Below are 102069 nucleotides of genomic sequence, written 5' to 3' on the forward strand. Positions count from 1 at the left end.
AGAAAATCTTTTTTCTTAGTTCCTTGCTTTTTAAACCTTTTATTGGGGTTATTTGGGACGCTGATTCAGAAAATTGCTTTTGCTAGACTGCATCAGCTCTAGTTTCTTAGATATGGTCAAATTTATATAATTTTTTTGTCAGTTTTTGAAAAGATCTTGCTGATCAACTTGTTCTTCTGTTACCTAGTTTGTGTTTTTGCATACAAGTTAACAGATATATAGTGAGAGTATTTATGTACTTCCAACTGTAATTGTACATTGGAAACATTGGATTCTAAAGTATTAGTTATTAACTTATCCTATAGGAGAGGTGTGTGTAAATTGTGACTTGTACCCAGGAACAGGACTAACACTTGAGGCACCAAATTCTGTGTTGGCCTATGAATCACTTCTGTTGAGGTATAGATAAACTTCCTACAGCCCATACTGACCACAGAATTCACTCAATTTCAAAAACGTAATTTAGAAAAAATTATTACATCCCTACACAGAATTGTAATATGAAAAAATAGAAAAAATACATGCTATCACTGATCACAGACATCATACTAAAGTGTACGTGAACAGGCCAATCTCACTCTATTTTCTCTTGCTATTTAATTCTATCTTTATCAGTGAGTCTGGCACCAAAAATTCTAAGACAGATGTCCTCTTTCGGAGCTTTAAAAGAATCCATTTTCAAAATCTGACTAGAAAAACTGTCTCAGTTTGGGCACAGGAAAACCTGGGGGTGTAACAAAATGAACAAATATCATTTTAATATCCACTGTTTAAAAGAAACCTTTCCTGAGAGAAACATGGAAGCCGCAATGGATATATTCACATTCAACAATGCTCATTGCCTGGCTGTCATGCCAACTCTATTGTTTCAACATCTTGAGCTTCCATCCCACGTACAGTTAAAAACTTCTACCTTTCCTCTGACTTTACAGATGGCCTTGTTTATTTCAAGGCAGTGGATTGACTGTATTAAAATCAGAGGATCGGCTTATCAGCCAGGCAACTGACATGTTCAGAAGAGAGGTTTGCAATGACAGCCTTCATATGTTTCTTAGGCGTAACACACAATATTGTGTTGAGTGCATTACTGAATCATGCAACAACACTCATTATGTGTATTGGTCTGCTGTGGTGTCATTCCTCAATAATGCCCATGCATTGCACCTGCTTTGCGCTACTGTATCTTGCCGGTCACTGTGTTGCTAAAAATGATGTACACATTTTTTGTACACATGATGCACACATTATTTTGGAGTGTCCTTGTGTGTTTGTGTGTTTGGCAATCAAATGTGAAAGTCTGTGACACAACAACTCTGATCTTGAAAGACTCTGACCTTTGACCTGTTGACTTATTACCATACTCTGGTTCTATCCCTGCTCAGCTGCAACAGACACATTAGTGCCCGAGGGCCATGTAAGCAGGTGCAGTCTGATATCTCCCCTGGAGGTGGCACTCAAACTGCAGCGGCATTACAGAGGGAGAGGAAGTCAGGAGGAATTTCTCCTTTCTGGATTCCCGGGTCACTGGGAAGTGATCCGGTTGGATGCTTCCACCCCATGTGACTCTGGAGGCCATCTTGGATCTGACAGAGTCTATTTAAAAACCCTGGCTCCCAGGCTTGGCGTGCATTTTGTAAATGGACAGCATAGAGACAGGTCACCCATCTGTCAGGGAAAGTGAATGGTGGTAGAGAACAGTTCCAGATTAGTAGGGACAAGATAGGGGCATGCCCTCCTTCCTAGGAATCCCCCCTCCATTGCGCTGAAACTGGCCAGGTCACATTTCACCCTCTGAGACAGATGCTGTCGGTGTATCAGAACCTTCTCCACTCTACATCTTTGCATAGAACTGTAAGTGTTCCCAGCTGGGTGCCTTCCCGCTGGGCTGTTTGTGTTTTTGAGGCTTTGCTTCAAAACAAGTTTTGTTAACTGTAACATGGCTAAGTGTAACTACTGCCGCTGCACCATGCTGCGCCCACCCACAGCTGCAACCTAGTGCATTCTCCAGGAAAGTCCATCACTGGTTTCTTATACTTAGCCCTTTTCAGAGTTCACACCCTATGCAAACATGCAGATAGCACAGAGTCCACTATCCAGTCTGTCTATGGCCATGGACCCCTGCTGACATACCGCAAAAGAGACCAGACCCTTACACTACAATAGGGTCCCGCAAATACATCATCCACAATGTCTGTTTCCCATGTACTCTCAGTATATCAACATTGGTCATATCCTGTATACCAGCAGTAGTAAATCTCTGGCTGGTTCAGAAAGCTCTGTTCCCTGTTTAAACGGGCCAAAGTTATACATTTTTGTTCCTCTGCTAAAAATGAGCATTTAACTATTAAGGACTTGCATTTGTTCCTGAAAGTTATCATCAACCTGCTGTATGAACCTTTCATCCTGCAGTTACCCTTGGTAGCTTGGTCAGGTCAAATTGCTTATTACCTGCTTGAAGATATATTTGAGTAGACAATTAATATTTCAGGCTGCAACAGCTTAATTGCTAATTTCTCCTCATTTACTTTTGAGCATCTCTCCTGCTTTTCAAGCATTATGCTTCCCACTTTGAGTCTTCCACCTCTAGCTGTTAAGTCTATTGCCAAAGCTAATTCCAAAGTGAGTTTACAGTACCAGCCTCCTGTAACTACTGCCCATGTCAGTAATTCTGTTCCAATAATTTCTATGGTTGTTTAGCCAAGACTGTCTGTTTACTTTACCAAATATCAGGCAGAAGAATTAGACCCTGAAGTCTGGATTGATTCTTCTGAGGATAAGACAGATTTTGACATCCCAGTACCAGGTGCCCATGTCCTTGGAAACCTTGCTCACTTTTGGGTTCAAATGCTGAAATTGTGGTATTTGATTAGGTCTTCACTTCTATAGCCAAACATTGCTGAGAACACCAAAAGACCAATATCCATGCTACGTATCTCTATACTATGTACACAAATATTAGGCAAATTTTGACCAAATCATTATTTTTATGTACATTGTCCAACTCCAAGCTGTATAAACTTGAATACTTATTGGATTTGAGCATATCAGGTGATCTGTATTTGTGTATTGCAGGAGGGTTTGGCCTAAGGAGAGCAACACCCTATTTCAAAGTGTGCATAATTATTAGGCAGCTTCTTTTCCTGAAGCAAAATGGGACAAAAAAAAAATTTAACTGACACTGAAAAGTCAAAAATTGTAAAAAGACTTTCAGAAGGATGCAGCACTCTTGAAATTGCTAAGATAATGGGGTGTGATCACAGAACCATCATATGTTTTGTTGCAAATAGTCAACAGACACAGAGATATTCTCCTAAGAAAGCCAAAACCTCACTTTTACTTTCTTAAATATTCAGGTTTGAGGTTTATTAACATTTTGGACTGACAGAGAGCACTGTAGTTGTTCAATAATGAAATTAATCCTTGCCAAACAATGTACCTAATAATTGTGCACACAGTGTAGTGTAGATCTGCCCCTCAGCCCTTTTTAGAACATGCACCTTCTTCAAACATGCAGATAGCACAGATGGCCCAGTCGTGACAGCTCCAAGCTCCTCATCCTACATATACAAAGAGCTGTAAAAACTCCAGTCCCAGCTAAGCATTTCTGATGTGTGAGAAGCATACAGACACTAAACACTCCATCATATAAACCATCAAAAAACATTTATTTATTTATAGACAGAGTGAGGAAAATTTTGATTTTCCTAAACTTCATGTTCTGATGACTGGTTCTACCTAGGGTAGGGAATTAGTGGAAGTTAATATAGGCAGCAACAACACTTTTTTTCTTGAAGTATATGTTTTGAAGGATAATGTTTAGAATAAGGAAGGATTAAAACCGCTACAAGTTTATTTTTTTATGTCTCTGTCCCATGGGAAAGATTTCTCTTCATTTTCTGTCTCAGAGACGCAATAGGAAGTCAGAGGAAATCTCCCAAAGTGTGAGACATCCTTCTCTTTATGTCTAGTTCTTGGGACAACTCCAAAATTTTGAAGTTCTCCTCACTCTCATTCTCGGTGCCAATGAGCACTAGTACAATTGGAGGGGTACATCTTCCCAGTGGGGGCACAGACTGAAATTTAAGCTTGACAGAGGGTCTGACCCTTCCCCACTATCCAAAAAATAAAAAAAAAGCTTTGCATCGTGTAGAGTAGAGAAAGGTTAGAACTGCTAGTATTTTTTCTTCTATTGTTATCTGTGACCCATTTTTGCTAGACTGGAATTGCAAATAGTCTTTTCATTTTTTCCATTAATTTCCTCTTGTCCTACATAAGGAACTGGGCACACTTTTTACGACGGTCTGCGGGCCATGATCAGTACTAACGGCACTCATAACATTCAGTAGTTTTGCCATTGTCCACATCAATGGCCCTAACAGGCATAATTTTTTTTTAAAGGTATATTTTATTTCATTGGTAGGTGTCCCATTGGGCTATTGGCCAAAATGTATGGCGATGGCCCTATTTCACTCTTGAAAAATAGATTATAAAAAAAAAAAGGAAAGATGTATTTTACTTCATTGTCCAGTGTCCTGCTGTGACATTGTCATATGTACATAGTTGCTGTGCTTCATGCTTTGGTGCTACTGTTTCCCAGGAAATCTATATTTTAAAAAAAAAAATCTCTTTCTTAAACCATCAGATGATGATTGATGTTTCATAGGTTCTAAGAATTTAGAGACATCTTAAAAAAAGTATTCCTTTTAATGGTTGGCCTCCTTTTCTTGAATTTAGTCCATGATACTTTTGCTTAAGGACAAATATACAGTCATGGCCAAAAATATTGGCACCTCTGCATTTCTGTAAAAAAAATGCACCACTTCACCCAGAAAATTGTTGCAATTACAAATGTTTAGGCATTCTCTTGTTTATTTCTTTTGTTTGTATTGATATGACACAGAAAAGTGGAGAAACAAAAGGCCACATCTGACACATTCCACGCCAAACCCCAAAAATGGATGGGACAAAATTTTTAAAATTATTGGCACTCTCAATTTATTATATGGTAGCACACCCCTTACTTCCTGTAACCATCAATGAGTTTCTTACACCTCTCTACTGGAATTTTAGACTACTCTTCTTTTGCCAACTGCTCCAGGTCTCTCAAATTGGAAGGGTTCCTTTTCCCAACTGCTGTTTTGAGATCTCTCCACAGATGCTCTATGGGATTGAGATCTGGACTCATTGCTGGCCAGTTTAGTCCAGGATTCTTTGGTAGTCTTCAGATTTTGTAATGCCATACACACGGTCAAGACATCCAGTGCCTGAAGCAGCAAAGCAGCCCCAAAACATCAGTGAACCTCCACCATGTTTGACTGTAGGGACTGTATTCTTTTCTTTAAAGGCCTCATTGCTCTTTTTTTGAAAACAGTAGAATGATGGGCTTTACCAAAAACCTGTAATTTTGTTCCGTCTGTCCACAGTACATTCTCCCCAAAATATTTTGGCTTCTTCATGTAAGTTTTGGCAAACTCCAATCTGGCTTTTTATGTTTCTGTGTCAGCAGTGGGGTCCTCCTAGGTCTCCTACCATAGTGTCCCTTTCATTCAGATGGCGACGTATAGTGTGAGCTGACACAGTTGTACCCTGTGCCTGAAGGTCAGCTTGAATTTGTCTGGAAGTTGATCAAGGTTCTTTAGTCACCAAACAATCCTTTGTTGCAATCTTTGATCAATTTTTCTGTTTCGTCCACATCCAGGGAGATTAGCTACAGTGCCATGGGGTGTAAACTTCCTGATAATGTTCCGCACACAGTAACATTAAGACCTCTGGAGATGGACTTGTAACCTTGAGATTGTCCATGCTTTTCCACAATTTTTGTTCTCAAATCCTCAGACAATTCTTTGCTGCTCTTTCTTTTTTCCATGCTCCATCTGGAACACAGAAAGACACAGCAGAAAGGTCGAATCAGTTTTTCACCATTTTAACTGGTTGCTGGTGTGATTTCTATATTGTCAGCACCTGATAATTGATACAGATAAGTTTAATTACAAATTACAATAGCATCACAAACTTGGTATGCAATTATTTACAATTTTGAGAAGGTGCAAATAATTTTGTCCAGTCCATTTTTGGGGTTTTGGTTGGAATGTGTCAGATTTGGCTTTTTGTTTCTCCACTTTTTTGTGTGTCATACCAATACAAGCAAAAGAAATAAACATGAGAATGCCTAAACATTTGTAATTGCCACAATTTTCTGGGCAAAGTGGTGCATTATCTGACAGAAATGAAGGGGTGCCAATATTGTTGGCCATGTCTGTAGGTAAAAAATAAATTTTGCCTCTTTGAGTGCTTAAAAGACAATGACACAAATCATTTAGCAGTAAGAAACATATCACCCACTGAGGAACTATGCTGCATTCATTTTCATGCTTAGTTTTCCACTGGAGTCCATGTTGTTACCAACAAACTGTACCTGTCACTGTAATGTAAAGTCACAGGCTTTCAGTTTAAGCTAATTTAGGTTTTTGCCTTCCCACTTTTGCATAATAATTTGGTCATTCTCATCTGCGTTTGCCACCTTGTTAGAATGTCTCTAGCCAGGGATTTGTTTCCAATGGTATTAATAGGAAAAAGCTCAAACGGCCGGTATGTTTTCCAGAAAAGGTGGCATATTTAATTCTATCCTATTTCTTCACCATTCTCCTCTTGTTCAGTCAAATATGTGCATTTTCTGTGCCTCCATATGCTTAGTGCATGAGAATCTAATTACCTTCATGTTTCTTCTGATCCGTGTCCAGAAGGAAAATTTGTGCAAAGAAGAGTTGAAAAAATTGCTAGGCCTGTAAGGAGTAGGGTGCCCAAGCTATTGCTTCCTTGCTGCTAAAATTGCCAATCTTCTGCCACTACCTGAGCTCCATGCAGTAAACCAACAAGACAGCCACCCAGTTCTGCCACCAATGATCATCTTGCCTGAGATGGATTTCTCACCAAAAGCCAAACAATAGCTGTTACAGCCCACATGGCTAATGGCAGTTAGTCCCAGGTTGAAAAACCTTCCATCAAACCCTCCTAGGCTTTCCTGCCATGTTACTACCAATCATGAAGAAAGGCTTTATTAAATCTTTTCTGTTATCTTCCTGTCTTCTAGAGCAATAACTTGTACCTTTTGTCTAGTGCCAAGGCAACTGTATGGTTGAATTATGGTTGGCTGGTTTCACTGTCAGTTACAAATTGGAGTGATCAAAGTGCACAAGAGGAAAAAGATGAGGAGATGCTACTTATCTTTTCCCTATTTACTTAAAAAGAATTTCTCCTAAAGGTAGGGATAGTATTAACTGCCCCTTGAAGACGTCAAGTGACGAAACGCGTTGGGCCTGGCCTAGTGGACGTGACGTTGGAACGTTCCTCCCAGCTATCGGCTGTGTTGATCGCAGTGCAGGAGGTTCGTCCCTTGGTTTTTCCCTTGTGGATGTGGCATTTTAGAGGCTGTCACTGCTGGTGTCAGCTAGACACCTTCTTTGTGAGTGCATTACTTTATTAATAAAATTTTACTGGTTTTAAACATACTGCACCATCATATCTCTTCTTATTCCTCGAGCTTTGCCCATGTTATTGGAAGATCATTTGCTGCCTAGCTGTTCCATGTGTGCTGATTGGATCACTATTGGTTGCTGTTCCTCTACTGGGATATCCTGCAGATCATTGCTCCCAGAGCAAAATGCTATCATGCTGGTTTATAATATAATCAGCATATAGCTCTGGTGAGTGTATTCATTTCATCTGGTGTCGGATTTGCACATGGGTGTTTGTTTTCAAGATTGACATTAAGTTGATATTGGACTATCACTGTTATGGTGGCTGGATTCATTTATTTTTATTATTTATCCTTGCATGTTTTGTGAATAATTAGCGCACTTTTTATTTGTACATCATTTTACCTTTTTTGGTTAGAGGTGCTGCTTATTATTTGATTTATTTTGCATTTTCTGTGGCGCTTCTTATATCTGCTACATTAGTATTAACAAATGTTTGAGGCCTTCCACCCCATCGCTCTCTTTTTAAGATACGTGTAGAAGACAGCCAAAGTGTAAGCAAGCAATATCAAGGGTATTAGACAAGAATGTTGGAGTAGGATGACACAAAAAATGACACCCTGTTACTGTTTTGCTTTGAGGCCCCATAATTTGAAGTGATGCTTTTCACTCCCAAGCCCAAGTTTGGAACATCCTTACTGACAAATGAGCATAGTACTCAACTGTCATCATAACAGCATCAGCCATCTCATTTAGCTGCTGTAACCGAAAACGCTCTATAAACTAAATGCAGATAGATGTGGAAAAAATTGCTAAAGATAATGACAAGTGATAGGATGCCTTTTCTAGTAACAAAGATTTGCTATACATTAAAGAATTTAAAAGCTAATGTTTTACATGTCTTAGGCATGACCAGATAGAGAGATGCCCATATTGTCTTTAACATATGTAATATGCAACCATGTAACACTGGGCCTGACATGCAGTCTAAAAGAACGACTTGTTTCCGATTCTCTTTCATGCAGAAAACACAAGATCGGACACAAAGCTTTCCACCTCTCCGGCAGTCCACTTCCCCTCCCAGACTAATTTTCTGTATATAATAAGACCAGTTATTAAAGCACTTTTCCCCTCAACACCCCCAACTGCCTTTCCTAAAGCAGTGCTGACACATTGTGTGCCTGTGAGCGTCGTGATTTCCTGGATACTCTGTTACCATGACAACAGCTGGGAGCAGTGTAATGAATAGGAATTCGGCAACACATGCCAACACATATACATTGCACGTGTGCACACACAGAACAGCACAAGCAATCATTACACCCACACCGTCATACGACATAGGCACCTACTGTGTTCATTCTTGCCCATTCGTTTGTCTTACATTGAGAGTTAGATTAAATAGAAGATTTTAATGCAATCAATTAGGCAAGATGCTTTTGCTGTACTAATGGGAGGAGCGGAAAAAGGGAAATTATTGCTGGAGGAGGAGGTGGGTTAGGAGTGTGAAGGAAGGGAACCCAGGCACCAGGGACACAGACAGTTCATCCCTCAAGGATAAAGGAAAGCGTGTGTGGATGCGTGTAATCCTTAACACAGGGAGAGACAGAAAGGTAAAGAGACAGATAAAAATAGAGGATTTGCAAGAGTGGCAAACTGCAAAGCTGAAGGAGGGAAAGGAAGGAAGAGAAGAAAAAATAATCTAGACCGGAGTTATACGGGGAAAAAAGGAAATGGAAATTGCAAATAAGACCAGGAAATAGAAGACGCTGTAAAGCAAAAGGGAAATGATCTTGACTGGATCAATGAAACTCAATATTGAAACCATTGAGTGTAAAAATGAGAATAATGGTAAGAAATAGAGACTAAAGGAGAAAAGGAAGAAAAAAGGGAACAGAGTGATGTCTACAAGACAGACGTACAGAGGAAGCAAATAAGAACTGACATAAGGCACAGAGGAAAATGAGTGAAAATCATAAGGAGGGGGAGAGGAGGAATCACAGAAAGCAAGAGTGAGAGGAGACGTGGTGCTGGGAAACAGGGCTGATGATGATGATGATGATGATGACAACTAGGCAGGCACACAGAACAAGGGGCATTAAATCAGGTGAGGAAATGGAAGCAGAAGGGAATTCTCTCTTCGTCACTACTCAGGAGAGATAGGAACTCCCAACCGCCTGCTGCAACCCTTCACAATGCACTGGTTTAACTGGTGCCTGCTGATTCTACAGCCTGTGGGTGGACTTTAAACAAGGTTTCTGGTGCCTGAAAGATATTGCCAGCCTCCCCAGCTGCGGGCACTGAATAAGATGTTGCATGTCCCTTGGAGTGTGCCACCAACATCACACATCAGAGGAGCTGCAGTCGTTTACTGAGACAAGAACGCAGCCCAGGGAGGCTCAAATCTTCACAAGCCAAATCTGGGGGTGGGAGTTGTAGGAAGGAGGAAGACAGACTGTCAGCTCAGTGTACCAGGCAACAAAAGGCTGGCACCATTCTGTCTGCCTGTCTCCTGCAGAGCTTTGCTTCCAATCACAAGGCTACCCTACAACCTCAGGTACCAGGGAACCTCTGCAAAGGGAGGGGCAATAGGATAAGGGGTGATATATCATTGGGGACACAATAAGAGGTGAGTCTGATGTATAACAGGATGTGAAGGGGGGGATTATACCTATGTGTCATACATTGATGTACAGCATTGCAATGCATGCTGCATGGAGGGGTAGCTCACACGGTGTACAATGTATGCATGATTGCTTGAGATATATATATATATTATATGTGTAATTTTTTGATAGAATGAAAAAAGTGTACACAGTTTCAGCTACCACTATATAGAGGCAATATTAAATGTGTGTCTATTGGAAGCAGCAAAGTATGTATTGGAATAGTCTGATTATTATATTGGGTTGTCCATAATGTCTCTATTTGTTATTCAGTAGATTTGATGCATCTCCCTGTTGCTTGTACTCTGTTGCTAATGCATGTGCTATGGATGTGGATCCTAGGATAGGAGAAGCATACACCGTATGAATTAAACATGGATATTTACTGATATTTCAATAAACACTACATAACAACTCTTTTCTTCCAACTGCAATATTTATCTAAACAAACTTTCAATATGTACATTATACCTAAATCACATAGGCCTTTATATGGCATCCTGAATATCTTGGTTTTACTTCATTAGTGTAAGCCTAATTGTGCAATTGCTGTGGATGGTAACTCAGTCACGGTAGGCATTGCCCATACCATAGCACACTTAGCTGCACTGTAAAAAAAAAAATCACATATGGACATTTGACATTTTTGGTATACACCAGACACCTACATGCTTCTCTGCAGTCTTCCAGACACGACTCAAGTTAACTACTACAAAGCCATTTAATATGCACAATGAAGGCAATTGGAGTAGGAAACAGGAACTTAGCATTTTCTCTGGTATTGTGTGAAACTTTCCTGTATGGGTATAGGTTATATACATGTATATAATCATGCTGTCACGTGACATGGCATTCATATTGTTACTTTTATTTAGTATTTTCTAAAAAAAAAAAAAACATTTTCACAGTTAGAGAACATTCTATAAAAATTTTGATAAAAATAAGAGAAACAGAATAATTATTCTAAGTGTGGAAATTCATTCATATAAGTTGTCTTTTCAGATCTTTTGTTACCCAACAGTATTGTATGTAGATATTAGTAAAACATTCATGTCTAGAGATAAGCAAATTGATTTAGGAATCTGAAGAATTAAGCAAACCTCGTCTTGGACGAATGCAAATGTTCAATTCAATTGAGTATGCACATGCCACTATACAGAGAATCATGAATCTTGATTGCCTGATTTCCACTGACTGGACAAATGTGAATGCACATATTTAGGAGAACTAAAATGTTGCCTGTGATTCATCGAATTTGCTAGATTCACTCTATTGACAAACTTTGTTCATCTATTTATGTCTATTAAAGTTACTACTTTGAGTTGTGCCTGCTACTGCTGACCTTCTGTAAAGACATACACACACACATGGATGATAGGCTAGTTGGCCTTGGCAAGCTCTCAGCATCAATGTTCATCCATTCAGCTTCAGAGATTGCTATCTTCTCAATCCCATTTGCATTTTAAACATTTTAAAACCCAGACATATAAAGTTGAGGAACACTCATTTGTGGTCAGGCCATTTTGCCTCTAATTTTTTATACTCAGACTTTAAGCTAAACTCCAGGTTAGTAAATATTGTCTAAATACAAGAGGCATGCATAGTATTACTTTAATTTTGGTTTGCTTTGTGTATTTCTTCAAGATCTGTGGAAAGAGACAAATGTGACACAGGTTCTTCCTGTAATAAAGACCAGTCACTGCTGCTCTATCTACTTGTGCAGGGTGACTGGTCTTGTCTCCACCTCTCCTGTTGTTTTCTGTAGGCAGCCAGTAGTGGGTGGAGCTGTTGGGCCCCTCCCACAGCTCTGCTGTTTGCAACACAGTGATGATGCCACTGCCACATTTACAAGGTAAAATCTGGAGTTGTAAAGGCATTTGTGTGATGTGGATTTGTATTCTGTCTGACTATTAAGGAATATATACATCAATGAAAGGTTTTGTGCCTGGAGTTCAGCTTTAAGTGCCTACAAAATTAGATCAGAGGTAAGAATTCTTATTTATTGTCAACATTCATTAGGATTATCTACCATGAAGATAAACTGTTTCTATGGCTGGATTTGAGTGCATTTTAAAAGTAGGTAATTTTTAATGTTGCCCTGCAAAAATGAGTGATATCAGGCAAAGAGTTCTGGTACTCTGATTGTTAGATTTGTACCATGGATTGGGCCAACATTTTTGGCAATGTGTGAATAAAGAACAGCCATTTGAACAGAATATTGCACATAATCAGTGAATGGTTAATTATTGGCAAACTTTTTTCTTTTAGGTTTGGATTGGAGTGGTGCTGGATTTGTGTTCATGTTTGGGAAATGTTCTCTCTCTATGGGTTTGATTTACTAAAACTGGAGTGCAAAATCTGGTGCAGCTCTGCATAGAAACCAATCAGCTTCCAGGTTTCATTGGCATGCTTAATTGAACAGGCTGAAGTTAGAAGATGATTGGCTACAATGCACACCTGCACCAGATTTTGCACTCTCTAGCTTTAGTAATTCAACCCCTAACTGTCCTGATCACCAATGTCACGGAGAATGAAAGTGAGAGTAAATCCAAAATTTTGAGTTGCCACATGAATAAGAATAGAGGGGAATTTTTCCAATGGGGGCACTTGTTTTCTTGACAAATGAGAAGGATTTCCCTCACATTGAAAATGTATCCTATCACTTCCTGTTGGGTCTACAGGACAGAAAGTGAATGGACATCTCCATAATAAGACACAGATGACAAAGAACAACTTTAACCTGTCTCCATTCTATCCAAAATGAAAACAAAATTTGGGATATACTTTAACTATAATTTTATTGTGCAGGTTTGAAAATGAGATAGAACATCCAATGATGGGAACCACTGGCAATAATTATTTTAGACATTTTAATACAAAAAACAATATTGACCTCATATATATGGTATATATATATATATATATATATATATATATATAGGCATATGAGTAAATACTATGAACAGCACATTTAGTTATTTTTTAACACTACTCAATTGTACAGTCATTTAAAGAGGAGCTATCAAAAAATAGTACTTCATATAAATCAGTAAGGCACATGCAAGCATGGCAAAATCACCTTGTTATTTTAGCTCTGAGCCTAGGTCACAGTCAGTGGCTACCAATAATTACCACAGTTTGCTTTTAGTCCGCAGTAAAATAAGAGCATAAGAAAGTGGACCTTTACATGCATAACGCAGGCAAGCCCTTTCCAGCTGGTTGTGTAAGCAATGGGGGGCGGAGCATGCAACTGAAGGACTTCATTGCTTATGGAGGCCTGAATGATGTCTGAGCTGATATGTTAACTAAGTTAAAGTCTCATTATTTATTTTTTTATGTATGTATGTATGTATTTCAGGTACTTATATAGCGCCATCAATTTACGCAGCACTTTACATCCCAAGCAAGTTCAACCCCATTGGGTGAATGTTGCCAAATGGGCCTTATAAGCCATGCAAATTTTCATGCAAAAGGTCTGATCATTGTCAGAGGCATCCTTATATTTTAGTTTCATAGTATTTTTAGAGGTTTAATATATTCATCCAGAGATGGCATTATTGTGATTCTGAAATGTCTGAAACAATATGACACATAGCAATAATATTGTTCCTTTGGGGAGGTTTCTTAATTGGGTTCTAAAACTGGAGAGTGAAAAATCTGGTGCAGCTGTGCATTGTAGCCAATTAGCTCCTATCTTCAGCTTCTTCATTTAAGCTTTGACACAAAAAAAAAACATGGAAGCCGATTGGTTTCTATGCAGAGCTGCACCAGATTTTGCACTCACCATTTTTAATAAGTCAACCCCTGTATGTCCTGAAAGTATCAGTAAGAGCATTTATTTTGGGCAGTTAAATGCACTGTCCCTAAATAATGTGTTATATATGTGTATACGAATGTGTCACAGAGGGCTTTGACTTTATTGTAGATGTGGAGCATCATCAGCAGTAAGTGGGAATAATGTGATGGAGTTCTTGAAGACAGCAACACCATCTGAAAAACATTAAAGTGCTTGTAAACCCTTACATATACCCAGTGAAGTGACTGGCCTCCAGTGACACACAGAGATTATTATTATACAGGATTTATATAGCACCAACAGTTTACGCAGCACTTTACAATATAAGGGGGACCAATATAAGGGGGACAGTAGAATTACAATACAGTTCGAAACAGAAGGAATTGGAGGGCCCTGCTCATGCAGCTTACAATCTAAAGGGAGGGGGAGGTGGTACAAAAAGTCATAGCTGCAGGGGATGATCTGTTGGAGGTGACTCAAGTACAGTTCTTAGGTGGAGGTAGGGTAGGGTTCCCTAAGTAAATGAGTTTTCAAGGATCGTCTAAAGGTGGACAGGGTAGGAGCTAACTGGAAATGGATTGGAGAGGCTCTGGAGAAGTCCTGGAGGTGAGCATGGGAGCAGGTAACAAGAGAAATGGAGAGCAGGAGGTCTTGGGAGGAGCAGGAGAGGACGGTTTGGGCAATATCTGCAGATGAGGTTGGTGATGTAGTTGGGGGCAATGTTGTGAATGGCCTTGTATGTTGTGATTAGTATTGTGAATTTTATACGTTGGGCTAGTGGAAGCCAGTGAAAAGATTGGCAGAGAGGGGCAGCAGTCATGGATCAGTTCGTAAGGTTTATTAGTCTAGCAACAGCATTCTTAATAGACTGAAGGGGGTGTGGAAAGGTAGGCCAGTGAGGAGGAAGTTGCAGTAGTCAAGGTGGGAAATAACCAAGGAATGAATAAGTTGTTTTGTGGTGTTGTTAGTCAGGAAGGGGCAAATTCTGGAAATGTTGTGGAGCTTGAGGTAGCAAGATTTAGCCGGGGATTGAATTTGAGGGCTGAAGGAGAAATCAGAGTCTATTATTATTATTATTATACAGTATTTATATAGCTCCAAAAGGTTTGCTCAGCGCTGTACATTATAGTGAGGGACAGTACATGAGACAATACAGTAACAAAACAATACACGAGGGGTTCGAGGGCCCTGCTCTTTCGAGCTTACAATCTAGGAGCGAGGGGATAGTGGTACAGGAGCAAGTGGCTGTGGGGGATGGAGTGGTAGGAGGAGTGGAGGAGATCGGCTGTTAGGTGAGAGTGGGGTAGGCTTCTCTGAAGATATAGGTTTTCAGGGTGCTCCTAAAGGTAAGGAGGGTAGGTGACAGTCTGATGGATTGGGGTAGGGAGTTCCAGAGGATGGGGGAAGTCCTGGAGAAGTCCTGCAGTTCGGTGTGGGAGGAGGAGACCAGGGAGCTATAAAGTAGGAGGTCTTGTGAGGAGCAAAGAGTACGGGTTGGGTGGTATTTGGGTATCAGGTCAGTGAGGTAGTTTGGGGCAGCGTTATGAATGGCTTTGTATGTCAATGTTAGTAGTTTGAATTTAATGCGTTGGGCAATCGGAAGCCAGTGGAGAGAATGACAGAGGGGGGTGGCAGAAGCGGAGCGGTTGGTAAGGTGGATGAGTCTGGCCACTGAGTTCAGGATAGACTGAAGCGGGGATAGCCTGTGTTGGGGTAAGCCAGTGAGAAGGGAGTTGCAGTAGTCCAGACGTGAGATAAGGGAGTGAACGAGTTGTTTAGTAGTGTCTGGGGTTAGGAACGTACGTATTTTGGAGATGTTGCGGAGGTGGAGCCTGCATGAGTTTGCCAGCGATTGGACATGGGGTTGGAAGGACAGGTTTGAGTCTAGAGTGACACCTAGGACTTTGGCTTGTGGGGTGGGACTGATGGTGGCGTTGTTGGTCGTGATGGAGAGGATGGGGGGGGGAGGGCGCGGGCTCGGGGGAAAATTAGGAGCTCGGTTTTGGAAAGGTTCAGTTTGAGGAAATGGAGCGACATCTAGTCTGATATGTCGTTCAGTAGGTAAGTGATACGGGCGGAGACTGAAGTGGTAAGGTGAGGGGTGGAGACGTAAATTTGTGTGTCATCGGTGTAGAGGTGATAGTTGAAGCCGTGGGAGTGTATCAGTTTGCCAAGGGAGGAGGTGTAGATGGAGAAGAGGCCTGAGGAGAGAGCCTTGGGGGACCCCAACAGAGAGGGGGAGAGAGGGAGAGGTGGTAGCGCTGAAGGAGTGTTGGGAGAGATAGGAGGAGAACCAGGAGAGAGAGGAGTCTCTGATGCCAAGGGAGTGTAGTTTATTAAGGAGGAGGGGGTGGTCAGCTGTGTCGAAGGCCGCGGAGAGGTCAAGAAGTAGGAGGACTGAGTAGTGGCCATTAGCTTTGGCGGTTAGCAGGTCATTAGTGATTTTGAGTAGGGCAGTTTCAGTGGAGTGTAGGGGACGGAAGCCAGACTGTAGTGGATCGAGGAGGTTGTTGTCAGTGAGGTGGGAGCTTAGGCGATTGTAGACTAAGCGCTCAAGGAGCTTGGATGTAAATGGCAGCAGGGAGATGGGTCTAAGGTTGTTCAGGTCGGTGGGGTCCAGGGAGGGTTTTTTGAGTATGGGGGTGATGTGCGCATGCTTTAGGGGGGAGGGGAATGCGCCAGTAGAGAGGGAGAGATTGAAGATGTGGGCGAGGGAGCGTAGGATGGAGGAGGAGGGTGACTGGAGGAGTTGTGTAGAGACAGGGTAAAGGGGGCAAGTGGTGAGGCGGGCTTCTGAGAGGACCTTAGTGACCTCCTCAGTGGTAGAAAAGCTGAAGGAGCGGAGTGTTATAGTGTGCAGGCTGCTAGGTGTGGTGGGGGGCAGGGCGGGGAAGAGATTAGGGAGTTGAAAGTGGAGAAGAGCCAGCGAAGACAGGTGGAGAGGGTGTTGATGAGGATTATGAAGTAGGCTTGTTTGGCAGCGTGAAGGGAGGAGGTGTAGGTGAGGAAGGCAGATTTGTAGAGGGAGAACGCTCGAGCTTATCTGGTTTTACGCCATAATCGCTCCAGCAAGGCAGCTGACAGCGAGTCGTTATACACAGTAGTGGCCAAGTCAGGGCATGACAGTGGAAGGATACTGTCGTACAGACGGTCAGCTGCAGAGTGGAGAGGGGCCGGGTTCAGGTTGTGGAGGTTACGGCTGGTGATGGTTTGACGTTTGGGGGGAAGGTGTTAGAGGACGGGAAGACAGAGAACGTAATGAAGTTGTGGTCAGAGAGAGGGAAAGGGGTGTTTGTGAGGTTGTGGAGGGTGCAGAGGTAAGAGAAAGCGATGTCCAGGGTGTTCCCGTCGGTGTGGGTGGAGGACTGTGTGCACTGTGTGAGTGCAAAAGAAGAGGTTAAGTGGAGGAGTAGGGATGTAGCCGGGTTGTTGACGTTGATAGGGATATTGAAGTCACCAAGGATGATGGTGGGTAGCTCAGAGGAGAGGAAAAAGGGTAGCCAGGTGGAAAAGTCATCAAGGAAGCGGGATACGGGTCCAGAAGGCCGATAGATTACTGCAATCCTCAGAGGGGTGGGAGAGAAGAGCCGGATGCAGTGGGCCTCGAAGGAGGATAAGGATAGAGGGGGGGGGTTGGGAGGACCGGAAGGTGCTCAGCGGTGACAAGAGCATGCCGACCCCATCACCTCTACGACCGCTCGGTCTGGGTGAATGGGACCAGACGAGACCTCCATAGGAGAGTGCCGCAGGGGAGGTGGAGTCAGTGGCTTGGATCCAGGTTTTGATGACTGCTAGGAGGTTGAGGGAGTGGGAGATAAAGAGGTCATGGATGGCGGTGAGCTTGTTGCAAACCGATCGGGCGTTCAGGAGTGCAACCGAGAGTGGAGGGGTGGATACGGGGAGGAGGGGGACAGGTAAAAGGTTGAGGGGGTTGCAGCGGTTTGAGGGAGTAGGAGGGTGCCTAGTGGGTGAGTGAGGTAATGAGGGGCCAGGGTTCGGGGAGATGTCCCCAGCAGTTAGGAGAAGAAGGGAGCGGGATGTGCAAGAGCGGGATGTGCAAGAGCTTGTGGGTCTGTAAGTGGTGGCGTGTGGGTCAGTGGGAGAGTGGAGTATCAGGATGAGGTGGTGAGAGCTGTAGTGGGGAGATGGAAGTAGTGAGGGTGCGATGTATAGTTGTTTTGGGGGAGTAGGGGGGTAGAGGGAGGAGATTTTGGGAATGGAAGAGAGGAGTACGAGGAGGAGGAGTACAGGTGGCATATTAGGAGGGTGAGCGGAGTGCTGGTCAATTGAGGGAGGTGAAAGGTTTCACATAAGGGCATACTGATGCAGAGAGTCTGTCGCGCAGTGGCGGAGGCTGGGTCAGGTCTCGTAGGCCGGGTTCATCTGTGGGAGGAAAGGGAGAGTGGTGGGCAGCTGGGTCAACTGCTGGCTAGTCGCGGCGGTCTGTGGGTGCTGTAGGCCGGCGTCTGTAGGTGCTGTGGGAGTCTAGGATTACACCTAGCACCCTGCCTAGTGGGGAGGAACCAATGGTTGTGCTGTTGATCTCAATGGTAAAGTAATGGGGAGGGGATTGGGGAGGAGAAAATATTACAAGCTCAGTTTTAGAAAGTTTGAGTTTGAGGAAGTGGTATGACATCCATATGGATATGTCGCTCAGTAAATTTGTGATATGTGAAGGAGATTGAGGGGGTGAGTTGAGGAGTTGAGAGATAGATCTAGATGTTATCAGCATGGAGATGGTATTGGAGGCCATGGGAGGTTATCAACTGGCCTAGGGAACAGGTATAGAGAAAGAGAAGAGGAGAGGAGAGGCCCAAAGAGAGAACAGAGCCTTGGGGTACCCCAACAGAAAGAGGAAGAGGAGCAGAGCAGATGGTATTTTATGTGACACTAAAAGTGCGCTGAGATAGATAGGAGGAGAACCAGGAAAGAGCAGAGTCATGGAGGCCAAGGGAGTGGAGTTTATTGAGGGGAGCAGGTGGTTAACTGCATCAAAGGCAGCAGAAAGGTCTAAGAATATGAGTATGTAGTACTGGCCATTGGTTTTAGCAGTTAGTAGGTCATCTGTGAGTTTTAATAGGGCAGAGATGAAGCAAATCCTCCTACATAAGTTGTACTTGTTTATCTGTTGTCTTCTCTTCTCTACAGTCTTCTAAAACACATAGATCAAAGGCTATTTCTCACCTCCAGAAGGTAGGGGGCATGGATCTGATGTTACACCCTGTACAGCACAGAGAGGAGTGTAATCTGAGACCTGAGTGGAGGGAAAGGACACGCTAGTCCTCTACACTTTCCTATGTGCACAGCTGAGGCTGTCAATAACAGGCTGTGTGCTGGGAGAGATGGGGTGGGGGCAGGACTGTCTCCTGAGATTCTGTGATGTCAAGTAACCTCTCAGAAGTGACTAATGCAGATATTAAAGGGAAGAGAAAAGAAACAGAAATCATACTCGGTGGTTTGAATTGAGGCTAGTACATGTATAGGGGAATATGTTCTATTCCTTTTTCATTTCTGAGGTTTTCAACCACTTTAAAGTTGCTCTAATTGCCTTACAAGAAGGGTTTTTGTTTATGCTAAATCCCAGATGTTAGAAGGAAATAGGCATACCTATTTTTCTTTCTCATTGCAGAGTGTATGCTAAGTTGTCACCTGCAGGGACTAACTATAGACAGAGAGAATATTTTAAAGAAATAAAATGTCCAGCCTGTTGCATGCAAAGGGTCTCAAACATCAAGAGTGGTTCATTAAGGTCTTGATAGAAAATATATGTATCCCAGACTGCAGCAGTGATAGAGACATTTACACACACGGCTGCAGGAGAAGCTGCATTCACAGAACACAGATCAGCTAGTTTTAAGTCACCCTCTATCCACTAGGGGGAAAACTGAGGATATGAACTGCTGAAGAAGAGTGCAGGACTGTGGGAAATGTAGTGCAAGAAATTAGACTTAACCTGTATTATAGTTTGCTCTTGGAATGCAACTCTCTGATACACTGTGGTGTGGAGCAAAGGGAATGTTTTTTAACTATTTTCCTGGGCAAAAAAAATTAGGAAGGGGCATTCTCTATATAGAATGAAGCTGAGACAGACCTGCTGCACTTGGGGAGAGAAGAGAGGGGACTTTTTGCTGGGCAGCAGAGGCTGTGAGTGGACAGTGGCACGTGAGAGTAGTAGGGACAGAGCAGTAGCCAGCCCGATGTGCCTCTGCCCGGAGTCCAGCCCGATGTGCCTCTGCCTGGAGTTCAGCCGAATGTGCCTCTGCCCGGAGTCCAGCCCGATGTGCCTCTGCCCGGAGTCCTGCCCGATGTGCCTCTGCCCGGTGTGCCGCTGCCTGGAGTCCTGCCCGGTGTGCCAGTCTTTGATATCCCGCCAGTTACCAGACCGGGGCGGTGGAACATTTTGCCCAGCTAGGACTGTTTGGAGCGTCCTGAGGCCGCTCCTTGAGGGGGGGGGTACTGTCAGGAATGGACTGGCCAGCAATAGTGGGACTCACCTGCCTTGTGAGCTGCAGTACCAGGGCTGGCCAGCGGGTGCTCCCAGCAATCAGAGACTCAACCTTGCAGCCAGTCAAACACCTGGAACTAATTATACTGATGTATTTAAGGGACATTCAGACCTGCAGACTCTGCCTTGGTGTTGTGTTTCTCTTGGGCCCTGTATCCTGTTCCTGCTCTTTGTTCCTGTCTGATTCTCTGCTGACCCTGCTCTGATCCCTGGCTTGTCTGACCATTCTCCTCTGCCTGACCCTCTGTACCACGCTGCCCGCTACCTGCTGAACCTGGCCTGTGACCCCGACCATTCTCCGCTTGCTCCCCCTGTACCTACCTGCCCGACTGATATTGACCCGGCCTGCCTGACGACGCTTGCATTGTATATACTGTTATCTGTGGGTGGTTGGTTGGTTTGTTTGCACTGTGTTATGTTTTAGTATTGCACTGCGTTTATGTTTGTATTGTTAGTGTTAATAAATTACATTGTTTATAACATATCTGAAGTCTGCGTTTCCCTGCGTCAGTCACACACCTCTGGTCATACCCGGGAGCCCTGACAATATGAATAAACAGCAAATCCCTCTATAGTGTGTACTTGTCTCAATTAAGAGCTCTAAGTGTAATTTCTGTCTGCTGCCTCGTTCCTCTGCTATGAGCACAAGTCACTTCTGACAAGTTTTCTGCACACCAAAAGAAAAAAAGGTGATGGGGAGTAGGGAGCTCCAGCACACAGCCTGTGGTTGACGATTGTCAGCCTGATTTCTGTTCCTGTGAGCTGTGTGCAAGGGGATGTGTCCCTTCCCTTCAATCCGCTCTCAGAGCTCTCCTCGGTGTGTCATTTCATCTCCCCACCCCTGCTTTCAGAAAGCTTTGACAAGTTTTATAAATGCTGACGGACAAATATAAAGAAGAGAGATTAGAGATAAACAGGCACAACTTATGTAGGTTGCTTTGTTTTGTCTGTGTATCACCTGACGCCAGTCACTTCACTGTGTATACATAAGGGCTTACAACCACTTTAAGGCCAGAAAGAGCTTCTCTGTCAGAAACACTAGGTGCCTGATACTAAATGTGGATTTTTTTCTCGTATAGTAAATTGTGGACCTTGTTTGACTGATAACAAGAAAGAGTGACATCCAGTTTGTAAGTCCAGTGCTGAGCTAGTGCTGAAAGAAATGGTGGATATTATCCGGATTTAGAATGTATGAATGTTTACATTCAAAAGTTGTCTTAGGCTGTGTAGGTGACATGGTGGTCTCTAAAGGTTACCCACTGTTTTTTTGTACTTTGATGAAATCAATAAAGCACCCTGTCCAGTGTTGCTGCTGCATGATAAAACTCCAATCAGAGGTCCCTGCACTACTCTTTGACAAATGCGGTAGAATTAAGAACTCCTAACGCACAGAGCGCAAGAGTCAGGACTACAGAACCAGTAGAGATCTTCTCTCCACTAAAGCTCCCCTTAGTACAGTTCCTCCTAGTACAGTCCTCACCTCTTAGTACACCCCCCCCCAGTACAGATCCCACCTTCCCCCTAGTACAGCTCTCCCTGGTACGGATCTCCCTCCCCAGTACAGGGGGTAGATCGATGCTCAACCTTGCAATGAATGGTTGGATTTAGGTCCACTCTTTTCTACATCATGAAACTACCTGTTAATCCTGTAATGTGTGGGGCAGCTTTATTGATCAATAGGTAGGCCAAGCAGACATGAGGGTGCAAGATCAAGGCATATTTTCACAGATAAATATATACTTATAACTCCAGCTACACAGGACTATAGATATTTTTTGTTCAGCCCTGGGCAGAAAGATGAAAACATGTAGATTAACACACAGAGCACAGAGGGTCTGGAGTGTCTAACATACAGAGTGCAGGAGTCAGTAGTATTTAAAAATCTCCCCCTCCTTAGTACAGCTCCCCCAAGCACAGATCTCTCTTCCCCCTTAGTAGAGCTCCCCACCAGCATAGTCCCCCCCCCCAGTTTAGATCTATCCCCAGTACATATTATCTCTCCTAAATACAGATCTCCCCCTTCATGAAACACTCACTAGTCAAACAAGGCAGTTCAGAGTGAGGGGAAGTCCTCCCTCAGCTGTGTCATGTCACCAAAGCTGAGGACCAGGTAAGGAACTCTCCCCTCTCTCTGAACTGCAGCTGCCTGTGTCAGACCTGACAGGCAGCGGGAGTGTGACTTATGTAGCCTCTGCTTACGCAGTTCTTCATCATATGGTAAATTGCCAGGTTTGGATGATTCCATACTGAGTGCTTTCTCTTGCAGGTTACATTGCTACTTGCCATCTGCATTTAATAAAAATAAAGGTTTTATTCTTTTAACCAAAAAGGTAAAAACCTTTGACACCCCTAGTGAGTTTGGTTGACTAATATTTTACTACTTGGAACTTTCACCAATCAGCAGTGTATGGGAAGAAGTAAGTTATTCAGGCTATTTAGATGTAACAAAGCTTTTTTTTATTAACCCTAGATATAAAAAGTGCAGCGCTAAAATATGACATACATAAATCAATTAAATCTTGAACAATAAAATGTACATGGTGCTCATGTATTACACCAAATAGAACAGTCTTAATATTCGTGAACAAACGTGCAGGCTTGACTCAAGAAGGTCAGTAATATCAAGAGGTAACTTTCAATAGCGTAGATATTAAATAATTCTTGTGACGTGACTCCTTGCATCTAGTTATGAAATACGCACTCACCAGAAGCACTTAGAACATGTGCATTACACCATCAAATCTCCGTCAGGTCCCCTTTAAATGGATACAGACAGCTAACCAGGAACAAGGATCCCAGGTCCGGACACCAATCTCTCATGCAGCTCTCCCTCTTCTGGGGGTCTCCAAGAGTAATTGGCTCAAAGCCAAGTCATATATAAAAAAATTTGTATAGTGTAGTACTTTTCAAAAATTGAATTTATTAGCATTGAATGTTCTAAAAACAGTACCACCAAAATCGTAGAAGTGTAGACAATAAAATACTATAAAAAGCATGTGCAGCAGTAACAAAACAATGTGGCTGTGTCAGCCAATATCTAAGATGGCTGCCGGACCTCCGTTCAGCTCCGGCGGCATGACGTCACGACGTTTAGGGCTCCTGTCTAACGCGTTTCATGCAATGGCACATTATCAAAAGGGGTCAACGGAGCCAAATGCAGGTCCGGTGGCCATCTTGGATATTGGCTGACACAGCCACATTGTTTTGTTACTGCTGCACGTGCTTTTTATAGTATTTTATTGTGGGAGCCCTATCCCTACACTAGCCACTCACATAAATCGTGTCAAAACCCGGGAGCCTTAAAGGATAAATTCACCTTTGTGAACGTTACATATTTCACCCATTTTTAGGGTGGAACATGTAACATGTTTCCTTAGCCACAGCCCACCGCCTCCCCTCCCTCTGACAGATAGTACGGGGAGACTTCGGGGAGACGTCTCCCCGTACTATCTGTCAAATTTGAAAACAGCACGGCTGTGCGGTAGTTAATTGAAGCTTCCTGTCAGAATATCTTCTTGAGCTTACATCCTGTATGGCAAGCAGATATTCTGACAGGTCTGCAAGAGACCTGCATGGCATCAGCGATCTACTGATTTCTGATGCAATGCTTTCCAGGCTCCTGTAGACAAAAATAATAAATGCACATTTTTTTATCTGCAAAAAAAATGTGTATTTATTATTTTTGTCTAAAATGTAAACTTATTTAAATAGACTCTGGCTGAACCAAGATGGCCACCAGGGTCACATGGGGCCAGAGCGTCCAAGGAGATCACTTCCCTATGTGGGTGAGGAAGTTAATGAGAAACCCAGTTTCCCTCCACTTCCTCTCCCCACTACCATGCTGCTGTGGTCCAGTGCCACCTACAGTGGAGAAAACACATTGCACCTGCCTACAGGTGGGTCTGCTACTGAATCTATCTGAACTCTCGAGGCAGGTTAGAATATGCTAGGAAGCAGCAATGAAGCAGCTGCATTAAAGGTTGTAAACCTTTACATACCTAGTAAAGTGACTAGCCTCAGGTGATACACAGAGATGAAACAAATCCTCTAACATAAGTTGTACCCGTTTGTTTATATATAGCAATTTATTTTGTAGATATTTCTAAAAACACACAGATCAAGGGATTTCTTTCTCAGCTCTTGCAGAGGGGGGAGGTGATCTGTAGTCCCACAGTACAGATCTCAGTAAGGACAGTTCTGAGCCCTGATTGGAGGGAAGGGACACCTTCCCTCCTTCACACAGTACACAGAAAACATGCAGTGACTTAGGCTGATAACAGAAGAACATGGCAGCAGAGAGAAATCACACTCAGTGCTTTGGATACAGGAAAGGAAACAGCATAGAAGGATGTGCCATGTTCATAGTTCATGTTTGAACTTTAAAACCACTTTAAAGTACGAGGGGCATTCAAGTCAAACCGGGACTTTTGAGTTTATATAATAAAAAACAAAGGAGTGGAAACTGCATTTATTTTTAAACATATGCCCCTGCTACATTTATATACTTATCAGCTGATAAGCTTCAGGATAGAAATATTTGTCAGTACACCTGAACTATCCTAGATGAACCATCAACCATGAAGAACCATCCTAGTACACCTGAACCATGTCTCACTATTGTGAGACACCACTCTGGAGGAATGAGAACAGGACACAGCAGACAGCAGCATTGTCAGTCTGGGAAGGTGGGGTAGAGTATTAAATGTATAAGCAGATTTGAATACAATCTCAAATTGAAGGTAAACTCCAGCTAAAACTTTTAATCTGATACAGCAAACTTTTTTTTCTTTTTGGGATAAAGGTTTTACATGAATAAATAAAAGCTGATCATTTTAATCACCACTGTCAGTGGTAATTGGATTGTCTCATCCATGTAAACTGATACATTCTGCTGGAGAGCTTGAGCTTCTGAAAAACAGCCTACTTGCTGGCTGAATCACTAAATGAAAATTAAAATAAAAGAAAGAAAGAAAGCCTAAGAAAGGAAACTGATAAGAATTGGTAAGGTGCAATATAATTGTAGCACTACCCCCCTAGGAGTGGCTGAGTATTTGGGTCCCCCAATAGTCCTGCACAGTCAGGCAACATGCATTTCCACACCGGCTAGCATCCAGGAGTCAATAACCAGTCCTTGAGCTTGATTTTTTGGATTTTATTACGGGGAATTTCGACTTGGATTGGTTTAGGGGTGTATGGGATGCCCATTGGAACCTGAGAAACTGAGGATAACATCTGGAACTATTTACAAGTCTTCACAGCAAAACAGTCTCTTCTGAAGAGATAGCCAGCATCTCCTGTAGTATCACCCCAGACCCCAGATAAATCCTCTTCTTTACCCAGCTGTCTGGAGGAATCCATGAGCAGGGGGACAGGTGTCTCCCACAAATTTAGTAAAACAGTCCTGGGTGGCAGGCTAATTCAGCTCACCACTAGAATGCCTCCTTCCCCTTTCTGGCTCAGGGGGTGTAGGTCTACTCACTCAGTCCTTCTGTGCGGCCGAAGGCTGCTGCCAGACTTTCTAGCTTGGCCGCTCCTTCCCTGCTACAGGGAAGTGGTCCTCACTCTGCGGGCCGGTGAAAGTCTCAGCTTTCATCCTTCCAAGGTCCACTGCCTGTAGGTGAGTCCCTTTCCATCTGGTCTCCCCCCAGGCTCCTATTTCCAGCCTCACTTCATCTCCAACTTTCACCTGAACCCTCCAGCTGCTCTCACTTTTAAGGGTTTTAAGGCCAGGATCCCCCAAATGTGCAGATCAGCCACTCCTCAGATCCACCCACTGCTTCTAGACCTTTCTCCAAAGTTCTAGCGCGTGGGAAATTCCAGAGGGCTGGTCTGCAGAGCCTCTCAGCTCTGATCATAATTTGACCCCTGATAGCTATCAGACCCAGGCTGCTACTCAGCCCTCCTTACTAACAATTGAAGTCTAGCTCCGCCTAGCCTACTAGGAGGGTGCTACATAATAAATGTTTGCTTTTGGGTTTAATAATGCTTTAAACTTAGCACTGGAACTTTGACACATGAAGCTTTTGTATTTGAAAGACAGCAAGGTCTCTACAATCAGATCTGAATTGCATTGTTTCAGTTTTCTATTACACCTTTATCAAGACTGACATAACATTCAAAATACATAGTACATATTGCCTTGAACTGAAGGTTTGTGGAGAGGATTTCATCTCAAACTTACACAATAAATTTAAAGGCTAAGTTCACCTTTCAATTCAAAAATAATAAATGCACATATTTTTGTTGGGGAAAAAATGTGCATTTATTATTTTCCCTGCATTAGCCTGGAAAACACTGCACCTGTGATCAATGGATCAGGCGTGTAGTTATCAGGCTTCTGCAGACAAGCCCTGCAGCTTTCTGCCCGTACCTTCATACAGGCTGTCTGTTGAAAGCTGCAGGGCTTGTGAATGAACTATGAGAGTACTCATCAGTGCCAGAACTGCAAGCCATCAGCTGCTGTGACTGACGGTAGTTATAGTTCATTCATTCACAGGAAACTGTGAATGAATGTTGTGGCCATGTAGGTGGAGCCCTGCACAACGACGCTGCTTTTAAATTGTGCCAGCAAGTGTGGGGAGAAGAACCCTTGCCCGCTGTCACACTGACAGCAGGTGAGATGGAACTGGGGGCAGGAGCTGGAACGTGTTACATGCTCCACCCTAAATATGGGTGAAACATGTAACATGTTCCAAAAGGTGAACTTATCCTTTAACACGTGCATGAACAGGTATACAAAGTATTTTATATTTTTGTCTATACAGTCCTGAAAGTAAGAAAACCCTGCCAGACAGGATATTGTCTGACTCAGGGGCGGACTGACCATTCAAATACTCGGGCACTGCCCGAGGACCCGGGGTCAGTGGGGGGCCCCATGAAATGCCCCTGGTACCTTTTTATAGGCTTTTTTTTTGGGTGTGCTTTGAGTGTGGGCAAAGACACAGGGGTCCCATGATCCCCGATTGCCCCATGAGTTGTCAGTCCGCCCCTGGTCTGACTGGACAATAAAAAAACCCCAGAGGATTGATGTGCTCATACTTTTGCTTTCTCCTCTTGTCAGCATGTCCCCTGTCAGCACATGTGAAAGCAGCACACCTCATTGGCTCATAGTCCTGCCCCTCCGTCACCGAATGCTGCTGTGCATACAGTAGGATTTGAGCTCTTATCAAGTCAATTTCATGTACTCACACTAGCATTATTTAAAATACCTTTGCTTTTTAATGAACATATTACTGCATTCATTTGAATTTTAAAATCTGCCTGGAGTTAAGCTTTAGAAATTTAATTCCATGATAAAAAAAAATAAAATCCCAGCATATACCAAAGATTATTGAATAGATCAAAATGGTCATATATAATGTAATGCAATAACACTTTTTGAAAGAGAAAGGTACTGGGCCTGTAGCAAGAAACACATTCTATCTGCAAAATGATCCTGCTTCTGTGCGTTGTAGATACAAATCAGTACTCACATAAATGGGGCAGCTGCAGGATAGTCTTACAGCTCACAATTTCACTACAGAAGGCTCATTCCATCACAGAGACATGATTGAAGTTTATACACATCACTACCCTGCACTGCACCTATATGACAGCTAAAAAGAGGTTATTTTCACAAGATTTATTTAATGTCATCTTCTGCTTGAAATATTTTTCTTACATGTGGACTAGATGATATTTTATAAAAGAAACAATGCAATCCATATGGCTCTCACAGTCTAAGGGACGGTTCATACCAGGGGCGGACTGACCATTTGGAAACTTGGGCACTGCCCAAGGGCCCGGGGTCAGTAGGGGGCCCCATGAGATGCAGACAAAATAAAAATAAATGGCAAATGGATGGAAGCCATTTGTTGGGTGATACAGTATATATTTATATGAACCTCTAACCCAGCAATGGGCAAACTACGGCCCGCGGGCCGTATACGGCCCGGCGGACCTTTTAATCCGGCCCGCGGAGCTAGGCTCCTCTCACAGTCCGCCGTGTAGCATGAAAATCTGTCTGCTATGAGGATCTGTCCCCCTCGACGTATCTGCGCATGTGCCGGAGATCGCCGATCGGCTGCTAATGCCTGAAACTGGCACATGCGCAGATACGTCGAGGGGGACAGATCCTCATAGGAGATAGGAGACAGATTTTCATGCTACACCTGAACGACGTGGGAACACAGCTAGAGGAACGCGAGGAGCAAAGGTAAGTGAATTGACACAGGGGGGACTTGGGGACTTAATATGGGGAATGAATTACTATAGGGGGGATGAATTACTATGGGGGATGAATTACTATAGGGGGATGAATTACTATGGGGGATGAATTACTATAGGGGGGATGAATTACTATAGGGGGATGAATTACTATAAGGGGATGAATTACTATAGGGGATGAATTACTATATGGGGATGAATTACTATAGGGGGGATGAATTACTATAGGGGGGATGAATTACTATATGGGGGATGAATTACTATATGGGGGATTAATTACTATGGGGGATTAATTACTATATGGGGGATTAATTACTATGGGGGATGAATTACTATATGGGGGATGAATTACTATGGGGGATGAATTACTATATGGGGGATGAATTACTATATGGAGGATTAATTACTATGCTTACTATGGGGGAATATTACTATACTTACTATGGATGACACATACACATCATTCATCTACTCTTGGTCCGGCCCCCGGGTCCAATATATGAACCCATTGCGGCCCTCAAGTCAAAAAGTTTGCCCACCCCTGCTCTAACCCCTACTATTTATTATCTGGGCCCCATGAGATGCCCCTGGTACCTTTTTCATAGGCTTTTTTGAGTTTGGGCAAGGACACAGGGACCCCATGATCCTCTATTGCCCGGGGGCCCCATGAGTTGTCAATCCGCCCCTTGTTCACACCATGCCTGCACATGAATTTCACAGGAAAGTACTGTGTTTTCCTGTATGATTCCCACCACAAGCAAAACACACTCCATTCACGATATGCAGCGGGTGTCAACACAAAGTTAATGACGCCCCAAAAGCAGGTTGCAAACACAGTACTTTTGTACCATGTGATCCAGTTGCAGTACATTTTACAAAAGTAGTGCATGCACTATTTTTGCTGCAGTGCAATTTTAGCTCATTCAAAAGGAATAGGCTGAAATCACACTGCAAAGAACTGCATGTGAATCGCACAGGAAGAGCATGTCTGTCTGCTTCATGTGCAGGCATGGTGTGTACCAGCCCAATAGTAATTAACGTATTAAATACAAGTATTTAAAGTATAACTAAAGGCAAATTATTTTTTCTTTGTATATAGTGGAGAGGAATTAGAACACCTATCAGGTTTTTATTCCTGTTTGTGCCCTCTTTAGGAAGATTTACCCTCTCTATTTGATCTTGTTTACCATTATCATTGAAAGTAACAGAAAATCCTGAAATTTGGGTTATCCCCTGAACAGGAGTTGAGGGAACATGGGGACACTAGTTCTAGTGACCCTGGTGTTAACCAGGGATTCCCCGACTTTGGACGGATTTTCTCTCACTTGCTGTTTTGGCTATGGGACAGGATGTAAAGGGAAAATCTCCCCAGTGGGACACAGATGGCAAAATAAAACTGACAGGGGTTTTAACCTTTTAATCTATCTAAAATGGAAAAAATAGGTGCCTTTGCCTTTAATTCTACTTTAAGTGTAACCCTTAAAGTGGCTGTAAACCTCTGGAGTTGAAATATAAACAAAACATATCCTCATATAGCGTGTACTTGCCTCAGTCCATAGCACTAACACCCCAGTCAAGCTCGACTTTGAAATTGTGCGACTTCACTGATAGTCACACAATTTCAAAGTTGGGGGGAATGCCGATTTTAGATGCGATTTGCAAGACATCTGACGCAGATGTCTATGCAAATCGCACGAAAAGTAGTGCATGTACTACTTCAGAAATCGGTGCTGCTCTTACCAAGTAGGTACCGCACCGATTTGACAGCTGTAATTGCAGACAATAGGGTGCGACTTGGCATATGATTTGCAAGTCACATGGCATGCAAATTGCATGCCAAGTTGCACCCAGTGCTACCGGGGTGTTAGTGTGGATCCTGTCTGTTCTCTCCTTCCTCTTGCATGAGTCACTTCTGACTATTTCCAGACCATAGACAATCCTTGGAGCACAACAGGTGATTGACTGTCTCAAATGTGCATGTTTCCCATTGAGCCATTGTACGGGGGATGAAAGGGTGGGGGGGGGGTGTCCATTCCCTCCACTCAGGTCTCAGATTACACTCAGCTCTATGCTATGCATTGTGTGACATAAAATCCCTGCCCCTGCCTTCTGGAAAATCTGGAAGATAAGAAATACCATTTGGTCTGTGTACTTTGTAAGGCTTTAGAGGACACAGTTCTACAGATAAACAAGTAAAGCTTATGTATATTTTCATTGATTACTGTATATCAACTGAGGCTAGACACTTCAGTGAGCTTATGTAAGGGTTAATTATCACTTTAAGAATAAACTTCTCTTTAAAGCATTTTGTTTTATCTGATTATAAACAAAACAATTCCCCCCAACCTGTTTCATCCAAAAGACTTTGCCAAGGAAAGCTTTGGACAAAACATGTCAGAAAGATCTTGAGTACGCACTAGTAATTCACCTTGTCCATATTCCCCATATGGAGTATTGTTGGAACACACAGGGCCACACAGGAGCAAGCAGCAGCAGATGGATTTTTTTTAGTTGTAAAGTACTGTGCAAACATTTTGGGGCAGGTGTGAAGAAACGCTGTAAAGTAAAAATGCTTTAAAAAAAAAAAATGTATATATATGGGCAGTCCCAAGTTATGAACATTTGAGTTACAAACGACTCGTACTTACGAACGGATGGAGAGGAAATCTACCCTTAGGAAGGGATATTCACTCCTGTAAGAGTTATTATGGAAAAAAGGTGTCTCCACCGGAGGTTTATCACCAATCCACAACAAACCAAAATTTTCAAAATCCAATTGTCACAAGGGCAGAAAGTGAGGTGAATCTTCTAGACAGTGGCACAGACAGCAAAGCAAACATTACAGGGGTGCCAACCCTTCCCTATGCTATCCAAAAAACGTAAAAAGATTTTTTTTGGCTGGAACCAAACTTAAAAAATGTACCTGTTGCAACTTATAAATTCAACTTAAGAAAAATCCTACAGAGCCTATCATGTTTGTAACCCAGGGACTGCCTGTACATTAACTGTTAATTAATTTACGAAATGTAAAATGAGTGAACAGAAGAAAAATCTAAATCAAATCAGCATTTGGTGTGACAACCCTTTGGCTTCAAACCAGCATCAATTCTTACATTTGGACACTTTGTACAAAGTCGGGAATTTTGTAAGATTAGAAACAGGTATATGATTAATCAATTATACCAAGCAGGTGCTAATGATCATTAATTTCATATGCAGGTTGAAACATAGGCATTAACTGAAACAGAAACAGTTGTGTAGGAGGCTTAAACTGGGTAAGGAACAACCAAACTCTGCTACAATGGTGAATTTGTGGAAGACAGTTTCATGCCCCAGGTCATACAAGACTGAGCACAGCAACAAGACACAAGGTAATTATACTGCATCAGCAAGGTCTAGCTCAGGCAAAGCTTTAAAAGTTGACTGGTATTTCAAGATGTGCTGTTCAAGTTCTTTTAAAGAAGCACAAACAAATGTTGAGGATCACAGACGCAGTGGTCGGCCAAGGAAACCTAATGTAGAAGATGAAAGACACATCATGCTTACTTCCCTTCAACACTGAAAGATGTCAAGCAGTGCCATAAGCACAGAACTACCAGGAACAATGGAACCCAGGTACATTCATTTACTGTCAAGAGAAGTTTGGCCAGAAATGGTCTTCATGGAAGAATTGTCACCAAAAAGCCACACCTTTGATGTGGAAACCAGGCTAAGTGACTCAACTGTGAGCAAAAATATAAGAAATGAGGTGCAGAAAAATGGCAGCAGGTGCTCTGGATTGAGGAGTCAGAATTTAAAATACTTGGCAGTAGTAGGAGGCACTTAGTTCGCCAAAGGGCTGGAGAATGGTACAATTATGATTGCATGCAGGCAACAGTGAAGAATGGTGGAGGTTCCTTGCAAGTTTGGGGCTGCATTTCTGTAAATGGAGTTGGAGATTTGGACAGGATCAACAGTGCCCTCAATGTTGAGAAATACAAGCAGATTATCAGGCAATCTCATCAGTAAGGCATATGAATGGTTCCAAATTTATTCTGGACCAGGACAACAATCTCAAACATACAGCCAATGTCATTAAGAACTTTCTTCAGTTTAAAGAAGAACAAGGAGTTCTGGAAGTAATGGTTTGTTCCCCACAGAGCCCTAATCTGCCCATCATTATGTCTGCCTGGAATTACATGAAGATACAGGAGTTGAGGCAGCCTACTTCCACAGAAGATCTGTGGTTAGTTTTTCAAGACGTTTGGAACAACCTACCTGCCAAGTTCCTTCAAAAACCATGTGCAGATGATCACACCAAATATTGATTTAATTTGGATTTCTCTTGGTTTTTTACTTTTTATGTTGTTGATTTCTAAAAATGAACTATTAACACTTCTACTTCTGAAAGCATTCTTATTTACAGCATTTTTTCACACTTGCTTAAAATGTTTGCAAAGTAGTGTATATATTACATCAGCATCACCAATCCATTTGAGTGAGTTAATTTTTAATGGCTTGAAAGTAGTTTTAAATGGTTTCTACACTTTATGGGGCCTTTTGTCTTATTTTCTGCAATGTATTACACTGGTGAAATTAAGAAACGTTTGTGGAGATGGTGAATCTGAAGCATTCTCTAAAACTAAGGTCATTCACCTCTGGTGAGATATATGGAAACACTGGTCTAGGGCAGGGGTCTCCACACTTTCTAAACAAAGGGCCAATTTACTGTGCTTTTTTTTAGGGGGCCGGGCTGTAGCCAGTGGGAGTAGAAAATGTCCCATCGATGTTACAAGGGGAAATATTAGTGCCCCATTGGTGTCAGTGGGAGGAATAGTGCCCCATCATTGGTGACAGTGGGAGGAATAGTACCCCATCATTGGTATCATAGGGAAGAATAGTGCCCCATAATTGGTTTTAGTGGGAGGAATAGTGCCCCATCATTGGAATTAGTGGGAGGAATAGTGCCCCATCATTGGTATCAGTGGGAGGAATAGTGCCCCATCATTGGAATTAGTGGGAGGAATAGTGCCCCATCATTGGAATTAGTGGGAGGAATAGTGCCCCATCATTGCTGTCAGTGGAAGGAATAGTGCCCCAAAGGCCAGATAAAGGAATGCAAAGGGCCGCATTCGGCCCCAGGGCCACAGTTTGGAGACCGCTGGTCTAGGGGGGAACACTTCCAGGCTTTTGGAATGATCTTCGTATTGTGATGCTTTGAAATATAAAAAAGCAGAGCACTATCAATTTAAAAACTCTTTATTTGTATATTCTTGTCTCAAACAGCATCGTGTTTGTTTTATTTCTGCCAATATTTTTTGTGTTGTTTATTTAGTATAAGACATTAGATTTTGTTCCAACTTTGAAATATCTGTACAAAATATATGTGTTGATCCTGAAAAAAAATCCAGTAGCCTTGTGAATCCCTATACACTCTGCTTCTACTGCACTGAAATCCCAAATTAGCAGCCCTGTCCAATTCATCTCGGTGGATTACAGAACACCTTCTCTATATGTTATGGAGATGAGGAGAGACCGAGCTGTTCTGTAGTCATCAAGTAGGTACAAAGCAAAGAGTAAGGGAGGGGGACTTTATATTATAAACAAGCCAAAATGTCAGATCAACATTTCTTTATTATTACTAGATTAAAACATAAACTAAAAAGCCCATACACAGGGTGTAAATTGTTAAACATCATATATTTCTCACAATGACATTGTTGTGTATATACGTGGCAAAACATGTACTAACATATTCATCCCATGCATACTGCATATATTGCCCACATATCTGAAGCATTTCAAGACTTTCTCCTAGTCAGGGGCAATACGTAGGACCTTCATATTAAAAATTAAAAAATATAGTAAAGTATATGTACAGAAGGAAAGACTTTGTTTATGTTGGTGCCACACTACACTCAATATAGTTATGATTGCAAAACCACTTACACAGATGATGAAAAGGATGGTGAAATACAGCCTGCGAACATTTATTAAAAACACACCACTCTGTGTTCCTGTCATGGCCAAAGGGGAGTAGGGGACTGCCTGCACATGCAGAGATCCTCAAGGCACTGAAATAACATAAAAACAAAACAATAGAAGGAAAAAGAAGATGGAAATAGATGGAAAAAGAAACAAATCAACCTTAGGTAGCACCAAACAAAAATGTAAAATAATGTATGAAAAAAAAAACTAAACTAACCTTCACATTACAGCCAGGGGAACTATCAAGTGGCATGGCCACCAAACACATGGAAGAGGACAGCAGTGACAGCCATGCCCCAGGAGAGACTGTTATATATGTCTCAACAAGCAGAGGAGGTGCCGGCAGAAACCATAGAGTTGTAGACTGACCACAGTGAACACACACACCTGACCACATTGCACACTGAATTCAATCTTTAAAGAGAGAGTACTCTCCTACATGACCTATTCATGTCTGGCCTTTCCAATGGTTACCAGAGTACTCTAGTTCCAGTGTTTCCTTTGTTTTTAGGCCTTGGAGTCCTCCAGCTGTTTGTTTGGGTTACCAAAGCAATCCTGGACTTCCCTGTGTGAAATGATCTCTGTGACGAAAGGGCAAGTGCCTATTTCTGATTCTTACTGTTTTACTGAACTACTGGTTCTCATATTGATTCTCTGTTGCTATAGAGTGTTATAGAGACTATGCTAAGCAGCCACATGTTACCCTGATTGAGTTACAGAGACATTGCTGTGAAGAGTCTATGTTTATGCAGTTTTCATAATCTGTTTTGCATTATTCTTTTTGGCATTCTGAGCCTCTTTTGCATCATTGATTCTAATTTTGCACGTTTAGCAAACTGCAAGTTACAGTCACTTGGATGATGCATCTTGTTGCACTTACAGTCAGGGCCGTAAGTACAGATCATAGAACCCAAGAGCAAAATTTTGTTAGAGCTCCCCCCCAGCAACCTACCATCATTGATCTTTGGTCATTGATCTTTGGTTATTGAAAAATTATCTACAGAATATCAGGGACAGGTAGCAGGAGAGCTGTTAGTACCCTATTAGAGCCCAAATGTTATTAGTAATATGGGAGAATTATTGCAAGAAATTGGTGTTTAACAATATTCACCAGTGTATTGCTACCCCAGAGGAGCCACTTGGATACTCTGTTCTTTGTCTTGATCCTGTAAACAACCTTGACCCCTCTGACACACCAGCTTAAGAAAATAGAAATTGCAATAGTGTTGAAATTTGAACACTCTGCACACAACTATAATCCAGTATGGGGTAGTAGACACCAGACTCGTTAGTGGAAACAGAACTTAACCACTTCAAGTCCGGACACTTTTACCCCCTTCCTGTCCAGGCCAATTTTCAGCTTTCAGTGCTATCACACTTTGAATGACAATTGTGCGGTCATGCAACACTGTACCCATTTGAATTCTTTTGCATTTTTTTGAGACAGATAAAACTTTATATTGGTGGTCTTTATTCACCACTGGGATTTTAATTTTTTTTGCTATATAAATGAAAAAGTCCAAAAATGTAGAAAAAAGTGTTTTTCATATAACATTTTGCAAGTAAATAATCTTTCTTTATAAATCTTGGCCAAAATGTATTCGGTTATCTTTTTAGTAAAAAAAAAAATAACCTAAATTAGTTTATATCTAAAAATTATAATTTTTTAAAACATTTTGTACATTTTTTTTATATTATTATTTATGGGTTTTTTTTAACATACTGTCACCCTAGCAGTATAGTAGTACAGTAGCACCATAGTGACACTGTACTACTTGTGGGGGGTGATGAAGATTTTTTTTTATACTGCTTTTACACCCATAAAGGTTGTAAAAGCAATCATTTCTCCTTCTCTCTGGCTGTATTCTTGCAGCCATTGAGAAATACTGTGAGAGCTGTGATCTTTCACAGCTTGTCACATGGTACAAGGCTGTTGTGAATGGCCCTGTACCATGTGATCTGTGATCATTCACAGATTTCACAAGTAGTAAGCAATAATGTCAGGAAGTGACATATTGTTTACTGCTATTCATGTGATCACTGATTGGCCAATCAGTGATCACATGATCGGGACCTCACACAGAGGTCCCGTACAGCGATCGGTGTTCCGCTGTCAGGGCTCCCAGGTGTGACCAGAGGTGTGTGGCTGACGCAGGGAAACGCAGACCTCAGATATGTTATAAAGAATATAATTTATTAACACTAACAATACAAACATAAACGCAGTGCAATACTAAACATAATACAGTGCAACCAAACCAAACCAACCACCCACAGATAACAGTACATACAAGCAAGCGTCGTCAGGCAGGCCGGGTCAATATCAATAGGGCAGGTAGGTACAGGGGGAGCAAGCGGAGATTGGTCGGGGTCACAGGCCAGGTTCAGCAGGTAGCAAGCAGCATAGTACAGAGGGTCAGGCAGAGGGATGGTCAGGGTCACAAGCCAGGGATCAGAACAGGTAGCAAGCAGCGTGGTACAGAGGGTCAGGCAGAGGGATGGTCAGGAGCGAGCCGGGATCAGAGCAGGAGAAGTCAGCAGCGGTTCAGAAACAGGATGCAGGACAGAAACAGGATACAGGGCCCAGGACAAACACAACACCAAGGCAGAGTCTGTGGGTCTGGCCATCCCTTAAATACCCCAGCATAATCAGTTCCAGGTGTTAGCTGGCTGCAAAGTTGAGTCTCTGATTGCTGGGAGCACCCGCTGGCCAGCCCTGGTACTGCAGATCAAAAGGCAGGTGAGTCCCACCATTGCTGGCCAGTCCATTCCTGACAGTACCCCCCCCTCAAGGAGCGGCCTCAGGACGCTCCAAACAGTCCTAGCTGGGAAAAATGTTCCACCGCCCGGGTCTGGTAACTGGCGGGATATCAAAGACTGGCACACCGGGCAGGACTCCGGGCAGTGGTACACCGGGCAGAGGCACATCGGGCTGGACTCCGGGCAGAGGCACATCGGGCTGGACTCCGGGCAGAGGCACACCGGGCTGGACTCCGGGCAGAGGCACACCGGGCAGAGGCACATCGGGCTGGACTCCGGGCAGAGGCACATCGGGCTGGACTCCGGGCAGAGGCACATCGGGCTGGACTCTGGGCAGAGGCACATCGGGCTGGACTCCGGGCAGAGGCACATCGGGCAGAGGGACATCGGGCTGGACTCCGGGCAGAGGCACATCGGGCAGGACTCCGGGCAGAGGCACATCGGGCAGGACTCCGGGCAGAGGCACATCGGGCTACCAGGCGAAGCAGCAGGCACCAGGCCCCCGGGCCCCCGGGTGGGGCGGCAGGCACCGGGCCCCCGGGCGGGGCGGCAGGCACCGGGCCCCCGGGCGGAGCGGCGGGCGCCGGACCCCCAGGCGGAGCTACAGGTCTCGGGCCCTCAGGCGGAGCGGCGGGCGCCGGACCCCCAGGCGGAGCTACAGGTCTCGGGCCCTCAGGCGGAGTGGCGGGCGCCGGACCCCCAGATGGAGCAACAGGTCTCGGGCCCTCAGGCGGAGCGGCGGGCGCCGGACCCCCAGATGGAGCGACAGGTCTCGGGCCCTCAGGCGGAGCGGCGGGCGCCGGACCCCCAGGCGGGGCGACAGGCATCGAGCCCCCAGGCGGGGCGGCGGGCGCCGGACCCCCAGGCGGAGCTACAGGTCTCGGGCCCTCAGGCGGAGCGGCGGGCGCCGGACCCCCAGATGGAGCGACAGGTCTCGGGCCCTCAGGCGGAGCGGTGGGCGCCGGACCCCCAGATGGAGCGACAGGTCTCGGGCCCTCAGGCGGAGCGGCGGGCGCCGGACCCCCAGATGGAGCGACAGGTCTCGGGCCCTCAGGCGGAGCGGCGGGCGCCGGACCCCCAGGCGGGGCGACAGGCATCGGGCCCCCAGGCGGGACGACAGGCATCGGGCCCCCAGGCGGAGCGGCGGGCGCCGGACCCCCAGGCGGAGCTACAGGTCTCGGGCCCTCAGGCGGAGCGGCGGGCGCCGGACCCCAGATGGAGCGACAGGTCTCGGGCCCTCAGGCGGAGCGGCGGGCGCCGGACCCCCAGATGGAGCGACAAGTCTCGGGCCCTCAGGCGGAGCAACAGGTCTCAGGCCCCCAGACGAAGCGGCGGGCACCGAGTCACCAGGCACGACAGTGGGCACCGAGTCGTCTGGCAAGACTGCGGGCACCGAGTCAACTGGCGGAACAGCGGGCATCGAGTCAACTGGCGGAACTGCGGGCACCGAGTCGTCTGGCAAGACTGCGGGCACCGAGTCGTCTGGCAAGACTGCGGGCACCGAGTCGTCTGGCAAGACTGCGGGCACCGAGTCGTCTGGCAAGACTGCGGGCACCGAGCCAACTGGCGGAACAGCAGGCTTCGAGTCGTCTGGCAAGACTGCGGGCACCGAGTCGTCTGGCAAGACTGCGGGCACCGAGTCGTCTGGCAAGACTGCGGGCACCGAGTCGTCTGGCAAGACTGCGGGCACCGAGTCGTCTGGCGGAACAGCGGGCATCGAGTCAACTGGCAAGACTGCGGGCACCGAGTCGTCTGGCAAGACTGCGGGCACCGAGTCGACTGGCGGAACAGCGGGCACCGAGTCGTCTGGCAAGACAGTGGGCTCCGAGTCAACAGGCACGACAGTGGGCACCGGGTCATCAGGTATCGGATTGTCTGGCTCGACAGCGGGCATCGGGTCACCAGGTATGACAGCGGGCACTGGGTCACCAGGCATCAGGTCATTTGGCTTGCCAGCGGGCACCGCGTCATCTGGCAAGGCAGTGGGCACCGGGTCACCAGGTATGACAGCGGGCTCTGAGTCAATTGGCACGACAGTGGGCACTGGATCAGGTACCGGATCATCTGGATCAACAGTGGGCATCGAGTCAACTGGCCTAATAGGATCGTCGGGCTGGATCAGTTCATCATGCTGAGTAGCGGCATCAGGCTGAATGCAGGCATCAGGCTGAGTAGAGGCTTCAGGCTGAGTAGAGGCTTCAGGCTGAGTAGAGGCTTCAGGCTGAGTCACGGAAGGCAGGTTCACCGGTTTGGATACTGGCAGGATGGTATTGGTTGGAAAGAATTTTCGCTTTTTTCTGGTTTTAACTACTGGAGCACTGCAAGTAAACGCAGGTCTGCAAACGAATGGAGCAGCTGGAGACAGAGAAAAACTGGAGGATGGAACAGGAGAGGGAGCAGTTGCTACAGAGGGCTTTTTTACAGGGTTAAAGGCAGGATAGGTGCAGCGAGTGGGAACAGGGTACTGACATGCGGTAGATAGCCAAGTATACTGGGCTGTAACTGGAGGAGCTGTTGGGAATACAGGAGTAGAGTTAGAAGCAGGACTGGGTTTTTGTAAGCTGACTGAGGCTGGGTGCAACAAGTCTGTCCATGTCTGCAGTATGGGTTGAACAAAGCTGAGCTTACACAAAGCCTGTCTGGTCAATGACTGCACTACGTTTATACAATCTCTTAGTGTCTGTGGTGAACATGTGGAATAACGCTCCAGAAAGTAACCCACATCATCCTCTAATAACCACACCAGGGACTCTACCTGGTCTGCACTAAATGGTGGCACAGCTTGAAAATGCGGGTGCCATTTATGAACAGCAACCTGCTCCTGCACTGCTCCTGTCCAGACGTTTATGTACATGGGCAATATATTTGTTACAGGTTAAGGTAAATGGCAGTAGGTTCATAAATGGGCAATGGGCATAAATGGGCAAATAGAGAATTCAGTCTATCACAATTCACTAGATCACATGACCATTAGATTGTAGCAGTTTGATGAGGATTTCTATATAGCTAAATTGATCTATACCTGGTAACCTACAAATCAGCAGAGAACAATGGCATAGATAACATTAGCTGCAATGATAAATAGTGCTGTAATGACTATCCTGAAACAAGTGTATTATACTGCTAGAGTGCACTCTAGGGTTGACTATGTTAAACCTCAGGTCTGGCTGCAGAGGTACCCCCTTCTTTAGGCAGCAAATTAAGTCCTTGTGCAGCAACTATCTAGAGAGACATTCCTTTGCCTAATTTCTTTCCCATTTGTTTTTATTGAAAGAGAGCAAAAAGTATTACACATACAAAATATGGTGGATTGCTTACAAAAATGCCTATGCAAAGTCTCCACCCTCAACCGAATGGGGAATAGCATGTACATAAACATAATGGTTTATCTCCAAAATACAGTGCAAATGATACATTATTCAACAAGTGGTGGAGAGTAATCCCTGAGACAGTTAGAACTCAGTTTGTACTAACAAACTGGACCTTTGCCCTATTTCTTCCGGCGGTTAGCATTGGGGTCCAGTCTTTATGGTGGTGCACATAAGTACAGTCCTAGTAAAGTCTGTATGCAGTGGTAAAGGCTACTAGTCAAATGTCCAGTGCCTATATCCTCAGTCTATACTAGCAGCAACAGGTCTATGGCAGCAGTGCCCTCTCACCAATCACAAACAATACAACTGCAAAAATTCTGCTGATCATATGTCCCCTGGATCAGCCTGGAGTGGCCCCAGTTCTGACTGCATAGGCCAACACTAGTGTCACTGCAGCAAGACACTGTGTTCCAAGAGCAGCTTAGCCCTACCCTCTCCAATCCCTAGTACACAGGATTCCAATCTCTGGCTCAGACACTCCAGTCCCCATGCTGTAAGAGGAAGCTGCTCAGTCTGCAGCTCTGGAAGTACAAATCTTTTCCCCTCCTTACTACACTATCCTTCTGGGAACTGTAGTCCAAAGGTCTGTAGGCTTCCATCACATGGCTCCCCTGCTGGACTTCAATTCCCAAGTCCACTGTGGCCAGCATACAAGTCTCTGTCTTGTCAGATCAACCTTTTGGGTGGAGGTGATGTGATATTAATCTGTTCAGCATGACATTCTGTGAAGAGCACAAAAAGAGCAACTGTAGCACTAATGTACTGTTTCCTAATTTTGGTCGCACTTTTATAGCCAAGCACCTGGCTACACCAGTCTTTTTCAAAATCTCAGACCTCAGGTTTCAATGTAAATTCCAAAACCTTCCACTGCAACAGCAAGAAAGTGCTGAAAGCACCCCTGTCCCCTGGTTTGTCTCAATACTCTAAGGCCCCTTTCACACAGGCATTCCGTTTTTTTCATCAGTTCAGTCACGTTTTTTCCAAGAAAAAACGGATCAGTTTGCATCCGGGTTTCATCAGTTTGTATCCATTTTTTCATCAGTTTACATTAGTTTTTCATCTGTTTACATCAGTTTTTCATCCGTTCAAAAAAATGGATGTTAATAGATATGGACCAGGTGCGGACTGACCATTTGGAAAATCGGGCACTGGCCGAGGGCCCGGTGTCAGTAGGGGGCCCCATGAGATGCACTTGGTACCTTTTTCATAGGCTTTTTTGAGTTTGGGCAAGGACACAGAGGCCCCATGATCTCCTATTGCCTGGGGGCCCCATGAGTTGTCAGGTCACCCCTGATACGGACATTAACGGATGTAAACAGATGATCATTCGTTTACATCCGCTAGTCCATAGAAATAAATGGGTGTCCGTTTTTCATCTGTAAGCAGACAGATGAAAAACAGACATACGGAACACCCGTGTGAAAGGGGCCTAAGGCCCCTTTCAAACAGATGTTCCAATCAAGTCCACCTGTCCATGTTTCAGGCAGATCTGATTGGAAGGTCCATTGGAAAAGGAAAACTAATGCAGCCACCACAACTAAGAATTGGTAAGCTGCAATATAATAAATGTTTGCTTTTGGGTTTAATACCGCTTTAATTTCAGTGCTGGCCAGGATGACCAGATGGTCTAAGGCAGTGGTTCTCAACCTTCCTAATGCCGTGACCCTTTAATACAGTTCCTCATGTTGTGGTGACCCCAACCATAAAATTATTTACCCAGTAATTATAATTCATGAGTGTCGTTTTACCTCCAATACTGCTGCTTTCAACACAGTAGCTGCTTTTAACAGAGTAGCTGTTTTCAACACAGCAGCTGCTTTCTACACAGTAGCTGCTCTTTACACATCGGAAATATGTGTTTTCTGATGGTCTTAGGGGACCCCTGTGAAAGGGTCGTTCGACCCCCAAAGGGGTCGCGACCCACAGGTTGAGAACCACTGGTCTAAGGACAGTAAATACACTATATAAAAGACAGCTAATTCTGTGGCAAGCAACAATGATTTTAAAGTCTCCTCCTTTGCATCTAAAGTCACCTCTGCTTGATCACGACAGTCACAGGGGTACAGGGTCATTGTCAACAGTAACCTCTGCAGATTTTCTATGTTTAAATTGCCCTAGCAGCCCTCCTAATGGGGCCCTTTCCACCCCTAGGCTTCGTAGCAGGTGCATGGCCTACTATGGCTTTTGTTACACCACTGTGTACAGTCATTACACTAAAAAGGTTGAGGATCCTTACACCTTAACTGTACAAATCCATACTAGATGAAACAACTGCCTGCAAGATAAGCTTCATTTGCTAAAAATATACACCTTACCTCACCAATCCTAATGTGCTATCTTTTGTTCTACAAAACTGAATTTTTTACCATAATTAAATTAGCCTAAAAGCATCAACACTTCATATATGAAGAGCACATTCATAAAGAAAGATGAATGTCATTGCTCACAGAAGAGATGGATTTCTTTTCAGATATCTGCAGTGACGTAGACTGCAACCAAAGATCTAGTCTATTTGTGTCTATATATTCATTGCATGCATCCTGCTTCTATTTACACACTGCCTCAATCACGACCTTGTGTAAAATGGTAAGAAACATATCCCTGTGTGCTCGTACCACTGATTGCTGCCTAATCCCAGAATCTATAAAAGCACAGCATGACCTCACAGCTACCTACTCAGTAACCTCTGCCTGCTGGATCTGTGCACTAAGCATGTACATATAGTGCTTTGCTGCTTTTGCTTCACACCTTCAGATGAAAAGGAATAAAAATAGGAAGTGCAGGTCATAAGAAGGACCCCACTTGAACACAAGACATATCCTATTGTGGGAATTACGCAATATGAATGAATCATCTGTACAATATGTTATTAATGTTGAAGAATTTGAGGTGTAATTTTGTGTAACCTTAAGTGATAGAACTTGCTGGTGGAAAAAATATGAATGGATTGATTCAGAGATAGATAGATAGATAGATAGATAGATAGATAGATAGATAGATAGATAGATAGATAGTGTTGTGTTCAAAATAATAGCAGTCAGACATCACTAACCTGATCAATCACTGTTTTTGGTAGAAATGATATTTCTACATGGCAAATAATTTACTAGCAGGTGTAGTAGAGTAATAGAAATCTAACAGACCCAACAGTCATGACATGCATGTTGCTGATTCTGTGTAATTGAATCACTAATTGAAAGGGGCATGTTCAAAATAATAGCAGTGTGGAGTTCTATTAGTGAGGTCATTCATTCTTTGAAAAACAGGTGGCAATTATTGCCCTTATTTAAGGAAGGAAGGCAGCAAATGTTGTACATGCTGGTTACAGTGCATTTCTCTCTAAAATTCTGAGGAAAATGGGTCGTTCCAGACATTGTTCAGAAGAACAGCGTACCTTGATTAAAAAGTTGATTGGAGAGGGGAAAACATATAAAGAAGTGCAGAAAATGATAGGCTGCTCAGCTAAAATGATCGCAAATGCTTTAAAATGGCAACCAAAATCTGAAAGACGTGGAAGAAAGCGAAATGGATAGAATAATAGCCAAAATGGCAAGGACTCAGCCAACAATCAGCTCCAGGAAGATCAAAGAAGGTCTAAAGTTACCTGTGAGTACTGTTACAATTAGAAGACGCCCATGTGAAGCCAAGCTATCTGCAAGAAGCCCCCGCAAAGTCCTACTATTGAAAAAAAGACGTGCTGAAGAGGTTACAATTTGCCAAAGAGCACATTGACTGGCCTAAAGAGAAATGGCGCAACATTTTGTGGACTGATGAAAGTAAGATTGTTCTTTTTGGGTCTAGTGGCTGAAGACAGTTTGTCAGACGACCCCCAAACACTGAATTCAAGCCACAGTACACTGTGAAGATAGTGAAGCATGGTTGCGCAAGCATCATGATATGGGGATGTTTCTCATACTACGGTGTTGGGCCTATTTATCGCATACCAGGGATCATGGATCAGTTTGAATACATCAGAATACTTGAAGAGGTCATGCTGCCTTATGCTGAAGAGGAAATGCCCTTGAAATGGGTGTTCCAACAAGACAACGAGCCCAAACACACCAGTAAACATGCAACATCTTGGTTCCAGACCAACAAGATTGACGTTATGGAGTGGCCAGCCCAATCACCGGATCTTAATCCAATAGAAAACTTGTGTATTGACATCAAAAATGCAGTTTCTGAGGCAAAACCAAGAAATAGAGAAGAACTGTGGAATGAAGTCCAATCATCCTGGGCTGGAATACCTGATCACAGGTGCCAGCAGTTGGTTGACTCCATGCAACACAGATGTACAGCAGTTCTCAGAAACAGTGCTTATACAACCAAATATTCATTAAGTGATTCAAAGGAAAGCAAAATCTTCAAACATTTTTCAGTTTATATAGTGAATGTTTGAGTTTGTAAAGAAGAATACAAACACTGCTATTTTTTTGAACAGTCTAATATTCACTTTTCTTCAATTTTTTAGAGGAACAACACAAATTTATATATTTTTCTTCATGTTTTGATTTGGAATAGAATGTGTTGTGTTCCCAATGCATTTGTGCGTATGGAAATAAAAGCTATTAGAAGGAGTTTGAGCTTTATTAACTTTTTTCAACACACTGCTATTATTTTGAACACAACTGTAGATAGATAGATAGATAGATAGATAGATAGATAGATAGATAGATAGATAGATAGATAGATAAAATTACAGCTATAGAACCTCATCCAGCAATGGACTATACTTTGCCCGGTAGGCATGTGCAGGGTGTGGCACACACTAATCACTCCAGGTGGCACAGATTCCCCCTGCTAAAATATTAGGCTTGATTGTGTTAACCTGGGACTCTACACATTAAAGGTGCACTTCACTTTACTGCACAATTTTCACAGAATGGGTTTTGCTAGACAAAGCAGTGGCAATATGCTTCTACTTCAACTATAAAATAAATAAGTTTATAAGATTAAAGGAGAAGTACAGCCAAAGCTCTCTTGCTGTACTTCTCCAGTGCATCATAGGATTGCAGTTTGTTCTACAGTCTTGTGACCTGTTTTTCAGCTGACAGTAGGCTGAAGCCCATTGTCAGCTGACATCACTCAGCTGGTTCAGGCTGGGGAAAGATCCAAACTTTAAAGTCAGGGTCCACCCCAGAGTCTGGGGCTGCACCTGGCTCAGCCTCTCAGCCTCAGCGTTCTGCTGAGAGCCTGAGCCAGCAGCCCCCCTCAACAGCCTGGTGCTCCAGTGAGCATGGGGGTAGGGGCAGAGCAGATAGTGGTGACCTTATGAATAAGTCCGATGACGAAACGCGTCAAGGGAAGTGACGTCAGACGAACAGCGGAACCGGAAGTGACCGAGCTGCCATTTTGGATCCTGGCTATTCCTCTCCAAAATACATGAAAAGGATACCAGAGGATCTCCAGAGGTCTGGCTGTCAGTTATTTCATTCTATGACAATTTTAAAGATTAATTATAATGTAAGCATATGAATAAAGTATATTTTGATTGATAATATATGGATTTACACTATACTTCATTCTATATATGGTGGGCATCGTTTGGAGCATGGAGACTGGTGTTTGAAAGAGGAGTACATCTATGAGGCTGTGAGGATCTCTTTGGTGGAGCATATTGTATGGAATCATCCTGCCCAGATGATTATTAGCCATGTGGTTTATTTTATTTGGTAAGGGTATTCAATCTGTACACAATAGAAGTGGACACAGTTTTTCTCACAGTTTTTGCTGTTGAATTGGTTTTTCACGAGACTGCTTCACTGTCACATTTTACACAGTCATTCACTTTTGCACTATTAGTGATCACGTGTGTTTTTTTTGTGTGTGAATCACATTGGTTTATTTAGTGTTTAATATTTGAGTTGTTAAGGATAATGCACTATGTGAATTTCCTTTTTGTTTGAGGTTTTTATTGGTCTCGGGAGTCATTTTGGAAGTTTTTCTACATGAAGATTTTTACTTTGAATTATATTGAGTGCTTATAATTGTGAGTGACTATTATAAATTTTTTTGAGTATATAATTTTTGAAGGACATTATTTACTTATGTACATTGTATTTTGGATATTTTTTTCACTATTCTGATTTATTATTTGCACTATTTTGAATTTGATTTTCTTAGTCAGCATATCACTTTCCACAGTAGTGACTGACAGTCACTGCTCTCTGCTCACAGCGGCAGTAAGAACTCAGGGATCAGCGGTCATGTGATCACTGAGTTCTCACACATAGAGCCAGTGGGGAACAGATGCAGCATGGGACCAGTGCTGCATCCACCTAGGTAAGTGTGCTTTTAAAAAAAAAAGCCATCCCATACTTCTCTTTTAACAGGTATTTTTTTACATACATATTGTACAAATTGCTATAAGGCATGTTTGTCTGTAGTGCATGGATCAAAATGAATGTATGGGCTGCCTTAAATCTGGCAGAGCTGTGTCTTTTCTAACATTATCAGCTGTAGATAATTGTCGATAGGCAATACAACTACCAATAACATGTGAAGATAGAGTGAATATATAAAACGTTCATACATACAATTGTGCATGGTAGCTAACCAACTTCTAACCAGCTTGTATAATTACGTTTTGACAAATAAAAATTGAAGCTGATTGATTACTATGCAGAGCTACATCAGATTTTGTACCATGCAATTTTAGTAAATAACCCCCATTATTTCCACAGGGTGAGGAGCTAATTGAGTCAGCCATAAAAGTCAGCCATAACATCAAAAGTTGGTCATATGCAAATTTCATCATGTTCCTGATGAACTGCCCGAAATTTGCTACATGGGCAGCCCTGTCACCATCCTTCTGCCCAACATTCTCGATTGAAAAATAGAAGTCAGGCAGGAAAGTGCCAGGCGAGCAGTGGCTCCATCCAATCAGATGCAGCCACTGCTCATGTATTCTACAGTCACTGGAGTTGGCTGCCAGAATACAATGGCTGCAGTTGGAGATTCGTCCATCTGTGCTGTATTGCGTAAATAGAGGCATCAGTTAGGATTTTTTTAGTTCAGCTTGAGAGGTGAAAAGAACTAATAGAGTTTGGCTTAAGGCTGCCTTACTAAAGAAGTTAAGAACCTACTCTCAAAAATTGTGTAATATGAAAAGCAAATTGGATAATTGAAGTGGATACATTTTTTTCAGTGTAGATTTTTAATTCTTTTGGTCAATCAGCCTTAAAAAGCCTTTCACACCATTTTCTCCATCAAGGAGCTCACCCTGAACAATGATGTAGAAGCAGATAGCAGATGCATGTAGACAGGAAGTGGCTGAGAGACTGAAGGAGGTCAGCAGAGCTGAGATGAAAACAGAATGAAGCCGTATTTTCTACAATACCAATAACATGGCAGCCATTTCTGCTACTCAGTGCTTTAGCAAACTAAATGTCATCCAGCTAGGACTTGGATCTGCTTAAAGAAACTGTATATAAAATAGTAATGGTCAATACAGGAAACTCTGTTGAGAATATGTTTTTTTTTTTATTCTATACACAGTATAATAAAACGCAGATAAAAATCCTGGCAAGGGTTTGCGCAATGAATATCTCAATGGCACTGTGAGCGAGAAGAGCAGATGCTACATTTTGCCAGTTAACAAGACCATCATATCAGTCTGAATATTAACAACATGTAGAGGGAGGAAAGCTAATGCAAAAATACATATACTACATTAGTATATGTGCACCTGATAACTGTGCACAATGAATGTGGCCACCTTATAGACAGTTGATGACAATGAACCAGTTTAGGTAAAAATATTGGAAATGCCTCATTAATATTTCTTAAAAACTGCTTGTGAAATAATCAGCTGCAATGTCGCGAAACTGGCACATCCAGAACGGACAGAAGGGATATATATAAAGGCTCTCCAAAGAATGGGACCTTATTTCACAAATCTAGTATAAAAAAAAGTCACATTTACAATATATTCCATTTTGTTTAGAATATATAACATTAAAGTATTATATGTGAAAATTACTCTATTCACCCTGCTTATCATTTCAAGGTGTAATAGAAAAACTAGCTTTTCATCATAATGTCTTATACCTCCCATAAATAGAAGTATACTTTTTCACTTTTATTTGGCCCAAATTAATCTCATATTTATTGCAAATATTGTAATGTAATTATCATTCGATGGATCTGTTACCTACATACTGTAAAAATAGGGTTGGAGCAAAGTACTATACACTAGTGAAAATGACTGAATTTCCAACATGTTGTGTTGCCATGGTTATTTGTAGTGATTTTTATAGCACTAATATGGAGCAACATTTTAGTTATGTGTGTTTTTTGGAAGCCAGCTCTCCCCCATTGATATGCTAATGAACTTGACTGGTTTATGAGCTCAGCACAGGAAGCTCACTACAGGAAATGAGGTAGCAGGGAAAGGAGGACTTTGAACACGCCATGTGCTAAGGAACAAAGGACATAGTAGTTTTGAGACATTGGAGGAAACCAGGGGCGGACTGACAACTCATGGGGCCCCCGGGCAATAGGGGATCATGGGGCCCCTGTGTCCTCACCAACACCCAAAAAAGCTTATGAAAAAGCCAATGAATGGTACCAGGGGCATCTCATGGGGCCCCCTACTGACCCCGGACCCTCGGGCAGTGTCCGAGTGTTCGAATGGTCAGTCCGCCCATGGAGGAAACAGATGTTTTGTGCTGGACTCTAAAAAGCAAGAAGCCATGAAAAGATTACATCAACAGGAAACCCAAGTTAAGTAGCTGATTAGTATATTTATACCTATCACATACTGTACTTGGTCCATGCTTATTTGTTGGGAAGGATAGATACACTGAAGTTTGGGCATGTGTATATTGTATACATATTTTGTTATACTTTACATGCTATGAATTCTATGAAATCAATTCTGTTGCTTGTGCTGAGGAAAATGCTGCCTATGCTGTTTAGGAAAAGCAGAACTACAGAGGTTTCTGGTGTCCAGGAGGATGACACCCTGAATACCTGGACCAGATACAGTAAGTGGATGTCTGTTGTAAAGGAGCTTCCTAAGTATGCTTCTCCTTTGAACACAGATTGGGGTGATGGAGTCTATGATTTTTTCCTCAGATTTTAGTCTTAGAAGTTTTGGGTTCACTAAGGGAGAGATGCGGACTGAGGCTGTGTACGGTTTGCACTTCCTGCATGCGCTACATATTGAATCTGAAAAGAGGAAAAAGACAGAGTTAGAGACTTACTGAAAGATCAGCATGCAGTGCCAACCAAGTGTTTGGAAGACAATGCAAGCAAGGTAAGGAATTTAGAAAGTGGGACACTCAAAGTCAAACCTGCAGAGGCTTCGAAGTGTGTTCTGACCACTGTAGGCAAACCTACAGATTTGCATGAGCAATGTGCACATTTATTTTTTGATAGGGCATCATTAAACTTGATCATGAGGATTGCACACCACTCATTAAAATCTTCAGGTTTTTCTACAGTGGTCAGAACACACATCGAAGCCACTGCAAGTTTGACTTTGAGTTCCCTACTTTCTAAATCCCTTGTCTTTCTTGCAGTGTCTTCCAAATACTTGGTTACCACTGCAACCTGCTCTTTCAATGTCTGCATTTTTTTTCATTTCAGATTCAAGATGTAGAGTATGCAGGAAGTGTAAACCAGACATAGCCACTGCCCGCATCTCTCCCTTACTGAACGCAAAACTTTCAAGACTACAATGTGTGGAAAAGTCAGAGACTCCATCACCCCAAGCTCTGTTCAAAGGAAAATCATACCTAGGTAGCTCCTTTGCAACAGACATCCACTTACTGTCTCTGGCCCAGGTAGGCAGGGTGTAGTCCTCCTTCTGGACACCAGAAACCTCTGCAGCCTTAATGTTCTTAAACAACATAGGCAGCATTTTTCCCCAGGCACAAGCAACAGAACAGACCACAGAAAACAGCTCTGCTTCATTTGAACTTTAGCGCAAACCCAGCCACGAGCCCCCAGTTGTTTTGCTTGGTGTCTGTTGAGGTTACTTTGCAGTATAAACCAAGGAAGCAAATAAACTCTATAGAGTTAATATCTGCTTTACTAAACAATAAAGGCTGAATATACAACTGCAGGATAAACAATTCATAGCATACAAAGTATAACAATATATGCCTACAACATGCACAAGCTGACTATCTTCCTAGTAAATAAGCAGGTACAATGTATGTGATGAGCATAAACTAAACAATTACTTAACTTGGATTTTTCTTTATGATGGAGTCATCTTCTAGGATCCAGGATCTTTCAGGCTGCTTCCTGCTTCTCTGGAGTCCTCAGAAAAACTGTTTCCTTCTCTGTCTCCAGAACAATTGTGTCCTTTGTTCATTAGCACATAGTTTGTTCAAAAGTCCTCCTTCACTCCCCTTATCCCTGCTACCTCATTTCCTGTAGTGAGTTTCAGAAGCAGCCCAACAGGTTTGTTAGCATATCAACAGGGGAGGCCTAGCTTCAAAAACAGCATATGTGACAAAAATGTTACTCCATATTAGTGCTATAAATATCACTATAAATAGCCATAGCAATACACATTTCCGACTGCTTTCCTATCAGTTTACACCCCCCCCCCCCAAAAAAAAAAAACCCACAAAAAAAACCCTGAAATTATGACTGCAGCATTATTTTGCTTTGAGGCCATATTCCCACCTAAGCATGTTTTTGTGCAACGATGAATGTTAAGTTAAGGCAGCCTGTTTACTTTTATTGGGTCCTCAATACATGAAAAAGCACCTTAGTACCTTCAGGCAACATAGTGCATCACAGTGCACAGAGCATTTGCATTTTTTTGTTGAAGTGTGCTTGAACCATATGCATGATTGTATATACTGTTCATTTGCACAGAAGTTCCAATCAGAATGACTGCCAACACACATGTTGTGCATGTATACTGCATATAACTGTATGTTATTATGCAGTAGATTTTAACATATATTACTATGAACACATAACTATGCAACCGGCCTAAAGAATTAAGCCTTCCCCCGCAACCTGCCCCCCAAAGTATTTATATTAAAAGAAAAATACCCCAAGCTGCATTCTAGCTGGTCTGGTGACATCACTTCCTCTTCTTCCTCCAGCGGTGGTGGTAGGTGGCCATTCTTCCAGGTCTGAGTTCCTGTAAGTAACGCTTGGTCCTGGAGTACTGTGAGCCCAGCCTGCCCGATGGCATGTAAAGGACATCCTGGGCTCACAGGAATGAGCATAATGCCAGCACTGGACTGAGGAAGAAGTTGAGGAGAGCACAGGGGCGTGGAGAGGGTAAGCGGAGATTGGTACTATTTTTTTAAATGCGGAGGGGAACCAATAGAAATTGTTAGACCTGTGGATTTCAACCATAAGCAATATCAAGCCATCACTATTACCAAAACTTCAAAACCTAATTACAGGTCAGTCAATGTTTTTGTTTACTTCTTGACTATCAAATACTGTCAATTCGGCAGATAATGTTTCTCTAGAAATCTTCACAGGAATCTGCAATGTGTATAAAACTCATTGACGCGTACATGGAAACTGATGTAAACCAATTTCTCTGCAAGTGAATCTGCACATCAGTTTTCATCGGTTTTCATGCACGTATGGTAGGAACGAGCCCTAATAAACAAACTATGGTCAGTCTGTGTAATTTTTGAATTTTTGCTAATTCATAGATGGCTCTAGTTTTCTGCACAATAGATGGAAAGTGAAAGATTGCATTGTATGGTTCTTGGCATCCATGCATCTAACACATTGGTTTATATGTTGTTTAGATATACTTTTTAGGCCATCTCCAGCCAAAACTCATGATTTTAGTTTCAAACAGAATACAAGTGGCTTGTATCCTTCATTATTTTTTTATTGTTGTTGATGTCATCATTGGGGAGATTTCCTCTCACCTCCTGTCTCAGTGACTTCCTGTCACGCTTTGATGCTGAACTACAAACTGGTACTTGTATTAGTATTCATGTCTCTATTAGATACATTTTTCCCAACTTCCTGTTCCAGTGATAGGAAGTCAGAAAAAGGAAACAATTCATCCCGAGGGAGCTAGCAGCTTTACCGAGCAACTCATCTCTACCCTATTCAAAACTAAAATATGTTTGCCAGGAGTTCAGCTTTACATTCTAGGAGTGTACATCAATCCTGTTGTGTATCAGAATTTATCACGTTTTAATTACTTTAATGCACAATTTAGCATTTTATTGTTTATGTACTTGAATCTATAAATTTTCTTTTTGTTTGCAGATGATATTCTAACAATAAAGTCCCGGACAGAGGAGAACCAACTTCAAGAAAAATCTGAAATTTTATAAAAGAATGTTATATAGGGAAGATGTCTTTAGACTTTTCTAGAAGCCACATCTCTGGTTTCTACAAACATTTAGTAAGACCATCCAAAGATAATCTTCCAAAACCATGCACTTTGCTTCCTGACATAAATTGATTTCCACAATCTGCGCTCAATATAAAATATACTTCAGGTTATGCTTACCAAATGCTAACTGTTTGTAATCTATTGGACTTCAGAGAGCTCACCCCAAGCAGTCTCTATGTACAAAATGATTAAGGTAATCACCAGAACATCACACAAGATGAAGAGAACTGTGTAAATGAATAATAAGATTACGGAAATAAAGAGCTGGGAATGATATGCCATCTTTGCACAAAGAATACCTGACCCTGGTGCCCCCGTCTGTAAATCTGCAGTGCGTGTTTGGGGGTTCGTGCCCCTCTGTATGGCAGAATAAGATGGTTATGTCTCAGGGCACATACACTTTTCTCAGTTGTTTCGCTGGTTTCTGGCTTATCTGGGGACTCATAGTACTGCTGTGTTGCCTGTGCAGTTTTCTAAGACGCCGCATGAAGAGACGTAGAGAAGAAAGGCTGCGGGAGCAGAGTCTACGTTCTGTACACATTGAACCACTTCAGTATGAGGAGTATGTCAGCAGCCCTCGCATCCCTGTGGCACATCGGATTCGGGCACAGCAGGCAGCCCAACCACCACCACAACAACCAGCAGCAGCACAAGCTCGACCATGGTCTGCAACACGCAGGAATGGTAAGTGGGAGCAACCCACTCATAGCTATTGCCATCACTACTATAATTGGCCAAATGCCAAACTTTTATTTTTACATAAAATGGGGAAGATTACAACTACTGTCAGGTTTTTATTACTGTCTGTAAGTTTTTTTTTTTATAACTTTCTGTCTTCTTGTTGATTGGACAGGAAGTGGATAGAAATCTCACCATCAGAGACACACAATTCAATAAAATGGAAAAGTGTATCAAATACTTACCATAATTTTGTTTTCCAGGAACCAATCAATGGCAGCATACTACCACATGTATACTGCCATATTGGTGCCAGGTAAAAATCTTTTTTGAAAAATGGAGAGCTCTGCCTTCTTCAGTGGTATGTGTGTCAACCAGGGGCGGACTGACCATTCGAGCTCTCAGGCACTGCCCGAGGGCCCAGGGTCAGTAGGGGGCCCAATGAAATGCCCCTGGTACTTTTTATAGGCTTTTTTGGGTGTGCTTTGAGTGTGGGCAAGGACATAGGGGCCCCATGATCCTCTATTGCCCGGGGGCCCCATGATTTGTCAGTCCACCCCTGGTGTCAACATTAGTGAGATTTTCCATGATAGGGTGTCATTGGGACGGGAAGGTAACAAAGAGGGTTTAACTCTTCCCACTCTATGCAAAACTGAAAAAGAAAACAGTTTGGGCTGATACACCTACCAGCCTTTAACACAAAAATAAAACATTAGTCCTTCTCCATTCAACCAAACTCTGCCCTTAGGCTAGATAGCAACAAGTTACACCAAGGATGAACTGAGAAACGTTTGTTCTTGCAGGTTGATGCAGCCAATTAGCCCTTTTATGGTACAGACAGAGTAATAAAGGGAAAAAAGCTTAAACAGAGCTATGTGTTGCCAATATCCCTCCATAGCTACAATACACATTAATAATTAAAACTCATGGAGCTTTATGTAAAAATCTTTATGTAAAATTAACAATTTCTTTATTTCTGCATCATAAAACATATGTCTTTAAAAACACTTTATTACTGATATACTGTATAGTAGATCATAAACAACAAAATACTTCTACATGACAGCAACGCTCAACTGCTACACAGTTGAGGATCTTGCATATTTGCAGGTACGGTATTATTATTTTGATATTTTCCTCACAGCTGGCCAAACCCAGTGCATTTTAGATTAAAAAAGAAACTATCAACATACCGAGACAATACCTGCATCTTATAGTCACAAAGGAAGGTGGCGCAGTACGCAAATAGCTATATAATGCCCAGCATGTGACAACAGCAAAATATACTTTATTAGTACTGGCCGAGGGGACAGTTGACTCCAAGTCCAGGTCTTCACTGGGGCATGCCTACTTTGACAAGAACCAAAAAAATGGGAATCTTGGGGGAAGAAGGCTGATCTGAGGTCAAATTCAAATGCTCGACACTGTCACTAGCAGGGGCAGACTGACTGTTCGAGGACTTGGGCACTGCCTGAGGGTCCGGGGTGAGTAGGGGGCCCCATGAGATGCCCCTGGTACCTTTCATTGGCTTTTTCATAGGCTTTTTTGGGTGTGGGCGAGGACACAGGGGCCCCATGATCCCCTATTGCCCGGGGGCCCCATGAATTGTCAGTCCGCCCCTGGTCACTAGTGATCTTGCTGCTTACAATTTGTATACAGTATGTAGCACGTTCAGGTCTTATTTCCCCAGCTAGTGACAGGACTGTGAAGGGTGAAGCAGATGAGCTCATCTGTCTGTCACTGTTCTCTCCTCTTACTAGCATGCTCTTTGAAATACAGCATAAGGGATTGTCTCCTTGTGCCCTTCCCCACCCTCCCATACCCAATCTACACTCTATCAAAAATTCAGTGGAAGAAGTTAATACCAAGATAAATTCGGGTACTTACTCTGTTTGAAATAAAGATGCATTAAAGCGGAGTTCCAGTCACACTGTGAAAAAGCTACACTTGGGCTTACCATGCGGCGTTGCTCAGGGATTCCCTGCAGCGCTTACCTTGTCCTTCGCTCCCGTGATGCGTCCCCTGCCGCGTCCCCGGCCATCTCCTCCGGCCGATGCTGGCATCCGGCTTCTGTGTTCCGGTCCCTGTGAGTGTCGGGATGTACGGTGGCCGGAACGGCGGCAAATTTAAAAATTTTTAGAAACTGTCATTTTCTTAGAAATGAATTTGACATAGTAAAACATTACTTTATCAAACCATTTCACATACCGTATACGTATGCTTTATCGAGACATCATGGGACTATTTAGACCCTTAGGGGTTTATTTACTAAAGCTGGAGAGTCCAAAATCAGACTCCCTTCTGCATAGAAACCAATCAGCTTCTAACCTCAGCTTGTTCAATGAAGCTTTGGCAATGAAACCTGGAAGCTGATTGGTTTCTATGCAGAAGGGAGTCTGATTTTGGACTCTCCAGCTTTAGTAAATAAACCCCTTAATGTCACTTCTTCCCTACATTGCAGGTAATCAACGCAGATCATACTTGATTAGCTGCTTCCCTGACTTCAAGAGCCAGGGTGGGGATGTGAAGAAAATGTGTAGGTAAAACTGAAACTGAACCAGAGAAAGATCAGTCCCCACCTAGCAGGACTGTGCTGTGTGAGGTTTTGTTCACATATTGTGTATCGGGGACAAATGTCCCCACTCCTGATTTTTGTTGCACAATTTTCACACGATTCCACATGCCACGCATAGGGTAGCTCATTCACTTTAATGGGCTTTCCTGTGAGTGCTTATAAACCAAAAGAAGCTCCTTTTGTGGGTGATGACAAGGTAAGCATGATTTGCAAACGCTCATTTTGCTATGATTGCCAGCAGAATTTCACATCATTTTGTCATTAAGAATAATGGCACCCAATAGCATGCTGCGTGTTTTGTGAGGATTTGGAATTGTGGGCAGAATTTTAGTTATTCTGCCCACGATTCCAAATTGCCAATTGTGCACTGACAGAGTTGTGTAAAACTCTGTCCTCTACAGAGAGAAATACAAATTCTTTGGCAGGTAACACAGCTCTTGTATATGTATTTTGTCTATGTATGTATTGTTTTCATTATAAAGCTGAAGTCAAGAACATGAGGGCATTACCTCAAACTAGGGTTAGAACAAAATATCCTTTGATCTTGCCATTAATGCAGTTTCCTTATCACTTCCTGTGAGCTCAACTGCAAGCAAAACAATGTTATCTTTCTTCTGCAAATTAATAATCTTCTCATTTCCCATGTAATGAAGATAAACAAAGGCAGACATATTTGTCCATGGACCTCTTGATCTTTTTCTGCCATCAAGCTTATATGCTTCTAAGAAAATGTGGTTAATAGAGAGAGACCTTTACAATGGATTTGTGTATGCATGTCTAGCAGATCTGTCAAGCTTCCCTTAAAACAACATTGTTAGATGCAAATCTTACCATATTTTGACACCATACACCTGCATCCAACAATCCAGTTCAAAGAAGGGATTTTTGAGTGAGTACAGAGAATAAACGTAATTCTTGTTTTCAAATGCTCACCCTTTCCCAGATAAATTAGACCACTATCTCTGTTCACTTCTTGACAAGCACAGTTCTCAGCCTTATCAAATTTTTATCAAACTGGAAATTGTTACATGAAATATCTTCGAGTCTTTCAAAATGGACACAATTCTGCTAGTAATACAAAGACCCAGGCTGCACTCTATGCTTATCAACCACGTCTCAAATTGAAAGTATAAGCTCCAACTACATTCCCCGTTCATTGACTATGCTGTGCTGATGTGATTCATGCTGACTGGGCTTAATCATAAAGCCCAATTTAGGTGAAACAGAATTAAGGGCATGTCCAATGGGCAGGGAGGGACTTTAGCTGAAGCTTGTACTTTCACTTTGAGATGTGATTGATACACGCAGAGTACAGCCTGGGCTTTGTATTGCTGTGAATGGATGGAGTAAGTTGTGTTTCTTGAGATACTAGCACTTGGAGCAGAGAAAGCCAGTGGGCTGATATGTAGGATGCTTTGAGCTGTGCCATATCTATCAAACATTGTAGCAGTATTACTAGTAGTTAGTCACATTCAACTGGACTTTTTATCTACTTTTGAAGATGTTGTGTAGCACCAACACATCTTCAGTTCCAGTGCATGTCAGGAAGATACTCCAACATTTATATTGAAAATTTAGGACACCTTGAAGCAATGGATGTGAAGATGTTGATTGTCCAAGTACAAGATGGGATATCCTGCACGATCAACATCTACATATCCCATGGTGATTGGATTAACCACTTCTTCTTTTTTTTTTAAACAATTGGCTTTTATTCAGACAAAAAGCAGAACATATGAACAGAAATGAACTGCAAGGAGGCATGATATAATATCATATCATGTTGTACACAATTATACAAATTAGATTTGGAGCAAACTCAGTAGCATAATCACAACATTATTCTGCAGAAAGCGTTCATATATTACAACGTTTACAATTTGCAGATACAAATGTCAAGGCAGATATAAAGGAGTGTATGAACAGAAGAAATGAAAAGCTAGTAGAGAAAGCATGAGAACAATAATAGTAAGGGCAGGGCCATCTCTGCGAGAGGTGTCAAGAATTTACAGGCATGGCCCACACGTCCAGGAGAGAAAAAGAGCTATTCGCCCATCATCCCCTTATACTTTCTGAAAAAGTGAAAGCATCCAACAGGACCACAATTTGTGGATTTCTTGTACGATTTCAGGGAACACTCAGAAATATGAAGGAGGCAACATTCCGGGGTTAATGGCAATGCAGTCCCCATAATAGAGTAGATGAGCTCTCAAACATCATCCCAAAATGGCTTAAGCCATGGGCATTGAAACCAAATATGAAACAAGGATCCCTCAGCTGACTCACAGCACCAGCATAGGCCTGATGTCTGGGGGAACCACCTATTTAACCTGTTCGGCGTAGCATACCAATGCGTTGACAATTTGTAGGAGGTTTCTTGAGTCCTGGTGCTAAAGGAGTATTTGTGAGCAAAGATGCAAGCTTTTCTCCACTGGTCATCAGAGAACTCTGCCTAAAAGGCTGATTCCCAACCTAGCCGAAAATTGTCGGGGGTGGCAGAGGCATTGTTTTAAAGCCAAGAATAGGCCAAAGAGGTGGTTTTGTCAATGGGTTTCCCTTTCAGACATAGCATTTCTAGGGTCGTAAGAGGTCTGGAAAAGACTGCCTTCCACCTGTGGTTCGTCAAGTAATTGTGTATTTGAAAATAAATCCAGTATGGGAGAGAAGCCTGACCACAAGTCTCCTGGAGCTCACCTCTGGACCTAACTCCCCCTTGCTTAAAACAGTGAGTCGCCAACAAAGGCAGTCCCGACCCATGCACTGGAATCACTCCCCGCTCCAACCCAGGGGGAAACTCAGGGTTGTTAGCAATGGGGGTGAGGGGACCTGGAGTGCACACAAAACCCTCAACATTCGCAAGATCATGATATGCATCTAAAGTCGCACCAGTTAAGAGATGAGCCAACAAAAGCTTCGAATGGGTAGACGTTGACAGCCATGGTGAGAATCATAAAGGAGCTGAAGAGTAGGAGCTTTCAAGTGAAGCCAAATGTTTATGTGCGGAATGACAATTTCAATCTATGATTCTGGTAATGTGAGTAGCGTAATAGTACATTTTAAAGTCTGGCAACCCCATGCCCCCAGAACCTTTAGTGCACGCGATTAGTTGAAATCGAATCCGCGTTTTTTTATTGGCCCACACAAAGGTCCTCTGAGCCTGTTGTAATTGCTTAAAAAAGATGGAAAGGAGCCTAATAGGGAGAGCATTCATACAATACAGTATCCGAGGAAGAATATTCATTTTGATGATTGCTGCTCTGCCAAACCAGGAGAAGGTTTTTGTAACTACTTACCCTCCAGAGGATTTACCCCCCTTCCTGACCAGGCCTATTTTCACGATACGGCACTTCGTTATTTTAACTGACGTCGTTATTTAACTGCGTTAAATAACTGCGTTATTTTAACTGACGTTATTTTAAGCGTGGTCATGCAATACTGCAACCAAATTACATTTATGTCCTTTTTTTCCCATAAATGGAGCTTTCTTTTGGTAGTATTTGATCGCCTGTGCATTTTTTATTTTTTGCACTATAAACAAAAAAAGACTGACAATTTTGAGAAAAAAACAATATTTTTGACTTTTTGCTATTAAACATGTCCATTAAAAAAATTTTAAAAATCTAATTTTGTCATAAATAAAAATAACCCATCACTTAGGGGATAGACGCATAGTGCCACATCCCAAAAAGAATACAAATTGCAAAAATGTTTTTGGAGCTATCTCCAGGACTTTAGAGGCTTTAGAGACTTTTAAGACACTGTGCTAAAAGAAAAAAACAAGGATAAGCTAAAAAAGTTTCATTTATTAACATTCATTAAAACAACAGGCCAACAATTTGGCTATCAAATACGCACTGTAATGCAGAATACATTTACTGAAAACCAACAAGTCACATAGTGTATTTGGACAAAACAGTATCCCGCTGTAAACGCCAACGCGTTTCGCAGCCCACATCTGCTTCTTCAAAGTCTTTGTGGGAATCATCTACTAAGACATATACATAACTTTATAGTAACAGATATTTAATTTATGCATAACAACAATATCGCCATTAACACATTATAAGAATATTATTGTTAAAACACTTACCACAATATTCAATTAGATCACAAAATTGTTATTAGTTCAAAACAGTCATAGGTGCTGATGTCTGCCATCAAGGATACATGCCACATCATATGCTGATATATCCACCTCCCCTCACACAAAAAGGGAAAGACCAAACCAGACACTGGGCCACACAGAGGAGAGGAGGAGGCAATAAGCCCCTCCAGCGATCACAATAGGCTGCAATAAGGAAAAAGAAAGAAAGGACTCTATAACTTCTTTCTATTAGATTGTCATTACAAAAAGTTCCAAAAACACCAAAGGCTATTTTTTTGGCCAATGGCCATATAAAGTAGTATATAATACAAAATTGTTAATATGGGGCAGGATATTCCATTTCTTCCATTTATATTTCTGCTACATGTCTTTGCTAAAAAAAAATCCTAATACGTGTAAATTAATTGGTTATAGCGTCTACAAATGGTGGTATATATAGTGGAATTTTTTTTTCATATACTAGTAATGGCAGCGATCAGCGACTTATAACGGGACTGTGGTGGACCATCTGACACTGGAGGGAACTGACTAACTGTCACTGACATCCCCAGTGACACTAATACAGTGTCAGATAAAGTAACACAGCGCCGCATTGCAAAAAATGACCTGGTCAGGACAGGGGGTAAATGCTCTGTAGGGCAAGTGGTTAACTCCCATCATACCATAGCAAAATATGTGGATAATTAACAGCTTTACATTTCCGCGCTATAGTAATCTGAATGCCACATAAAAATTAATAGCAAAAAACACAGTATTGCAGGTAACAACACATAGACATATAGAACACAAGGGTGCGGCGCAATGGATAAAAAAATAAATAAAAGTCCAATAATGTCCAGCTTAAATAAAAGTCTCTGAAATAAAATATAAATATCAAATAAATTCCAAAAATGTTCCAAAATAACTATGAGAGTCCACCATCACCAACCCCTCAGAAAATACTGCCTCTTACCAGACCGAAATGACCCCACAATTAAGTACGGGTCAAAAAAAGCGCAGAACAGATTCCAAATGTGAATAACAAACCTGGACACTTTTGGCTCTGGAGGGATAAGCTGATTCCCAAGTGTTGAATATAGGAAAAACGCCTGTTGGATCCCTTTCAAAAGATTCCCATATCAAGACATTAACTCCCAACTGATAATCCAGGTATTTTGCCAGAAGTAAACCTGTGAAAATGAATTATCCTCAAAGAGGACAATATCATCCAAAAAGCAAGAAAATCCTCATAGTGTAGTATAATCAAAAAGATTTATTGCCTTAAAATGTAGTATTAAACGTACAGTAAGAAAAAGTTAAAACAGCATGTCGCTATATATAACCAAATGGTTTGTTTATAACTCATAAGATGGCCACCAATTTCCACTACGTGCTGACGTCACGCACTCTGGCTCCTGATACATTTTTTTGGAATTTATTTGATATTTATATTTTATTTCAGAGACTTTTATTTAAGCCGGACATTATTGGACTTTTATTTATTTTTTTATCCATAGCGCCGCACCCTTTTGTTCTATATAGCAACATATGTACCTAAAAATAAAGTAGACACACAGCAAGTATTATGGAAAATTTTAGGCCATGGTCCCTTTTTTTGGGTTTAAATCAATTTTAATTCTGAAATGAAATTTAAAATTTAATACCAAACAGAACTGCTGTTAACCATTAACAGACCAACATGCATAGTCACTAAGACTCAAGCATCAATACCTTTTACCAACCAAATAACAGTTTACCAACTTCTGTCCACCCACAATGTGGGCGACATTACTTAAAAGCCAGGTTACCAACTTGGCGTCACCTCATTACCACTGCCTAAACAATAATTTATAATATTTACAATAGAGCACTGAAAATGCCCTTACCAATATCTGAGAAAATGTACCAAAACTATACCTCCCAAATTTCTGAAATTAGAAAGTGACACCGTTCAGCATACAGTAAGTAAGTAGCAAAGGACAAGTCCCTGGTTGCACGGATCTCAAAGATCTAATATTCAGAAAGTTATTATCTAAACAACACAAGTGCTTTGTTTCTTGCCTCTACTTTGCATTTTTATTGGCTTTTCAAAATAATAAATACAGCAATCTAGAGGCTGGATACAAAAGTTTAGTGCTGCATAACAATTTTGGCAGTAAAACAGTATATTAAGTGTAGAGATGTACACATCAGACCAAAAAGAGGGACAACTGAGGCTGTATGAAGGAAAAAGGGATTTGGTCTTAAAGAAGGGAGAAGTAGGAGCCTTGCTAAAACACTGGTAAAGAGACCTCTGATGAAACTCACCAGTTCACAACAGAGAAAAAGGAGAAGTCACCAATACCGAGTATAGATCAGCACATCAATCAATAACCATTTTATAACTTTATCATTAACTGAAGCCCAGGCCTAGAAAACCACTTACATGCTAAACAAACAGTATTATTTTCCCTAGGTTCACACCAAAGTGTTTTCTGCAGAAATGCACTACAGTCCATTTAACATGATTTCCTATGGGACAGGTTCACATCTCCACGTTTTCACCTGGTGCATTTTTTGAAAAGGGTCAGGGACTTTTTTAAATGCAAAAGTTGCGTTTTTGGTTCTATACACGTTAATGGAGATGCTGCAGAAAAGCATGTAGTGCATTTTTGCTGCATTTTTTATGCATTTTTGCTGCTTTTTTTATGCGTTTTTCTTTTTAATCTGCCCAGCAACAAGGAAAAAAAAAAGCAAAACGCATCAAAAACGTGGCGAAAACGCACAGCAAAAAGCACTGCAGAAACGGATCAAACGCAAACTGCATAGGTGTGAACCTAGCCTAACATTTTGAATGTACCCAAGTAATTTCTTTTCAGGTGAACAATAGGGATATCTGGCACAGCTCTCACTTGCAACAAATAGGAGATATGGTCAAGCAGTTGCTTGCAGTGAATACCCCATGTACCCTTGCAAGAGAACTTAAATCTCAACAGGAAGAAAAATAAAATCCTCTGAACCGGAAAGCATCTGGTCATTATAAAAGGCTCAGGTGTGTGTAATAAATGCAAAGAGCAGGATGGATGTAAAGTACCCAAGCACTGAATGCAGGCCTGATGCACACCCAATGTAGTAGCTGCATATCCCACACCATCACCATCTTTTAACCACTTTACCCCCCTTCCTGACCGGGCCATTTTTTGCGATACAGCGCTGCGTCACTTTAACTGACAATTGTGTGGCCATGCAAAGCTGTACAGATATGACATTTATGGCATTTTTTCCCCGCAAAAAGATCTTTCTTTTGGTGGTATTTGATCATCTCTGCATTTTTTATTTTTTGCGCTATAAATAAAAAAAGTCCAACAATTTTGAATATATTTTTGACTTTTAGCTAAAAAACATATCCAATAAAAAAATTTAAAAAATAAAATTTCTTCAGAAATTTAGGCCAAAATGTATTCTGCTATATGTCTTTGGTAAAAACAAATCCCATTACGTGTATATTAACTGGTTTACATGAAAGTTATAGCATCTACAAATGCTATACTGGTTTATATTCTGGAATTGTTTTTTATTTATTTTTTTATACTTGTAATGGTGGCGATCAGCAACTTATAGCAGGACTGTGAGACTTCTGACTCCAACTGACACTGGGTGGGAACTGATTAACTGCCACTGACATCTCCAAAGACACTAATACAGTGATCAGTGCTAATAAGCAGCACTGACACTGTACTAATTATACTGGGCAGGAAGGGATTAACTACAGATGGGGTGATCAAAGGGTTAACAGTGCGCTGTTTTGTGCTTACTGTGTGCTGGTTTACTAGGGGATGTGCTGCTTTCTATCTCTCTACTTTGCAGAGAGATAGAAAGCCATATGTCCCTGCTGACAGGAGAGAAACCTGTGTTGTTTACACAAAGATCTCTCCCTTGTCAACTTCTCTGCCAGACCATGGATCACTGGCAGGGACCTGGTGATTGACATCTCCGGGAGCCAATGACAGTGCAGGTAGGTAGGGTAGTTATACATGATTTTGCACAGCGTGGCCACTCTATAGCAGGATATCTGCTATAGGGCGGTCTTTAAATGATTACAGACAGATTTAAACTATGATTCTGATAAAGGAGAGCCATCAATTTGCAAGAGAAAGAGAAGGGCAGCCTTGTGAATAGTTAAAATTGCTGGATTAGCTCTATTGGGCAATGTGAATGTTCTAAGGCATCTAATGATAACCTCACCTCTTGCCTTGCTAATCCAATTCTGCAGAAAGTTAATTTACCTCATCTAACCAGAATAAACTGATTGGGAAGGCACAGAAATGTTTTATATGCAGAAGAACAGATTAATTTGTAGCAGTAGTGATATCACATGATGTATTGAATACTATTTGTGATCCAATAGCAGTATGTAAACACCGCTTCTAAAGTCCTTTCAGGAACTGCTTAACCAAAAGTGAGAATTAAATGAAAAGCCATTGTGTATCTTTCTAAAAATGAAACTCTCGCTAACAGTTTTGATGGATGAGTGTGGAAATAACCACTTTGATACATTTCATATAAAGGACAAAAGAGGTCTGCAAAGGCCTAAAAAGGAGAAATAACCAGTGGTATAAATAATTGGTTGTTTAAGAAAGGGAATTTAATATCATATAAGTAATAACAGTAATCAAAGCAACTGATGTTAAACTTGACCTCCAGAGGATTTACCCCCCTTCCTGACCAGGCCATTTTTTGGAATATGACACGGCGTTACTTTAACTGACAATTACGCAGTCATGCAACGCTGTACATGAATGAAATTTATGTCCTTTTTGCCCACAAATAGAGCTTTCTTACAGTGGTATTGGATCACCTGTGCATTTTTTATTTTTTACGCTATAAACAAAAAAAGACCAACAATTTTGAAAAAAAAAGTTTACTTTTTGCTAAAAATTTTTTAAAAAAATCTAATTTCTTCATAAATTTAGGCCAATATGTATTCTGCTACATGTCTTTGCTAAAAAAAAAAAATATCAATACGTGTAAATTTATTCGTTTACATGAAAATTATAGCGTTTACAAATAGCTGTATATATACTGGAATTGAAATTTTTTTATACTAGTAATGGCGGTGATCAGTGACTTACAGCGGGACTATGGGACTGTGGTGGGCATTCTGACATTGGGTGGGAACTAAGTGCCACCAACATCCCCAATGACACAAATACAGTGATCAGTGCTAATAAAAAGCACTGACACTGTACTAATGACACTGGGCAGAAAGGGGTTAACATCTGGGGCGATCAAAGGGTTAACCATGCGCTGTTTTACATGATGTGCTGTGTGTGTATTTTACTAAGGAGACATGCTGCTGTGTATTTCTCTGCTGTGCACAGAAATACACAGCAGTATGTCCTTCCTGGAAGGAGAGAAACCTGAGTTGTTTACACACAGGTCTCTCCCCATGTCAGTTCCACACGGTGATCACTGGGTGTCGGCGGGAAATCTCCAGCCAAGACCCAGTGATTGACATCCGTAACCGCCAATGGCGGCACGGGTAGGGCGGCGCACACACACACGCACCCCCTACCCGGAGATGCAAATCACGTATATATACGTGATTTTTCGCAGCCCTGTAACAGTAGTTCTATAGGGCAGTGGGAAAGCGGATAAGTACAATGTAGGCCTTTGCTCACCGCTGAAGTAACCAGTGTCCTGAAATACTGGAAACCTGGCTAAACAGAGCATCTGCTATAAAAATATTTTGCTACCCTGAAAATGTCCTACTTTAAAAACCTAAGTATTAAACGAAGACAGGGAACAAAGATCTTAGCAAAGGCAGTTAATTGCAATACAACCCCTATTGTAACATTGATCATTAAGAGTCTCTTGTGGCTGAACTGCTTGCTCCAAAGTGCTACAGCCACAACAAAAAGGAAGAGCTCCAAGTAAACAATATTTCCACATATCAGTGAAACTATAATATTCTGGCCAAATCTCTAAACACCATTTGCCAGAACGGACATGACCACATTCATTAGATTCCGTTGCATCTGTAGACAGACTAAATATATGGATAAACCTGCGCTACCTATGTATAACCCCCTCATGTATCAGTCTGTACACAATAAAAATATATATGAATATATAAAAAACAGTGAAATAAATAGAAACGAGTAGAGAAGTAAAGGAGTGGCTGCAAAGCAAGCAATTGTGTTCCCACAACCTAAGTAAATAAATGAAAATGTGTACTTTGCTGCACCAACCCCTGTGTAATATCTTTCAACTGCTTTGGGGAAGGGAAGTGACGTCAGACGCATACGAGAAACCGGAAGTGGAGTGGCGGCCATCTTGGAGAGGGCAAAAATTGGTTGTGACTTGCGATTAGGACTCTCCTGGATCCTGGATGGCAGAAAGGTTTCTATATGCTTTATGCAATTGAAAGATGGTTTTAATGTAAGCAGTATGATTAAAAGTTTGGATCTTAGTATGTGGCAGTATTACACTATGATCTGTTCCTTATATATGGGTATCTGAATGGCGTATATGGTGGAAACATATCTGAGTTGCTAGGGTGGAAGGATCCATACAGTGCTATAGGATCAAAGTAAACCCTGAGGACATCTGCAGGAGGATTTATATCATCAGGCAATTTCTGTGGATCGAGATCAAAGCAAAAATTGTTTGGAATATTGGTAAGGGTATTCACTCCTTACCTTGATAGAAGTGTACACTGTGTTAGGAGTTTTTTGAGCACAGTAGAGTGTTTCACATACATGGTTTTGCACTGTATATTGCATGTGTATGTGGTTTGATATATACACTTGTTTCTCACTTGGGTGATTATTATTGGAGTGATTTCACATGTAAATTTTTGATTTATAAAGGATAATGCACTATGTATATTTTTTTTTTTTTTTTTTTGAGGTAATCAAGTTTTTGCAAGCAGCGGAGAGTTTTTACACTTGAATCAATTTTGGACTACACGTACTTATTTATTTTATTGGGATATTGGATATATATATTTTGGACATTTCGGTTTTTAATTTTTATAATTTTTATATAAATTTTTATATATATTTTGGACTTTAATTTGAAATTATTATCTAATGAAGGGTTTCTTTTATTAATTTTCACTGAGCATATTTATGTTTATAGAAGTGACATCTTGCTTACTACTCTGCATGTGATCCCTGATTGGCCAATCAGTGATCACATGATCGGGACCTTGCAAAAGGTCCCGCACGATGATTGGTGTTCCACTGTGTCCGAAGGACACAATCGGCACAGAATCGCGGTCCAAAATGGCAGGCGCCGTTTATGAACAACAACCCGCCCCTGTACTGCCACCGTCCGGCCGTTTATATACAGCGGCCAGATGGCAATTGGTTAAAAAACAAATGGGTAACAAGGGTAACAATCCAAATCTCATTTTTTTTCTTTCATGGTCTTAACATTCTTTTCAGTGAACATGTAACACAAAGGGTCTGTTTTTAACCTCTTCCCTGCCGCCCTATTGTAGAACTACTACTACAGGGCTGCACAAAATGACATATATATATATATATATATATATATATATATATACAGTGGGGCAAAAATGTATTTAGTCAGCCACCAATTGTGCATCACAATCACATTGGCTGATTTGGAAAGAATTTATTTGCAAATTATGGTGGAAAATAAGTATTTGGTCACCTACAAACAAGCAAGATTTCTGGCTCTCACAGACCTGTACCTTCTTCTTTAAGAGGCTCCTCTGTCGTGCACTCATTACCTGTATCAATGGCACCTGTTTGAACTTGTTATCAGTATAAAAGACACCTGTCCACAATCTCAAACAGTCACACTCCAAACTCCACTATGGTGAAGACCAAAGCGCTGTCGAAGGACACCAGAAACAAAATTGTAGACCTGCACCAGGCTGGGAAGACTGAAACTGCAATAGGCAAGCAGCTTGGTGTGAACAAATCAACTGTGGGAGCAATAATTAGAAAATGGAAGACATACAAGACCACTGATAATCTCCCTCGATCTGGGGCTCCACGCAAGATCTCACCCCGTGGGATCAAAATGATCACAAGAACGGTGAGCAAAAATCCCAGGACCACATGGGGGGACCTAGTGAATGACCTGCAGAGAGCTGGGACCAACGTAACAAAGGCTACCATCAGTAACACACTACGCCGCCAGGGACTCAGATCCTGCAGTGCCAGACGTGTCCCCCTGCTTAAGCCAGTACATGTCCGGGCCCATCTGAAGTTTGCTAGAGAGCATTTGGATAATCCAGAAGAGGAATGGGAGAATGTCATATGGTCAGATGAAACCAAAACAGAACTGTTTGGTAGAAACACAACTCGTCGTGTTTGGAGGAGAGAGAATGCTGAGTTGCATCCAAAGAACACCATACCTACTGTGAAACATGGGGGTGGACACATCATGCTTTGGGGCTGTTTCTCCGCAAAGGGACCAGGACGACTGATCCATGTACAGGACAGAATGAATGGGGTCATGTATCGTGAGATTTTGAGTGCAAACCTCCTTCCATCAGCAAGGGCATTAAAGATGAAACATGGCTGGGTCTTCCAACATGACAATGATCCCAAACATACCGCCCGGGCAACGAAGGAGTGGCTTCGTAAGAAGCATTTCAAGGTCCTGGAGTGGCCTAGCCAGTCTCCAGATCTCAACCCCATAGAAAACCTTTGGAGGGAATTGAAAGTCCGTGTTGCCCAGCCAGCGACAGCCCCAAAACATCACTGCTCTAGAGGAGATCTGCATGGCGGAATGGGCCAACATACCAGCAACAGTGTGTGCCAACCTTGTGAAGACTTACAGGAAACGTTTGACCTCTGTCATTGCCAACAAAGGATATATAACAAAGTGTTGAGATGAACTTTTGATATTGACCAAATACTTATTTTCCACCATAATTTGCAAATAAATTCTTTCCAAATCAGCCAATGTGATTGTCTGGATTTTTTTTTCTCATTTTGTCTCTCATAGTTGAGGTCTACCTATGATGCCAATTACAGGCCTCTCTCATCTTTTTAAGAGGGAGAACTTGCACAATTGGTGGCTGACTAAATACTTTTTTGTACCACTGTACATATATATACACATGAATTGCATTTCCAGGTAGGGGGCGTTTGTGCGCGGCCCTACCCACGCCGCCATTGGCAGTTTGGAAAGTCAATCACCAGGTCCCAGCCGGAGATTCCCCGCCGGCACCCAGTGATCGCCGAGTGACACTGACAGGGGAGAGACCTGTATGTAAACAACACAGGTCTCTTTCCTGCTAGCAAGGACATGCTTTTGTGCATAGCAGAGAAATACACAGCATGTCTCCCTAGTGAAACACACAAAGCCCATTATGTAAAACAGCGCACAGTTAACCCTTTGATCCCCCCAGATGTTAACCCCTTCCCGTCCAGTGTCATTAGTACAGTGTCAGTGCTTTTTATTAGCATAAATGGGCAGCACAGTGGCTAATGGTTAGCACTTCCACCTGACAGTACTAGGGTCGTTGGTTCGAATCCCAGCCACGGCACCACCTGCCTGGAGTTTGCATGTTCTTCCTGTGCCTGCGTGGGTTTCCTCCGGATACTCCGGTTTCCTCCCACACTCCAAAGACATGCTGGTAGGTTAATTGGATCCTGTCAAAATTGTCCCTAGTATGTGTATGAATGTAAGTTAGGGACCTTAGATTGTACACCCCTTGAGGGTTAGGGACTGATGTGAATGTGCAATATATATGTAAAGCACTGTGTAAATTGACGGCACTATATAAGTACCTATAATAAATAAATAAGTATCTATACCGCCATTTGTAGACACTATAACTTTCACATAAACCAATTAATTTACATGTAATGGGATTATTTTTAGCAAAGACATGTAGCAGAATACACATTGGCCTAAATTTATGAAGAAATTAGATTTTTAAAATTTTTTACTGGATTTGTTTTTGTTTATAGTGCAAAAAAAAACCGCAGAGGCATTCAAATACCACCGAAAGAAAGCTCTATTTGTGGGGAAAAAAGGCCATAAATTTCATTTGGGTGCAGCATTGCATGATCACGCAATTGTCAGTTAAAGTAACGCAGCACTGTATCACAAAAAATGTCCTGGTCTAGAAGGGGGGTAAATTCTCTGGAGGGCAAGTGGTTGAGGCTTTGCCTACACTTGGTGGTTGAGGGCTGAACTGTGTTTTTACCTCTCACCTAGCCGTTTCCCTTTGAGGTGCAAAGGCAGCAAACACATGTTATGGCCGCAATGCTTTGCATCATGGCATGGCTAAAAGTATCCCACATTTTGGACTCAACTGAATTGGGGCGTCATGCAGCCTTGTGCAGGAGCATGTGGTTGTAGCTCGATGGAGCAGGTTTTAGGGATTAACACAGACGTATCATGTCCTCACGACCTGTCAAACACCCTCTGAAGCACAATCCACTGCGAATCACTCTTCACAGGGTACCCCAAATGTAAGTGAGTCCTAAAAAACTGGCATAGCATTTGACCAGTAAAACTGCATGTCCACTAGTTCTCTGCAAATCACAAGCTGTTGTGAGAATCGGGCAACATTGAATGTTCTTATGCAGGCTATACAGTACATACAATGTATCCAGAAGTGACGGACTGCTCAAATGTAAAAAAACTGTGTGATTAAGAAGCTAATTTGTATAAGTATGTATTTGCAACTGATTGCCTGTGCTGGTGAAGGTATAAATGGGGATCCATTCTTGCATTGCAGATAGGGATCAGGTTTGAGTTTGCAGGGTACTGGGAACTCTGTTCGCTGAGCATACAAACCAAGTGACCTGGTCCACTGAACTCAGCCTCTGACTGCTGGGAAGTCATACATCCAGTGGCGGTATTATTCAGGGATGAAACTGGGGGGCAGGGGGTATTTGCCCTGGGCGCCACATTGAGAGGGGCGCTACTGTGGAGTGTCAGCATCCAGGAGAAGGTCAGGAGGTGGAGACAGCTGGGACAGTATGTCCACATCTACAGCACAGTCTACCATGGGGACATTGTGATCCTGGCCATGAGGATTTGGAAGCAGTGACTGGGGAAGGGGGGAGGTGTCATCTTTTCCTTTAATTCATTCAGCTTAGCGTCCTCTGCCCTACTGACACTGATCTCTGTCCTACTGACACGGTCCTCTGTCCTACTAACACAGTCCTCTGTCCTACTGACATGGCCCACTGCCCTACTGACACCGTCCTCTGCTCTGCTGACACCGTCCTCTGCCCTACTGACACTGTCCTCTGTCCTACTGACACGGTCCTCTGTCCTACTGACACGGTCCTCTGCCCTACTGACACGGTCCTCTGCCCTACTGACACCATCCTCTGACGTGCTAACACTATCCCCTACCCTATTAACATCATCTACTGCCCTACTGACACTGTCCGCACACCATCCACTACCCAACTGACACTGTCCACTTTTAAGGTAGGCTAAGCTTGTATATTTTTACAGTGACATTTGTTTTAGTACATTATAAGTTTTCCTTACTATTTAGTTAGGCTTTGCTGGTTAATTTATTTTAAAATAAAATAGGGCTGAACCCCAGTGATCTTTGATCCCTTTCATGTTATTCAGGTATCTCTTCACCTCTTAAAAGTTGTCTACCCCTGCCCTAATCACCCCATGTGTATAGGGCTTCTACACACAGGCCCCATTACTTTCTACATATTTATTAAGTGTGTTTTCCCCTATTTTCCTTATTTCCCCTATTTTGTGGCTATGTCACAACAGCTTTTGAACAATAATGCTTATGTACTTGACATTAGAGAATTAAAATAATAATTAATAGTTTTAATTTTTATTTCTAATCCTGAACATACCAAATAAATTATATCCAACAACACTATAAATTCATTAAGCAAGTAGGGATGCAACTCAAATTCTCTGTTACCTCTAGAGGGAGCATACAAAAATCCAAAATACTATTATAAAAAATACTGAACAATAAGAGTGTGCGGGGGCGAAATTTGAACATTTCTATTATTTGCCGCTATCTAGAAATCTCAGATTTCAGCCAGGGATGATATACAGAGTCTTTGGGGAGTGGGTGGATTATGAGTTCTCAAGACTGAGATCTTTCTTAGGTATAGACATGGAATTGATAGTATCTGAGAAACATAAAGAATAAAATAATATTGCAGACAAGCTCTTAATCTCACATTTGAGACTAAATCAATAAGATTTGACATGTGGAGATACACAGAGTAAAATAAAAATGATACTGTATATACTACTGTATATGTACATTTGTTTTGTGCAAGTTGGGCAAAAACAAATGTTATTTAGACCATTTTGCCTTCTCAACAAATGTTCTTTTATTTGAAGTAGTAAAATACCACATTATGGCCCCTAGATGGAGCAGAGGAGCATATCAGTTACACGCTGTATGTCTTTGTAACCAGAGATACAATGTAACAATTCTAGAGAACATTAGAGGGAATTGCCAAGCTAATGTAATCAATGGCAAAAATGAAAAAAAGTTTCTGCAAGTTGCCCCTAAAATATTTGTTTTTTCATGTGTTAAATTACAAAATATGTACCCGTTGATCCAGCCATTTCTCCTATTATGTGACAATTTCCTGTTCCCGTGAGGAAGGAACAAGACATAGGGCTAAGAGTCAGGTGACCACAAATAAGCACAGATAAAATGGGATTTATAGTTGTGATTTTTTTTTTTTTTTGTATTAAAGAGGAGCTTCAGAAAATTAAGTCTTGCTAAATCACTTCAGGCCAACCCCTTTTGCCATTAAAAATAAAGTGCCTATACTGTTTAAAATCCAGTAATACATCATCTCATCCTACTATGTACATACTCAGTTTCTCTCTATTTTTAGGCACTGTGCCAAAAATGTAGCGGGCTGATCTTCTGAGAGCCTAAATATTTATTGCTGCTCGGGGAGTCTGGGCTACAGCAAAATGGCAGCCTCTGGTAAAAGGAAACAGGAACAATTTTGGAGGCAATTTCCAGCTCAAACTAATTTTAGTAGCATAATTAATAATATGGAATGCATGCTCCTTACTAGAAAATGTATTATTTTATCAAGGTGTTATGGGTAAAATTCCACTTTATGTATCTTGCACATATAAAGATATGCCAAAGGTCTCAGCCAGGTCTTCAGCACCCAGCCAAGGTCTGTGGCACATCTGCACGTGAATGGAGCTTTCCCACGCATGCACATATAGTGCCATTATCAGAGACCTTAATACCTGTGGTATCTGTGTGCATGTGTGGGAAGCCCCCTGCATGTGCGCAGGTGTGCCACAGGTTACTTTCGTGTCCTGAAGATCTGCAGCACATCTGCACATATGCAGAACCCATCAGTACAACTGTATACTTGGATGTGTGACGCGAACGTCTTGTGAGACAATAGGGGTGGAGGGGCACTGTGTTGTTTTTTTCTGGAAGAGAAAGAAGAAAGTGCTGCACTTCTTGCAAGGTCAGAAAACTTGAAGAAAATAAGGAATTTTTAACCAATTGTGGGAGAGTTAGGGAAAAGCTTGTTTTATTGGGTTAAGGTCCACTTTAAGCATACAACATTGTTAAAATGGTTGTGAAGGCTCAAGTTTTTTTTACCTTCATGCATTCTAAGCATTGGTTTAAAAAAACCTTCTCTGTGCAGCATCCCCCCAGCCTCCCCCAATATTTACCTAAGCCCCCTCTCAATCCAGCAATGTGCACTGGAGTCTCAGCTATCCCGGGACTCCCTCTCCTCATTGGCTGAAACAGAAGTGCTGTCAATCACAGCCAGTGAGCCAATGAAAAGAGAGAGGGGGCAGGGTCGAGCCATGACTCTGTGTGTGAATGGACACATGGAGCAACGGGTGCCCGCATAGCAAGCTGCGGGGGACCCGAGGAGGATCCAGGCTGCTCTGCGCAAAATCACTGCACACAGCAGGTAAGTATAGACATGTTTATTATTTTTTTTTGTTTTTTGAAGTAAGCCTTTAGAACCACTTTAATGACATTGGTTGTATGTTTGTGGTCATTGTGCTGCTGCAGAATACATTTTGGAACAGTCACACACCTCCCTGATGGTATCACATGCTGGATAGGTATCTGCCTGTATTTCTCTGCATTGAGGACGCCACTGATTGGACAATGTTGAGGACCATAAACACAGTGGATGGCCAGGAAAACGTAATGCAGCAAATGAAAGACACATCATGCTTATTTCCCATCAACATCGGAAGATGTCCAGCAGTGCCATCAGCACAGAACTGGTGGAAACCAATGGGACCCAGGTATACCCATCTACTGTCCAGAGAAGTCTAGCCAGAAGTGGTCTTCATAGAAGTATTACAGCCAAAAAGGCCATATCTCTAACATGGAAACAAGGCTAAGCTAATCAACTATGCACAAAAACGTAGGAACTGGGGTGCAGAAAAATGGCAGCAAGTGCTCTGGACTGACGCGTCAAAATTTAAATTATTTAGCTGTAGCAGGAGGTAGTTTGTATGTGAAGGGCTGGAGAGCGGTACAATAGTGAGTGTCTGCAGGCAAGAGTGAAGCATGCTGGAGGTTCCTTGCAAGTTTGGGGCTATATTTCTGCAAATGGAGTTGGAGAATTGCTCAGGATCAATGGTGTCCTCAATGCTGAGAAATACAGGCAGATAGGTATCCATCTTGCCATACCATCAGTGACGTGTGTGATTGGCCCCAAATTTATTCTGCAATAGGACAATGGCCCCCAAAATACAGTCAATGTCATTAAGAACCTTCTTCAGTGTAAAGTAGAACAAGGAGTCCTAGAAGGGATGGTTTGTCCCCCACAGAGTCCTGATGGAGACTGTCTGGGATTACATGAAGAGACAGCAGGGTTTGAGGCAACCCATATCCACAGAATATCTGTGGTTAGTTCTCCAAGATATTTGGAACAACCTAACTGCTGAAGGCCAACAAAAGCTGCGTGCACGGGTACCTAGAAGATTTAATGCTGTTTTGAAGGCAAAGGGTAGTCACACCAAATATTTATTTGGTTTGATTTTGATTTATCTTCTGCTCATTTACTTTTTTTTTACTCATTTTGTTAATTGCTAAAAATAAACTATTAAAACATTTATTTCTGAAACCTTTTGTAACCATTTGACCTCTGGAAGTTTTTACCCCCTTCATGACCAGGCCGGGTTTTTTTTTGCTATTCAGCACTGTGCTACTTTAAATGGCAATTGCACAGTCATTCAACACTGTACACAAATTAAATTTAAATAATTTTTTTTCACACAAATAGAGATTTGTTTTTGGTGGTATTTGAGTACCACTGGGTTTTGTTATTTTTTGCTATAAAAACAAGACTGAAATTATATTTTTTACTTTCTGTTATAAAACATCCTATAAAATCAAATTTCTTCACAAATTTATGCCAAAATGTATTCTGCTACATGTACTTGGTAAAAAGAAAAATCCCAGTAAGTGTATATTAGTTAGTTTGTGTCAAAGGCATAGCATCTACAAACTATGATACTGTATATATATATTTGAATGGTGGCCAACCTCAATTCTTGAGGCCTTAAAATGCCAGGACAGTACAAATTCCCCTCAAATGACCCATTTTTGGAAAGCAGACGGTCTGAGGCATGGCAAGTTTTTTGAAGGTGTAATTTTTTGGAAAATTAATAAATTAAATTTGGGTTTTTTTCACATTTATTTTACATACTATCACAATTGTAGTGCAGCATCATCAAATGACTGGGGTGGCGGTGATCAGGGATATTGACTGGTGGAAGTCATTTTATATTGTAAACAATTTTTTAAAATGTTTTTTTTTTCACATTTTCTTTTTTTACTATTTTTTTACATCCTGTAATCAGAGTAGTTCAGTGTCACCATAGGGACACTATACTGCTCTGGGGGGGTGATCAGGGATATTTTGTTTTACACTGTTATTGCTTAGAAGCAATAGTTTTAGCTGTCATGAGTGGGTTAACATTCATGACAGCTTAGTTACTTTTGATACGCTGTGATTGGCTACAGCTAACCACTTGATACAGGTAGCCATGAGCTAATCACAACTTCACAACACTAAGCAAGCAGTCATGAATGGAAAGCACATTGTAATCAAGTGATTGCTATGACCAATCATAGTGATCATATGATACTCCAGCCTCTCATAATGACTGGTACTGATAACAATAATCCACTGTGTCCGGTGGACACATCGATCACAAGAGGTGTGCTGCACGCCCATGTGCCAAGCGACATACATGTACGAGATTATGTCTGGCTGTGCAGCCTGCCTACAGTATAATTACTACAGGTGGGACAGCAAGTGGTTAATTTACAGCATTTTTTCCCATCTGCCTAAAACGTTTCCACAGTACTGTACATCAGAAGTACCCTTCATATCAGAGTCCCAGAGCCCCTTCACATCAGTGTCCTCAGAGGGCTGTCAATGCACCTCAATGCAGGTATTAAACCAATGCACTTAGCCAGCACACCACAAAACACCTGTATTTTACATGCTTTGTTGTGCTCAAAAAGGTGTGTGCACTCTGGTATAATGTTAGAATGCACATTTTAGTGCGGGTTACTACAACAAACAGATTGGAATAGATCCTTGTTGTAGTGTTCAGATGTGGTAACTGGCACAGAGAAAGGCCTGTTTACTGGGTGATCTGTATTTATCGACATTTTACATAATAAAACTTATAGCATAAAAAAGTACCCTAATATGCCATCAACCTAAAGCTGAACTCTAGGTGAATATAAAAGTCCCAAATTAGTGAGGCTCTGTAATCATTGCAAGCAGTGTAAGTACCTGAATTGGCTTGGTAGCCACATCTTGTAGTCCCTATAAAGCAGGGCTAGAGTGTGAGAGAAACAAAGAGAACAAGGATCCAATCAGTTTATATGCTAATAAGAAGCATGCTGATAGGAAGAGAAAGCAGAGTGACACAGAGATGAGCTTATCACTGTGTTGCTCCTCCTTTCATCATCCAGTCATATGCAGGGGTGGGTCAATGACAGCCTGGGCTCAGAGGAACTACAGAGGGCAGCCCAAAAAATGAAGGTGAAAATTACAGCAAAAACTGTTTTTCTTTTTTTGTTTACTTCTAATAGTCTAATTATGTTTTATCTTATTAGTTTTGGCTAGAGCTCTGCTTTAAAGCCTTTCTGTCTCTTAAAAGAGGTATAATACATTAGAATAATTTTCAAGTTTAAAGTTTCTCCAAATGCAAATTATTACATGGTGCGAAACCAACACATTTCTCCAGGGGAAAAAAAAATTTCTGGACCTATAGGGGAAAAGGCCCTAGGAATTAAGTGCTCGCTGGACATAGGCTGTACTACAGCTTCCTTTTTATTTATCCTAGACCTACAAGAGCTATGTGAAGGATCCATATTCCTCTTAACACAGCCAAGGCAAAAACCTCCCAACAGATGTTGCTGGGGTACCTTTCTTCCATATGTCTGCTTCATCTGCCACATGGGGGCACCACAGAAAGATGATTAAATCAGATTGTCATATACAAACCAAAATGTGATTTATGATGATTACTGCACCTGCACCAAACTCTGACTTGGCACAACAAAGGGGGAGTGCCAGCAGTCCTTTATGGCTGTGTTCAGTTGGTCTGAGGATAAGAGATGGTATGACAGAATGAAATAGTACTATATCTTTTAATAACATAGCAATTATTTTCATAGTGAAATTTCCCTGATGATTTGGAGGGTGGGGGTTAATCCTCAAATTGGGTCCTGGCGACTTAAGCAGAGATGAAAAACAAAGAACTCCATCTGTGCAAGAGAAGGTAGAGAGTGAAAATGGTCACCCAAAGATATTTATTTTTTTTAAGATTGCTGGCAAGCCATTTGGCCAATCTGCTGTGTCCATTTTAAGTTAATTGAGAGTGCCACATTCTATCCGTTGGATCTCTGTTGAGCTCCCCCAAATGCCATACTCACATAATTATAATTGGCTAAATGGCTGGGCACATATGTCCATGTTTGAAATTTCACTATTTAGAAATAATTGGGGAATACAACTAAGAAAGGGTGTTTATTATGGAGTTTCAGGAGCAGGAAGAGACACTAACATCTATAGGAAAACCTTGTGCCTACCCAAAAGTGAGAAAGTTGTTACATTTGCAAATGGTTGGATGTGTTGTTTATGATCCAGAGTATAGCCTCCAGTATTTTTTTTGTGTTACAGTCCTTGCAGAAATACAAATTGTAGCAGTTAAGTATTGAATGGTAATAAAACAGAAGTTGACATTGTTTGTGTTTGCATTGTACCTGCAGAACCGGACTTGTCTCAACCACCTTGTTATGAAGAAGCACTACTCATGGCTGAACCCCCTCCACCATACAGTGAGGTCCTTACTGATACTCGAGGCATCTACAGAAAAATCCTCAGTCCTTTTCTCTCTGTTCAGGATGAGCTGGTGAAACCAGAGCAACCCCTGAGCCATAAACAACATCTCACAGGACAACAAAATACTCAACCACTTCCTGGCGCCCTAAGCTCCCAGATTCCACCCAATCCCCCTCAAGAAGCACCAAGCCGAAGACGGCCATCTTGGTCAGGCTCTGAAATTGGAAGTGGAGTACTGCCTGGATTGCCAAGGGGCTGCCAACTGATTTTCCCAATTCCCCTTCTGGGCAGGACTACAGCTGTTTAAACCAGCATGGAAGTTGCTGTGGTCCAAAGAACTTGAGGAAGTTGGATGGTCTGTGAACGTAATAAAATGACATATATTTCTGAAAACTACACTTAACATGACAGTTCAGCCATTTGCTTATCTGAACTTGATTAAACAATGTGGGCCATATCTGTGTATCTCTGAAAGATGGGATGAGAAGAGCTGCAAGACTCTTGCGCGGATTATATAAACTTGTACAACTCACCGACAAATGCTGATGTACAGTCAGATTGGATCTGATTCTGAAAACATTCATGCTCTGCTCACCAGAGACACTGACAGACAGGCCCTCTTTATATATTTACATTTATAGTTGCACTTCCTGTTTGTGGGATTAAAATTTGGCAGCCATAGCGTGTATGTGAGCTGCCAGCTAGGTTATGGTGTCCATTTCTGTATGTTGTACATACTGAGAGGATCCTGTTCTCTGTATTAAGATATTTAATACAATTAATCTGAAAGGGCTTCACATAGAACATTCTGGAACACTTTCAAGTTGTGTATGGTGAATGATAAAATGTCTTGTCATATGCCAAGCTAACACTGTGGAAACTGAAGTCATCTGTGCAGTGATACATAACTGAGCGCTTCATTTATTCCGAATCGAGATTTGATATGTCAGCTTTATCTGCATCACCACAATTACCTATCACTTCAAGGGGAGATCAACACTAACCACACATTACAAAATGGGTCTAAGTCTAGGCCATAGAAGCAAATTGCAGTTGATTTTTTCAGTTCTACAAAAATAAGGACTTCTAGACAGTATAGACAGATTTTTTTTCCAGCATCTCTGGTCCTCTAAGATGGAGCTGTGTCCAATTTCTAAATGAGTACAGCTTTTACAAGTATAGCATTTGCCATTCACAAACTAATCACAAAAATGGGTTGAGTACCAGAGAGATACAAATAAATGCATCATCTCAAAAAACCCACAATAAATGCTTAGTGGCTCTTGCTCAGGTTAACAAGGTCCAAGGACTAGTGAGGGTGCAGGTTGGGGAAAGGTTCATCCAGACCCAAAGCACTCTGTAGACCTTGAAAGAGATAGCCTGGCTGCTGCACACCGGCCCGAGTGGTTAGCAGGTAAAAGCAGCCTCAACTCGATTCATCCAAGCCATGACCCAATATGTTTCACCCCACCCCTGGGGCTTACTAGTGGGCAGCAGCCAGGCTATCTCTTCCCACATCTACATCTTCATCTCCTCAACAAAGTCACAGTATGATGTAGGACTAAAGGATTTCATGAGAATATAAAAGCTGGTTTAAAAAAAAAACTGTTCTGAGAGAAATACTGGGCTGTTGACTTCCTTATAAAATTCTAGGTGCTTGACCATTATTCTCATTTTCTATCTTCAATACATTCTGTCAATGACCTAGAAAAGGTAGGGAGGATCTTGTTAATAAATGAAAGTTCTAACAATAGAGAATCAGTATGAAAACAAGGCAACTAGCATTTGTAGAGGGTCATTAGCAATGGCAGACCCGATATTTCCATCAGCAAGGATGGTCTTAAAGGGCAAAGTAATAGAAGCATTTCCAAAGCTTTCTTGAAGCCCTGAGATCTAAGACAATCAGGCATGGTTTATTATTTCTTGTAAATGTTAGTCTAAAGAGCATCAGCAATCATTTAGCATGGCCAATAAGCTTTCCAGAAGCTCTTAGGGCTTATACTTACAGAAAATGTAATTAGCCAAGTGATTGGATCTCTGCAGAGCTCCCCCAAATGCCATATTCACATGATTGTAATTGACTAAATGGCTGGGCACACATGCCCATGTTTGATTGACACATGCATACATCACCAGGCCATATAAATATATTGAATATTCAATGTATGCCCAAGACAACATAGGTGACAGATGCTCTTCCACTCCCATCTCTCACACAGACCAGCCCTTTAAGCAACTTTTGGCTCAGCCTGGGAGTGTTGAACACAGATAACAAATGCATATTGTGGTTTTAAATAAGCTTTTGGAAGTCTTCAGCAGATTTTTCAGTAAACTTCCTCACTGAAGATATGTGTGCCATACTCCCAGACTGGAACTTTTAAAGCTTGAAGAGTTTCAAAAAAGTTCAGGATTATGTGTAATTATGTGCAGGTTGTTTTCTTTAAAGGTTTGACTTTTTGAATTTTTAAGAGTGGCTGTACAGCAACATATTGTACATTGCACTGACACGTGAATTATTCTATATTACATAAGTTCCCATTGGAAGCAAAACATAGAGGCCACCATGAATTTGTCTGAAAATGCCAGTAGCCTACCTGTCATGTGATCCTTATGCTTGGATGGTTTGTGCCATAGATCCAGACAGAATATGCAGGTAAATCTTGCATCCAGCATTAGCATTTTCAGAAGAAGGTCTGTGATGGCAGCCTCCACATTTCACTCTTATGACAGGTTTACTTTAAGCAAATTACACACACTTCCAAGGATCTTTTGAATATACATATTGTTGGCACAGGCTGCAATAGAAATAAGGCCATTAAAGTATATTTTTTATATAAGTATAAAAAAAAAGATACTTAATCGGGGTACATTCCACCCTGTACTGTGACGCAGCGCATAAATGCACCTCATAACAATACTGTTCCAATAATAAAATAAATACATTAACTCAGCGGTATGATGCCTATCATGATGTCCAGAGTAGAAAGTTCCCCAAACCATCACGTCATGCATGACGCCACTTACCCCAAGACCGTCTGTGGCTCCCTAAGGTTCCACCAGAGTACCTAGCGGCACGATGTCAGACATGCATTGCCTGGGTTAGACCCCTGTCCCACACACCCTACATGACACCACAACATAAACCATAGCATGCAAAACCTTACCAAATGAACAAAAACAATTCAATAAGCAGCGGTTGTGATGGGTGGTGGGGGGTGGTGGTAGGAAAGAGGGCGGAGGGAGCGGAAGCAGAATTCACAGGCCCAAAGCTATATTGAAAGCACAAAGACATGCAAGAGAGAGTAGGGGAAGGGGAAATCTTCAGACATCCTCTTCCTCCTTGAAGTCCATCAAGTTATAGTCTCTGAGCAGACTGTGGACCAGTCTGCAACAATCCTCAATGGACATCCTATCCCGCTGGTGGATGAGGCACTTCCTGGTGCACCATAAAGCGTTCTTGATACAGCACAGCACCTGCCAGGTGCTGTCAATATCCTCCTGAGAAAAAAAGTCCCACAGAAAAGTCCATTCAACACAGCAAAGTGTGTGATGGCTGCCCGTGGCACAAGGCCATTAAAGTATAACTAAAGGCAGTTTTCTAGTTTTTGATAGCGTGGAGATGGATTAGAACACCTGTTTGGTTATTATTACTGTCTATGCCCCCCATAAGGGAGAGTCACACTCTCTATTTGTCCTGTTCACCAGTATCATCAAAAGTGAAAGTAAAAGAATACCCAAATTTTGTGCTGTCCCCAGAAAAGTAATAGAGAGGCAATCTTGCAATGGGTACTCTAGTTCTGGTGAGCTGAGGGTCCTTGCAGAGATTTTCTCTCACTTCGTGTTTGGCTATGGGACAGAAAGTGAAGGCAAATCTCCCCAATAGGACACAGATGGTAAACAAATAAAATGACAGAGGTTATAACCCTCCCTTACTCTATCTAAAATGAGGAAAAAAAAGGTTTTCCTATAGTTCTAGTTTTAGCTGATACCTTGGTTGTGGCCAAAAAATTCCAAAAAAGGTCTGCATAACTAGAAGTAGTACAAATGCCTATGGTTTTAGGACCCTGCTACAATGTATTGATGTATGAAACAGTATCCATTAACATTTCTACTTTAGTTACCAATGTACCCCAAAGAATGGAAAAACTCACTTCCCCTTAGGCACAGCATATGTTCAGTGATGTTGATGTGGTTGTGTACATATCTCTGGGAGTTTCCTTCTCTATAGAAGCAATGTGAAAAAACTACAGGTGTAAACAATCAATGACATCCTAGAGGTAAGTGTGATAAAATAATCATGTACTCCATATAATTATGTCATTGCAGCAGTACAATGACAACCACAATTTCTGTCAACCCCCTAGCAGGATTGGAGATCTAATTGTCAGGACTACTAGAGATCTCATTAATACTCCTCAGCTGTCCCAAAAATGTCAGATCCCAAAGGTATTTAGCTTGCAAAATATAGCATGGTCTTGTCATCATAATGACATATTTGGTTGGATCTAGGAGTGGATTGGCTAGGTTGGTGGCAGGACTGAGGTATACCACAAAGTTGAAACCTCTGGCAGAAGAGCACAGCATGAGTTGTTTTTATAGCTTTAGCTGTAAGGATTATCCTCATGTTTTAGTAGCTGTCAACAAGATATAACTATAAGCAAGTTTGTACACCATATGTCTGCAGGTAAAGCCAGAGGCAAGACACTAAGAATTTGCTGAAACACTAACAGCCAAAACATATTTTAGCTAACATTTCAATAGTTATTGAACAATCACAATGATCTGTGACTTTCATAAGTAACCATTAGCATTTATTGTTATAGGCAGGTTTTATAACACCTTAAAGGGCTAGTTAGCTGCTAAGCAAAAGAGGTTGGGAATGCTAAATGTGCACCCACTATTGGGTCACACTGCTTCTAATTCCCCCATGAAAGCAGAACTCTATATAATTTCTAATGCAAATATACGGAATGTACCCACACTTGCAAAACTGTCTGTCTTGTGGCTTTTTAAGAATGTTACCCAACTGCTGTGCAGACCTGGGATTCTCAACCTTTTGGCTTTAGTTCTGCAGGCTGCACAGCCCAGAAGTCATAGGCTTTCCATACCTCCCTTTTAGTATGTCACTCTACTCCCATATTTACATAAAGGACAGAGACCATCATCAAACAGAACAGTGTGGCTTCTCCAGTTCCATTCAATGTTGTATTTTGATTGACATATAAATTTGCAGTTAAAATAATTAACAAGTGGGTGATAGGGAAAAATCAGGAGACAGGGAGGTTTAGGGTAGGGATAAAACTTCCCCAATCACGCACAAAGTTTGTGGCAAAGAATAACAATAATTCATACAAAAAAACTTCTGGTGAGGGGATGATGTACAAAAGGCATCTCTTAATCATCCCTGGAATAAGCACTCTCCCCCATTCTAGTCTCCAGCCTGTGTGGTTCACTTTCCCTCCCCTGTTGCAGCAGCGTTGTGCATGCACATTTCAGTGATGCTGTGGGTGCATCAATGTATGGATCACAGGCAGGAGACCACAGATCAAACCAGTAGTAATTTTTTTTGACCAGGCTGTGGGCAAACCACAATGGGCCTAACAGGTATGTTAATGAAATCTAACTACGTATTTTACATACAGCATTTATAAAGCAAAGGGCACCTTTTACTGCATAGCACATTTTACTGCACTTTACCTTTTTACCATTGCCTTTTCTCCTAAACTAGTATAAAAACAGGTATAAGAGAGGTCTGCTACACTATTACTTTGTATCAAAAAATCTATTTAAAAAGGGCACTGCCAGGAAAGCCCAGAGTATATTTCTAGGAATGAAATGTTAAATGTGATTTCTGACTATGTATCAGAAAGTTGGCACTACATGCCAGAGAGGAAATTCTGTTGTATTTCATGCTAAACAATCCATATTAGGTTGCTTTCACACTGATTAGTTTTTGTTCAGTTAAAAAAGCAGAAGAAAAATGCACCCATTTAGATGGAACTCTTTACACCTGAACAAAAGTGCATCAAAAACTGATCAGTGTTAAAGGGCCATTTAAACATGCACCAAAAATGCAGCAAGCAGGACTTTTAAAAATGCAACTGACTGGTGTGGAGAGTTCCATAGGGTTTAAAGGGATGCATTTTTCTCCTTTTTTAACTGAAAAACTGATCAGTGTGAAAGGGCCCTTAGTCAACGGGAAGGCATGAAAAACTGATCAGTGTGAAAGCAGCCTTTTGCTTATGTATATGTATCTACACAGGGCTTCATTTAGATATCATGCTGCCATAGGCACACATGCTTGACACCCCTTTTGTACAAGCTCAGCTCCTTGTGTCATGTTATTATTGCAGTAACTAATAATAGGGTACACTACTGAAGGCAGCATGCTGTCTGTTTTAAATCAAGAACTACATTTTATCTTCCAAGATAAGAGAAAGGAGCAGTGATTTTGCATTTCTTGAACCATGGCTCCCAACTTTCCTTGATTTGGATGAACTGTTTCCCTTCTGGAACTAAATCCATCTGTCTCCCTTTCATCCTCATTTGTTCCTCTTTTGGATATGATGTATAGACCTTTATAAAGAAAAGTACTATCTTGTCACCAGAAGTGTTATACTGCAGTAAACAATACATCCAATCACTAAATTATTGAATTCATTAGTTCAAAAAAGCCAATATAAAGAAAAGGTAGTGGTGAAAAAAAAAACACTTGGGTTAAACCAGTCGTTTTTTGCCAATTCTTCATGGTCCAAATAAATGGTGCATCTCAAAAATGTGTCTTTTGCCTACACACGTTACACTAAAAGGATCCCTTTTCTCATTTTAGAAAGTTTGGAGGTATATTTTAACCATGGTAAGTTTTTTGACTCTACATAAAATCCCCTACAAACCTGGCTGTTCTCTTGCTGAATACAGCTACAAATGTCCAAAGGGAGCCAGATGGTGGAAATAAAATAAATAAAACGTTATCAGAATGTGTATATTTTGTGGCTTGATGCCCTAGGCACTGGTCCTTGGGTTCCATTTGGGTTCCATTATGGTACATACAGCTCTCTCTTCAGGAGCCTTGAGAGCAGCTAATCACCTCCCATTAAACAATAAAAAGTTCTTTTGAATCAATTTCTATTGTTCACTGCATTTCTCAGACAAGATTGTAGTTGGAGGAAAAGGGTCAAGGAGAGAATTTCTGTATAATACTTTAGCACTATGTATTGCTAAAAGAAAATGAAATGTTTACCCTAAAGCCGGCCATAGATCTCAGCCGGTTCAGCAGGGACTGGCCAAGATTCAAACCATGTGTGGGAAGGCTGAATGTACTGAAGCTGACCTATCGATCAACCTGAGTACAACCAGCCTCTCAAATTTTACATGTGATTACTGCTAGTGGCTATTATAGCTGCTATCCATAATCACGGCTCCACGGGATAGATTGCCCCATCAACACTGATTGTGTTGATGTGGGAATGGAGTGATTTTCTTTCCTGCAACCCGGCTGTCTTAAAGTGTTACTAAAATCATGACCTTGCATTCACTATATCTGGTCTCACACAGTACACAGAACATGGAAATGCAATTATTTTAGTAAATATAAACTGCTAAATACCTTTTCTCATCAGCAGTTAGAGCAGTCTTGTGACTTCTATCAGTGTCCAGCAGAACACTGGTTAAAGCTTGTAGGAGTTTTCTTTTTGCTCCAGGAGGATGCAAAACCCCTGACCTCTGTCTGGACAGTGCTGATTAGCCCTGTGCTGATCACATGCACTCTCCCAAGAAAAAAAAACTCTCTAGCAATAATACAAACCAAACTGAGCATGTGCAGCTTGTTCCCAATGCTCTGTTCTGTCAGCAGATGGATTGGGGAAAGTAGAAGAAGGGGAGGTTTAGAGAAGACAGGATCAAACAGCCTTTTTACACAATGTGGAGGATTAACCCCTTAGGTTCCACAGTGAGTGTAACAAGTATGCTTTACTGTATGTACAAACTGACTTTACTGTTGTGGGTTTAGTAACACTTTAAGAAGCCTGCAAAGAAAAATTTAGGGAGGTGCTGATACTGGTAATAATCTGTTACATTAATTTGTTTTCTCAACTGGTTAGTACTAATTACATCATTACAATAGATCACCCAGAACAACTCTTTTATGTTTTATCCACCAATCTTCACCAAACTTATATAGTGAGGATGACTCTATTGGCCAGTCAGTAGCCAGTCAGATACTGAGCAGGTTGAATCCACGTTTTTGCAGCTGACATCATAAAACAACTTCTATTATTACCAACAAAATGCAGAAATTCCATTCAGGCTCCTCCTCATCCACTTCCCTAGATACATTCATGTACCTGTATGGCTGACAATGATAGAACTGTGTAAAGGTTGGGTCAAGCTGCTGAATATCAAAATGCATTGAAACTTACACATATTACAGTCTGATTGCTCATATACTGGTTATAGCAATTGTAAATATGAATTTTATTTTTAAGCTATAAAAGGCCTCTGTCAACAGGAAATATACAGTTAAGGCTGAATCATCTTTTCTGTGCATTCCTACTCCTGCTGATTCTCAGCTAGAAGACTTTAATATAAAACCCACACTACTGGTAAGTGACTCATTAAAAATAAAAATAAAGCTCTGCTATGTCTGTTTATCTTTAGAGAAGAGAACACTTTTGAAAGGTCTCTGTGAGCAATTAGTAAGTGGCATAATGTGGAAGATAGCAACAGAAAACAAAATGTCCTTGCAAGAATGTATTTGAAAGTTCTGGTTCTTCAAAGAAAATCATGGAAAATCACTTTGACAACACACGTTATACGTGGTTTAATCTAACTGTAAAACAGTAAACCCTTTTTGTCACACCTGTATACTTCAAAACATGAAAAGCAAAGAGGGCACAAACACCTAGCGCATTACCCTTGACCAGGGGCGGACTGACCATTTGGAAATTCGAGCACTGCCCAAGGGCCCGGGGTCAGTAGGGGGCCCCATGAGATGCCCCTGGTACCTTTTTCATAGGCTTTTTTGAGTTTGGGCAAGGACACATGGGCCCCATGATCCCCTATTGCCCGGGGGCCCCATGAGTTGTCAGTCCGCCCCTGCCCTTGACCCTTTATTTGGAAGATATAGAAGACAATAGATATACTCACAAGTCAAGTGAGCTAAAGGCACGAAAATGCATAAAGCACACAATGTAAGAGTCCGCTCTCCACCTCCACCTGGAGACAGGATGACAAAGCAGCTGACTTGTTTCAAGCACCCAATCCCTTTCTTCAGAGCTATAGCTCCTGAGGAAGTCATAGCTCTGAGGAAGGGGATTGAGTCCCTGAGATGCATCAACTGCTTTGTCCCCCTGTCTCCAGGTGGAGAAGAGTGGACTTTTATCCTCACTAGACTTGTGAATATATCTATTGTTTTCTAAAGTGCCAAGGTTAATGCACTAGGTGTTTGCGCCTTCTTTGCTTTTCATGTTTTGTACAGCGTTGGATTCCTCCGATCTGAGGAGGGCTGCACCACCACTTTTTTACAGTTCTGGTTGGGTGAAGAACGTGTGACATTTGGTTCATGCTATGTGCCTCTACCAATTTCTGAGCGCTGAAGTGTCAAGTTTGAATTTATTTCCCTATACCTCTATACTTCAGTTTAGGACTGTCTGAGACTATTACCCTGAATACAGGACTCTCATACTTCTGAGCACTGGAGGAATCTCAAATTCATGTTCCCACAATCCCAACTAAAACAGGAATGCACTAGTGGACCCAAGGATTGCATACTACACCTTCACCCCTCAGGAACATAGGCAGGCACCAGCCTGGCAGAGACAAAACCACACTAATACACAAGAGTCCACATCTACATTGGTACCAACCCATTCTACCTTATGCAGCATGTTATGAAACATTTTAAGAAAGAGTAATGTCCAAACCAAGGGTTGTAAAAAAATGTTTTAACAGTTGCGTTTATTGAAATTGTAGAAAAGTATAACAAGGCAAGGTTCATAAGAACAGGCAAACTTAAGGTAGTCAGTATAAATACAATTCACATGGAATTCCAACGCTAAAAATCATACGGAGTCAAATGAAAAAGGGGGGGTGAGAAAGGGGAAAAGGAAAGAATAGAGAAACCCCAGATGGGGGGGGGGGAGAAGAGGAGGAAGAAAAGAGAGAGGGGGAGGAGAAGAAAAAGAGGGGCAAAGAAGAAAAGCAAATCATAAACATAAACAATAACCAAGCAAGTAAACAGTACAAATTGGACATACCCGCAAGAGAATATCCAATAAATATACCATAAGGCCTAAGGGTTATAAATTGAGTTACTTTTTACAGTTTTATTCCCCTGGTAACTCTCCAGTTACTCCACTGGACACTCTTCCTCCCTTCCCACCCTCAGTGGGGAATAGTCCCAGTGTTCTTGAAAGGGGAGTCTATAGCCCAACCGTTTCTTTCTGGATTTGAGCAAAGTCACCAAGAGAAATGGAGTGCCTTTTTCCTGTGCAGCTCTCCCCCTGCAACCCAGGTTGTGAACTTTTATTTCACACCTACACACAAAATGGCTGCTGAAGTCTTGGGGGTGATCAGTGTCTAATATGACACAGAAATACCCAGGATGGTATGCGGAGCCCACATTGGAAGACACATCAGTCATATCCAGGGTTCCCCCTGGTGCAAGCAAGAGGGTGAGATCCACCTTGAAAGGATTCTACAGAGATGAAAGGACATATAAGAACATCTACTGGTACCAATAAGAACTATGCAGCCATTTCAACAAGGCTATAACAATGGTTCCAAACACCCTGTTATCTGTGTATGCCTATGTGTATAAAATCATTTGCATATGTATTCCTTCAATGTGAAACTTCTGCGAAAGTTATGGTGCAACTGTACAGGTCATTAACTAATCCACAGGTGAAACTGTCCCTAGGAAAAAATATAACATGGATGCTCCACAAGGCTTTGCTTTGAAAAGGGAAAAGATGAAAGACATTGCTGCAAAAAACATTACGAATCCTATTTGGAGTTTAATAAATGACACAGAATCAAAACGTGTTCAGCTTAGCACAAAACACTATAGGCACAAGCAAAAAAGTTATTACACAAGTACAATTATTCTCATTTTAAAAAAGTGACAGTTGAGCCAATGAAATTTACAAAAAAATTTAAAATTACAGTCACAATCTTTCTAACTGAATTTAGAAGCCAGCTATTTATATATCCTCCCACCTACCAGTTCCAACTGTTGTTCACCACCTACCAGTCTAATGGAGGATGCACTCTTATTAATCCTACCTACCTCTTTCATCAGGAGCCATGCAGAAGGCATCATGTAAATGTGTCTATTTAGAATACAGAGGAGTGTTGATAGCCTCTCTTACCAGTGACAGCCCATTTAGAGGAGAAGTTTCCCACTTAGTTGTAGCAAAAAAAAAACTGTTCTAAATACCTGGCTGCTATACAGAATCAGGAGTAAAGACAGATTCTCGAAATGTGTAAGTATTTGATTGCCTAGGGACAAATACAACACAATAACTGGGGACCTGCAAATAAAAAAACAGGCAAAAGGTGGTTTTATGATTTGCATTGGAGATGGGGACAAAAACATTGAGGGGTATTTACTAAGACAGGAGCAGACAGAATCTGGACCAACTGTGCATGTCAACCAATTAGCATCTCTCTTTCATTTTCAAATTATAACTGAACAAGCTGAATTTCAAAGCTGATTGGTTACTATGCACAGCTGCTCTAGATTCTGTCTTCTCTAATTTTAGGTAATTCCCTCTATTATTTTCTATTGCTGCTGCTGAGTCTCATAGCAGCACGTGCAATCCATCTGAATGTGTGTATATATATATATATATATATATATATATATATATATATATATATATATAGTAAAAAACACAAACGATATGATTGCAAACAAAACAAATGGGCCCTGAATATAATTCCAGGGAAATGGAGCATGTGCAGTAGTAGAAGAAACAGATGCATGTTCAGCACAGATTGCAGAAGCTGCTGATCTATAGGATGGAGGCCAAGGAAAATGTCATGCCAGGCACAGAGAACATTCTCCTATGCACATGTGAAAATAGACCTGTAATGACAGAATCATGTAGGCTGCTACTGACTGCTGTTGAAAATGTTAGTTGCTTAGCTGTCATGCTTCTCCTCTTGCTTTAAAGCCAGCTATACCTGTACATGGATCAAAATTCAGCTAGTTCAGAAGGGACTGGACAAATTTCGATCCATGTATGGAAACTGTGGTTGTACAGAAGTCGATCTATTGATCAACTTCCGTACAACCTCCCTGTTGTATTTCCCTTGCTTGAGCAGTGCTGCAAGCTATACAGGTGAAACTTGAAAAATTAGAATATCGTGCAAAAGTTCATTTATTTCAGTAATGCAACATAAAAGGTGAAACTAATATATGAGATAGACTCATTAAATGCAAAGCAAGATAGTTCAAGTCGTGATTTGTCATCATTGTGATGATTATGGCTTACAGCTCATGAAAACCCCAAATCCACAATCTCAGAAAATTAGAATATTGTGAAAAGGTGCAATATTCTAGGCTCAAAGTGTCCCACTCTAATCAGCTAATTAAGCCATAACACCTGCAAAGGGTTCCTGAGCCTTTCAATGGTCTCTCAGTCTGGTTCAGTAGGAATCACAATCATGGGAAAGACTGCTAACCTGACAGTTGTGCAGAAAACCATCATTGACACCTTCCATAAGGAGGGAAAGCCTCAAAAGGTAATTGCAAAAGAAGTTGGATGTTCCCAAAGTGCTGTATCAAAGCACACTAATAGAAAGTTATGTGGAAGGGAAAAGTGTGGAAGAAAAAGGTGCACAAGCAGCATGGATGACAGCAGTCTGCAGAGGATTGTCAGGAAAAGGCCATTCAAAAGTGTTGGGGACTTTCACAAGGAGTGGACTGAGGCTGGAGTCAGTGCATCAAGAGCCACCACACACAGACGGATCCTGGACATGGGTTTCGAATGTCGTATTCCTCTTGTCAAGCCGCTCCTGAACAACAAACAATGTCAGAAGCGTCTTACCTGGGCTAAAGAAAAACAGACCTGGTCTGTTGCTTAGTGGTCCAAAGTCCTCTTTTCTGATGAGAGCAACTTTTGCATCTCATTTGGAAACCAAGGACCCAGAGTATGGAGGCAGAATGGAGAGGCACACACTGCAAGATGCTTGAAGTCCAGTGTGAAGTTTCCACAGTCTGTGTTGATTTGGGGAGCCATGTCATCTGCTGGTGTTGGTCCACTGTGCTTCATTAAGTCCAGGGTCAACACAGCCATCTACCAGGAGATTGTGGAGCACTTCATGCTTCCTTCCGCAGATGAGCTTTATGGGGATGCTGACTTCATTTTCCAGCAGGACTTGGCACCTGCCCACACTGCCAAAAGCAGCAAAACCTAGTTCAATGACCGTGGGATTACTGTGCTTGATTGGCCAGAAAACTCGCCTGACCTGAACCCCATAGAGAATCTATGGGGCATTGCCAAGAGAAAGATGAGAGACATGAGACTGAACAATGCAGAAGAGCTGAAGGCCGCTATTGAAGCATCCTGGTCTTCCATAATACCTCAGCAGTGCCACAGGCTGATAGCTTCCATGCCACGCCGCATTGAAGCAGTAATTGCTGCAAAAGGGGCCCAATCCAAGTACTGAGTACATATGCATGCTTATACTTTTCAGAGGTCCAATATTGTTCTATGTACAATTTATTGATTGTATGTAATATTCTAATTTTCTGAGATTGTGGCTTTGGGGTTTTCATGAGCTGTAAGCCATAATCATCACAATTATGACAAATCACGGCTTGAACTATCTTGCTTTGCATGTAATGAGTCTATCTCATATATTAGTTTCACCTTTTAAGTTGTATTACTGAAATAAATTAACTTTTGCACGATATTCTAATTTTTTGAGTTTCACCTGTAGACTACAACCTGCTGGTCATCTATGGGCTGACTAAATCACTCACCCAGGACAGGACCCCTGATTTTTCTCAGACTTTCCTTATCTACATGCTTGTGCCAGAACAGTGATTTAAAAAGTGTTAAAGTGGTTGTAAACCTCAAGCATAAAATATGAACAAAGCATACACCTATATAGGGGGTACTTGTCTCTATAAAGAGCACTAAGTGTCATTTCTATCTGCTGTTTCATTTCTCTGCTATAAGCATGAGTCACTTCTGACCAGGTTTCCTGACACAAAGAGAAAAATGGGGACAGGGGAGGGACCTCCAGCAGATTGACAGCTTCAGCTCTGTTCCTGTGTGCTGTGTGGAGGGGGGGAGATGTCCCTTCCCTCCAATCAGCTCTTGGAGCTCTCCTCACCGAGCTCTGTAGACTGTAATTTCAGCTCTCTGCCCCCTTTTTTACAAACTGTTATACAGGCCATACATGGTTCGAATTCCGAACGATTTCTCGTCCGATAATTGGAAACATCATTCGCTCGGTAATTCGATGGTGCCCTCATTGATTTTCGAAAATCAGCCAACCAAGTCATAAAGTTCACCCCATATAACATGCAAAACATCTGTTCCTTCCAAGTCATGGCTCATGCGCATATTCTTTTCGGAAAAACGAACGTACAATTTGACCATCATTTAGTCAAAAATTGGTTGTTTTTCACAAATTTTCCAACATGCCGATCACCAAAAAGGGGAGGAACCACAAAAATCGGCCGGTGCCATTGACCCACCAACAGAGCGAAAATCAGCCCATTATTCTTAGGTCCAATTTGCAGACGAAAAATTGGTCGATTTTTGACCCTGGTATGGCTGGCCTTAGACAAGCTTTATAAATTTGGTACTTTGAATGGCTGGAGAGAAGACTGCAGATGGACAACTACTGGCACTGGTGTGGGCCATGACTGAAAAGTTCGCGGAGTACCTGACCGGTGCAGAGGTGACCGTGATGACAGACAACAACCCGTTAGCACATCTGGAAAATGCCAAACTCGGTGCGCTTGAGCAGAGGCGGTTGGCTCTTCTTTCTAAGTACCAATACCGCATCAAGTTCCGGTCAGGTAGGGAGAACGGCAATTCTGACGCACTCTCCCAAGTCGCTGTAGGGTTGTTGGCTCAGAGTGCCGATGAGGAGCTAGAGGACACTGAAACTCCTGACCTTGGTCAATTACCCATGTTCCAGGACGTGGCACATTCAAGTGGGGTGGCGTCTGGGATGCCAATGGTGCTGGGAAAGACGTTGGCTGATTGGGAGAGGGTCCAGGATAGCTGTCCAGACCTGTGGAAAGTGAAAGAATGGGTCCGGACCAAGATCTGGCCTCGGTCAGAAGAGCGGGCTCGTCTGACTCCCGAGGGTCAAAAGTTGTTGAGGCAGTGGGAAGTTGAAGCTGTTACCCAGGGCCTTCTGTGTTGGACCGAATACTTGCAGTCAGAGTTGCAGTACCGGCGACAGATTGTCATCCCCATGTCATTGGGACCAGAGGCTGCCCGTGAGGCCCATGAGAGGGGTGCCCATTTTGGGAGCGATAAAATGTTCAAGTGACTCCAACGGCTTGTGTACTGTCCCGATTTGGCAGACATGGTGGCCGAGGCATGTCTTAAGTGTCGGCCCTGTTGGCTGAGTAAGAGTACTGAACAGCGGGCTCCTGTCCAGGCCATCCGGACATCAGCACCCCTAGAGCTCCTTATGATCGATTATGTACAGATTGGGTACTTTACCTCGGGACACTCGTACTGTCTAGTCATGACAGATCATTTCACAAAGTATGCTGTGGCTGTACCCACCAGAGACCAGACGGCAGAGTAGGCCGCTTAAGTGGTCTGCAAACACTTTATACAGGTGTTCGGGTGTCCACAGAGAATACATTCGGACCAGGGGGGCATGTTTTCAGGGTACTCTAATGAATGAGTTGTACCAACTGTATGGTATTGAACGTTCCCGCACCACCCTGGGAAACAGGGCGTGCGAGCGGTTCAACCGCACCTTGCTCCAGATGCTGCGGACTCTGGAGGACCACCAAAAAGCTCGGTGGCCGAATACCTACCTGAACTGATGTGGGCCTATAATAACAGGGTACACAGTACCACCGGAATTCTCCCCACATATGCTCATGTTTGGGAGAGCTGGACAGGAGATTGAAGATCTCCACATGCCCGATCCGATGGAACCACCACCAAGAAATACTACCGCATGGGCGCAAGAGCACTGAGAGCAATCCACAAGGTTGTAGGGGAGCATCTTAGAAAAGTGGTATACCCCAATCCAAGACCAGTGCAGAAGGAGGGGTATGCCCCAGGTGATCGAGTGATAGTCAAAGCCAAGCGGTCGTCTGGAAAGTTGGGTGAGCGGTGGGAGGCGGTCCCATACATGGTGAAGAGGAGGGTAGACTCTGCCATCCTGGTCTATGAGGTAGAGCCAATAGAGACTGGGGGGCCCCCACGAAACTTGCACCGTAACATGTTGAGGCATTGTCATTTTGATGAACCAGTGTGCGTGGAGGGGATGGCTCCTCCTGCTCAGAGTACTGAGGTAATCCCCTTAGAGGAGGGGGAGGAATGGTGGGTTGTCCCTGCCCCGGTACCCACAGAGGCTCCAACCATAGCAAGTTCGCCACCAAGGGAAAGTGTTCAGCGGTCGGAAGCTCCTCTCCCATTAAATGTGCCTGACGTCCCCAGTGCTTCTGAGCCTGTCACTCTATGAAGGTCAACAAGGCCCAATGCTGGTGTGCCCCCACAGCGTTATGCCCAGAATGAGTTTGTATGGGGAGGAATGCCGAGGACGACAACCTCTAGTGGGGTGACATGTGAGATGGGGAAACAGCTCTCATTGTTTGAACACTGTTTGTGTGGAAGTAAATTAATGTTTTGACTGACATTCTGCGTTTTAGCCACAAGATGTCACTGTTTTTCTAACACAGGCTCAGACTGCATAGATATTTGTATATTCATGAAGAGGTGGGGTTTTGCACTCAGAGTTGGAGTTTAGTGAACAGGAAGAGGAGACTGCAGCCATGTTTTGGACGATGCTAAATGAAGGGGCCATGTGAGCTGAGTGAAGCTGATGAGATTGCTGCCAGGAATGCTGATGAGATTGCTGCCAGGAAGCTGATGAGATTGCTGCCAGGAATGCTGATGAGATTGCTGCCAGGAAGGCTGATGAGATTGCTGCCAGGAAGGCTGATGAGAGCAGAGGAACTGAACAACATATACGCAAGACCGCATGCTTGTTGGAGAGACATTTGTTCTGTTCAGAGTCACCAGCGGATGCAAAGCAGACCCGGGTCGGTAAGATTGTGCACGCACCTCATTTCAGTGTTGGCACCTTGAGACTGAGTCCAGGCCTATAGTTAGTTAGTTAGGGTCTCTGTTTGTGTCAGGCCACAAGTGTTATTACTGATCATTGGAAGGACTCCACAACTCAAAGTGACATTTCACATTGGAAAGCTGATAAAATCCTACAAACTCAAGCCAGACTGGTGTTTTGCTCAGAAGGAATACTCAGGCACATGCTACAGGACCAGTTATGGGAGAGGGAATACTGTAGATTTGTGTAAGATTGTAAGCTGTTGTGCTGCACCGCAGACTAGCCCATACCATACACCCATACACTGATTCCTGCTCTTTTAGGGTAATAACAGGTAAGGTGTGGCAGCTTAGTTGTGCCGCCAGTAGGTAAATTACTACACTTTCTACCTTCATCCATCAGAAGGTGCCGTGCTGTACAGCACAAGGGTCTCAGCCTTTGGGCTGGGTGTATGTAAATTTATTGTATGTTTCCAGCATTTGTGGTTGTGTTTATTTGCCACATCTAAGTAAAATTCTGTTATGGCAAAAGCTGGTGTTGGGGTTGCTTTCCTCGTTCGTGACTTCACTGTATCTTGGGGAGCCCACCCCGGTACATGGCTTACAGCTGCAGCCGAGTTCCACTGTCAGAATACAATAATGCAGCAGGGAGGATTCCTCCATCCTCCTTTTTTGGATGGGGGAATCTGTTATTTTTTTTTCAGCCCACTGGCCGATGATGTATGATTGGCTTAAGGCCGGTGTTAAAGCTTTGTGAATTGCGCCTAATGCATTTATCTCAGCCCAATGGGCTCTCTGCCAGGGATATGCTGAACACATGGAACCCTCTGTCAAGATAATATATTCTGGCAATATGAAGCATTCTCACATTGTAACAGCTGATGTTTTCTGTTTTCTGACATACAATTATAATTCCATGCAGTTTGTGATAAAGCTGATGTTGCTTAACATCCTACTTGGCAGCAGTTTTTGCAAGGTATTGCAATATACCGATAACCTTTGATTGGCTGTGGATCACATTTTCCTTCCATGCTCTTCCTGCCCTTCCATTGCTTCCTCAAATGCTGTGCCAGGCAATGTGTATTAAAACGATCAGAAAAATAAATTACATGTATGATGCCATCTGTAAATAGCATTAACACAGCAGTTATCTAACTGATATATCACAAAACACTTTCAATTGTATTTTGAATAGACCAAAAAGGAGCAAATAAGAAACGTTCCTTGGTAAGGGTTTACATGCAACCATTAGGTGTGGGGTTAGGATTGATTGTTCAGGCATCAGTATGTTTATCATGGACCAACTGAAGCATATAGATATGCTGGAGAAAATTGAATGGCTGGAGGCATCTCAGAGTTGAGAGATTGCAATTTATAGGAGGAGAACACATTATTATTATTATACAGGATTTATATAGCGCCAACAGTTTGCTCAGAGCTTTACAATATAACGGGAGACAATACAGCAACAATACAGTTCAATACAAGAGGGAAAGGAGGGCCCTGCTCCTTGGAGCTTACACATGCTTTAAGGTAATAAAAGGAAGGCTCACATCATATTTTTTTGTGATTCAGTTTGCATGGGATGACTTCCATCACTGCCTAGTAAAAACAGACAGCTCTATCTGATGTGTTTTTGTACTGATCTTATTACATCAAACAATTACTGTGAAGGAAATAAGTATTTGATCCCCTGCTGATTTTGAATGTTTGCCCACTCTCAAAGAAATGATCAGTCTAGAAATCAAATGGTAGGTGTATTTGTAACACTGAGAGACAGAATAGCAACAAACAATTCAAAAGAAATGCATGTCTAACAAATTATGAACTGATTTGCATGTTCATGAGGGAAATAAGTATTTGATCTCCTATCATTCAACAGAATTTCTGGCTACCAGGTGTCTTTCATACAGGTAACAAGTTGAGATTAGAAGCAGTCTCTTAAAGGGAGTGCTGCTAATCTCATTTTGTTACCTGTATAAAAAACACCTGTCCACAGGAGCAATCAAACAATCAGATTCCAAACTCTCCACTGTGGCAAAGACCAAAGAGCTGTCCAAGGATGTCAGGGACAAGATTGTAGACCTACACAATGCTGGACTGGGCTACCAAACTATCGCCAAGCAGCTTTGTGAGAAGGTGACAACAGTTGGTGCAATCATTCGCAAATGGAAGAAACACAAAACAACTGTCAGTCTCCCTAGGTCTGGTGCACCATGCAAGATCTCTCCTCATGGAGAGTCAATGATCATGAGAACAGTGAGGAATCATCCCAGAACTCCACATGAGGATCTTGTCAATGATCTCCAGGTAGCTGGGACCACAGTCACCAAGAAAACAATTGGTAACACACTACGTTGACAAGGATTGAACTGGGGTTCCTCTGCTCAAGAAAGCACATGTCCTGAAGTTTGCCACTGAACATCTAAATGATGCAGAGGAGGACTGGTTGAAAGTGTTGTGGTCAGATGAGACCAAAATCGAGCTCTTTGGCATCAACTCAACTCGCCGTGTTTGGAGGAAGAGGAATGCTGCCTATGACCACAAGTACACCATCTGTCAGGGATCCTGTCGCCGTGCAGCCGTGCGACGGATCCCCTCGAGCCACAGCGGTGCAAGTGCGCAGGCGTGGGGTGAAAATGGGTCGTGGATGGGTGTTCCAGCATGACAATGACCCAAAACACACGGCCAAGGCAACAAAGGAGTGGCTCAAGAAGAAGCACATTAAGGTCCTGGAGTGGCCTTAATCCAATTGAAAATCTGTGGATGGAGCTGAAAGTTCGAGTTGCCAAACGTCAGCCACCAAACCTTAAAGACTTGGAGAGGGTCTGCCAAGAGGAGTGGGCCAAAATCCCTCCTGAGATGTGTGCAAACCTGGTGGCCAACTACAGGAAACGTCTGACCTCTGTGATTGCCAACAAGGGATTTTCCACCAAGTACCAATTCATGTTTTGTGAAGGGGATCAAATACTGATTTCCCTCATGAAAATGCAAATCAGTGCATCATTTGTTAGACATGCATTTCTTTTGAATTTTTTTGTTGCTATTCTGTCTCAGTGTTACAATACACCTACCATTCAATTTTTAGACTGATCATTTCTTTGTGAGTGGGCAAACATTCAAAATCAGCAGGGGATAAAATATGTATTTCCTTCACTGTATAACACCATATCTAAGTCAATTTGGCACATCAACAAAACTGGCAAATACCTGAATTTCCAGATTGTCTGGAACTAAAGAGATAGAGATGATAGCTTGCCATTTTATAAGATTTAAAAAAGGTGTCATGATAAATGGTACAAATTCAAATTAAAATGATGACAGTGATGCTAAATTATGTAAAAAATAAAAAAGCTTCAGTACAGAATTCTGTGAATGTTCACCTACATTACACAATCAAGTGAAAAATGTTTGCAATGACTGGGTATTCAAAATAATAGAAATAGTTGCTGTTCTCATGGCTGGATAATGGAATTGAACATTCATGCAATTATTTGTGTGAGGATTCTCAATTTATCAACTCTCAATTTGTTTGGAAGTCTGCCTCCTTGAATCCACAGTTACATCAATTTCTTTTGTAATTGTCACTAGTCAAGCTGAAAAAAAGTTCTATTTGCCTATCCTTTACAAATGTATGCCTTTAAAACATATAGAAAAACTAAACAATTCTAGGAAAGATAAGACTACTAAATAAAAGTTTACACAAAAAAAATTATAAGAAAGGAAAGTTTGCCACAAAAAAAAATACAATATAGATCACACTTTTTATATCAAAAGCAATGACAACGTTATGGGCAAATAATTTAGGCAAATAACAGAAAACGGCTCAAATGTTTAACTGGTTAAAAATTGTACTATCCTTAAAATCAAAGGATATTATTTTCTTTGAAACAGGCATCAATAAAATGACAGTGTGCAAATGTGCTTAGCAGAACAGCCAATAAACAGCAGGACACCATGCTAACAAGTAAACCCTATTTTAAAAGGTGACTAAAACCACACTGAGAAGCTGGCCCATGAACACTGTCTCGACAGAGCATAATAATCAATATAGATTTTTCACAGGGCAAGTATTATTTGTTCTAAAACTTGTAACTCAAAATGTTACATCATTCCTGTAGTTTTGTGTGGCACACAACAAGAATCCTGGGGCTACACTGTGCTTTTATGAGAATGTTTTCCATAACTAAAACAATTCTCTGCACAGATTTTAGTTATGAGAAGATCCAAAAAAGAATTTTCAGAGATTCTAAAACATTTATTCTATTCTCAGTATTATTTGTTCTAAAACGTGTAACTCAAAATGTTACATCATTCCTGTAGTTCTGTGCAGCACACAACAAGAATCCTGGAGCTACACTGTGCTTTTATAAGAATGTTCCCCATAACTAAAACAATTCTCTGTACAGTATGAGAAAAACCAAAAACATGTCATTGGAGAAACATGGCCATTGCTAAGCTCTCTTTCTGAAAATATTAGCTGCCTGGTTTTAGTACTTTGCATTACTGACCTGAAGCAAGTATACTGATTAGGTTATGACTTTTGACTTTACTCCAAGAATTCTGACTTTACTCCAACATTCTCGAATGTGTATATTTGCTTTAGTCAGTTACTCAGAAATTATTAATAATATTATTATACAGGATTTATATAGCGCCAACAGTTTGCTCAGCACTTTACAATATAAAGGGAGACAATACAGCAACTATACAGTTCAATACAAGAGGGTTAGGAGGGCACCACTCCTTGGAGCTTACAATCTAAGAGATTCAGTAGTTGTGAACATACAATTTTATGAACACTTTCTAATACAGTTATAACTATGCAGGTGTTAGAAATTCTGTATATAGCCCTACAGAACAGACAGGGTGCCGTCCACATGTGCGTTTCTGCTTCACTGCAACAAGGAAACTTTATTTAGAGAAAAGACAAAGAGTTTACCATATATGCATCTACAAACTTATAAACACTACCATCTACTAATTGAGGAATGTATCTCTTTTGAATGCTAATGTAGTTGTTGCACAAAATACATGATCACTGTATTCCAACACCCCCACTCAAGAACTACTCTTTATATTAGTCCCATTTCGGATCTCAGTTCTATAAATCTGTTTCTTGTAAATAGTTTTGTCAAAGCATCCCCAATCATGTTTACTGTGAGGTAGCTCTAAAATTGTCCATGTTTGCAGTTCACTAGAAGATGCCTCTCTTCATCAGCAGCTCTGATCCAATGAATCTGGTTCTGGTTTTAATGCTACATGAGCAACATAGGACAGACATTTGGCTGGGATGCCTTTATTGCTTCTGGTGGATTTCCTAAAGGAAGCCTCTTGTAGTCTGGTTTCTTCTTTTACAGTATTTAGATTTTCTGCGTTAACTTCTATTTCTGTGTCACTTTGTTGCTTATCTTCATGTAACACTGACGTGTAATTTCCCTCAGTTTAAAGCGTTTGTGTTCATAAAATTTTTAACACTAGAAATTCTGAGGACCCTCTGCACACTGGCATATACCCTTTCAAGCAGACTATGCAATAAATAGGGATATTTAGTTCACACATATTGCAATACATGCTTAAGCTGGCCAACTGCGTCAAAGTAATCCCTCTATGGCCAGTCCTACTCTGCCTTGCCTACGCAAATGCTACTGTGGACACAATGCTAGCATAGGGGAAAAGACACAATGGGGAGAGCTACAAGGTTCAGGTCTGGCTACTGACCCAACAATACAACAAACAAGAGATCTCTTGTTTGTCATAAAATTTTTAACACACTGAAGTTTCATCGATAACTACACTTCTACTGATGGTTACCTTGTTTATGCCTTGGTATAGAATTCTGTATCCTTTTTGAGATTCACTGTATCCCACAAGTACACCTACCTTTGCACAAGTATCCCATTTTGTACGTTTTTATTTTGGGATGTGCACATAGACTTTGGTTCCAAAAATGTTCAGATAGTTAAAATATGTGGCCTTTCCATTCCACAATTCATATGGAGTTTTCTCAGCTGATTTTCCTGGTAGTCAATTTTGGAGATAGCATGCAGTCAT

At 42.0% G+C, this 102069-nt stretch overlaps 1 protein-coding gene across 3 annotated transcripts; it reads left to right on the forward strand.

Moving 5' to 3' along the window:
• Positions 1-8998: 8998 nt before the first annotated feature.
• On the forward strand, positions 8999-85858 carry PRR7 (proline rich 7, synaptic). 3 transcript variants are annotated; one of them, XM_089671128.1, is made up of 3 exons: positions 8999-10104; positions 52962-53775; positions 78664-85858. In XM_089671128.1, exons 2-3 carry the CDS (start codon positions 53367-53369, stop codon positions 79041-79043), a joined length of 789 nt encoding a protein of 262 aa, XP_089527254.1. In that variant the 5' UTR covers positions 8999-10104; positions 52962-53366; the 3' UTR covers positions 79044-85858. The 3 variants fall into 3 exon arrangements, with proteins under 3 accessions (XP_089527254.1, XP_089527255.1, XP_089527256.1); XM_089671129.1 differs by having other exon boundaries at positions 8999-10032; XM_089671130.1 differs by having other exon boundaries at positions 8999-9582.
• The last annotated feature ends 16211 nt before the right edge of the window (positions 85859-102069 follow it).

The sequence above is a fragment of the Staurois parvus genome, unplaced genomic scaffold, assembly GCF_062004578.1.
Source record: "Staurois parvus isolate SC_StPar_1 unplaced genomic scaffold, SC_StPar_1.0 ptg000099l, whole genome shotgun sequence".
In the NCBI taxonomy this organism is placed as follows: domain Eukaryota; kingdom Metazoa; phylum Chordata; class Amphibia; order Anura; family Ranidae; genus Staurois; species Staurois parvus.

Excerpts from the sequence above, each read along its gene's own strand:
- PRR7 (XM_089671128.1), top strand. The coding sequence starts at position 53,367 with ATGCCATCTTTGCACAAAGAATACCTGACCCTGGTGCCCCCGTCTGTA. Across the intron at positions 53,776-78,663 it reads GTCTGCAACACGCAGGAATG|AACCGGACTTGTCTCAACCA; the intron begins GTAAGTGGGAGC and ends TTGTACCTGCAG.